This window comes from Lampris incognitus, chromosome 10 (genome assembly GCF_029633865.1).
Source record: "Lampris incognitus isolate fLamInc1 chromosome 10, fLamInc1.hap2, whole genome shotgun sequence".
Lineage (NCBI taxonomy): Eukaryota > Metazoa > Chordata > Actinopteri > Lampriformes > Lampridae > Lampris > Lampris incognitus.
This window is the reverse complement of record NC_079220.1, coordinates 37514035-37658213: the sequence shown is the minus strand read 5'-3', so window position 1 is coordinate 37658213 and position 144179 is coordinate 37514035. Positions and strand designations below refer to the sequence as shown.

Genomic DNA, 144179 nt, shown 5'->3' with positions numbered 1-144179 from the left:
GGATTCCTTGTGTGTGTAAGTCGTTGCTGTGTGCAGCTTGTCTCCGGTGGCGGGGGCGGTGAGTATTGTAATTTGTTTAGCCTTGGTTTGGTGTTTCAGACAGCATCCCTGGTTAGAATAAGTGAGTGTCCAGCTGGGCTGTGATCAGTCTTTCCATTGGACACTTATTAAGCACGACCGTAGTGTAACGGGGGCAGTCCTATGCTGGTCAGCCTGCTGCACGCCCGTCACTCTCATCATTAGCTCTGCGTTGTGTTCTATTTTCGGTGGGGCCCCAGGTGTTGTGGGGGGCCCTCAGTCTCTCATCATCATCATGATCAAGGAAGGAGGGGGGACACACAGGACTCCATTTGGCCCACCTTGCCATTTATTTTGGTTTCAAACCCTTCGACAAACGTCCAGTCCTCCAGCGGGAGCGGTGTTTCTTACGGACGTGGGGGTCGAAGTTCAACCACTGCCCGGACTTCACTCGTGTGCGTTAGAAGGAGAAACCGTCCACGGGACTCCGATGTAAGAAAGGATAAACAAGTATTTTATCCCACAGCTTGCAGTATCTTCTTACAGGGATACTCAAGGTTACGTTCTCCTCAACCAGCAAAACTGTCCTACGGTAAGAAACACGCGTGGCTCGGCTCGATCGCTGCTTGAGACTCCTCCCACAAAACAAAAAATGGCCTCTCCCGCGTTCCCTCTTCCGTGTACCCACAAGACCTCTCTCTTAAAGCGACAGTACATGTATATGACGGTCGTTGGAAAACATACATAAAAGTAAATAATGACATAAAATAAAATGTAGTAAACACAAATAACAGCACACAGACAGGATTTGGTGATATTTCATACTCAAACAAAATAAAATAAAAACATTAATTTTAACCTGGTTATATTCACCCCTCCTGAAATTCACCAACATCCTGACAGCAGGATAAAAAGAGGAAAGGAAAAGCCCATCACTGACTACTGGCAGAAGTGAAAAGAAGGACCTAGTCCTCCAGTCAACTTAGGAGCTACCTCGGTTACGAGGTTCAGAAAATGAGGTTGATCAAGTCTCAGTATTCCCCTAGATCAATGTGACGCCTGATACGCCACACCATGCACTTGGCCCAAAACAACCCTGTCTGATAGACACCTAATAACTCACATTAAACTAGTTTGAATGACTCCAACCTCCATCAAAGTTCAAACCCTCACACTCCGTAGAAATGGCATCTGAGCCATAGATTCTATTAACCTGTTCACTGACCTCACCACCCTCCCTGTGCGTGTCCTAACCCGACCATCGCTCTCTACTTGTGTGGGTGAGACAGTGCGAGCTGCAACATCTGTATCGAGTGAGTGTGGTGCTTCTGTGTGCGAATCAGTGTGAGACATAACACCAACATCGAGTGAGTGTGATGCCTCTATGTGTGGTGCATGTGTGCTGTGTGGTGCGTGTGTGTTGGGTGGAGTCTGAGCAGTGGCCCCCACAGGACTGACTACCAGACTAGACGGAATGAACTCTTCCGCTTCTGCCCACTCAGGTCTAGGCGAGTCTCCAAGTGATGAGACTGCTAGCCCCACTGCATCCCCTGAAACCGTCAGGCCATCTGCACTGTCCTCCTCATCGGACTCTGCGCAGTCAAGCAACTGACTGGTTGTACTGGACTCCTCACCCTGATCTAACTCAGGAAGGGGCAAGAAGTTGACCTCCAACAAACGGTTCCTGTGCACCACTCTGGTGTGCCCCTCTGCATCCTGAATCTTGTAGACGTGGATATTGGGGTTGACACCGACAACCGTGTACACTCCGTTCTCCCATTTGTCAGCCAACTTTCTCTTCCCTCGCTCACTCTGGTTCGCAACCAAAACACGATCCCCGACAGACAGGACAGTGCCCTTGGCGTGTCTGTTGTACTGTCGCGCCTGATGCTGCTGGTCAGCCGTGGAGTGCTTCTGAGCGATCTCCATTGCACTCCTTAGACAGGAAAGCAGAGACTGAGCATAAGAGTCATAGTCAACAACGTGAGGATCATGCAAAACCTGCCTGAACATAACATCCACCGGCAGTCTTGGGACACGCCCATAGATCAGGAAGAAAGGTGCATAACCCGTGGTATCGTGAACAGTGGCATTGTACGTGAGCGTGAGAGAATGGATCTGCTGAGGCCACTGTTGCTTCTGCTGAAGCGGAAGGGAACGGAGCATGATCCCCATCGTGCGATTAAAACGCTCTGTCCCGCCATTACCCATAGGATGGTAGGCCGTCGTGTGGGACTTCGCTACACCCGCCAACTTGAGAAGCTCTGCAATCAGGTTGCTCTCAAAGTTTGTGCCCTGGTCAGAATGTATTCTCTCCGGAAACCCGTAAACACAGAATACATGATCCCAGAGTTTCTTGGCGACCTGCTTCGCTGTCTGATTGGTGCAGGGGAATGCGTGAGCAAGCTTAGTGAAGTGGTCAGTAACCACTAAGACATCGACTGACCGCTGCTTACTGTCCTCAGCGGACCAGAAATCCATACACACAAGCTGCATCGGTGCGGAAGTTTTAATGCTCTCCAGGGGCGCGCAAGCAGCTGGCTCTGGGGTCTTCCCAAACACACATCTCCGACAGCATCTGACATATGCTCTGATATCCCTCTCCATGTCAGGCCAATAAAAACGCTGCCTTGCAAGAGAGAGAGTACGGTCCTGGCCCTGATGACCAGCGTGATCGTGGATGCCAGACAGTGCCTTGTCTTTCAGACTCAGAGGTAAAACATACTGAGACCTCCTCTGCTTGGACACTGGGTCCTTTGTCACCCTGTACAAGACACCATCATTGACTTCCAACTTATCCCACTGTTTCAACAGCCTGAGGACCTTCTGATCAGCACCATGCCTCTCACGTCTCGATGGCCGCTTCCGAACAGCGACAAAGGGCAACACCTTGGAGATGCAGGGGTCCTGCTCCTGACTCAACCTGAGCTCCTCGGTGGATAACATTGGCAGTGTATCCTGACCACCCGACAGATGCTGAACGTGCTGGACCAAACTGAGTGCTGTGAATACTGATGCATCAGGCCAGTCACATTTGGCTTGACAAAAAGCCCTGACCTCAGCTGCATCACAAGCAAACCCAGATCGCGCACTACTCACTGTTTGGGACTGGCAACTGAGTCTGAAAACATCCTGCACAGAATCCCCCTCAACCCCGTCGGCTTCCTGAACAAGGGCCGGGTAGGGCTCCCTAAGTAGCCTCTGACTGACGGGCTTGGAAAAAGGGTCGCGACTCAAGGCATCCGCCACCACGTTTTTCTTCCCTGGCAGGTGTTTGAGATCGAAAGTGTAAGACGCCAACTTAGACACCCAGCGGATCTCACACACGTCAAGCTTCGGCTTCGTTAGGAGATAAGTCAGCGGATTATTATCCGTCCAAACGGTGAAGCTTTGACCCTTCAGCCAGTGGCTGAACTTTTCACAAACACTCCACTTCAGCGCCATGAACTCCAGTCTATGAGCTGGATACTTCCACTGTGAGGCACTGAGGGACTTGCTTGCAAAACCAACAGGCCTGGCCTTGGACTCTCCTCGGGGCACTTGAGACAGCACCGCGCCGAGTCCGTCCAAAGACGCATCGACCGACAAAATGAAAGGCACCTCAAAGTCTGGATGGGCAAGCACCACACACTCCAGTAACATCGTCTTCAACAGATCAAATGCTTCCCCACATTCCACCGTCCAGTCTGCGGAGGTAAGCTTACGGAAGCTGCCATGGGGCTTCTTATCCTTAGCCGACCTCCCCTCCTCTTTTGTCCAGCTGTAAGGGCGAACAGGGGCTTAGCCATGGAGGAGCAGTTCGGGAGGAAATGCTGGTAGTAAAATACCATACCAAGGAAAGATTTGATCCTACGAACAGAAGGCGTGCACCCATCACCTTCCATGAGATCCTGCACTGGCATGTTGGAGATGACCTCTACTTTGGAGGGATCGACAGACACACCTCCGCCATCAACCACGTGGCCCAAAAACCGCACCCGCTTCTGCAGCAGATGACACTTTTTCGGAGCCAGTTTCAAGTTGTTCTCCCTCAACCTCTGAAACACAGTGCGGAGCCTCGACAGAGCCTCAACCTCTGACGGCGCGAAGACAAGAAGATCATCAAGATAGCACAAAAGCTTCGTGAAGTTCAGATCCCCAAAGATCCCAATCATCATTCTCATGAAGGCTGCAGGGCTATTATAAAGGCCCTGTGGCATGCGATTGTATTCATGCAACCCAAGGGGAGTCGTGAAAGCAGTGTACTTCTTGTCATCTTCATGCATTGGGATGTTGAAGAAGCCAGAGGTGAGGTCCATCGTACTAAAGAGGCAGTTACCACCCAGCGCGGCAAGACAGTCCGACTGGTGTGGCAAGGGATGAGCGTCTTTCAAGGTCCGAGCATTCAGCCATCTGAAATCAGTGCAGATCCGAAGCCCGCCATCCTTCTTCCATACCATAACCAGCGGTGAAGCGTATGCGCTCGAGGACTTCCGGATAATCCCTTTCTCCTCCATATCAGTGAGAACCTGTCTCAACTTCTGATAGTGGGCTGGGGGAACCCTCCTGTAGGGCAAGCGAAAGGGGCGCTCATCCACCAGATGGATGCGATGTGTGTATCCTGTGACCTCGCCACAGTCCAGAGAGTCCCTGGAGAAGATGTCATGGTACTCGGTGAGCAGCTGAGTGAGCTGGGACTTGCATGCCTCACTAACCTGACAGGAGCTGAGGTCAATGTCACTGAGTCCGAGCTCTGACAAACTCCTAGCCGGCTGGACAGGGGGACAGGCACTATCTGTGGCGTTGGACTCATGCCTCCCCGCAACTGATTGCAGTCCCTGGAAAACATTAAAGTCCTCAATCGCCAAGCATGGAAACACATCAGCCAACTTGCAGTTCCTTTTCAGCGTGATGGCTTTGTCAGATGGATTGACAACAGTCATGGGTACCCACCTATCACCCCAGAGCGGTGTGACAAGTCGACCTACGAGGACACCGCGTGGCATGGCCTTGGAGTCTGTCGGCTCCACAACAACAGTGCTTCCAGCTGACATAGGCACCTTAGCAGGAAGTCTGCCCCAGACTAAGTGCTCGTGCCTCGGTAAGAGTGTCACGGCCTGGGTGAGCTTAACAGTACCTATCTTCTCAGGAACTGCATCACCCCTCCAGCGCTCTACATTCGTGAACATGGACAAGAACTGTTCAACGTCAGGACTAGACGGATGTTCCTGTCTGGACGCGATGTCCCAGTACTCAGTACCACTCTTGAGTACATGGGCCACATGTTTAATGACGTTTGTGCCGACTATCAGATCATCATGCTGACCGGGCACGACCAGAGTGGGTATGACAAAGGAAACACCATAAAGCTGCATGTTGAGGTCATAAAAACCATCAGGCCTAGTCTCCAGACCACCGCAGCCAATCAAGACAATGTTCTCTTCAGGCTGCTGCTTCTCAGGTAAAACACCCCCAGAGCGGAGCTTCTCTACTGCATTTTCACTGATACTGCATGACATAGAGCCAGTATCCAACATGCCATTAAGCTGCACACTCTGGTTGACAAGAACAGGAGCATAGAACAAGTCACTGAAAGCCTGAATCCTCTGTGTCGCCTGAATGACCATACGCGAACCCTGAGGTGCTTTGGCACACTTGTCATCATACAATTTAGCCAAGTCGGAGACATCAGTGAGGGATACATCTACATTACCCACACCATCCCTCTCTAGGTGTGGGTTTAGTAGTTTAACGGACGAGACTGACAACGAGCTCTTCCACCAGGCTGAGAACGGAGCTGGTTGGGCGGCTGAGGGTGAGGACAGTCCCTCTTCCAATGACCAGGAGACAAACAGTTTATACATCGGTTCTCCCGGCTGCAGTGGGAAAATGTGGAGTGATCCGGAGACTTACAAACCCTGCACAACCGCTGCGGTGCGTCTGGCACCCGCCCCGCGGCGCTAGCTGGCGGTTGAGTCCGCGTCGGTGTCTGGACCGCAGCGCTAACTGGAACCTGAGTCTGCATTGTGACCAAACGGTCTAGCAAGCTCACCAAACTCCTCATATAGTCATCACCGCCAAAGACAGGTGCGGGAGACGGTGTAGGACACCTTGCACAAAATGGTGTAGATGACGCATGAGCCGGGACGGGAGATGGCACCACCGGCACGGTCGTGTTCAAGTCGGGAGCCATGTCGACTACAGGGACAGGAACCTGTGAATGGAACCTACGCTCTACCGCGCCTGCTTCACGTTGACCACCTGCAGCAACACGGGACTTCCTCTCCAGCATGTGCTCATCAAGCCTCTCTTGGATCTCGCTAGCAGACCATTTCCCTGCGGACTTGAACTTAAAAACATTGGCAAGAGACTGATCTGGACAGTGTTTGATAAACATCATGCTTACCTCGTGGCTTGGCTCTTCAATACTACGGCCTTGCCGCTTCAAGCATTCGTCAGTCACCTCCACTGTCTTATTAAGCCTAATCCAATACTCCATAGCGTCCTCACCTGGCTTGGGCAGCATACTGTAAAAGTCCGCCAGGGGCATGCTCGAGTATGTGAAGTCACTAAAGTGTTGCTTCAGTACATCAAAAATAATGTGGGGGTTCGCTATGTGGTCGACAGATGTGCTGCGCAGCTTTATCCTCACCACGTCCCTTGCTTTCCCCATAAGCTTAGCTAGAATCTCATGTGACTGCTCACTAACTGGAATGGCTCGCTTCCTCAAATACAAAGTCATAAGACTCTCCCACTCATGAACTGTAAACTTATCAGAGCTATCGCCCCTGAAAATAGGAGGCTCCCTAGCGTCTGTCTGCATTACTACTCTAACACTAGGCACTGTCTCCGAACACTGTTCAGCAGACCTAGCACTGTCTGTGTGTGTGTTTCTAAGCATTTGTTTTTCCTGTAGCTTAGCAGTGATTGACTCTCCTATCTTCTCTGCTAACTGAGTAATGAGCATTGCTAACTCACCCACTGGCTGCTCGCTGTTACCTAGCACAGCCCCTTCGCTGATACCTGGCCTGGCCCGTTCTATGTAGCGTGTGGAGGTGAACTGAGGAGTGCCAAATGTGGTCAGGTCTCTAGGTCCTGGTGCTCTGGTGTCTGGTTCCCCGCCCTCTAAGAGCTGCCCGAAACTCCTACCTACACCTAGCCGTAAACCCCCACCCACATCTAACTGGTACCCCCTCTCCATAGCACACTGGCGATCCAAAAGATCCTGATCAGCAATGTTACCCCCACCTATGTACGAACCACCCTCTGCCATGTTCCTACCTCTAACACTCAGATAAAATAAAAAATAAAATAAAAAAGTGAAAAGCTCAATTCATTTAAATAATTGAATCTAGAAATCACTAAGAGATTGAAACAATCACACACAATCAACAAATTCACCAATAGATTAATCACATATGCACATATCCAGTAGTTTACATCAATAGATTATTCACACGAGTCCTTCAATCACATCAACATTAACCTTTTTTCCTTTTTTTTTCGTGTGTTTTTCTTCCTTCAGTATATACAAATGTCCTGTTCACAAGCCCAGTCCATGGTAACCACAGCTATGACTGTCCAGTGTCCACACAGCTCAACTCCAGTCCACTGTAACATGAGCGTACAGTCTATAGAAATACCTGAGGACGTCTGGGGCTTGATGACGACAGCAGCCTCCCGTGGCGAGCAACTGATGTCACTCTCAGGATCCAGGAGGGTCACGGCACCAATGTAACGGGGGCAGTCCTATGCTGTTCTATGCTGGTCAGCCTGCTGCACGCCCGTCACTCTCATCATTAGCTCTGCGTTGTGTTCTATTTTCGGTGGGGCCCCAGGTGTTGTGGGGGGCCCTCAGTCTCTCATCATCATCATCATCATCATCATGATCAAGGAAGGAGGGGGGACACACAGGACTCTATTTGGCCCACCTTGCCATTTATTTTGGTTTCAAACCCTTCGACAAACGTCCAGTCCTCCAGCGGGAGCGGTGTTTCTTACGGACGTGGGGGTCGAAGTTCAACCACTGCCCGGACTTCACTCGTGTGCGTTAGAAGGAGAAACCGTCCACGGGACTCCGATGTAAGAAAGGATAAACAAGTATTTTATCCCACAGCTTGCAGTATCTTCTTACAGGGATACTCAAGGTTACGTTCTCCTCAACCAGCAAAACTGTCCTACGGTAAGAAACATGCGTGGCTCGGCTCAATCGCTGCTTGAGACTCCTCCCACAAAACAAAAAATGGCCTCTCCCGTGTTCCCTCTTCCGTGTACCCACAAGACCTCTCTCTTAAAGCGACAGTACATGTATATGACGGTCGTTGGAAAAAATACATAAAAGTAAATAATGACATAAAATAAAATGTAGTAAACACAAATAACAGCACACAGACAGGATTTGGTGATATTTCATACTCAAACAAAATAAAATAAAAACATTAATTTTAACCTGGTTACAATAGGTTAAGTAGAAGAAGGTATTAAAATAATTCATTAAGAAAACTCTACAAGTTCAGAATCGCTAGGAAAAAGAACAATAAACAAAATAATAAACAATTCCCCCAAATTGTCAGTCAATGTGTAAAACCAGTCAGTCAATATGAAAACTCAGTTCAATCCAATCCAGTATTGTTGTTCTTGTATGTTCTACATCAGGTCTGATGGAACTATCCAGGTAGTGCAATGATAGCGTTGGAGATCTCTTAAAGTAAAGCCTTATCTGTATCCAAGGGCTCTGTATCCAGGGAAATTCAGTCAATCCACTGCCGGGAGTAGGCTGGTAGCTAATGGTGTTCTAGACTCTGTTCGTCATTGTTTAAGTTGAGACCTTTATTCTGTCGACGGACTTTCATTTTGAAGTACTTCCTTTGCTACCAGCAAATTGTAATCAGGAAGTGTTATACCGTCTTACCAGCGCATTGTGTGTGCTGCAAAAGGTTATCCACCATCCTTGATTCTTACGTCTTGATACACGCACATTTGTAAGTATTTCAATTTATGTTGCCTATATATACTACAGCATTACAAAGTCTATCCCATTCATTTTTCATTTTATCTGTAGTATGTTATGCCATGTTGGTTTGTGCTAGCTTGCTATGTGTTAGCATGCTCCCTTTCGCTAGTTGTATGTTACGTTATACCTATCTGTATATTGGCTAGCCTACAGCTCTTATTTCGTGCACTGAGGCACTCTTATTTGTACTTTTGATATGTCTTATGTGTTCATTTTGTGTACTTACGTTGTAGTACCTTCAATTTTGTAACTGCAGTGTTATATTGTGTTTGTATATTTCAGTTTCACCTTTTGGCAAGTAAACATCATAAACTTCACTCCGCCTCCTGAAATGACTGATTGCTGAAGAGTTTAGCTGACTAAGAGTTTAGCTGACTGGATAGTTGGGTTATTGCTCAGATCCTCCGACACCAGTACAGTGAAAAAACAGCATATCATCAAGCCGTAAGAAGGGAGCGGCTGGATAAGAGACTGAAGGACCATCATACAGACATTGAGCAAGCCTCCACGACACCCTCCCCTGATGTCCTCACTTCAGTGAGCCCACACATCTTCTCTCACCATGGCAGGAGGCGGCGCACATGCTAAAGTGCTAGAAGGATATGCCACAGAAGAGGATCTCCACTCATTACGTTATTGTTCCTCCAAGTCATCAAATAGTTCTAAATCATTACTCGCCATGGCCAAAGCACAAGTCAAGGCTGAGGCAGGTATCGCCAAGATGGCCTATGCTCAGAGGGAGATGGAACTTAAACTACAGAAGGTCCATCAGGAAGCTGACCTAGCAGTGGAAAAGGTCCGCATAGAAGCCACCATAGAGGCTCTTCAAGTAGAAAAGGAAACGGATGCTGCACGGATTGAAGCAGAAATACTGGAGTCAGGTTTGATGGACCAAGACCAACAGTCACGTGAAAATGGAGCTGCTCTGGCAGAATGACGGAGGAGCGGACAAGAGAGATCAACAACGACCCCTCAGTGATCCTAATAATAACCAGCCCAGTCAGCCCAGGCACCCCTGACACCTCCACCATCAGTGACCTCGTCAGGTTTCTTGCACGGAGCCAGTTGGTGACCTCAGGGTTGACCTATTTCGATGACAAGCCAGAGAATTATTGGGCGTGGAAGTCCACCTTCAATGGGGCCATCACAGACCTGTGCCTGTCAGTGGGAGAAGAACTTGATCTTCTCATCAAATGGCTTGGCAAGGAGTCTTCGGAACAGGCACGGAGACTCAAAGCAGTCAACATCAGGCACCCTCAGGTCTGATTGATGATAGCTTGGCAGAGACTGGAAGAATACTACGGCTCACCTGAGGCAATCGAAAGGGCTCTCTTCAAAAAACTTGAAGACTTTCCGAAGGTGACGCACAAAGACCCGTACAAGCTCCGTGACCTGGGTGACCTGCTACTAGAAGTGGAAGCCGCAAAGAGGGATGGCTACTTACCCGGCCTTTCTTACCTGGACACCACCAGAGGAGTGGTTCCCATCGTCATCAAACTTTCATACAATCTTCAGGATAAATGGCATCATTTGGATCCACGTACACACAACAAAACAGTGTGGTCTTCCCTCCATTCACTGTGTTTGTTGACTTTATCCGCAGGGAAGCCAGAGTAAAAAAAGATCCCAGCTTCAACCTCCCACCATACCACATGGCACCTGAAAGGAATGAGAGGTCAGACAGACAAGGAAAGACAGCTAGATCAGCACACAAGACGCAAGTGTCTCCTACAAAGAAAACCGAAGATCAACAGAAAGATATTGACCCTGGAAAACACTGCCTCATCCACGATTAACCCCACCCACTGCGGAAATGTAGAGGCTTCAGAGAGAACACTCTAGAAGAGCAAAAACAGTTCCAAAAAGACCATCACATATGCTTCCGGTGCTGCTCCTCCACAACCCACCTTGCTAGAGACTGCAACATAGTAGTGGACTGCAATGAATGTGGCAGCGACCGTCACACCTCAGTACTCCACCCGGGTCTGGCTCCCTGGAAGTCCAAGTCGTCTCCTCCCGCTTCAGAGAACAGCGGGGAGGGAGCACAAGAGGACAACCAGGAAGTCACCTCCAACTGCCCTGAAATATGTGGAGAAGGAATGAGTCTATGGCATGTTCGAAGATCTGCCTAGTCAACGTTTATCCTGAAGGATGTCGAGGGGGAGTGCAGAAGGATGTATGCTATCCTAGACAAGCAGAGTAACCGTTCCTTGGCAACACCAGAGTTCTTCAGCATCCTCAAGGTAATGAGTAGTTCATCACCGTACACACTCAAGACATGTGCAGGACTCAAGGAGACAGCCGGCAGAAAGGCCTGGGGCTACATTGTGGAGTCAGCAGACGAGAGGTCAGTTTCCCTCTCTCCACACTACTCGAATGTGATCAGGTCCCAAACAAGCGGTCGGAGATCCCAACTCCCAATGCTGCTCGCAACCACAGGCACCTGAAACGGATTGCAGACGAGATCCCACCCCTGGACCCGGATGCAGGCATACTCCTGTTGCTTGGCAGAGACATTCCGAGAGCACACAAAGTCAGGAGCCAGATAAACGGTCCTCATGACACCCTATTCGCCCAAAGACTGGTTCTTGGATGGGTCGTCGAAGGCGACGTGTGCCTTGGAGGAGCACACAAGCCACCTCACGTCAGAACTTTCAAGACTTCCATTCTGGAAAGTGGACGCCCCAGCTTTCTCAGCCCATGCAGCAGCCAGGTCCGGGTGAAAGAGACATTTGCCCACAGCTACCTGGTGTCAGCTGCTCTACACAGCACACGGAAGATGCTCGACAGAGAGAACCTGGGTCAGTCGGTCTTCCTTCACACAGCCAGCGACCACAAGCTTGCTCCTTCGATAGATGACCTGAGATTCCTGCAGATCATGGACAATGAGTATCGCCAAGATGAGTCTAAAAGCTGGGTCGCACCGCTACCCTTCCAGTCACCATGGAAACGACTGCCCAACAACAGGGAGTTAGCCCGAAGCCGTCTCAACGCTCTCTGCCTCACTCTAGACAAGCAGCCACAGATGAAAGCCCACTACGTAGAGTTCATCGAGAAGATGCTTACCAACAAACATGCAGTGATTGCTCCACCCCTACAGGGGTGCCAGGAGTGTGGCTATCGCCCATCATTTGGAGTCTACCACCCAAAGAAGCCAAACCAAATCCGTGTGGTTTTCGACTCCAGCGCACCTTACGATGGAGTCTCTATCAATGACGTGCTCCTCAGGGGCCCCGATCTCAACAATAGCCTTTTGGGGGTGCTCATGAGATTTCAGAAGGAACCTGTTACTCTCACTGCTGACATTCAGCACATGTTCCACTGTTTCATAGTACGTGAAGACCACAGGGACTTCCTTCGCTTCCTGTGGTCCCGCAATAATGACCCCAGCAGCAACATTGTGGACTACAGGATGTGCGTCCATGTCTTCGGCAACAGCCCATCTCCTGCAGTCGCCATATACAGCCTGAGGAGAGCAGCCAAGGAGGATGAAGAGAACTTAAGTAGCAACGTGAGAAGGTTCATCGAACGAGAGGTCTATGTAGACAATGCACTGAAGTCTTTCCCTACCGAAGCAGAAGCCATCAGTGTCCTCGGACGTGCCCAAAGGATGCTTGCAGAGTTGAACCTCAGGCTGCATAAAATAGCCTCCAACAGACCTGCTGTGATAGAAGCATTCCCTCTGGAAGATTGTGCTAAGGATATCAAGGACCTCAACCTTGTTAGTGATGACCTTCCTCTTCAACGCAGCCTCGGAGTGTCCTGCAACATTGCCTCAGACACGTTCACATTCCAGGCCATGGATGAGAAGAAGCCCTTCACCCGTAGAGGGGTACTGTCTACGGTGAACAGCCTATACGAACCCCTCGGTCTCTTAGCCCCTGTCACAATACAAGGAAGGCTGCTCCTGAGGGACCTCTCTAAGCAAGCCGAGGACTGGGACTCACCCCTCCCCAGAAGCATGGAAGCAGAGCGGACAAAGTGGAGAGACTCGCTAAAGACCTACAGGAGCTCCAGGTACCCCACACTTATACGTCTTTCTCACCCTCTGGCACTGTATTCAAGGAGCTTTGTGTCTTCGCAGATGCCTCTACAAAGGCCATTGCAGCAGTAGCTTACCTGAAAGCCACCATTGAAGAGGGACAGACCGAGGTTGGCTTCATCTCCAGACCAATGCAGGCATGTTCCGACTGACGACAACCCAGCTGACTATGGGTCTAGGTCTATCACAGCAACTCTCCTGATCAGTACGACATGGCTCTCTGGACCAGCCTTTCTTCGGAATCCATCTCCCCACTCTTTTGAACCCCAAGAGACGTTCAACCTCTTCAACCCTGCCTCTGACTCCGATGTGGGCCCTGAAATTAGTGTTGTAGTCAAGACCGCACCAACCGAGACCAAGACATTATCGAGACTAGAGAGTATCGAGACCGAGACAAGACCAAGACATTTGGAGGTCGAGACCAAGACAAGACCAAGACATTTGGAGGTCGAGACCGAGACAAGACCAAGACTGTATATATCAAAGAAAAACCACAACAAAACAGAACAAATGACCAGTATCTTTTTTTTTAATCAAGTTTGCTTTTACATTAAATGCAACAGCAACATTTCTTTTCAGCAAGGTATTTTTTAATAATTTTCTTGAACATTTTGCATTTTGGTGCTTTGCCAGCTATTTTGACTCATTTTCAAGCAATTAAGTCTTTTTTTGTTTATATCTTGCAAGAAGATGTTAATCTGGATTTGTTGAATTATTGTGCCTAAGTGTAAACAGATAAATACATCATCTGAAATAAGATACACTTTCTTTTAGTTTTTGCACGAGTCTTATAAGACATGTAGATTTCCAAAGACGCAAAAAAGTGAGCACACTCACATAGAAAAAGAAAAAACAACTTAGGTGCACGGCTATGAAGAACTTTCACAACAACAGAGAAGGCCAGACAATGTCCCTTTTATAAGTATTAATTCTCCTGGGCAGCCATAACAACTTTGCTTCATAAAATTAAAGCATAATTTTACTAGGAATAATTTAACTGAAAATTGTGGCATGCCAAGCATGAACAAAATGCGTAAAACCCTTAAAAATCTGAGCTCAACACTAAGAATACACTCACAAAGGGGTGGTTGTGAAAGACCTCAAAGGTCCCATTTCTGGGCCAGGGTTAGGGTGAGATGGGATGATCCTGCATGGCTCTAGGGATGAGGAGGTTAAACAAAAGCTTGGTTGCACTTCAGAAAAATTAGAGCCTGAAGCATTTTGTGACCTAAACAGGCTCGGTGGGGCCTCATGATGATGCCTCCTCTACTAAATACCCTCTCAACAGGTGCAGAGGATGCTGGAACTGACAACACCTTCAGTGCCAAGTTGTGGAGTTGTGGAAATCTGTCATGGTTTTTGTCCCAGAAGACAAGTGCATCATCAGTTTCAGTATCCTGTATGGCATCAAAGTATTTACTTATCTGTGCCCTGATACTTGTATCTTGGCCTGTGCTGCGCTTTTTGTGAGCCTTGTAACGAGAAAGAAGGCGTGGGCATTTGACTGGAGGTGAATCACCAGGTGACTCTCCATTTCTGGCTCCGTAGTCTATTGCACTACCTTCACAGTCCATCAAGTTTTCAACCTCAGCGATCAAAGTGTCTGAAAAACACAAGCAAATGGAAAAAAAACAAACAGGTTAGATTAAAGGATATACAGTGTCTGCAGGTATCAAATAATAAACTGCTCTCACAATATCTTTCTCTTGATGTAAAATGTATGTGTGTATACCTGTCAGTGTTTTCTTCAGCTCACCTCCAAACTTCATGAGTGGCGTTGCATTTAGCCCATTAGTAACATCCAGATCCACCCAGCTTAATCCAAACTGTGGATCAAGCATTGTAGCTAAAAAATAGACATTATGGCTGAAAGGTTCCTGTCCCCCACTATCTTTAGTCATATTTGTTTTGCCAAAGATTCCAGTGAATCTTTTAATCAGAGACTGATGGAGGGCCTTTACTAATGGCCAACACTGTACTCGTGTCTCCCCCATCTTCACAAGGTGTGTATGCAGGTCCAGAACAGTCAGAACAACCATGCTAATGGTAATGGATTTCTCTCCCTCTGTCAGGTCCGTTGCCTCTGAGAACGGTGCGAGAACTGAAGTCAGCTCTTTAAGCTGGTTCAACTCACGAGTGCTGAATACCACTTCTTCATAGTCCTTGCTGCACATTTCAGTCAGAGCTTTATGGTCCAGAGCTGTGAGGGCCTGCACTTGTTTGAAAGTGCTGTTCCAGCGAGTGCTGTTTGCAGCAGGAATAGTCTTCGTAAAGTCAAATGCAGCCTCAAATTTGTCTTTGAACTGTGAGCTGCTGTGTAACAGAGTTAAGAAGCGTGATGTTTTGGCAATGCTGCGAGAGATGGCTTTAACTTCCTTCATGCCGTCATTCACAACTAACTGCAGGGAGTGAGCAAAACAAGAAAGACACTCACCTGATGACCAGAGTAGCGCTGTGTCCTCCACAGAATTCATGTCCTCCCACAGGTGCTCATCATCTAGATTCTCCTCCTCACTCTCACTGTCATCTGACTGCTGTTGTGGCATCTGAACTTTAAAAGCACACTTCATATTGGCAGCATTGTCTGTGACAATATAACTTATCTTCTGAAGAATACCATATTCGTCGGTGATCTCCTCAAAGGCAGAAGAAATTCGCTCTCCACTATGTTTGCCTGTGAAACGTCTACAGTCCAGCAAGTAGGATTCAAGGGCATAGGATTAATTTGACTTGTTGCACACATGAGCAGTTACTCCGAGGAAGGAACGCAGTCTACGATCAGACCACATATCAGTAGTTAAGGACACTGTTGAGCTTTTCTCCAGCTTCTCAAGAACAGTCTCCTTAACTTTCTTTACCAAAACTGGTATGTGTTTCTCCCAAATTGTTCTCCTAGAGATTGGTGTGTACTTGTTATCTACAATCTCAAGAAAGTGTTTAAAATGTTAATTTTCCACAAGGGACAGTGGCAGGCAACACCCAATTATCAAATTTTTGACAATGGCATCGCTGATGGCTTGCTGCCTTGGGGAATGGAGACTGTAGATCTGCACTTTCTGGGCAAAGGATGCCATAGTTGGCTGTGTAGCATCTGCCTGTTGTCCAGCCTTGTACTCCAGGAACCTGAAATTGAGGAGGAATTAAAATGATTAAGTCCCACCAATACCAAGAGAGAATTCTCAGAAGATTCAAACGTTACATCTTTAACAGGCATGTGCTTAGTGCAAACAAGCAACAAATTATAGAAGCCAAGGAGACATCATGCATCACTATATAGTCAATATACTATATTCACTTTTTTAAAATGAATGAAATCAAATGTCACTTTAAATTACTGCTTTTAAACAAGCTTTTACATTTTTTAGCATTACCCTTACTGAGTTTTTATTGTCTTAAAATGTGCTTTTTAATGTTTTTTACAATATTTTTTATCAAACAAATTTGATTAACCATACTCATTCAGTGTTATTGACTTTGAACTAGCTAGCACAGCATTAGCTTTCTGGCTCATTGTTGAGCCAAACGATAATTTCTGCAGCCGAAGCACCAACATGGAGGACGCTGTAGACTAGAAATATCTCCCGATGGTCGCATCTAAAGTTCAACCCATTTACTGGTGTAGTGAACAACGTTTGCATTGCATAAGAACCTCCCAAGTAACGCCTGGGGGCTCGACTAATTTCTGGCGCCTGGGGGCTCGACTAATACCTGGCGCCTGGGGGCTCGACTAATACCTGGCGGGTTCATTGTTTGTTATTCTGTTATCTTGCTTTTGACAATGCTATGCAAGCTAATTTGGCTGTAATATACAGTCGGTGCTCTGAAAGTTAGCAAAAAAACGATCGTGGGAAGAAAAGAGCTTATTTTGGCTCAATGTCTTAGGATGGGGTGTTGAACTTTTCAGATTTTAACTTTCCCAGTGTAGCTAATTTAACGGTTAATTTACCTGTCTTTATGCTTCCTCTCAATATGCCGATAAAAGCTTGACGTTGTCCCGGCGGTTTCTGTGAGTTGTGCGCCACAGAATTTGCACACTGCAGAGTGTTTTCGCTTGCATGTCCTTTTACAGATAAAGTCCTTATGGTTTTGGAAACCAAACTTAATGATGGTTGAGTTTGCCGACATTTTTCATGGCGGGTTTCCCGGGGGCGCAGCGTCTCCAGTCGTCTTGATCCACTCTGTACAGGGGGCGAGTCACTCCGGGTGTCACAAAGAGTGTGTGACACCGGGAAGGCAGCAGCTGCATTCTTTTCTCTGTTATCACAGTGCTGGCCCGGTCTCGACCGGGCCATAATTAAAAATCCCGAGTTCGCCCAGTCCGAGACCGAGACCGAGACAAGACCGAGTAAAAATGCCTTCGATTCCGAGATGAGACCGAGACCCTTAAAAAGTGGTCTCGAGACCGGTCTCGACCCCAAGACCGATCTCGAGTACTGCAACACTACCTGAAGTTACTGTGAACCTCACCTTTGTGTCTCAAGACCTGTTGAACCCCAACTGCTTTGAGTGTTTCTCAAAGCGGACCACTCTAATCCCCACAGTCACACGCTTGATCCATCTTGCTCACTCCTTCGCCCTGCCTGCCCAAGAGGGCAGCTGCTGTGGGTGGCATATCTTTCAAAGAGGCCCCTCAGAGGAGGAGCCGGATAGAGCCAAGATCCTTGTGATGAAGAGTGTCCAACACGAGCTCTATGCTGAAGAACTGAAGAACATAGTCTCCAAACAAAGTCTTCCCTCTCAGAGTAGTCTGCTGAAGCTAAACCCTATCATTGACAACCATGGGCTCCTCAGAGTTGGAGGCCGTACAGCTCAGTCCAAGCTAGCACCTGAAGAAATGAGCCCCATCATCATCCCAGGTTGTCATCACCTCACGACCCTGCTCGTGCGACATCACCACGAGGTCGTAAAACACCAAGGGAGGCGCTTTACAGAGGGCGCCGTCAGAGCAGCTGGGCTCTGGTTGGTCGGAGCTAAACGATGCATCAGCAGCCTTCTCTTTAAGTGCGTCACTTGCAAGAAGCTTCGCGGGAAGACAGAACACCAACAAATGGCAGATCTGCCTGCCGAGTGTCTCCAAGTAGCCCCTCCATTTACCTATGTCGGTGTGGATGTCTTCAGACCATGAAACGTTACCTCACATCGTACCAGAGGAGGACACGCCAACAGCAAAAGATGGGCTGTCGTGTTCTCATGCATGTGCAAAAGAGCCGTGCATATCGAAGTGGTAGAGACTATGAGTGCCAGCAGTTTCATTAATGCCCTGAGAAGGTTCTTTGCCATCAGAGGCCCAGCGAAACAAATACGCTCAGACCAAGGCACTAACTTCATCGGCGCCTGCAGAGAACTCAAGTTGGATAAACCAAGCTCCAGCTCAGAGACTGTGGAGAAGTATCTCCAGGAGCACAACTGTACCTGGGTATTCAACCCACCCCACTCTTCTCACATGGGGGGCGCATGGGAGCATATGATTGGAAACGCCCGTCGCATTGTCGACTGTATGCTCCTTCAAGGTGGATCATCACGTCTCACACACGAAGTCCTGACTACCCTCATGGCTGAGATTACTGCAGTCATGGATGCTAGACCTCTCGTCCCAGTGTCCTCAGACCCAGAGTCTCCTCTCATACTTACTCATACTATGCTCTTGACTCAGAAGACATGCGTTTCCCCTCCCCCTCCAGATGACTTCGGGGCAGGAGATCTTTTCAAGGAAGAATGGAAATTGGTTCAGAGTCTAGCAGACATCTTTTGGAGCAGGTGGTGAAAGGAGTATCGCCACACACTTCAAAGCCGTCGTAAGTGGCAGAACAAGAGGCCCATCCTCCAAGTAGGAGACATTGTCTTAATGAAGGACAGTCAGTCCAAAAGAAGCCAGTGGCCTACGGCTATGGTTGTGAAGATGCTTCCAAGTCGGGATAGGATGGTGAGGAAAGTAGACATCAGAGTCGTCAAGAAGACACCCAGAAAGTATTCTGCCGCCCAGTCTCCGAAGTGGTCCTTTTGCGTTCTACAGAAGACTGATAAGTAGTTTTGGGTTTATTTGGGCTCTTTAAAAGACCTCAGGTGGGGAGTGTTCTAGACTCTTAGTCATTGTTTCTTTATTCTGTCGACGGACTTTTATTTTGTAGTTCCTTCGCGACCAGCAAATTGTAATCAGGAACTGTTATACCGTCTTACCAGCGCATTGTGTGTGCCGCAAAAGGTTATCCACCATCATTGATTCTTACGTCTTTATACACGCAATGTTTGCAAGTATTTCAGTTTATGTGGCCTATATTTACTACAGCATTACAAAATCTATCCCATTCATTTTTCGTTTTACCTGTAGTATGTTATGCCGTGTTGGTTTGTGCTCGCTTGCTATGTGTTAGCATGTTCCCTTTTGCTAGTCGTATGTTACATTATACCTATCTGTATATTGGCTAGTCTACAGCTCTTATTTCGTGCACTGAGGCACTCTTATTTGTACTTTTGATATGTCTTATGTGTTAATTTTTTGTACTTACTTTGTAGTACCTTCAATTTTGTAACTGCAGTCCTTTATAGCTTACAGCGCTGTCAGTAAGCCATAGTAAGCGCGAGATGCTACGTGGCTTGTTCTCTCATAACAGACGTCTTGTCTATATAGACCTTTTTCACCCATTCACACCATGAATCGCGAATATCTAGCTTACAGTGAGAAACCAACATCGATTTCACATTCATCTCCGATTGGTTTTTAAAGATTCCCACAGATACATTTTAGCTATGAATGTGGCTAAAATAGCCAGCTAACTAGCATCTATTACTTCAGATACACTCACCGGCGATATCTTCAATTAAGTTGGGAGGAAAAATGCAACGCAGCAAAAGAAGGGATTCAGATGATTTATCACTCGTTCATCAACTAAACAAAATTGACTGTCTCAAAAGTTAAGTGGTAATTTTCGCTCTCTCTTCACTTGTCTCTGGTTCTCTCGGTTCGCTCTGAGGGGAAAAAAATGTGTCTGCTCTAACTGGCTACGGTGGAGCGGCTCAGCCAAACCAGAGAGGCAGCGCCATCAAGAGGAATGGAGAATAATATACAGTAAATGGTGAATGTTCACTATGTGCATATTAGGTGAGCTACACTTGTTTGTTTTTACACCTGGTTCCGCCTCCCACCTTTCGTATTCCCCCGGGATACTTTTCTTTTACTTTATTACTTCCCCTCATCCCCTGGACCTTTAGCCGGGAACGTAACACTAGTACAATATAAAATGTCATCCAAACTCAAAATGACAACATATAATATTAGATAGATGTTAACTTAACCTACAGACAATACTCTCAAAGCTGGAATGCAGAAGGACGTCGGCGAATACTGAAGCCATGAGAAGATGATCTGCCATGCTCTCGCTTATCCTCTACTGAGAACTACCGCGAGATTACCTCGTTCCCGCGAGACTTCACGAGATGGCATCAGCACTGAGGTCTCTAAAAGAGTCAGTCCGTACTGAACTCAACTACGCAAATGTCTTCTTCTCGACTGCTGACAGCACATTCATCATTACATTTTCTGATGAGAAATCAAACCACTTGTCAATATATGCAATAAGAGAGTCAATAGAACTTCAGAAAGTCCTTTTGCTGCTTTGATCTTTGTGGTGACACTTGTTTGTCCATCAGCTCCTTGGTCTGATATCCAAAAAAAGCCGTCTTGTTTCCACTGAAGCATATTTACTTTGAATTTTCCCACCTCTTTGTAAACATCTGTGATGCAGAATGTTGTTTCCTCCAACTTTCTAACGAGTGTGTCAAACACACACCCCACATTGTGGAAAAAGCACAGATAAATCTCAGCAGCTCCAGATTTTTCTTTGTCCTCAAAAATCCTCTTCAGTGCCACAGGACAGGTCACCCCAAGGGACCTGAAGTATGAGGTGAGAGCTGGCCAGCTCTGCATCAGACAATCAACAGCTGGATTTAGAGACAGCCATCGCATGCAAACATGATGCAGAATTTCACGCCACTCAATGTCAACAAAGGCAAAAAATGCACGCAGTTCACCTCTTCTGGAAGTTGATACTGAGAAGGGGCTGTAGATCTTTAAAACGAGTGTCTCAATATCTACTGACAGCTGATCACAGGTGTGCTTGCAGGTGCTGTGAGCTATATGAGCCGGGCCAATTACCTTTCAGAACGTGACTGTTGACACTGCTCAATAACTGGTAAACGGAGTGGTGTTTTCCAAAGCTGACACTGGCATTATCTGCTGCATAGGCTGTGTTGTGTTTAATATCCAGTTCATACTTTTCCAGACAGTTCATCGGAGCTTGATGTATACCATTTGCAGTTTTGCCATAAAAGTCAAGTAACTTGCACTGCACTCCATCAGACACAGAAAAATATTTCACGCACACTGGAAACATTTTTCTGTTTCTCTTGTTTGAGGCATCGGTGGCAACCGATTAAAACACTGGTTCACCTTCAGTTGGGGACACATCATCCAGAATATGCCACACAGTCTTTGGTCCTAAAACATTCATTGTGATCATCTCAGCTTTCATTCGTCCCAGGTACATCTTCCTCACAACATTTTGTGTGAATTAATTAATTGTAAAGTGCTTTGAGTGGCTGTTGCAAAAGTGTTACATAAAATGCAACGTGATTGATTGATGGATTTGAGTCATGAAACAACACAACGTTGAGCTTAACAAGACAGTCGGTGCTGTTGTAGCAGAGTCCATGTTTAACAGTATGATAAACGTATGTGCATTTCTGCACAAGAAAGCCACACTAGCTATCCAGCTGCTGGGAAAGTCGATGGCTGGATAAATCCCATCTCCAAGGCTTCCCTAATATACTATCCCCCTTCCTAGTTGCTGTGACCCTACCAATCTCATCTATCACACCTCCTCTACTCACGGTGAGCAAGTGGTGATGGGAGGGCTCTGGAATTGCCAATCTGCGGTGCCAAAAGCTGAGTGTATCTCAGGTTACGCATCCTTGCTCTCCCTCAACTTTCTTGCTCTAACTGAGACCTGGATCATGCCAGAAAACACTACCACACCCGCAGCTCTGTCTGATGTGTACTCTTTCTCACACTCCCAGAGCTGAGAGGCGGGGTGGTGGTACTGGCCTGCTAATCTCCCTGAAATGGAAATACTCTCTTGTTTCCATTCCACAATTTTGTGTACCGCCCACCAGACCACCTTGGTGAGTTTCTGGAGGAGCTTGACACACTTGTCTCACACTTCCCTGTTGATGACTCTGCACTTATCTATCTCAGTGACTTCAACATCCACACTAACAAGCTAGATCCTCTTCTCTTTTCCTCTTCTCCTTTGACCTTCACCTATCACCCTCTCCTCCTACCCACAAGGCTGGCAACCAGCTGGACCTTATCTTTACTAGACACTGTCCTATTTCAAATCTCTCTGTTATTCCCCTCCAGCTCTCTGACCACTACTTCATGTCCTACTCTCTCTCCCTCTCTTCTCCCCCCTCAGCCCCTCACCCTACCCACATGGTTTCCACCCGTAGACACCTCTGCTTTCTCTCCGCCACTGATCTTTTTTCCTCTGTGACCTCTATCCTCCCTACACCTGAATCTTTCTCTCTCCTACCCCCTGACACTGCTACTGATCTTCTCTCTATCCTCTCCTCTTCTCTGGACAATCTCTGTCCCCTCACCTCCAGGCCTGCACGCCCAAATCCACCTGCCCCTTGGCTGTCCGACTCAGTACGCTCTTACAGACGGAGCCTGAGAGTGGCAGAGCGCAAATGGAGGAAAGGCAAACTCCAAGAGGACCTTCTCAACTTCCAATCTCTTCTTTTCACTTTCTCCTCCTCCCTTTCTGTTGCTAAAGCTGCCTTCTATCGCTCTAAAATCCTATCCTCTGCCTCTAATCCTAAGAAATTCTTTGAAACCTTCTCTACACTTCTTCAACCCCCACCTCCTCCTCCTACTTCCTCCCTTCTCTCTGATGACTTCGCTAACTTCTTTGACAAGAATGTAAACGACATCAGATCCTCCTTTTCTCACCACCCGGTTAGTGCTTCTTGCACTAGCCCACCTTCTGCACCCTCCCTCACCACATCCCACCCTATCCCACCTCGCTCCCCTCTCCCCCGACGAGGTCCTCAGCATCATCACATCCAGTCGCCCACATGCTCCCTTGACCCGGCCCACTCCCCTCTTCTTCAGTCTATAGCACCAGAACTCCTTCCCTTTTTTAATTTATATCCGATTTTTCCCATTTTTCTCCCAATTTAGTGGCCAATCGATCCCTATTTTGGTTCAAACACCCATCCCCATACTGCATGCAATCGCCAACTGAATCTCTCTGGCCAGCAGTCTCGAAGGAGACGCCTCCCCACTTTCGTGACAAGGTGAATGCAGGCCGAACCACTGCTTTTTCCGACACACACAGAGACGCATACATGTGATGAACACAAGCCGACTCTGCCCCCCTACCGAAGACAGCATTGCAAATTGTTGCTGCTTTGTCGAGTCCGGCCATAGTCGGATCTGACAAGACTGGGGTGCGAACCCCAGTCCCCAGTGGGCAACTGCATTGACACAAAGCCGATGCTTAGACCGCAACTTCTTCCCTTTCTAACCCACCTCATCAACACTTCCCTCCAGGCAGGATGCTTTTCATCTGCATTCAAGACGGTTAGAATCACCCCCCTACTCAAGAAACCATCACTTAACCCCTCTGACGTCTGAAACTACAGACCGGTTTCCCTTCTACTGTTTCTATCCAAAACTCTCGAACGTGCTGTCTTTAACCAACTTTCTTTGTACCTCCACCAGAACAACCTCCTGGACCCCAATCAGTCTGGGTTCAAGGTGGGTCACTCAACAGAGACGGCCCTCCTTGCAGTGATGGAATCACTCCATGCTGCGAGAGCAAAATCTCTCTCCTCTGTCCTGATACTCCTGGACCTATCAGCTGCGTTTGACACAGTGAACCACCAGATCCTCCTCTCTACCCTCGAGGGGCTGGGTGTCACAGGCTCTGCACTGTCAGTGTTTGCATCCTACCTGACGGGTCGCTCCTACCAGGTGACATGGAGGGGATCTGTGTCGGAGCCTCACAGACTGACTATAGGCATTCCACAAGGTTCGGTTCTGGGTCCTCTCCTTTTCTCCCTGTACACGACATCCCTGGGTTCTGTTAGTCGCTCGCATGACTTCTTTTACCATTGTTATGCCGATGACACCCAGCTGATCTTGTTCTTTCCTCCCTCTGACACACAAGTAGAGACACGCATTGCTGCGTGCTTGACCGACATCTCGGAGTGGATGGCGACACACCACCTAAAGCTCAAACTGGACAAGACAGAGCTGGTGTTCCTCCCGGGGAAAGGTTGCCCACACCGGGACCTGGCCATCACCATTGACAACACTGTGGTGATTCCAACTCGGACTGTGAGGAATCTGGGTGTGATCCTGGATGACCAACTGTCTTTTGCTGCAAACGTTGCATTGGTTGTTCGCTCCTGCACATTTCTCCTCTATAACATCAGGAGGATTCGCCCATTCCTCATCGACGAGATGGCACAGGTGCTCAACCAGGCTCTGGTCATCTCCCAGCTGGAATACGGCAACTCTTTCCTTGCTGGCGCCCCGGCGTCGGCCATCAGACCTCTGGAGCTTGTTCAGAAAGCTGCAGCTTGTCTAGTGTTCAACCGCCCTTCGTTCTCCCACACAACTTTCCTTCTCATGTCCCTACACTGGCCCCCAGTAGCTGCTTGCATCCAGTTTAAGACTCTGGTGCCAGCCTATAGGGCAGTGAAGGGAACAGCTCCTTCCTATCTCCAGGCCATGGTCAAGCCCTACACCCCCGCCCGACCACTTCGCTCTGCTGCCTCGGGACACCTGGTTGCCCCGTCGCACAGAGGCCCCTGCCACCGATCGACCCGGTCATGGCTCTTTTCTGTACTGGCCCCACAGTGGTGGAATGAACTCCCCACTGATGTCAGGACAGCGGAATCACTGTCCATCTATCGGTGCAGGTTGAAAACTCACCTCTTCAAGAACTACTACCCTGTTTCTTGCTCTTAGCACTTACTGTATTCACTCATTTAAAAAAAAAATCTCTTTCTTGCGCTTTTACTTTAACACTGGTTTTGCTTTTAGATACTTGTTTAGATGCACTTATGACCTCTGATGACTAGTAGTTCTCCTGATTTCCTACTTTAAATGCACTTATTGTAAGTCACTTTGGATAAAAGCGTCAGCTAATGTTATTTCTGTGGAAGCATGCTTAGTCAGGTCATTCTCACCTCCATGGCCAACTGAGAATTCCCTACGACATAAAGTACAGAAGGCTTTCTTTGAGTCACACCTGACGGGCTTGACCCACGTCTTTTTTTACTTCCCATTGCTTATTGTAGCGGCACAGTCTTTTCTTTTTTGCAGGTTTAGCCATATATTGCATGTTAAGCCATATTTCCACATGCCAAACTGACTGAACGGCACGAGACATTGCCGGAAGTTTTTCTGTTTTTAAAGGAAATGGCGTTTTTACTGTACATATACAACTGAGGCGCGTGAGGGGCGCTGTGATTGGATGATGACCAGGTGATCGTTCTCACCCGTCGTGATCAGAATTGCTGCTGCTACTGTTGTATCAGATTTGATACAACTGTGAGAGTGCCCTCTCGTTGTTAGAGTCCCGTATAGGACAAATCAACATGGCCCAATATAAGGGACATCCCGGCCTATACGGGACAGTTGGCAACCGTGATTGTGTGTGTTTGCTGATATTGTGCGGGCACGAGTCAGCTAAACTTTAATTGTTGTTTATAAAACAACCTTTGAATGTGTTTAAAATACTTACCTTTAATACCTACCTTAGTCGTTTATTCATATGTTTGTAGTTTATACCTCGGTGAGTCTTTGTTTCATTTATTGTTTCCCTTTTGTGGACAAAATATTGGATTTGATTATGTATGTTTATACACATATGCTTTTGTTTACATATTATCAGGTTTGTATTAGACTCCAGCATATCTGATGCATATTTTATTTATGTACAGTTTACATACATTCATGTTATTGTATCTTTTTCAGTTTTACCATACTGCTAGTTCACCATTAAAGGAAGTTGAACTGAATGTCGTCTAAAATCCAGTTTGCTGAAAAAGAGATGGAGATGAAAATGGCAAAACCCCCTTTGGATGCAGAAAAGGCATTTTTGGATGCACGTTTAGATGTGCTAGATGTTCAAAGAGAAGCACCAATAGCAACAGCCAAAGTGGACGCCTTTGCAGCAGCACTTGTGAATGATAATGAGTCAAGCTGTAAGTATCACAATGTGCGTAGAGGTCAGTTTTTTGACTCCTCACAACGTCTTGAAGAGTATATTCAAGAACAAGCTGAATTACATGCTAGGCGTTTGACACCAGAGCTACAGCACAGGGACCTTACACCTGCAGAAACCACTTTGCAAAGCAGGCTGTCCATGGACAACATTCCTAGTGTCAAAGTGGATCGCTCCCATCAACACGCACATAGAGTTAAGAGAGAAGTAACTGATATCTGAACAAATACTGCTAAGTTAACCCCAGCAGACAGCATTCACCCAAAAGAGATGTGTTTTATAACCTATTCTACAGCTATAGTCGGCAACCAGATGATTATGATAACCACATTCTCATTCTCACCAGTGTGCAGATCCACAGCTGTCAGTTGACCAGTACCATGCTCACCAGTATGCTGACCATCCACACGCATAGCCTCACCATGCTTACCACCATGTAACAGCAAAACAGGCAAACAGAGGTGAGCAACAGAATATGCAGACTTTGTCAAGTTTATGGCGCGATGTGAACTCATCGCTACGAGTCTACTGCAGTTCAATGAGTGCCCTGAAAATTACAGAACATGGAGAGCGTCATTCTTAAATGCAACCAGAGACCTCAGCCTGACAGCAAATTGACCTCTTAGTTAAATGGTTAGGCTCAGCAGCACGAGTGAAACGCATAAGAACTGTGAATGTGGACGACCCAGTAAATGGCCTCCAGATTATATGGGAATGTCTCAGTGAATGTTATGGACCTCCTGAGGTCATTGAGAACTCGCTACTAGAAAGAGTTGACAGCTTCCCAAAGATTTCTAGTAAAGACTACAAGAAGCTCAGACAGCTAGGAGACTTACTGATGGAACTCCAAGCAGCAAAGTCAGAGGAACACCTTTCAGGCCTAGCATATCTAGACACGGCTTGAGGTACAAGTGGCATTGTGCAAAAGCTACCATTTAGCTTACAAGAAAAGTGGATGACTCAGGGTTACACATACAAAATGCAACATAAGGTTGCTTTCCCACCATTCATGGTGCTTGTTGACTTCATCTGTCAGCAAGAAACGATGCATAACGACCCAGGTTTCTTCTTACCCAATGCTGTTAACAGTAAGCCAGAAAGACACATTTTCAAGCCTGCTAATTGAGTGCCCATCTCAGTCCACAAGACAGACATTTCTCCGGGCATCTCCCCAACAGATGATAAGCATAAGACAAAGATTGATCCTGCCAAGCTCTGTCCCATTCATAAAAAGCCACACCCTCTGAAACAAGACGGTATCTGCTTTAAGTGTGTAGCGTCGACAACTCATCAAGCAAAGAACTGTGAAAAGAGTGTCCAATGCATTGAATGCAGCAGTGAACGACATCACTCAACACTGCACTGTGGGTCTGCCAAAGAGTGCACAAAGGCTCCAACCCCTCCAGAGGAGCATAGTGGGGAGGAGAAAATTGACCCCCTCCCAGACGCAGTGTCATCCAGGTGTAATGAGGTTTGTGGCAGTGATCTCTTTGGAAAATGTTGTTCTAAGGTTTGCCTCATCAAAATCTTTCCCAGTGGTCAGCGAAGGAAGGCAATCAAAGCCTATGTGACTGCTGATGATCAAGGCAACATATTACTGGTGAGGTCAGACATCTTTACCCTTTTTGACATTAAAGGTGACAGTCCTCCATACTCACTTAGAACTTGTGCTGGTACAGTTGAGACAGCTGGGAGAAAAGTGCAGGGGTTCAAGGTGGAATCAGTGGATGGACAGGTCACACTCCCTCTATCAACCTTGATAGAATGCAACCAGATTCCAAATGACCGTTTAGAGTCCCACGCAGCAAGCCGCCCTTGGTCATCCACACCAGCAGACTATTGCCAGTAAGATCCAGAAACTGGATCCTGAAGCCCCAATCTTGCTTCTGCTCAGAAGGGACATCATTAGGATACATAAGATGCGTAAGCAGATCAATGGACTACATGACACCCCCTATGCACAGAAGCTAGACTTAGGGTGGGTTATAGTGGTTAATGTCTGCATCAGCAAAGATCACAAGCCAGACAAAGCCAATGTCTTCTTTACAAATACTCTGGAGGATGGTCGGCCGTCTCTTTTCAAACCATGTACCCAACCTCTACAATGTGAAAGAGAAATTCAGTAACAGCAACATGACAGGTTTCCACACAGGTGTTCACATGGAGAAGTCACATGAAGAGGAAAAGGGAGATGATGTTGGATGCGATGTGTTCAAGAGGACAAAGAATGATGACAAGTTAGCTCCTTCTGTTGAAGATGCCAACTTCCTCAATATCATGGAAAAGAGTGTCTATAAGAATGAAGAGAACAACTGGGTCGCTACTCTTCCCTTCAAACAGCAAAGACGCCGTTTGCCCAACAACAAAGTTCAGACACTGCAGCGCTTTGGGTTATTACAATGCTCTTTCAGTAGAAAGCCTGAAATGAAAGATCACTTCTTTGAGTTCATGGAGAAGATTCTAAAGAAACGCCATACAGAGGTAACCCCTGTCCTTGGGAAAGCAAAGCTGGCGCCTCGCCGAGATTATTCAGATGCAGATTCAGATTCAGACAACTTTATTTATCCCAGAAAGTCAATTCAGATTACACTATTCCTCGGCTTGAACTCTGTGCAGCCGTGTTAGCTGCGGATATTGCAGAGCTCATTACATCGGGAATGGACTTAAAATTGGACCCAGTGACTTTGTTCACGGACAGCAGGGTCATCCTTGGATATATCTACAATGAAAGGCGTAGATTCTATGTCTTCATAAACAACAGAGTCCAAAGAATAAGAAGATGCTCCCACCCTCGATTGTGGCACCATGTATCTACTGAGCAGAATCAGGCACATCATGTGACAAGGTCTGCCCCAGCAGCTCGTCTCAAGGATACTACATGGCTCACAGGTCCGACATTCTTGACGCAACCAGGGTGGATGTCTCCTAATACAGACATCCACAACCTTGTGGATTCAACTGACGATGTTGAGATTCGTCCTCAGGTGTCAACTCTTAGTACTGCCACTAGAGGTAACTGTCTTAAATCGCAGCGCTTTGAGTGCTTCTCTAGTTGGAAGTCACTCGCTCACGCAAGACTCTGCAAAGGATGTCATCATTGTGAAAATGCTTACACTGTGGATGTGCTGACACAAGCCACGAATGTCATAATCCGAGCTGTGCAGGAGGAAATCTATACAAAGGAAGTTCAGTGCATCAGAGCCCACAAAGATGTATCAAGGGACAGTCCCCTTCATACACTGAACCCCAGCTTAGATGAGAACGGCCTTCTGAGAGTAGGTGGCTGCATATCTCATGCTTAAATTAGATATGAGGAGAAGAATCCCATCATAGTTCCAGGAGGACACTACATCACAACTCTGTTGGTAAGGCACTATCACGAGCAATCACAACATCAAGAGCGACTCTTCACAGAGGATGCTGTCCGTACAGCAGGTTTTTGGATATTGGGTGCCAAGAGAGGTGTGTGTCCCGATATCTACAAATGCGTTACTTGCTGCAGGCTCAGTGGAAGCTTTCAGGTGCAGAAAATGGCCGATCTGCCCACAGACAGAGTCAGTGTTGACCCCCCATTCTCCTATTTTGGCATTGACGTATTTGGGCCCTGGACAGTCTCCACCTGCAGAACCAGAGGTGGCCAAGCTAAAGACAAGAGTTGGGCTGTCTATTTTATTTATCTGAGTGTTCGAGCTATTCACGTGGAATAGCTTGTTTCATAAATGCCCCGAGGCATTTTGTAGCCACCCATGGGCCAGTCAAACAGTTATGGTCGGACAGGGGAACCAACTTGATTTGAACCTGTCACGAACTTAATATGCTTTCTAACCTTGACAGGACCAAAGTGAAGAGATTTCTCACAGACAAAGGATGTGTTTGGATTTTTTGTCACGGCGGGGACTAGGGATGGGTATCATTAGGATTTTATCGATACTATTACTCTTATCGGTACTACTTATCAGTTCGGTACTTCATCGATACTCTTATCGGTTCTTTTTGATTATTATGCAAGAAAAAAGACACTTAATTAAGAACAGAATCGACATTGCTTTATTATTCTATTATATAACTCTATATAAATATAAACAAATATTATTTATTCAGCAGCAACAGCAGCAGCAATGTTTTAAATGAGTCTGAATTATAGACTTTATAATCAACATTCAACAACAACAAATAAGATAAAAAATAAAAGTAGATAAAGAAAAAATATATATTAAAAATAAATTTTTACAGCAAAAGGCTAACGGAAGTTCAAACAAACAAGAACCTAGAAAATTATCCTAACAGTTCTTCTGCAGAAAAATCAACATATCTGCCTTCTCCGGCAGGAGTCGTGATCTCTCCTGACTTATAGTCTCCCCGGCTATTAGCCTAGCTAACTCCGTATCTATGGCTTATATATTGTAGCTAAACAATTAGCTAAGCAATTATATTTTATTTATTGGCCTATTCGTAATAATTCGTTATTAGCCTAGCTAACTCCGTATCTATGGCTCATACGGCTTACCTGCAGTGGACGTGGATGGAACACTACGAGCAAAGCAGTGGAAAACTCCGCATTTCTGCAGATTAATACCATCTTTCGACAAAAGATGTTTCGACAGATTGCTTGTATTGCCACCCTTACTGGCAAATGATTTGTTGCACTTGTGGCAACGAGCGTTGTTGTCATCGACTTTTGAAAAATATACCCAAACTTTTGAACGTTTAGTTCTCTCCGCCATGATGAGCACTTGAGCAGAGCTGTCTGTGCATGTGTGAGCGAGTGTGTGGAGCACAGCACAGCCCCGCCCCTCGAGCAGTAAGAGAGAGAGACAGAGAGATGGGGAAAACGGCAAACAAGATTATGTTCGCGATGTTTAAATTCCTCGAAAAACACAATTGCCACAGTATAAATCTCACTTCATGACTTCTCGAGTACCTACCGACTACCGATAGCAGAACCGAAAACGTCGGATCTTAAAAATGCTCCGGTTTTTACTAATTTAGAACCGGTTCCCATTTAGAACCGGGTTTCGGGGGGCATCCCTAGCGGGGACAGAAGAGGACCCAAATGCAGATAGCAAGGACAGGCTGGGTTTGAACAAAGCTTTTATAGCAAAAACACTTACAAACAACAGGAACAGATGGCAGGTACAGACAGCAGGAAAGCGCACAAAATGACGTGGTGATCTGGTGACCAAGAATCTCTGTGAGTGTCCCTGGGAGAGTGTGAGAGGAATTGACCAAGAGCCCGAGCAACCAAGGAGCATATATAACCAGTGGAGGCCAATCAGGGAGATTGGGCGCAGGTGCGTAGGGCCCGTAAAGCCAATCGGAGAAAGGGGAGGGAGATTGGGCGCAGGTGCGCAAGAACCGGACAGCCAATCAGAGAAAGGGGAGGTGAGTGAAGCGGGCAATCAGTGTCACTCAGGCACAGGTGAACTAAAACACCAATCAGGGATAATGGGGAGCCCGGATGACCCAGATCACACACCCATGACAGGACCCCCCCCCCCCCAAGGGATGGATTCCAGATGTCCCAAACAAATGGATCATGAGCACCAAGCAGGACGGAGAGAGGGGTTCAGGGGGAGGATGAATGGGGCCAGGGATCTCAGGCGGATGGTCTGAAGGCTGGAACGATGGATGGAACCGATCTGGAGGGCAACCAGGATGCAAGTCCAAGGGGCAGAGCAGCTCCGGTGGATGGGAAGATGGGTGACCCGGAGGCCGGCGACACTGACAGGACCGCTGCTCTGGAGGCTGGCGATGCCAACAGGACCGCTGCGGCGGGATGGCTGCTAGAAAAACAGACTTCGGAGGCGGCGGAAGGACCACTCGAGAAATAGACTTCGGAAGGGCCGCTCGGGGACCAGGCTTCGGAGGCGGCGGGGCAGCCACTCGGGGACCAGGCTTCGGAGGCGGCGGGGCAGTCGTTCGGAGACCAGGCTTCGGAGGTGGGGCAGCCGACAGCTCAGGAACAGACCGCCCGTCGGCAAAGATGGCCAGTGGCACAGGAGCAGACCACACATTGGCAAGGACGGCCGGCGGCACAGGAACAGACCACACACCAGTGGCACAGGAACAGACTGCACCAGCCGGCGACACAGGAACAGACAGACCACCAGGAACTCGGGGACGCTGGGCAGCTGAGGCTCTGGGATGCTGGGCAGCTGAGGCTCGGGGATGCTGAGCAGCTGAGGCTCGGGGTGCTGGGCAGCTTAGGTTCAGGGGCGCTGGGAAGCTTAGACGCTGTCATGCAGGGCTTGGGAGGAACCGGATTTAATTGGAATTTCCACCTGAAGAGAGTTAACTTCTTGGGCTACGTCAGGGTCCTGCTTCCAGAGTACAGTGAGAAGCTCAAAGTAGCCTGGCTCTTCATGGAGGAAAGTGTCCCTCGACACACCAAAATCCTCACACAAATACGGCAGGCTGAGCAGGTCTAATGGGACCATACTTGGTCGGTTTGTTCTGTCACAGCCAGCGCGGGAGAGGACCCAAATGCAGACAGCAAGGACAGGCTGGGTTTGAACAAAACTTTAATAAGGCAAAAAAAACTTACAAACAGCAGGAACAGATGGCAGATTCAGACAGCGGGAAAGCACACAAAATGACGTGACGATCTGGCAACCAAGAGTCTCCGTGAGTGTCTCTGGGAGTGTCTCAGAGAGAGTTTGAGACAAACCGACCAACAGCCCGAGCAACCAAGGGGCATATATATACCCAGGGGAGGCCAATCAGGGAGATTGGGCGCAGGTGCGCAGGGTAGGAACCGGACAGCCAATTGGAGAAAAGAGGAGGTGAGTGAAACCAGGCAATCAGGGTCACTCAGGCACACAGGTGCAGGTGAACTAAAACACCAATCAGGGGATGGGAGAGCTCCGATGACCCAGATCACACACCCAGGACATTTTCAATCCACCCCATGCATCACATATGGGGGGAGCGTGGGAACGCATGATAGGAATCACCCAGAAAATCTTGGATTCCATGATCTTTCAGTTGGGATCTTCTAGGCTTACACAACGTCACCATCTTAAAATAATGGCCCAAGTCATATAAGTTTTTCAAAAAACAGAATAAACTGAATCAAAATGTTTCAGTTTATTGTTTTTTGAAAAACTTGAAAATATGACTTAGGCCATTATTTTAAGAAGTTGACGACATGTGGTCCTTTCTACCTTGATGGCTGAGGTGACAGCTATTGTGAATTCAAGACCTCTGGTCCCAATGTCCAGACCGAGAAGAGCTTTTCATACTTACCCCACGACACTACTCACTCAAGCACGTTCTCCTCCTATGCTTCCTGATGAATTTGACAACAAAGACCTCTATTAGCGTCAGTGGAAGCAAGCACAAAGTCTGGCCAGCACCTTTTGGGACCGCTGGCAGAAACGGTATTTGTCTATGCTTCAACCAAGATCGAAGTCGCAGTCTGACAGGCAGAACATTACAGAGGGCAGCATAGTCCTCATGAAAGACTGTCAGACTAAGCAAAATGAATGGCCCTTGCGTCAATAAGGCTTTCCTTTGTAGTGACAGCAAAGTTTGTAAAGTTGAAATTAAGATAGCAGATAAGGGACGAAGTTGCTCCTTAGAACTATGTCTAAAATAGTCTCACATGCCCTCTGACAATTCAAAAGAGTCTACCCCCTCACGTTTAGATAAGTGTAGTAATGGTATCCTAGGATACCAGACGGAGAGTGTTGTGTCAGTAGTTGAGAAGAAGTCCCCTGGTCAGTACGTACTGTCTCTTTAAGAGACTTCAGTGCTGATGATGTCATCTCGCGAAGTCTCGCAGGATCAAGGTAATCTCGCGTTAGTTCGTAGTATTTTTTTCCCTCGTTTTTTATTAATACAAGAAAAATTAACGCAACAAGCCTGGGAATAAACACAAAATTAAGGATGGAAATAAATCAACAATGGTGGAAAAGATGGCACAGTACAATTGCGTGAACATAATACAAATAGACATCAGAATAACGAAAAATAAAACAGATTAAATACTATTAAAACAAATAGACAAAAACAGATTGGTTTTATAATATAAAACAAATAGGTTAATTTGAAAGGAGCACAAGAGAGCAAGGCAAGATACTTTAAAATAGCAAGGACTGATATATAGATGTGTACAATGATTCAGCCTTTCTGTTCATTTTTTCCATATTTTTCAGTGGCTTAAAGTAGATGGCAAAGCTATGCAAGAAAAATGTAAAAGAGGGAGTACTGCCGTTACATTTACAAGTATGTATATGATATTTACCCAAAATAATTACAAGATTAACAAGGTCTGATTTTTTTTTTTGCGTCCAAATTGTCCATAAAATAATGTCACTGTATGCAAGAGATGGTACGCCATCCATCTTCAAAGACAACCAACCATGAACAGCAGACCAAAACAAATCAGCATAAGAACATTAAAAAACTAGATGGCCGACAGTTTCAGCCATTGAAGAACAAAAAATACAAGGATCTACTTCAAATTCAAATCTTGTGTGAAGAAAATCACTAACAGGTATATCGTTGAAATTATTTTAAAGTGGGTTTCTTTGATGTTAGGAGCAATAGGACAAGATAAATAAAAAGAAAACGACTGTCTTCTCAAAGGGGCTTCAATGTTATCTCGTGCAAGACAAGAGTTAAACTCCCCGCAAGTTTTATATTTGAAGACTAAACTAACTTTTCTGTTATCACATCTTTTATCCAGCAGACTAACATAATCAGCCTGTAGAGAAGGCAAAGAAGGAATAATTGAAGAATATTGTACACTGCTTTGTAACATTCGGAGTAAAGTAATGGGAATTACTTTGCAGATTTTATCATAGCCTTTTCTTGAATTAGTGGTTCTGTACTTAATAGTAAAATCACCGAAGAATAATAAGAGTCCATCTGAATTCAGTAAGTCATGTACAAATATTAAACCACTGTCAAAACAAATCAGCTCTACAAATCGATTTTCTATTTATGTTAATAACCCTGTTGTTCCATAATATATAATTATGTGTTGAAAAATTGTGGATAAACATAATTTTTCCATAATGAAATGCTTGCTTGTGGAACACATACAGTTTTATAGGAATTTTTTACACCTCAAAATCACACTTAAGCAAAAAGTCAATCCTTCCAACCTTACTGAATATTTCTTTAGGGATATGGTACCATATAGACTGATGTTGTGAAATACATTCTTTTAACCATTTGACCCCGAAAGCTGCAATTACAGATTCAAAGTCCATGGTTTTTAATCCCCCATTGACATAATCTCTGACTAATTGTGATTTGCGCAAATAGTTTTATTTCTCCAAATGAAATGAAATATCAAGTTAGATGACTTTATCACTTTTGATTAAGTAAATAAAGACTGGCAAGGGTAGCTAAGCCTTGCTAAACCTTCCGCTTTGGACAGAAGAATACGACCCAATATAGACAAGTCACATGTGAGCCAATGATTTAAAGTTTTTTGTATACTTTCAATCTGGGAATAATATTCAATTCTTGTCGTTTATGCACATTTTCTGTTACAACTAAACCAATGTATTTTACCTCCACTTTAACTGAGATATTGGCTATGCTGCTTATACCACTGCTGTGAACAGCCAAAAGTTCACATTTTCTAAGGTTTAAAGTCAGACCAGATGCTTTGGAGAAAAGGTTGATTTCATTAGTAACCATATTTTAATTTTTTTTAGAAACAATGCTGTATCGTCCGCAAATTGACTAATTATGAATTCTTTACCCAGTATTTCAATACCTTGAATGTCTGACGACTTTTTAAAGTAAATTCTGCTGTTATAATAAATGATAATGGACAAACCGGGCACCCTTGACGAATCCCTTGATTAATTGGGATTCTCCCTGAAAAGCCATGACTGAGAGCTACACTGCTGTTAATATCATTATAAAGCATTTGAATTACATTGCAAAAGTTTGATCCAAAGCCAAACAAATTTAAGGCTTTAAATAAAAAGCGGTGTTCTAAAGTATCAATGGCCGTGTAGAAATCTAAGAATAAAATGAAGCTATCGTGTGTAATGCAGTGTATTTGGACCCAATTGCAAAGAAGAGGCAGAGACAGTTGGTAAAGTACCAAGTCTCTTTACTGGACTTCAGCAAAACACAAAATAACAAAAGACTACTGCCAAACAGGGCAGGCAATAATGCAAACTTGAGTAAACATAAAATACTAAACAAAGCAAAGTCTCTCTCACACAGAGGAGGCAGATGAGGGTTCGGGATCCAAGTTCTTCCGCAGACAAACGTGAAGCCTCTCCAAGACTCGACAGAGAATGTCTGCAAAACAACCCGTTAAACAGTCCCCAGGACAGGTGCACATAACCACAGGCCAACCAATACGCAGGTGCAACTCATACTGGCTGATTGCAGGCCGATAGGGAAATGTCACCTATTGTCTGCTGGTCCTCTGGCCAGTCGTCGTGTCATCGTGTGGTATTAGGGTATTATCAGCCACGTCTAAAAACAGATTTGTAAAAAGTTCAACTGCTGCATCCACATCATGTATTTTACACACATTATCCCATTGCACCCTATTTATGTCTCTAAGGAAATTATTCTCACATTTTTTTTAAAAAGTCTTTGGACAACAACTTTAGGTCCAAATTTTGGAAATTTGGCTTTCCTAATAATTGTCACCAAATTGTGATCACTGAAGATCACATTTATGATCAATAACCTTGCCATCCAGACGGTTAAATAAAATTGTCACACCCGCAGAATGCGAAGTACCGTGGGATATAAATATGTCGCCACTGCCCCACTGGGATTTTTTTTTTAAATTACATCACTATTAACAGAACGTGTCTCTTGTAGGAAGAAACAATTAACTCTTGACTGCTCCTTGCAAAAAAGAAAAATTGCCTTGCACTTTGTGCTATTCCTTAAACCTCGAACCAGTGTTGTAGTCGAGTCACTAAACCTCGAGTCCGATTTGAGTCTCGAGTCCCCAGTGTTTTAGTCCAAGTCAAGTCCCCATTACCTGAGTCCGAGCCCGAGTCATCAAGGTTGAGTCTGAGTCGAGTTCCATGATGGATGATGGACTCCGGTGCTCCACTCTGGCACTGTAAAAAAGCTATTGATCACCGCATTCTTTTAAAATATGGTGATCAATGTTACGGTATTCTATCAATATCTTATGCCAAATTATTAGGGCCTATTACAAAAAAACAAAAACAAAAACAGTCCTTATCAATTAACAAGTCCGAGTCCTAACATCCGAGTCCGAATGCAGTCAATGCTCGAGTCCAAGTCCGAGTCATCACTGCTCAAGTCCAAGTCGAGTCACGAATCCTGAAAATCAGGACTCGAGTCGGACCGACTCCGAGTCCTGGACTCGAGTACTACAACACTACCTCTAACATTTAACGATAACAAGGAACATGACATACCATGTTCCTTGAATGCGTTCACCTACTCAATGCAGGATTAGTGTAAACAGTAACCTTCCATAAACAAGTTAATTTCAACCAACAGTCAGATATTAATTAGACCCAACATTTTTCAGAGAGGAACAAAGCTTGTAGCCAGCAAACATCTGTGAATAGAAAAAGTCATGTGGCTTACTGTGTGCTAGATAAACAGCGTCATACCTTTTAGTCCCTTTTGACGTGTAGGTTTGGGTACAAAAACGAAAACATTTATAACATCACAGAGATCATCTCCGTCTGTTGGTGGCAAAAGAAAACGATGCACTTTTATCAACCAGCCACGCGGCGGCCGTCTATGACAGCCGTCTCGCAGATAGGCGTTGAGTCCCTTTTTCCTGGCTTCCTCCACCTTTGGCCAGAGACGAGTGTGGGCTTCACGATCCTCTTTGCAGAAGTCTTCTCTAAAGCGAATTTTCATATCGTTGCAGATTTTGGCATTTTTCGACATCTTCCAAACTTGACCGCGGACAGTTCTCATAGAAAACTGTAAGATAACCTGCCTGGGTCTGACGACTCTCGTTTTATGGCCCAGCCCCGTATCCACCGTGTTTTGCACATTCTCTGCTGAGCGGGGGTCAGTTTTAGCCAAAATCTTGACCATTTCATCTCTGGTGTTCACCCCCTCTCTTTCGGGGACACCGTTCAGCCGTAGCGACCATATCCGTTTGTATCTTTCATGTTCCAGACGCGCTTCAATCAGCGATGCGTTTTCTTTCTGTAGTGTATCTACCTGTATTTTCAGCTTGTCCGCTTCTTCACTTATACCTTTCAAGGCAAGCGTATTGGCATCAACTGACTCTTTTATTTTGACGACTGCCTCAGTATTTTCCTTCAGTTGCCTCTCGACAGCTTGGATGTGCTCACCCTGGGTATCAAATTTGCGAGTGAGAGTCAGAATGGCATTGAAGAGGACACTGTTGGAGACTTCTTCCTCCTGGACATTGTGCTTTTTTTTGTCTCTTTGGGTTCGGGCTTTTCACCGGGGTATTATGCATGTCAGGCCGTGAGTTATGAGTCAGGTTTCGGGACTTTTCTTCTTGCTCCAGAGCAGCCAATGAGTAGCCGTGATCGTTGCTAGCACCATCCATAGTTCTCTCACGATGAGAAAAAGAACTTAGAAGTGCTAAAATAGTCTAACTGAAATAAAAGCTTCGTGCACGGAGACAACTATATAATTCTGACGTTTGACTGTATTTTTTTGAAGGTTTTTTAATTAAGTGGTCTCGGAGCCTGCAAAAAGTGCGACCGCTCGCCCCTCGGTAGCTCGCCGTAGAGAACAGACCATTTTAGAGCCTACGTAATGATTACGTCGGGGCGTCAGCTGGAGGCAAAACAAAGCCAGAAGCGGTAACGTTAAATACGAATCACGTCCTCAGGCAAGCGTACATCATCTGGCTAACGTTAGCGAACATGTCTTCATGTTGTGTTTTTGGGCGCCAGTAATGCACTAAACCTGAAGTTTTATCGCATACCAGCTGCCGCTCCCAGTCAAAAAGATCGGCGACAACTGTGGTTAAACGTGACAAGACGGAAGGACTGGACTGAGGAGATCATCAAAAATGCTCGCATTTGTAGCGCACACTTCACATCAGGTAAGTAAAGTAATGTTAAACTATACTTTTGTCTGTTGTAGGTGTGGCTATGTGTCTAAAGGTTTGTCATGCCCAACTAACATAATCAGAAAGTGGGGACTAGAAGGAATAACGTTGGGGGATTTCTCTCCCAATGTGGAGAGAAACCCAATGAGATGTAGGTTACTTACCCAGCCATGCATGTGCAGTTCGCCGTCAAGATGTGGCCGTTTGTTCTATTCACAATAACCCAAGGCTGATACATGGTTGTCTTCTGGCCTTGCCGCTGGCTGGGCAGAACTTCAGATCGCACAGCACAAAACTCACTTGTTAAATCTTTGTACTTCAAATCCTGTACATGGACATTCAGGACATAGTTATAGGCATCTAAAGATTTATATGCCCTCAGTTTCTCTCTAGTACACACGTTTGGTTTCTCTATCAGGTAGGTATAAATGTCTGGCCACTCCACCATAGATAATCTTGTCAAATCGTCCATCCATTGAGTGTATGGGTCGGCAAATCTGGTCCCGTTGGTTAATGTTAACTTTTTCAAGTAAGACTCGCGGTCCCGGGGAGAAAGCAACTGTACATTTTCAGAAATACGCGTTTCTTCATCCATCGTAAATATACAAGCTGATAAAACTTGCTAGCCGGCAGCTAGCTAGCTAACGGCTTCCCTTAAATGTCTCTGAGGGGAATGTTTTGCCTCCAGCTAAGCTCCGCCCACAGAAAAACGTCACTATGTTTACTAACAGAAAAATGGTCTATATGTGCAACCCAGTATCACGCCAAAGCGTGTAATACACCTGCTGGTCCAGCGTGTCAGTGTCACGGTTTGCCTCGCTCAGACGTGAAAAGTATACACGTGTATGAAGGTGCAGTGCCAGCAGGGGGCGATGATTAAGAGGTGAAGGCAGGTTAGGGTTAGGGTTAGGGTTCTTGTTTGGGTTGGGTTAGGATTATGGTTACGGTTAGGTTTAGGGTTGGGTTAGGGTTATGGTTGGGTTAGGGTTAGGGTTAGGCGAGGGATTTGGGAAAATGCTGTATGCTTCTTTTCCTCCGTGGGGAGTTGCTGGCATTGAGTTAATCATCGCCCCCTGCTGACACTGCACCTTCATACACACGTGTACTTTTCACGTCTGAGCGAGGCAAACCGTGACACTGACACGCTGGACCAGCGTGTATATTACACACTTTGGAGTGATATCGGGCTTATATGTGAGAGCATGGCAGATCGTCTCCTCGTGGCTTCAGTATTGGCCGACATCCTGCTACATTTCAGCCTTTGGGAGTATTGTCGGGTTAAGTTAACATCTAGCTCCCTATCTAATATTACCTTTGTCATGTTGAGTGTATTTTGTGTGTTTGCTGATATTGAGAGTCAGCTAAACTTTAATTGTTGGTTATATAACAATCTTTGAACGTATTTAAAATACGTACTGTGGGAGTGCAGGAATGAGGAGATGGAGAGATCGAGTCAAGTCAATTCCGTTTACTCGCCACACATAACAACACCGATACAGCACAATCCCTCTGTCACCACAGACCTGGCCACGGTCTGCCAGGCTGTAGCCAACCAGAAATCAGTTCTCGGCCAGCACAGCCAGGTACTACAGGGGATGGCTGACGCCCTCCGTGGTCTCAGCTAAAAGATCTCCGGAATCCAGACCCAACTTAGTGCCTCCGCTAGCCCGGGATCCGCCCCTCCAGCTCCGCCACCCCCGGCGCCATCAACTTCGGCTAAGGAACCATGGGTTGCCCCGCCCGATAAGTATGATGGAGATTTTGGACTTTGTCGCCCTTTTTTGATGCAGTGTGAGATTGTGTTTAACCAGCAGCCCCAGTCATATTCCACGGATGGAGCCAAAGTCGCTTACATCATGGGTCTTCTCCGGGGAAGCGCCCTGGATTGGGCTACAGCGGTGTGGGAAATGCGGGCCTCCACGTCCTCATCCTACGCTGAGTTCACCACTGCTTTTCGCCAGGTTTTTGATCATCCCGTGCGGGGAAAGGATGCGTCAAAAAGACTGATCTCTCTCCGCCAGGTTTCCCGCAGCGTCGCCGACTACTCAGTTGAGTTCCGTACGCTATCAGCGGAGAGCGGGTGGAACAACGAGTGCCTCCAGGCCGGGTTTTCCGACGGGCTAAGCGAATCCATAAAGGACGAATTGGTTTCCCACCCCGAGCCTGGAGGGTTGGAGGAATTGGTTACCCTGGCCATTCGTGTGGACAACCGTCTCCGGGAGCGGAGGCGAGAGAGGACGCGCCGCTTTCCTGGTCACAACAACTTACCACGGGCCACACCTCCAAACTCTGGGGGCCGAGCTCGCTCGACTGAGGTTGCCGTCCTCCGAGAAAGCCCGAGGCGGGACTCTTCCCCAGCTTCGGAGCCGATGCAACTCGGCCGCTTCCGGCTCAACCCGGAGGAGCGGCCGAGTTGCATCACCGAGAACAGCTGCTTGTATTGTGGTCAGCCTGGTCACTTTCTCGCCTCCTGCCCTCACCGTTCCGTCAAACTAGCAGGCTCACGAGGGAGGGGGAGGATCCTCGTGAGCCCGACTGTCTGTCCTCTGTCTCCTCGTACCCAGTTGCAAGCTACCATCAGTTTTAAAGGTCAGTCCACTAAACTTTTGGCTTTAATTGACTCTGGAGCTGATGAAAGCTTTTTGGATGCAAGTGTTGTGAAGCAGCTAGGTCTTGCCAGTGTTGTAGTACTCGAGTCCAGGACTCGGACTCGAGTCCGACTCGAGTCCTGATTTTCATGACTCGTGACTCGACTTGGACTTGAGCACTGATGACTCGGACTTGGACTTGGACTCGCGAATTTACTGCATTCGTACTCGGAAGTTGGAGACCCGGACTCTGACTTTTTAATTGATAAAGACTGTTTTTGTTAGATTTTTTTAAATAATAGGCCCTATTAAAATATATTGATAGCTATATTAATACTGTAACATCGTTCAATTTCGTGTAAGGGCAGGCACGTGTGTTCCACCTACATGCGGATTCACGTGGCGTGCATACCGTCATGTTCAGTAGCGCGAAGATGCCTAAAGAGACGCCCCGAATTGTGCGCTTTGCTTCCACAGATTTTACAACAAATTCCAGCAAGATCACTGCTCGATGTTCGATATGTAAACGAACTATTGAGGAGAAGACCGGGACAACCTCAAACTTTAACAGACATCTGTCAAGGATGCACCCAGAAAAGTAAGTGATATGCAGTCAGTTGATGATATGGTTGGTGATCAGTTAACGTTAGCTAGCTAGCTATCTAGCTACGGTAACAATAGCCTCTGAAGTAACTCAACCACTGGTCCAAGATGTTCGGTTAGGTCGTGTGGGTATATCATATCACTAGAACCAAGTGAGATTGTATAGGTAAGTTAAGTAACGTTACTGTTAGAATGCTAATGCAGCATTGCACAGAAAAGTCACAGTACGGTTCGCTTTCGGTACGAGCGTGCCATCGATCTCACTAATGAATTGGTAAGTAACACGCAGCGTCTTCGTGTTATAGGGAGATTAAAACTGATTTTTCTTATTTATCATTTAGCTAATTACCAAGTAGCATACACTTAACGGAAAAAAACACACTACTCTGAACTACCGTGTTAGCATTAATCTTAACTAGCAATAACAAATCCGCACATTGCAGGTCTCCGCCATGAATGTTCTCCCAAGTGCGGAGAAGGAAGAAGTCTAGCCTATATGCATCCACAAATAATGTTGATAAAATGTGCACAACTTTACAATGCAAATAAAAATAATTGTAGGCTATTACTCGCTAAATGGACTAATTGAAGAAAGCTAATGTGGATTCCGCCACTGGTTTTCTTGAGAGCTGGAGACGGTACGAGATTTGACGGATGTGGCATTTCCCCCCCGATGTACCGAAAATTACCGAACCGTATCGTGATTCGTGACACCGCATAGGCTACTGTAAATATGTGGATATTTTTCTTTGCATATATGCAGCATTGGGTGTGCCAAATTCTAAAAATAGACACGTGCGACGTAGCTTTTGAACAGTACTATGAACTGGCTCTGTCTTCTAACAAAATCACACCCTCCCTGACCCATACAGAATAAACATACAGACTCACGGAGGATAGAGAGTTAAAGCTCAGCTAGGTAGCATGTAACATACTTAAATCAATAATTAAATGACTGGGTTTTGCTAATTAATCCCTGTCCTGTTAGTCTCATAAATTATGTGTCTTTTTGCATAGTTTTCATTTATCCAGCTAGCTTACATTAGTTAATCTACTAATATGGTAATGTTAGTTATATAGATAACTAAATATGTAACTTAACTGGATATGGTTCAAACAACTATGTGTGTAATGTGTAACATTTGTATTGTTATTGCATATTGTTATAGCTATAACGTTACACATTTTTTGCTGTGAGAAAGATTACTTGAAACAGTTTGGCATCCTATCTTCCTATCTTCCCTAGGTTCCAAGAATACCGTGCCTCCACTGCTTCAGATGAGATGCCAGCTGCTTCAGGTCAGAAGACTATCACATCATTTTAAATGATGGACAGCAAAGAATGTACGACCTCAAACATCCACGTCAGAAGGCTATAAGTGATGCCCTTGTAAAAGATCTAATCATTAAGTGCTGCTTGCCACTCTCCATCGTTGACAACGAGGACTTCAAGCACTTCCTGCATGTCCTGGAACCTCAGTACCGGCCCATAGCAAGATCCACAATTTCCTCTGTGACCATTCCAGGAATGGTGGAAGTCAAGAAAGAACAGATAAAGAGCCAGCTGGCAGAAGCATCGAGTGTTGCTGTTACCACAGACATTTGGAGTGATCGAAAGATGCGGTCATTCCTTGGAGTGACAGCACACACAGTAGCAATGGATAAAAAAAAACAGGAACTCAGCCTTCAGTCATATCTTCTTTCCTGCAAAAGAGTGCATGGGAAACACTCAGGAGAGAAGATCGCAATGATGTTTGAATGCTGTGCTTAAGAATACCTGATTAAGGACAAGATCAACTTTGTCATAACTGACAATGCATCCAACATGAGAAAAGCTTTCCAGGCCAGCTTTCCCCTAGAGGATCCTGTGATGCTGAAGCTCATGATCCCAGCACATTTGAGGAGGATGATGAAATATGGCAAGACCTGATGCCAGAAGATCAACAGACAGTCAATGACACTTTGGCTGAGAACTGTAAGATGCAGAGACTATCATGCTTCACACATTCACTGCAGTTGGTCATAAAAGATGGTCTGAAAGACACCAGTGGGCTGTCAAGCACCCTAGCAAAGCTATCCCGTGCAGCCAACCTCCTCCACAGTGGCACCTCGTTTAAAGACTGCTTTGAAGCGTGTTTTGGTGATGCAACAATTTCAACAGCGAATGCCACACGATGGAATTCCACTCTGAAGCAGGTGAAGGCTTATGTGCATTTAGACATGCAAAAGCTGTCCAGTGTGTTGGAATCAGAGGGGCACAAAAGCCTTATCTTATCCCCGTGAGAGTATGCTCAGCTTAAAGAACTGATCGAAGTTCTTGATCCGTTCTTAGAGGCAACCAACCTAACTCAGGGTGAGACTACTGTCACCGTCAGTGTGATTGTGCCCTGTGTCCTCACTCTGCGCTGTCACCTGCAGGAAATAAGAGGAAAAGCCAGATACTGTGGGCCTCTGGTGAGAGCTCTGGAGAACTCCTTGAAAACAAGGTTTGCAGAGGTTTTCAGTGCAGTCAAGATACCAGGATGTGAGCCAGCTGAAGGAAGAGGCCCCACCAAATTTCCTTTCACCAATGCCTACTTCATAGCATCTGTGTTGGACCCAGCATTTGGCTTCCAGTGGCTAGAACATGATGCGCAGCTGGACAGTGACATCAAAGATGTGCTGAAGACTGAGATCAAAGGTGAGAAATGTTTTGATTAACGTTAGTTAAGTGATTAACTATCTGATTGTTGTGATGTTTATATCATTGAAGGTGTTACAATAAAGCACATAGGCGTGTCATTTGTCATGTAGGCCTAGTCAATAACATATTTGTAATGAGTCCCCCATGCCCCCTCTCATTTCAGAGTATATAAAGGCAGAGGGTGACAAGCAAGCGGTATCAACAGCAGATGCAGCGGAAGTAACAGGACCAGGGGAAGGTGAACTTTCAGAGTCTCCTCCTGAGAAGCGGTTGAGAATGTTCTCCCACTATAGGAGGACTCCCTCCTCCGCCGAGAAGAAGCCATCTGGCCAGGCTCAGTTGACTGCATACCTCGACTTGATTGCTGAGCAGGACTCTGACTCAGTCCCGTGCCTCAGGTTTTGGCAGCAAAACAAATCCAAATTCCCTACCCTCTATCAGATTGCCACACAGGTATTCTCTATCCCTGCCTCCAGTGCGCCCATTGAAAGGGTATTTAGTCATGGAGGCATTTTGACGAGGCCTCACCATGCAAGGTTGAGTAGTTCCATGCTGTCAGATCTTATGTTTTTGAAATGCAACGTGTATGCTTAAAACTAGTGCCACCAGCCTTTTGTTCCTAACTATTCCTGAGAGACAATGTCTTTTGACTAGTTTTTATGAATGTATTGTATGCTGTGGAACTTACTTCTGTATACTGTTTCCACCATTTGCTAATATCATGCTATTCACAGCTATCAATGTGTTTTGAAGCACATCCGATGTTCAGAATGTCAAAGAATTCAGACTGTTCTAAAAATGTGTATGTGCGCGCATGCTTGCGCATGCATGTGTGCGAGTGTGTGGGTGTGCTTTTGTTTGGCTATCGTGTCACAAAGTAAATAAACTCCCTTTGAAATGGTGACAGCTGTGTCATTTTTGTTTAATGTAGATCTTTTTTATTTGTAAGTCAGATCTTTGACTGTGCCCGAGTGGATCACTGGAGCCATCTTGGAACTCGACTCAGACTCAACCTTGATGACTCGGACTCGGACTAGGGTAATAGGGACTCGACTCGGACTCAGGTAATGGGGACTCGACTCGACTTTTCTGTGGTGACTCGGACTTGGACTTGGACTCGAACACTGGGGACTCGAGACTTGACTCAGACTCGAGGTTTAGTGACTCGACTACAACACTGGGTCTTGCCACTGTGAGTCTGGACCAGCCTCTTGAAGCTAATGGCCTGGATGGACGTCTCCTGGCCCGGATAACCTCTAAGACCGAGCCTGTGCGCCTCCTGTTGTTGGGAAACCATCAAGAGGAGTTAAGTTTTTTCGTTATCAATTCTCCCTTTGTTCCAATTATACTTGGTCATCCCTGGCTGGTTAAGCATAGTCCCCATATTGATTGGTCCTCGGCCAGAATTTCAAGTTGGAGTCCCATCTGTCATGCCATATGCCTCCAGTCTGCTCTGCCTCAGTCTGTTCCCTGTCAGGTGTCAAGCTCTGAGACCTCTGACCTGTCACTGGTGCCTCCAGAGTACCATGACCTCCAAGCCGTGTTCAACAAGCAGCAAGCTCTCTCCCTGCCTCCTCATCGCCCCTATGATTGCGCTATTGACCTGCTGCCGGGCGCTCCCCTCCCCAGCAGCCGCCTATATAGCCTGTCCAAGCCTGAGCGGGAGTCCATGGAGAGATACATCAAGGACTCCTTGGCTGCTGGTCTTATTCGCCCGTCATCATCACCCCTTGGTGCAAGGTTCTTTTTTGTGGCCAAGAAGGACAAGACCCTCCGGCCGTGTATTGACTATAGAGGCCTAAATAACATCACAGTCAAGAATAAGTACCCTCTGCCCCTCATTACTTCCGCTTTTGATTCTCTCCAGGGAGCCACAGTGTTCACTAAACTAGACCTCCGCAATGCTTACCACCTGGTCCGGGTTCGAGACGGAGATGAATGGAAGACTGCCTTCAACACCCCCCTGGGGCATTTTGAATATCTGGTGATGCCGTTTGGTCTCACTAATGCCCCAGTTGTCTTCCAGAGTCTGGTCAATGACATCCTACGTGACATGTTGGATCGTTTCGTTTTTGTTTACCTGGATGATATCCTGATTTTTTCCAGAGACCTGTCAGAGCATGTCATGCACGTCCGCCAAGTCCTTCAACGGCTTCTGGAGAACCGCCTTTTCGTAAAGGCAGAGAAGTGCGAGTTCCATGCCCCTTCAGTCACCTTCCTGGGCTACATCGTGGCCGATGGGCAGGTGAGAATGGACCCCGCCAAGGTCGGAGCGGTTCTTGAGTGGCCAAGCCCGACCAGCTGTAAGCAGCTTCAGAGGTTCCTCGGGTTTGCCAACTTCTACAGACGGTTCATCCGCAACTACAGCCGCGTTGCGGCTCCACTAACCACTCTTACCTCCACCTCCAGACCGTTCCTGTGGACCCCTGTAGCAGAGGCAGCTTTCCAAGCCCTCAAGCACCGCTTCACCACAGCTCCTATCCTCATCCAGCCAGACCCAACCAAGCAGTTCGTTGTAGAAGTGGATGCCTCTGAGATTGGGGTGGGGGCGGTCCTTTCTCAGCGTTCTGGTGAGGATGGCAAGCACACCCCTGTGCCTTCCTGTCTCGCTGCCTCTCCCCAGCTGAAAGGAACTATGATGTGGGGAATCGTGAGCTCCTGGCGGTGAAATTGGCACTGGAGGAATGGCGACATTTTCTGGAGGGGTCTGAGCTTCCTTTTCTAGTGTGGACTGACCATAAGAACCTGGAATACATCCAGTCAGCAAAGCGACTCACCGCGCGCCAAGCCAGGTGGGCGCTCTTTTTTGGTCGCTTTAATTTTTCCTTGACGTACAGACCTGGCTCCAGGAATGCCAAGCCCGATGCTCTGTCTCATTTGCATGGGGAGGAGTCTGAGCCCAAGCTCCAACCTGACACCATCGCTCCCTCTACCTGTGTGGTTGCGGCTGCGGCTGTCACCTGGAACATTGAAAGGGAGGTCATGGCAGCACAACAGACTCAGCCTGACCCAGGTAACGGTCCCCCGGGGCGCTTGTTTGTTCCAGACGCTGTTAAATCTAGCGTGTTGCAATGGGCTCACTCTTTCAAACTTACCTGCCATCCTGGAGTAACCCTTACCCTAGCCTTCCTCTGCAGGCGGTTCTGGTGGCCTTCCATGACGGAGGATACTGGGTCTTTTGTTTCTGCCTGTCCTGTTTGTGCCCAGAATAAGCCCTCCACTCGGGCCAGTTCCGGTCTGCTGCGCCCCCTGCCTGTTCCACACCGTCCCTTGTCGCATCTTTCCTTGGATTTCATCTCTGGTCTGCCCGCCTCCGACGGTAACACCGTTGTACTGACTGTTGTTGATCGCTTCAGTAAATTTGTTCACTTTTTGCCCTTGTCTAGACTGCCTTCGGCCCGAGAGACTGCGGATCTGCTGGTCAGGGAGGTTTTCTGGGTCCACGGTCTCCCCCGTGATATTGTGTCTGACTGTGGCCCCCAGTTCACTTTTGCTGTCTGGAAGGCTTTCTGCTCTGCCATCGGTGCCACCGTCAGCCTGTCATCGGGGTTCCATCCTCAGACCAACGGCCAGGCCGAGAGGGCCAACCAGGCATTGGAGACGGTTCTCCGCTGTCTGGTGTCTGCCAACCCATCCTCTTGGTCCTCACAACTTCCCTGGGTAAAATATGCCCATAACACCCTGCCATCGTCTGCTACTGGGTTGTCCCCTTTTCAATGCCTTTACGGCTATCAGCCTCCCCTTTTTCCTTCGCAAGAGGTAGACATTCCGGTTCCGTCTGTCCAGGCCCATGTCCGTCGGTGCCGTCGGACCTGGCGGCACGCCCGTGCCGCACTGCTCAGGACCTCCGGCCGTTACCAGCGCTCGTCATCGCACCCCTGCTCCCGGTGACCAGGTATGGCTCTCTACCAAGGATCTACCCTTGAAATCGGACGCTAAGAAACTGTCCCCCAGGTATATTGGTCCCTTTCCCATTGTCAAAGTCATTAACCCCTCTGTGGTCCGTCTGAAGCTGCCCCGCACTCTCCGAGTTCACCCTTCCTTCCATGTGTCCTGCCTCAAACCTGTCTCTACCAGCCCTCTAGTTCCTCCGCCCCCCCCGCCCCCACCTCCTCGTATGATCAACGATCATCCGGCTTACACCGTTCGTCGTCTCCTGGACTCTCGGCGCCGCGGTCGCGGTCTGCAGTATCTCGTGGACTGGGAGGGATATGGTCCGGAGGAGAGGTGTTGGGTCCCTTGTCGCCTGGTCCTGGACGCGAACCTCATCCGGGACTTCCACAGGACGCACCCTGACGGGTCTGGTAGGTCGCCCGGTGGCGCCCCTCGGAGGGGGGGTACTGTCACAGCCTCTCGCCCTTGACATCAAAGCGTTCGCCCCTGACACCAGCTGGCCATCAAAGCAGTCAGCCACTCTCCCTCGACATCAAAGCGATCATTACCGTTAAAAAGCCTCCACTGTGGTCCAGTCTTCGCTGGAACGTCGCCTTTCATGGACTTCTGCCTGCCTGCCTGCCTACCTGCCACTGAGCCGACTCCTGCTCTACCCCTGAGATCGGTTACTTCAATAAAGACTTGATTCTTCCCTTACCTGGTTGTCCCGTCTGCTTTTGGGTTCTTTCCTGATACGTGACACCCTCGGAGCAACCAGCTAACCGCTAGGCTGCTGCAAACATGGATCCCCTGAAACCCCAAGCAGTGCCTACGTCGGCACTCTAAAACGTCTGCCTTAAAGGAGCAGCAGCCCCTGGTGAATCTACCCTCAAATGTGTATCCCCACACAGGCCCCCCCAGAATTCACCATCACAAAAAACGCAAAACAGTAATGCAACACAAAAGTACTCAGTGAAACAGTCAACGTCTCGAGGGGCGGAGCAGGCGGCCAAAACGGCTGCGCTGAATGGGAATGGGGCCGGGGGCAGGGGCAGGGGAAAGAGCCAGAGCCCGGGCAGGGGCCGAGGCTGGGCCAGGGGCCTGAGAAGGGGGGAGTCCACGCCGCGAGGGCAGGGCCAGTTCAACTGGCCCACCCAGGTCCAAATGGGCAGGCTTGAGACAGTCCACCAAGACCCGCTCTGGCTTGCCCTCCATGTCCACCACAAAGTTCTTAGGCCCCGCTTCCAGGACGCGGAAGGGCCCGTCGCAGGGGGGCTACAGGGGGGTACGGTGGCTGTCGTGGCGGATGAAGACATACCTGGCCGACAGCAGATCCTTGGGGACGTAGGACTGAGGGAGACAGTGGTGAGATGTAGGGATCGGAGCGAAAGCGAAAGCGTTGGCACTGTCCCGGGCCACAGCCTGATGAGAAGCTGCTGACCAGGGGGCCACAGCATCCGGGAGAAACTCACCCGGGACACGCAGCGGCTGGCCGTAAACCAGCTCAGCAGACGAGGACTGGAGGTCTTGCTTGGGGGCAGAGCGAAGGCCGAGCATGACCCACGGGAGGCGATCAACCCAGTTGCTGTCCGTGAGGCTGGCACGAAGAGCGGCCTTCATAGACCGATGAAACCGCTCACAAAGTCCATTGCCCTGCGGGTTGTACGCTGTGGTGCGGTGGAGCTTCACCCCCAGCCCCCCCGCGACTGCAGTCCAGAGCTCTGACGTGAACTGCGGGCACCTGTCAGAGGTGAGGTCAGCCGACGTGCCAAAACGGGCCACCCAGGACCCGATGAACACCCGGGCCACCTCAGTAGACGTGGTCGATGACAGGGGAACAGCTTCCGGCCACCTGGTGGTCCTGTCCACCATGGTGAGAAGATGAGTGAACCCGTGGGAGGGGGACAGGGGGCCCGCCAGGTCCACATTCACATGGAAATACCTCGTAACGTCCCTCGTTATTCCTCCCAGCTCAAACTGGGCTTCAATGTGCTGAAACCATGGCCGGGGACTGTGCTGCCAAAACTTGGGCAACTTCACCGTCGCTGTTGAGATGCTAGCGCTAACATGAGCCATACCGTTAGCATCACAAGGAGCCGGAGCGGTGTCGTCATTGCTTTGGGTCGACATGTTCGTTGTCAACGTGCGGGGTCACCAATGTGGGAGTGCAAGAATGAGGAGACGGAGAGATCGAGTCGAGTCAATTCCGTTTACTCGCCACACAAAACAACACCGATACAGCACAATCTCTCGTGGCAACAAGCTAACCGCTAGGCTGCTGCAAACATGGCTCCCCGGAAACCCCAAGCAGTGCCTACGTCAGCACTCTAGAATGTCTGGCTTAAAGGAGCAGCAGCCCCTGGTGAATCTACCCTCAAATGTGTATTACCACAGTACCTTTAATATATACCTACCTTAGCTGTTTATCCATGTTTGTAGCTTATACCGCAGTGAGTCTTTATCTCATTTATTGTTTCCCTTTTGTGGACAAAATATTGGATTTGATTATGTATGTTTATAAATATGCTTATTTTTACATATTATCAGGTTTGTATTAGACTCCAGTATATCTAATGCATATTTTATGTATGTACAGTTTACATACATTCATGGTATTGTGTCTTCGGTTTAACCCTACCTCTAGTTCACCATTAAAGGAAGTTGAACTGAATGCTGTCGTCATCGTGGTGATTGGGGGAGGAGTTATCTGTCTGTCGGCTCATGCAGGGCGCATGAGGGTTACAGAACAGTTAATTTTATGGTTGTACTTCATTAATCCCTAATCTCTGCTATTACATACAATGAAACAAGAAACAATAAAAAAGAAAAAAAACAGCAATGTAATACAATAGACATTATTGTAAAAAAAGTTCATCCCATGTCTTAATGAACTATATAACATTTTAGAATGGCAGGAAATGAGTTTTCCAATTTAGATTTTTTTCTGCTGGGGTGGGGACCCCCCCCCCGGCAGATTTGAGACCCCAGCCCCCAGTAAGATTTGGTTCCCCCCAATGTTGACTCCCTGGCTACTGCCTTGCATTCACCAGATTGCAACTCAGTTGAACACCTATGGGAGATTTTGGCCCGACGTGTTAAGACTGCTCTCCACCATCATCATCAAAACAACAAATAAGGAGGTATCTTTTGGAAGATAGTGTTCCATCCCTCCAGTACAGTTCCAGGCTTGCAGAATTTTTGACAGGGAGCATTGAAGCTGGTCAGGCAGCTTGTCGTGGCCCAGCACCTTACTAAGACACTTTATTATGTTAGGTTTTCCTTTCAGTTGTCACCCGACTGTATATTAAAGGGTGTGTTTGAGAGAGGGGGGTGCGTTTTTTTTCGAGAAAAGAGTCCAAATCATCAACAAATAAAAACGTTTGACTTAGCGTTAGAGGTTTGGGAATTTTAAAAACATTTTTTTAGAATAAAACCCCCAAAACGTAATCTTCGGTTTCCTTAGCTTCTCTTTTCTTGTTAGTCTACCTGTGTAGCAGTTACGCAAAAACGTCACACTCGGCGTGTCCATCGTAAATCCATACAGTGGACAGCCACACATCGTAACCAATAGTATTCGGGGTATTTAAAGACGTAAGGGCACGCGGAGGTTCCTCACTTCCTGGTTGAAGATGGCGGATGAGAATGAGACAGCACCGATGCCGGAGAAAGACGATGTGGAAGACCATGGACATTGCAGCGACTGTGAAAATGAAGAGCATCATTTTGATGATGGGTGAGCTCGCAGGCTCAAATTTAATACAATATTAAATTCGTCACGGGCTAGCGCTCTATTGTAAAGTGAGTGCATGCTAAGCCAAAACGAGCTAGCTTTGCTAGGCTCGAGAACCCGATGAAACGTGTCCCTCCCACTTACTTTCACCCCATTTGTCCAAAATAGCTAGCTGCTTGCCTGTTCGGCGATATAATTGGGTGACTGTATGGTCCTTTCCTGGTGTAGGCGGGCTTTACAGCCTGGGTCTCTGCTGTGTTTTTCCTTGCGAGGCGTAGTGGAGTAAAGATGGGTAGGTGAAAACCAAAGCGCCCCTGATTGCCTTTTTAACAATACAGTGCGTTATTAGCATAAACCCTCTATGATTTGCTGAAAAAATAGCACGTTTCCTGAGCTGGCAATAGAGCATTAGATAATTATTCTTCGTCAGGCCAGTCTACTATTGATGTTTATAACCACCCCACTCATAGTATTTAGCGAAAGATAGCTTGCTTGCTGTCAAATTCTTATTGTCTGTTCGAGTCGCCACACTGTATACGATCGCCGCATTCAAAGTGATACCAACAAAGTGTGTACGTTGTTCATGCGATACAGTAGCAACGTCGGCTGAGGACTGTGTCGTTAATTCCCTGTCTCACATGAACAAGGTTGACATTTTTCTGCCAGGCTGTCTTCCATTAGGGTATCACTTGAAATTGCTTTTACCCTTACATCGGCTTTCCACGCGATTTACCTAAAGAAATTACATGCATAATGAGTGCCAGAAGGCAAGTACTAAGGCATGTCTGGTAGCTCACCATATACGTGTTTTCTACCTTTTTTGAAAAAAAAAGTTAACATAGACGCTCCTTAGGGGAGACGCATTGTGTGCCAAGTTGTTGAGCTAATTTGGGCTTCATTGATGCTCTTGACATGCAGTTTCTCTGTGCGTGCACACGGATACAAAGAGCTGTTCTGGATGGCAACTGGACAATGCTTTTAAAATGGAAGCGCGTGGAACAAGCTATTCAGTGTTTTGTTGTTTATTGTCCTTGTTACACACTGACCTCTTGTACATACATATAGTTGCACTATCCCCACGTGGTCATGTGATTCACCATCTGTCCTGGCATTACAAATTACAGGCTAGTGCCTGGCCTCTCTCCCCTCTTGGATGTTAATGAGATTATCCTCTGTAAGTATGGAGTTTTTCTCAGCCTAGAAGATGGGATAGATGGGCGGGGCTTTATGGACTAATAGTCTGTAAAGGTGTTATTACTGACGGGCAAGGAGGTGTGGTTACAGGGCCACTCGTGAAAAGGTAGGTTTAATATCTAAGGTAATTCATATAAATCCATATGGCTAACCATCTTTGGTCACAGTTGTTTGTGCTTTTCATATATAGTCCAAACATAGCCTAACTAAACACTTGGAATTCGATTTGCTTGTCTGATGCTTTAATTAATTATAGTTACTTTTTAGTTTGCAAGTATGCCCCAGATGAGAGACATACATTTGGACTGGTGTGTGACTAATGTGATTATCCTCAGGGCTTAAATAACCTCTGTTTACACAGATGTTTCAATCCTGTTTCAGAGACAAAGGTCTGGGGGATGACACTGGGGCCAAGAAGAAGAAAAAGAAGCAGAAGAAGAAGAAGAAGTCTGGTGCCACAGAGGCAGTGAAGGACCCCCTTACCAAGGTATGTGTGGGATGAGAGATAAAATCTTGTGTAACAATCACGCTCTGTTTGTTTCCTTTTTGTTTAGTGTTGAGGGTTGTTTCCAGAAATGGTTATTCTGATGCATCATTCTCTCACTTCTGAAAGTATCCTCTAGAGAGAGAGAGAGAATGCTGTCTGTGCTTGTATGAGTTTGCTTTTAAAGAATTAATCTCCTCTTTACCCTCCAAACAGGTAAACTCATTGCCAGCTGATAAACTGCAAGAGATCCAAAAGGCCATCGAACTGTTCTCTGTTGGACAAGGCCCAGCCAAAACCATGGAGGAGGCGAGCCGGAGGAGTTACCAGTTCTGGGACACACAGCCTGTGCCCAAGCTAGGTATCATATTTGACAAGACTACAGAAGAAATACTCCATTGATAAATAAAAGAATATTATATTGAATTTGGAGCGTAGACATAACCTGTTATGCCTTTTGAACAACTCTGTATTTGAATAACTTCTAGAGTACTTGTATATGCATATCCCTCATTGTAGACTGTTATATTTCCTTTTTCATTTAGGGGAAATGGTGACGTCACATGGCTCCATTGAACCTGACAAAGACAACATTCGTGAGGAGCCCTACAGTCTTCCACAGGGCTTCAGCTGGGACGCACTTGATTTAGGAAACTCTTCTGTGGTAAGAAAGTGTTCGGGGAAGGATGTTTGCATTGACAATTAGCTCATACGTTGAACTTAATGGACACTATTTCTTGAACATTTCTTTGTTTTTTTATTTTATTTAGCAAAAAATACATTACCTTTATTCATTGCCGACCACTTGTTTCAGTGTGATTCTGATTGTACCCCACATGATGTTTTTACATCTTAAAGAATGTACTCATATCCATGATTACATAGTTACTGGTTCTGTGCGAAGTCAGTGGAAGTCGAAACCAGATTTGCAGGTCTAAATGACAATCCAAAAGTAAAATTAGCATAAGTGAGTGAGTCGGCGACTGACTGAACTTTGCGACTGACTGACTAGGGCAGTTGATGGCTTTTTATTATTTTATGACTTTTATTAGATAATTCAGCCTACTTTGAACATTTATTCACTTTTCATTCATATTGCTCAAAATTGTCGATAAATGTGTGTTGCAATGAAGAGAAAAATGAACCATGCCACTGATTTAACCAATTATTTAATTAAATTATCCCTATTACTTAAACTTAACTAAATTATCATTTAGTGACTGAACAGAAAATTAGTTTAATCAATTCAATTAAATGATCCCTATGATGTGCACTTAATCACATTATAATTTAGTGACTGGCCCTCTTCAACTATATTATTATAATGTCATTATTTCCTCCCAAGTTTTGTTTCTCACACTCTTTCTGAAACCAGCTCAAGGAGCTTTACACACTTCTCAATGAGAATTATGTGGAGGATGATGATAACATGTTCCGATTTGACTACTCTCCCGAGTTCCTGCTCTGGTAACTATAAAACCTTTTCCTGTTGTCTGTTGTGACAAAAATAGGCTAGGATGATATTATCTATGCCAGGATGGTATTATTTTTAAAATGTGTATTGCTCTATATTTGGGGAACACATGCATCGCTTTATGGTATGTTTTATTCTGTAAAACAATAGAGTAAATTTTGGATTTTAATTTTATTATGGGGTGATTACAGAATTTGACATATGCTGTCTCCTTCCTAGGGCTTTGCGCCCCCCTGGCTGGTTGCCGCAGTGGCATTGCGGGGTCAGGGTCAACTCTAATCAGAAGCTGGTGGGCTTCATCAGTGCCATCCCTGCCAACATTCGCATCTATGACATGTAAGCGAAACAATTTTCAGTTGATTTTCAAAATCTCCGTATTGACTGAAGTTATCACATTGCAAAATGCTGAGTATTTTTTAAGAGGAAACATTTTATCAGACATGTCCTTAAGTTAGATATCTTTTTGTTGAGAAAATATCTGGCCTACACGTCAAGCTACATTTTGTAGAATTATTTTCATTCGCCCAACACACACACAGAAGTTGGAAAACAAATAATGCAGGTCAAGCTTTTGCACAAGAAAATTATTTAGCAATTCATATCACAATATGAAGAAAATGTCTATACATTTTTGTTAATAGTTGAACAATGCAACCAGTGAATTAGATTGATTATTTTAATATAAATAGAACATGGTACTATAGAAATAAATTCTAAACTATCAAGAAATCTTAAGGTGTTTATAAATTCTTGTTCTTGTCCTTTTTCAGAGAAAAGAAAATGGTTGAGATCAACTTCCTCTGTGTCCACAAGAAGCTTCGCTCTAAACGAGTGGCCCCGGTTCTGATCAGAGAGATCACCAGACGAGTCAATCTGCAGGGCATCTTTCAGGCAGTCTACACCGCAGGAGTGGTATTACCCAAACCTGTGGGCACATGCAGGTGGGCCAAAGCTCATACACACACCTAACATACTCTTCCAGCCTGCTCACCCTGAGTTTATGTGAGTTAATCTGCCTTTCTGGACAGGTACTGGCACCGCTCTTTGAATCCACGAAAGCTGATCGAGGTGAAATTCTCCCATCTGAGCCGGAACATGACAATGCAACGGACCATGAAGTTGTACCGTCTGCCTGAGGTCTGTAAATGGGCACATTCTACAGGTTTCTATTGTTTTAGTTATTGTTAGAAGTAGTACTAATAGTAGCAGTAGCTTTTATTGTTTTTTTTTCCCCCACCTATTCCATCTCCACACCCAATCAGAGTGTACAGTTGAGACGAATCTTGTCCTCCATTTGTTTTCTAACACTTTTCTTGGACATGTTCACTTCAGTGGCTGGGTGAACATTGTAAGGGCATTAAGGTTCTAAAATTTGTACTCCTGGCTTTTGGTTACCTGTAATTTTGGTCATTCTAGGCATTTAAGCTTTCCCTATTGTTCCACTCATTGTAAGATATATTGGATATTGGCATCAATTAAATGATTTAAATGTTAATTATCTATTGTTAATTGTATGAATTTTAGTTGTACAGCACTTCTTGCAAATTAAATTGGAATTGGCTTTAGATAAGAGTCCGCGGTGTTGTAGCGGTCTAAGCATCGGCTTTGTGTCGATGCAGTTGCCCACTGGGGACCGGGGTTCGCGCCCCGGTCTTGTCAGATCCGACTATGGCCGGACTCGATGAAGCAGCAATAATTGGCAACGCTGTCTTCGGGAGGGGGGTGGAGTTGGCTTGTGTTCGTCACATGAATGCGTCTCTGTGTGTCGGAAAAGCAGTGGTTCAGCCTGGAGTCGCCTTGTCACGAAAGTGGCGAGGCGTCTCCTTCGAGACTGCCAGCCGGAGAGATGCGGTTGGCGAACACATGCAGTACGAGGGTGGAGTTTGAACTAAAACTAGGGCTCGATTGGCCACTAAATTGGGAGAGAAAAGGGGAAAATCAGAAATAAATTAGAAAAAAAGGAATTGGCTTTAGATAGAATAAATCAGCTAGAACTATAAACAAACCTCACCCAGCTTTTTATTCCGCATGGTTCTTGTATTCTCCCGTTTCTCTTCAAGGTCCCCAAGACACCAGGCCTGCGGCCAATGACTGAGAGGGATGTGCCAGCAGTACATCGCCTCCTTGGTGAATACTTGAGCCAGTTCCACCTGGCACCTGTTATGAACCAGGAAGAGGTGGCACACTGGCTGCTGTCTCAGGACAACATTATTGACACTTACCTGGTGGAGGTAATAACGCCTTGTGTTCTTTTGATCCCTGATATTACCTTGACTTTAATGATTCAACATTATAGAATATTAAGTATATTGCAGAAACAATTTTGTACTAAAAAGTTTCAAGGAGGAGTCTTTGGCCTCAATTTGTCATTTCAATACGGCCGCTGTCATCAGAATGTACTAATCGGAACACAATTTGGTGAGTCCACCCTTGACAGTAAAGTAAAATCTCTGGTCAGATCTGTATTTGGATTTTCTATTCCCATGCAATAAAAAGTAAACTTCAGAACTGTGCTGCATATAAGGGAGGTTATTCTCCTTTTACTTGTGTTTGTAGTTCTGTTGTGGTAGGGTCTGCACTAGGCTTATGGTAAGTTGACTGAGACAAAAGTGGTGGTATGAAATTCACCGATATACTTTGCTCCTCTGTACAATTGCACATATTCTGGAGAGGAGGATGTGGGTTGGACAATGTAGTCAGCACTGGTGAGAGTATGTAGTACTGCAAACTTTCACTGATAGAGGCTGGGTGCTTAACTTTCAAATGCAAAAAAGCACCCTTTGATTGCTAAAGTGAACAGCTTCACTCCCTTCTGTGTCACTAGTTTACCTGCCTCTGTCTATGCTTAAGTGAGTGGCAATAGTTCTCTGGTGGTTTGTAACTGAATACTGCTGCTGTACTGTTGCCTGTTTGTTTGGATTTAGCAAAGCATCAGTTGGAATCATTGTCCACAACGTTTTGAATATCCTGCACTCCTTACACCTGAGGCAAACAACACATTTGGTGGGATTAGGGGTAAACATAGATATCGTTTTGTGTTGTTTGCACTGTACTGTATGCATTTTCAGGTGCCTGATTGCATCCAGACTATTCAGTCATCCAATGCGAGTTCGGCTACCTCGTGAGTTGACATGGCTGATCTGCTCACAATGCAAACTCAGTGCAATTTTTTAGCATCCAGACTTGTCAATTAATGTAGGCTGGTGTGATTGAATGCTCAAGGTCTTGTTGAAATGACAAGTGTAACTGAGGCCACTGTGTTTTTCTCCACAACAGAATGATGGCAAAGTGACTGACTTCCTGAGTTTCTACACACTGCCTTCTACCATTATGAACCACCCTGTGCACCGCAGTCTGAAAGCAGCCTACTCCTTCTACAACGTGCACACTACCACCCCTCTGCTGGACCTTATGTCTGACGCGCTCATCTTGGCCAAGTCGGTGTGTAGTTTGTGTATTTTCAGTGTAGGCGCCAGTGTTCTGTTTGATATTTTTGCTCTTTTAAAATAATAAGTTTTTTTTCATCTATATTCAGAAAGGATTTGATGTCTTCAATGCACTGGACCTGATGGAAAACAAGACTTTCTTGGAGAAGCTGAAATTTGGAATCGGGGATGGCAACCTACAGTATTATTTGTACAATTGGAAGTGTCCGAGTATGGGGTCAGAAAAGGTACATTATACGTTATCAGGTCTACGTTCTCTGTGGCATCATGAACATATTTTAAAACATGGATGATTATTTCTAATATGGAATAACCTCCATTACAAGCTAGATGATCAGGAACAATTTATTGTCATTTCTTTCATGTACTTGCGTACACAAAATAAATGAAATTCCGTTTCCCCAAGCCTACAGAAGTGCGACGCAAGACAAAAATCTCAAATTTCCCCAAAAATGACACCACCAAACATATACAAAAACAGAGAACAAAGCAAAAAAAAAAAAAAAAAAAAAAACACAAATAGTGAACAACACAGTCCACTCAGTGCAACACAGTCTGAAAATTCCACTGTCCAGAGAACGAACACGAGCCAGGATGACCATCGGAACAGCTGGCCTGCACGGGCCAGCAGCTAGCCTAACCTGCCCTGCCTCTGTGCCCCACCAGACCGCCCTCGGTACCCCCTTCCCGGGCGCAGTTGCGGCAGGGCTGCAGTCCTCGGGCCCAGCAGACGTAGCAGATCAGGCTCCCTCGGCTGATCCAACACCAGCTCCCCTAGCCAGACACCCTTGACACACCTCCCTGCACCCCACACGACGACACCAAAACACATTCAACGCCAGGCGAGGCCGCTGCCAGACCATCGCCCGGACCCGCCGGCGGTTCCTTTTTTCTCCCCAGTTGTATCCGGATAATTACGCCACTCTTCTGAGCCATCCTGGTCACTGCTCCACCCCCCTCTGCTGATCCGTGGAGGGCTGTAGAATATGCCTGCTCCGATACATGTAGAGTCGCCAGCCGCTTTTCTCCTGACACAGGCGATTCGCCAGGGGGATGTAGTGCATGGGAGGATCACGCTATCCCCCCCAATAGGTGCCCCGACTGACCAGAGGACACGCTAGTGCAGCGATCAGGACACATACCCACATCCAGCTTCCTACCCGCAGACACAGCCAATTGTGTCTGTAGAGACGCACAACCAAGCCGGAGGTAACACGGGGATTCGATCTGGCAATCCCCGTGTTGGTAGGCAACGGAATAGACCGCCACGCTACCCGGATGCCCCTTATTAGACTTTCTTAAAGGGTAATTTGCAACACATTACAACAAATAACATGTTACAGTCAACATTTGGGCAAAATTGTCTCTATGTTTTGTTTTTTTTCCCTTAAATTTTGGTTATTGTAAAATTGATCTTAAATTTCATTCTGGATGGCATGAAAAATAGTCTTGAATAACTTGCCAGAAGTTGTAGGAACCCTGCTTTAGTTTACGGTACAGTTCTGTTGTAATGTGTCGCAAACTGTGGGAAGTAAAGATGGATTTCACTTTAGTTTACAGTACAGTTCTGTTATGTGTTGCAGATTACCTTCTAAGAAAGTCTAATAAGGGTCTAACGGTGGAAAATAAAGATCCTATGTCTTGGCAGCTGCCATAGCCTAATGTTACTGGGGTCTGATAGTGACCTGGCATTAAATGGTCTGATGTCTTCACTAGTATGGGAGTAGAGCATCGAGGAAGCATGTATTAGGCTACGTATTACTACCTACAAACTTCACGGGGCTCCGGAGGACATCCAGGCTACGAGGGACGTGTGAAGTAGCAACCAGATGTGATTGGTTTCTAATTAGGGTATCATTTGGCATAAGTGTCTTAAGTGAAATATGTTTTCTAATATGGCATTTTATACAGTTTCTAATTACAGCATAATTTAGGTGTATGGTGTCTAATTAGGGTATAACTAAGGGCCACTGATTTCATGAATCTATTAGAAGATCTTGGTTTCACATATCGTGTCTGTGGACCAACCCACAATCGTGGCCATGCTTTAGAATAGGTTGCTAGTTAGGGACTAGATGTTGAAATGTCATCAATTAGAGATGTCGCTCTATCGGATCCTTATTGCATTGAATTTAGTGTGTCAGTGCTCATGCCCCAGATTAATGCTGAACTTATTTTAAAGAAAAGACATCTTACACCTGAAGTGGCTGAAAGTTTCATTATGCATATGTTGCCCTTATAAACTCTCCCTTCATCTGGTGATTCCCCAGTAAATGAGTTTTAATACAAAAATAAGGACAATAGACCTTATGTCACTAAAAAAAAAAAAAAAAAAAACTTGCTCTAAAATGTAAGCCACAGTGGAAAAACACTGTTAACAAACATTAAATTGCTGAAAAGCTGAGCGTAGCTGGAGAAAAAGATAAACTCCAGATCCACTATAATATTTTACGTGATCACAATATAATAAGTCGCTGAGAAATGCTAGAGAGGCTCACTTCTCTGAATTCATAAATAAGCAAAACAATCCTGGGGTCCTTTTCACAACCATTGACAGCCTGATAAATCCTATATTCACATACCCCAGCGATTTCTTCTCAAATGCTAAGTGCAGCGAGTTTTCAGCCTATTTTAGAGATAAGATAACAACAGACAAGGTCCGATGTTTTAGAAATCACTAAGCACTGTGAACATACTTTTTACTGTTACTCTGGTGGATACAGAGGTGATTAGAAAGGTGGTCTATGAGTTAAAACCCTCTACTTCCTGGCTTGACCCGTTTTTTAAAATTGTTTTGAACTGTGTGTGAGGAATTATTAAGTATTGTAAACCACTCTTTGTTCTCAGGCACCTTCCCTGATGCGTTTAAGACCACTTCTCAAAAAAAGTAATATAAATTTATCAGTTCTTAATAACTACCGACCTGTATCAAACCTCCCTTTCTTAGGTAAGATTTTAGAAAAAGTTGTTCTTGAACAGGTTAATACATGCATTAAAAATAATAAAATCTTTGAGACTTTTCAGTCAGTTTTAAGAGCCTACCACAGAGCAGATACTGCATTAGTTAAAGTGGTGAACGATTTTTTTAAGAACTAACACAGATTCAAAAAAGCTTTCAGTCGTGGTTCTCCTAGATCTTAGTGCGGCCTTTGATACCGTCCACCATGAAATCGTACTGCAGAGAGTTGAAAACTGGCTTGGTCTCAGGAATGGTTCTAAGTTGGTTTAGATCATATTTGACTGGCCGAGACTGGGTGACTACTTCTCAGAGAGAACAGACATAGGGTCCTGCAAGGCTCTAGTTTAGGTCCAGTTCTTTTTAGGTTCAAAATGCTACCACGTGGCAATGTCCTCAGAAGCATAAAATTACCTACACCTAACCCCTAACTGACACCACCATGAGTGTGGCTGAATGTGAGACATTATTTTGTTAAGTGCTTTGAGTGGCTGTTGCAGCTGGAAAAGCAATATATAAAATGTTGTCCATTTAACATTATTGTGTGAAAACAAATACTGCTACAATAAGCGCTAACAATAGATAGATTTTATAGATTTTTGTTGTATTAACTCCCAGATGTACGTCACATTGGATAAAAGCGTGTGCTAAATGAAATTGTAAAATTGAGTTTCATAGCTATGCAGATGACAACACACTGTACACTTCTGTATCCCCAGACGATTTAAGCCCCATTGATAGGTTAGTTCAATGTATATATTACATAAAAGTATGGATGTCATACAATTTCCTACAGCTGAATCAAGACAAGACTGAGATCATAGTATTTGGGGCAAAAGCCCAGAGAGAGCAACTGTCTGTGCACCTTCAGTTTTGAAGCCCACATTAGAAATGTAACCAAAGTGTCCTTTTATCATCTTAGAAACATTACTAAGGTTAGACAACTTCCTTCTCAGGCTGACAAAGAAAAACGAATGCATGCTTTCATAACCTAATCTATAATCTAGGCTTTCATAATCTAGATTTGACTTTTTCAATGCTCTTGCATGGAGAGACAGCTTTTAGGCACTGTGGACCTAGTCTCTAGAACAGTCTGACTGAGGATCTGAGGGAGTCCACCTCTGTGGACATTTTTAAAAGAAAACTTAAACCATATCTTTTTAGCTTGGCTTTTACTTAAGGTGCCTTGTCATTTGTTGCTGTATCCATCTCTTGTTGCTTCTTTTTTTCATTATTTACTTTTTTTGTGCCTTTGCTCACTGGTTTGTTTGCTTTTGCTTTTGTTGCATTGTTTTTTGGTCATTGGACTACAGCTACTGTATGAAATGTGCGACGTAAAGATTGATTAATTAGTGTATTGTAAAATAAAGTATGACCATAATATATTTGATTAAATAACAACCCAGAATTTGGCAGACCTAATTTTCCCCAAATTTTGAGAAGTGATGAAACTGAAATTGTATTAAAAATATGTCTATTTAGCATGTATTTATCATATCAAAATTATACTCCTCAGGAAAATATCAGAATATTATTTTTTGTCAATATTGTACAGTTATATGTGCCGCAAAGAGGAATGGTGAGAAATACTTAGCTGTCATCTGCCTTATGTTTCTTAGGTGGGCTTGGTACTGCAGTGATGTGCTCTTGCTGCCCCAAATAAGTGTCACCTGTTCGCCAGGAGACCACACAAACGCACTGACCACCTGACAGATGGACTGATGAACTTCCTGCTCCGAAAGAGGAAACCCACCATCCATTTTTACTTTTTGACTTTCTGACCTTCGACCTGTACTACCGCTGCCAGGCTGGGAGAGTTCGTCGTCCTTCCCCCTCTTCCTCCTCCCTCCATCACATGGACCTTTTAAGCCATTGTAGTTAACATCCAACACAACTCTATTACATCTGAAAGCTGTCCTTGATTGTCTCACACACACACACACACACACACACACACACACACACACACACACACACACACACACACACACACACACACACAGGAACAGTTTGCACAGATGACGGTATATAAACATTCACTGTTGGCATACATACAAAAGCAGACAATAAATGTAAATATTATCAAAAAACCTAACAGCAAATTATGCCCAAACACATACAGACCTAGAACCTAATATTTTATTTTATTCCTATTTGTTGGAAGTGATTTTTGCAATGGAAAAAAATTGTCATCCCTAAATTTTAGAGATGAGAAAATTCAAAGTGATCCAATAATATTAAAAAAAAAAAAAAAGAAAAGGAAAAAGAGCAAGAGCTGAGGTAATAAATGCCAAGAGTGGACACAAGACAAAGGGTTTTGTTGAGATTTTTCTTTTCACCCTTAAACCTGCGGATTTGTCATCAACCCTGTTTTTAATAGGCGTTTTGGACTTCTCTTAGCTCACTGCTTGTTGAAGACATTTATGGTGGATTTGTTACTCATTTTATGGAATATTTCCCCTCATCGGTATTAACTGTCATGATCCACTCTCCAGCTTGCTACATTAACAGAGGAAGCCCTGTTCTAGGAGAAAATAAAACAATAACCGATGAACGGACCAGCTCGGTCACAGTGAAGAATCTGTATGGACTATGTTTGACTTTTCTGTGGGTGTGGGGGATGAGTGGGGGCATTGGGCTCAACAAGTTTGTGAACAGGGATGGAAGGATTTCTAATGACACCTCTGAAGTATCAGCACTGTTGGGGGATTTTAGGACACCGTGCAGGGTGGGTTGATTGGGGAAATGAACGTAGTTAAAGTTATGTAAACTTGTTTGGAAAGGCAAACATGTTGGAAAACGGGTCTCATGGTGTTATGATGCAGGAAAAGAACGTGAAGATGCAGAAGATGTTTTTGAGCAAAATAAAGCAATTGCTCTTGGACCCCCCCCCCTTTTTTTTGTTTTCGTGAGCGATATCCCAATCAGGTGTGCCATGCCTACATTAAGAATATCCAAAAGTTCTTCTCAGCCATTATTTGAGAATGGCTGTGGTTCATATATAATAAACTTTAAAAATCAAAGAAGGAATCTGCTGGACTACAATGAATTAAAATGTTGAAGTTAATTGAAATTAGGTTTGAAGTGATGCCTTTGTGGTCTTAATAGCCGGAGCAGGTATGATTCTGGAAATACTTTTTCCTTTCAAAAGAACAGAATTAGGGCGCACAGGTAATGACGGATTGTTCATGCAGCTTTTTTAAAGGATAATCAGAGACCAAAAAAAAAAAATGCCTGGGCACTGGTAATTCTACCGTTCATGAAATTATATCCAATAGAAAACTTTGCATTTGTGGCGGTTTTCACAGCAGGTTCCATTCTGAATACTCGAGGTCAGGTGACACCTGGGCTGTTCGCCTCGGTGGCATCACACTGAACTGCACTGAGCACATCAGAGAATATAAATCAATTACAACTTACCATGGGATAATTATGTATCTTTCCATCATAAAATATTCAAATGTAAAAAAACAAAACTATAGATATATTGCATTGCCACAATAATTATATAATCTGTCCCAACTCTGTTTAAACGAGGACATTTGTCGAATTGCAATCTGGTGCTTTGATAAACGTAATCGTTCCACTGATATGTGGGAAACCTTATCTCATTGTGTAACTGTCGAGGCGCGTTTTCGTCTCTTGCTCTTGGTAGGCGTCATTTCCCAGTAAGCTTGTCGTTGATTGGTTTATAGTGTCTGACATGAGTCGAGATGTTGCTCAAGCATGGACGGTTTTCATAGGTTGTTGAGCCAAAGGAGGCTGACCCCTTCTTAAGAAAAACAATTGGTTGAACTTTAGCAGACCTTTTTCAAACACGGAAGTGTCAGAACAGGACAGTGACAATAATGTGGCTCGCTATAGGTATAATATGTGCCACTCTCGTTATATTTCTCGTGAAATATGTCTTCACCATCTCTGGACCAAATCCTTTTGGTGTGGATAGTCGTGAGCCATTGAAACCAATAGTTCATGATCAGAAACTGAAAAATAAGACGCTCAAGCAAGGTAAGTTAAGGCACAACTGCCCGTTAATTATTTTTTTTAATTATTAATTGCAATTTTTGCTTTCGAAAACGAAACATCTTTTATGAGATTATCAAAATGTAATTTTTTATGTGTGCTCTAGTTAAATTTAAGCGTTATCGTCTCACTGTACTGATATTATACTAGCTCTGAAACGGAAGGCAGAAAGTGTGTCTCACAGCTGGAAATAAGAGTACTATGACAAATGTCATCAACGAATATGACACGCTTTGCAATCACCCTGAAAGTAGCTATTATGATCTACTGGACTGGCTTGGAGGTTGGGACATTGAGGGAATTCATTTAGAAGGTTCGAGCTCATCTCCCATCGAAAAGCTTGATTCCGTGTAAAAGCCACACTTATATAATTCTTTTATAACTAATGCACTTCTTTCCTCTACAGGTTAGAACAGCAACACAGCGTCTTTTCTAGTGTTATCCACTGTAACCCATTTGATTCTAGCGCCAAAGTTGAGTTGAACGTTTTAACGATTAACGTTGGGGAGGGCTATTCCACTTTATTGTGGGGCATTTCCCGGATTTTAACTGTAGGTAATTATGTTAATATTTAATTTTTTTGCCAAATAAATTTCAGTTTTAGTTCAGCATAGACCTAAATTAACAGTATAGACGGCGTTAAAGGCACAGCAGGGAAAATAGTATGTTCAACCTTTCCCTCTTTCCAAAATATGATAACATCACTTATGATTTTAATCCTCCAACGAACTGGTCTGACAAGCTGTTGTACTATTTTTGGGTGACGGTTTGATTCTTTGGCATTTGTGAAGTTAGTCTTACCTAATATCGATTTTGACAAATTATCCTTATCTTAAGATAGTGTTGCGTAAACTCTAGTCACCATGCCCTTTAAACACTCATGGGAATTAGAAAAACTCGCGAATCGTGAAAATTAGACAAAAATGGGGAGGGTGACCTCCTTTTTTTCACCGATTATTAAGTCATGACAAAATACATCTTGGCTAGACCTTGATCGATAATCACCTCAAGTTTTATCTTCACTCTGCATCATTCCCTCATATCTGAGTTATATAACATAATATATGACATATAGTGCTTAAGAAGAAAAGAAGAAAGCCACTTTATTTTGTCATTGTATTCTTACAACGAATTGTATTATTACAATGAATGTGTTCTCTGCATTTAGCCCGTCCTATTGTATAGGAGCAGTGGGCAGCTGCAGCACCCGGGGACCAACTCCAGTTCTTCTTTCCATTGCCTTGCTCAGGGCCACAGTATTAACCCTAACACGCATGCCTTTTTTTATGGTGGGAGGAACCCGGAGCAGCTGGAGGAAACCCACGTAGACAAGGGGAGAACATGCAAATCCATTGATAGGATGATGTTACTTTATTGACATTTTGTGGCTGAATAAACGCTTATAACTAATCATCTGCCAACCAGAGTCCTATTTAGCATTGGTATTAATGCCATCTCACAGTGTTCCACTGACTGTGTTTTTTTAAAAAACTTTCCCAGGTTTTGTGGCCAGTAAAGTACCAGAGAATGTAGATGCTATTGTCATTGGCAGTGGAATCGGTGGGCTTGGATTAGCCGTCCTGCTCTCTAAGGTCGGGAAGAAAGTTCTGGTTCTGGAGCAACATGATCGGGCAGGGGGCTGCTGTCACACATTCACTGAGAAGGGCTTTGAATTCGATGTTGGTAAGAAGACTGGTCTTTATTAATTTTGTTAGCATGTTTGTGACTCAGAAAAAAAGAAACCTTTTACATTTGGCAACCTTTTACATCTGCCATTAGATGAAAGTTATTGAGTGTTGATGTCTGCTACATTATTAACTTTTACCAGCTTCATACACCAAAAAAATTACCAGCAATTCTATTCTTAACAAAAACTTAATGGAAGTGTAATACAAAGGTTTTTTTCCCTTTGTGCATGTTTTGTCATCTGTCCTACACTTGTACATTTTAGTTGGATATCAGAATAAGTCATTCTTTTATTGGCATATGCATTACATGCACTAGGCGTTTAGCTTGGCTTTGCTGGCACAGAGAATAAAATGAGATAAAAATAAAGTAAAATCAGTAGGCATACAAAAACACAGTCATATATATTTATATATATACAGCGTTTTTTTCCAAAACCGTCAATGGTGTTGCAAGTGCTCAATTAATGAGGGGCGGAATGCATTAAAACTTTTTTCCTGTATCTGTGTTGATACATATATATATATATATATATATATACTTGCAGAGGTACCTGGCATTACAATGTTCTCACTAACACAACCAACACGATCTGATCTTTACGATATAATTGATGATGAAATATAGGATAATTTATATGATAAATGTGATAAACGAATGTCGAATAAACGAATCTTATTAACGAAAATGATCAAATGTTTATATTTCAAGCTTCTAATTTCAAGCCTCTTTGCCAATGTGTGTATTAATCGCTGCCGCCACAAATCGTCACAAAATAAGGCAAATTTCGCAAATAAATCAATTTTTTTTGTTAAAGGAAACACTCAACGGTATGGAAAGTGCTCAGCAAATGAGCAAAAAAAATCCAGTGAGTCAAGTTAAGTCTCATGAAAAAATTACTTGACTCACTGGATTTTATGTGTGTGCGCGCGTGCGTGCGTGTGTGTGTGTGCGCGTGTGTAGGGATGCCCCCCGAAACCCGGTTCTAAACGGGAACCGGTTCTAAATTAGTAAAAACCGGAGCATTTTTAAGATCTGACGTTTTCGGTTCTGCTATCGGTAGTCGGTAGGTACTCGAGAAATCATGGAGTGAGATTTATATTGTGGCAATTGTGTTTTTGAGGAATTTAAACGTCGCGAACATAATCTTGTTTGCCGTTTTCTCCATCTCTCTGTCTCTCTCTCTTACTGCGCGAGGGGCGGGGCTGTGCTGTGCTCCACACACTCGCTCACACACGCACAGACAGCTCTGCTCAAGGGCTCATCATGGCGGAGAGAACTAAACGTTCAGAAGTTTGGGTATATTTTTCAAAAGTCGATGACAACAACGCTCGTTGCCACAAGTGCAACAAATCATTTGCCAGTAAGGGTGGCAATACAAGCAATCTGTCGAAACATCTTTTGTCGAAAGATGGTATTAATCTGCAGAAATGCGGAGTTTTCCACTGCTTTGCTCGTAGTGTTCCATCCACGTCCACTGCAGGTAAGCCGTATGAGCCATAGATACGGAGTTAGCTAGGCTAATAACGAATTATTACGAATAGGCCAATAAATAAAATATAACTGCTTAGCTAATTTTTTAGCTACAAATATATATAAGCCATAGATACGGAGTTAGCTAGGCTAATAACGAATTATTACGAATAGGCCAATAAATAAAATATAATTGCTTAGCTAATTGTTTAGCTACAAATATATAAGCCATAGATACGGAGTTAGCTAGGCTAATAACGAATTATTACGAATAGGCCAATAAATAAAATATAATTGCTTAGCTAATTGTTTAGCTACAAATATATAAGCCATAGATACGGAGTTAGCTAGGCTAATAGCCGGGGAGACTATAAGTCAGGAAAGATCACGACTCCTGCCGGAGAAGGCAGATATGTTGATTTTTCTGCAGAAGAACTGTTAGGATAATGTTCTAGGTTCTTGTTTGTTTGAACTTCCGTTAGCCTTTTGCTGTAAAAATTTATTTTTAATATATATATATATATATATATTTCTTTATCTTTATCTACTTTTATTTTCTTATCTTATTTGTTGTTGTTGAATGTTGATTATAAAGTCTATAATTCAGACGCATTTAAAACATTGCTGCTGCTGTTGCTGCTGAATAAATAATATTTGTTTATACTTATATAGTTATATAATAGAATAATAAAGCAATGTCGATTCTGTTCTTAATTAAGTCTTTTTTTCTTGCATAATAATCAAAAAGAACCGATGAGTATCGATAAAGTACCGAACCGATAAGCAGTACCGATAAGAGTAGTAGTATCAATAAAATCCTAACGATATCCATCCCTATGCGTGTGTGCAGGTAAATTAGAGTAGCCACCAGAGGGCGTGTTCTTATTTATCGCTTTTTCCGCTGGTGCCGGGACGTGAACTAATTGTAGGCGCGCTCATGTTTTTTTTTGTGTGTGCTTTTTGTTCCGGTTCAGCCGTTGTGGCCATTTTAGTTCACATTTCAGTTGTTTTTAAATTGAGAAATATTTTCTTAACTTTTCAATTTGACAAAAAGTAGAACCGACAGACAACCAGCGTAATTAGTTCCATGCCAGAAATATGTACAAACAGAATAAAACAAGAAAAAACTATAAACAAAAACTACAACATATGGACCCACACATGAGCTTTACGTAATCGGGTATAATCCTTAAGAGTTTGCATACAGTTAATAGTTTTGGTTAATTTCTTATTACAGGTTTTTAAATGTAGTATAATTTGAAGATATATGCTTAGATGTTTGTTTAAATGTTATATAAGACGGTAACTTCAAACATTTCATTTTGTGAATATAGAATTTGGCTAAAATAATGAGCAAGTTAATGACATATTGTTTATTGCTGGAGAAATTAGGATTGTTGAATATCAATAACAAATCACGTTTTTTTTGTGAGTGAAATGTCCTTATCAAAATGTTTTAAGATCCAACTGGAAATCAGCCCAAAAAATTGTCACATGTACACATTGAATAAAAAAAATGTTCTAGAGTTTCCACTATATAATTACAAAAAGAGCATTTGTCTTCTATATAAGGAGTACATTTACAAATAATGGAATTGAATGGGTAATATCTATGTATAACAAATAAACATTCTTTGATTTTGTTAGGTAACATTTTTAAGGGAAAGTAAATAAGGTGTTCCATGTTCTACCATCAAGAGCTTGGTCTGTCCATTTATTTTTAAAACAGGTATTGTTCTTGGAGTAAATGACACTCTGATGAAGCTGTCATTGATTTTTTTTGTCAAAGATGGAAATTCTGTCAACAGTAATGTTATAATTGGTTAAAGTATGTTAGAATTGCAATGTGATAAGCTTATGCCAGTTGACAGTGCATTAATAACAGTACTATACTTTTTGGAGATAGGAAAACTATATTTCTCTATAAAGTCCTCATATAAATACAGAAGCCCTTCACAGTTAAATTGTTATGCTCGCGCACCAGAACCCGACCCGTGTGGCGAAACCCAAGGCAGACAGACACAGGATGACTTCAAAATCCAAAAGGTGGTTTTATTGTGGGAGGGGAATGTATGGTGCGAAAAACGTTCCGTTAGTGGGATGTGTGAATAAACTATGTGTGGTGTCCTGTGGTTTGCGTGTATAACTATGTGTGAGTGTTTTTAGCCTATGTGTGGTGCGGTATGTAAATGACCAGGAGGTGTTGAAATAATGTGCGTGCACCTGGCAAGAAAGTCCAGTCCGTGATCCAAGAGGGGTTGTCCGAGGAAGTCCGGGTCCGAGATCCAGGAAGTCAAGTCCGAAAGGAGGGGTCCAGGTAGAGAGACAAGGGGGGAGATCGCAGGAGAGGTCCGGGGAAAAACGTGAAGGTCGCTGCTGGGGACAAGGGAGACGCGGGGAGCCGTGGAAGTCGCGGAGGGAGAGTCTTGGGAGGAAACAGAGACACAAAGATAAGACACCGGGGAATAAACAGAATGCAAGGAACGCTGGAGGGCTTGTCAGAACTTTACCGCAGGGTTCAGTACGTCGAAGCACGGAGTGGTGTTCTGGGAGACTTCTTGTAGAGGGCTGCCTGATTGCCGCAGGTGTGCCAGATGGATGATGGCAAACACCTGGTGCAGTGCAGCTCTCGTCTCCTCAGAGCGCGAGCCGAGCGCTCGGATGTTTCCGGCACGTCCGAGCTGAGGGAGTGGCTTGAACGTGCCGGGGAGGCAGCTCGGGGCGGTGTAACCACAACAGGACCCCCCCTCCTACGGGAGACACCGGACGACCGTCCGATGGCGTTGGGCTGGGCCCGATAGAACTCCAGGAGTGCGGGGTCAGCCAGGTAGGACCGAGGAACCCAGCTGCGGTCCTCGGGCTCATAGCCAACCCAGTCCACCAGGTATTGGTACCCACGCCCCTGGCGGCGTACGGCGAGCAGCCGATCGACATCCCAGACCATGGTCACCACCGTCGAGGACCCTGGGGGGGTGGAGTAGCTAGAACAGGGGGAGACAGGGGGCTGGAGGCTACCGGTTTGAGGCGCGAGACATGGAAGACGGGATGGATCTTGAGTGAGGTGGGGAGATGGAGACGCACCGCCGATGGGTTGACGATGCGGTCGATGGTGTAGGGACCGACGTAGCGGGGAGCTAGCTTCCGGTTGAGGGTAGGGAGGGGCAGGTCCCGGGCCAGGAGCTATACCCTCTGGCCAGGTCGATAAGCTTGGGCCGGCACTCTCCGCCGGTTGGCGCTGCGCCGGGCCCGCTCTGTAGCTCGCAACAGAGCGGCCCGGGCGGTCTTCCAAACGCGCCGACATCGGCGGAGATGAGCCCTCGTGGAAGGGACCGCCACCTCCAACTCCTGATGGGGGAAACAGAGGGGTTGATAGCCAAGGGAACACTCGAAGGGGGACAAACCGGTAGCCGAACTCTCCATGGAGTTGAGCGAGTACTCCACTCAGGGCAGGTACTTGCTCCAGGAGGCGGGGTTGCTGGTGGTAACGCAACGCAAAGCCGCCTCCGGGGCTTGATTGGCCCGCTTTGCCTGCCCATTGGTCTGGGGGTGATACGCGGAGGAGAGGCTGACCGTGGCCCCAATCCCCTTACAGAAGGCCTGCCACACCTTAGAAGTGAACTGGGGACCACGGTCAGAGACAATGTCCAGGGGAATCCCATGGGGTCGGACGACGTGGGAGACGAGAAGGTCCGCCGTCTCGGCTGCAGAGGGGAGTTTGGTGAGGGCAACAAAGTGGACGGCCTTGGAAAACCGGTCGACAATGGTCAGAATGGTGTCATTGCCTTGGGACACGGGGAGGCCAGTTACAAAGTCCAAGGCAATGTGGGTCCAAGGTCGGCCGGGGACAGGAAGGGGGCGCAAGAGACCTGCTGGAGGGCGATGGAGAGCCTTGCTGCGGGCGCAGGCAGCCACGAACTCTCTGGTGTCTGCCCCCATGGTGGGCCACCAGAAACCCCTGCGGATGAAGGCCGCCGTTCGGTGGACACCGGGGTGGCAGGCAAAACGGCTGGAGTGGCCCCACTCCAGCACCTGGGGCCGGACAGAGGGAGGCACAAATAGCCGGTTCCGGGGTCCATTGCCTGGGTCGGGCTGGGCCCTTCTCACCATCGATTCGATGGCCCAGGTGATGACACCCACCACCCGGGCCGGGGGAAGGATGGTGTCTGGGGCGTCAGGGGACCCCTCGGGAAACAGACGGGAGAGGGCGTCTGCCCTGACATTCTTGCTGCCTGGGCGGTAGGTGAGGGTGAAGTCGAACCGGCTGAAGAAGAGAGCCCGGCGCGCCTGCCTGGGGTTGAGCCTCTTAGCCGTCTGCACGTAGGTCAGGTTCTTGTGATCGGACCATACGATGAACGGCTGCCCTGCTCCCTCCAGCCAGTGTCTCCACTCTAGGGCGGCGTGGACCGCCAGCAACTCCCTGTTGTCGATGTTATAGTTCTCCGCAGGACTGAAACGCCGGGAGAAGGCGCACGGGTGGATCTTCTGGTCCTCCTTCGACCGCTGGGAGAGGATGGCTCCGATGCCCTTGTCCGATGCGTCCACCTCCACGATGAACTGCCTGGACGGGTCCGGGTGGGCGAGCACCGGAGCCGTTGTGAACAGCCTCTTCAGGGCCGAGAAGGCGGCCTCTGCCTCCGAGGTCCAGGAGAAGGGGCGGAGGTGAGTGCAGTGAGGGGGGCAGCCACACGGCTGAACCCCCTGATGAAGCGCCGGTAGAAGTTTGCAAACCCCAGGAAGCGCTGGAGTTGCGACCTGTTAGTGGGCCGTGCCCACTCCTCTACCGCTCGGGTCTTCCTGGGGTCGGTGCGGACGAGCCCCTTCTCCACGATGTGGCCAAGGAACTCCACGGAAGCGGAGTGGAACACACGCTCCTCGGCTTTCACGAAGAGCCTGTTCTTCAGCAGCCGTTGGAGGACCAGGTGGGCATGCTGGTGGTGTTCCTCCTCAGTCCTGGAGAACACGAGGATGTCATCCAGGTACACCACCGCGAACGTGTTCAGCATGTCCCGGAGCACGTCGTTGACCAACGCCTGGAAGACGGCCGGGGCGTTGGTGAGGCCGAAGGGCATAACGAGGTACTCGAAATGCCCTAGGTGGGTGTTGAAGGCCGTCTTCCATTCATCCCCTTCCCAGATGCACAACAGGTGGTACGCGCTGCGCAGGTCTAGCTTGGTGAACACCGTGGCGTGAGCGAGTAGCTCGAACGTGGAACTCATAAGGGGGAGTGGATATTTATTTTTCACCGTGATGTCATTTAACATTCAATAATCTATGCAACGCCTCAGGCTGCCCTCCTTCTTTGCCACAAAAAGAAGCCCGCTGCCACCGGGGAAGACGAGGGCCTTATGATTCCTGAGGCCAGGGACTGATATAATTGCGCATAGCCTCCTTCTCCGTGACGGAGAGGTTATACAACCAACCAGTGGGAAGGGCGGACCCGGGAAAGAGATCTATGGCGCAATCATAGAGACGGTGAGGGGGGAGGGAAAGTGCACTGTCCTTACTAAATACAGGGGCTAAATCGTGATAAATGGGAGGAACACCAGTGAGATCCGTGGGAGGAGGCACGGGTCTGAGGCCACTGGACGGGGAGTGGGCGGAGCGAAGGCGGTTGGCATGACACGCAACGCGCCAACCAAAATCCGCCCAGTAGACCAAGAGATGTAGGGATCGTGCCGTTCCAACCACGGTCTTCCTAAAACCAGGGGCGCGCAAAACCAAAAAACGCATAGCTTCCACGTGATTACCCGAAAGAGTGAGGGAAGCAGTGCTGTGTGTGATCTTACCAAGTGAACGACCAACTAGGGCTTTGGCTGTGAGGGGTGTGTCTAGGGGGACGAGTGGAATGCCGGCCTGCCGGGCCAGCGAGATGTCCATCAAACACTCGTCCGCCCCCGAATCCAGGAGTGCACCAATAGAGAGTGAGTCGTTACCCCAGGTGAGAGTGACCGGGAAAAGCTGGTTGTGCTCCTTCTTGGGCTGGGGCTGAGGAAGGGTCGTCAGGCTCACTAGGACACCCCTCGCTAGTGAGCCGGGTCTTTTGGGCGAGTCGGGCAGGCCTTGATGTAGTGGCTAGTGGCCCGACCTCCCGCAGTAGAGGCAGAGGTGGTCACGCATCCTCTGCTCCCTAACCTCCAGCGGGAGCCGTGACCGACCCAACTGCATGGGCTCCTCCTCCGGCCTGGATCCAGAAGCCACCCAGGGTTGCTAGGGGGAGTGTGAGGGTAGAGAGAGCCGACGGGACACTGACCCAGGGAAGGCACCGGTAGAACGGACGGGGGTTGGTCTATGGGAGGGGCCAGTGCGCGGGGGGCGTTCCTGGCGCCGCTCCCGCAGCCGTTCGTCCATCAGGAGGGCGACGAGCTCGTTGAAGGAGGCAGGGCGGTCCCGAACGATGAGATCTTTGATGGGCTCGCTCAGCCCCCTCCTGTACGCGCTCTTGAGCGAAGTGTCATCCCACCCACTGTCTGCCGCGAGTATCCTCACCTCCAAGGTATAATCTGCCACCGACCTGGCTCCCTGCTGGATGGAATGGAGGCGGCTGGCAGCGTCCTGCCCGTCAGCTGGGTGGTCAAACACCAGATTGAACTCGTGGCGGAAGGCACCATAGTCCGAGGCGAGCCGCTCGGTATGGCCAACCGCCGCTATGGCCCAGCTGAGGGCTTTGCCGGTGAGGAGGGACATAAGGGCTACCTTGGTCTCTCCTGTCCTATACCTGGCTGGTGTTTGAACAGGAGCTCACACTGACCAAGGAAACCCCTGCACAGCTCGAACTCCCCACCGAAGGCCTTGGGGCAGGGAAGGTTAGGCTCGCACCGGGGGTCCACTGGGGGTTGACTCGGAGGAGGGGGAACGTCGGGACCAGGAACGGGGAAACCGGAGGCCGAGCTGGGGCTAGAGACCAGGGCCAGAGCAGGGTGGTCGCTCATCCTGGAGGCCGCTGTTGAGCGTGCAGCGATCTGCGCGGAGAGGGCGTCTAACGCGCTCGTCTCTGAGTGGAGAGAGGCAAGTTGGCAGCTGTGACTTCTTACTACTGCCTCTAGGGGGACGGGGCTCTGGGGCGTCACAGGGACCGTCTGCTCCTTGGGTTTGCCTGGGTCCATAATGGCCCCGACGTTCTGTTATGCTCGCGCACCAGAACCCGACCCGTGTGGCGAAACCCAAGGCAGACAGACACAGGATGACTTCAAAATCCAAAAGGTGGTTTTATTGTGGGAGGGGAATGTATGGTGCGAAAAACGTTCTGTTAGTGGGATGTGTGAATAAACTATGTGTGGCGTCCCGTGGTTTGCGTGTATAACTATGTGTGAGTGTTTTTAGCCTATGTGTGGTGCGGTATGTAAATGACCAGGAGGTGTTGAAATAATGTGCGTGCACCTGGCAAGAAAGTCCAGTCCGTGATCCAAGAGGGGTTGTCCGAGGAAGTCCGAGTCCGAAAGGAGGGGTCCAGGTAGAGGGACAAGGGGGGAGATCGCAGGAGAGGTCCGGGGAAAAACGTGAAGGTCGCTGGGGACAAGGGAGACGCGGGGAGCCTTGGAAGTCGCGGAGGGAGAGTCTTGGGAGGAAACAGAGACACGAGGATAAGACACCGGGGAATAAACAGAATGCAAGGAACGCTGGAGGGCTTGTCAGAACTTTACCGCAGGGTTCAGTACGTCGAAGCACGGAGTGGTGTTCTGGGAGACTTCTTGTAGAGGGCTGCCTGATTGCCGCAGGTGTGCCTGATGGATGATGGCAAACACCTGGTGCAGTGCAGCTCTCGTCTCCTCAGAGCGCGAGCCGAGCGCTCGGATGTTTCCGGCACGTCCGAGCTGGGGGAGTGGCTTGAACGTGCCGGGGAGGCAGCTCGGGGCGGTGTAACCACAACATAAATAGCTGTTTTACAAGTAGAATGTTAGTGTTAAACCAATTTTCAAAAAATAACGATTTGTTTCTGTACGTGACATTGTCATTATTCCATAAGAAAACATTTATGAGAACAGTTGTCTTTATATAGAACGGACTAACACAAGAGCTTGCTTGTGAAAGTTTGAGAGTCTGATAGGAAGTTTACCAACAGCATATGGGCACATTAATAAAAAATTAAGACCACCTACTATTTTAAACAGAAAGTTTAGGATGATATTCCACATGCTCACAGGGGCTTTTAGAAATATTTTGATCCAGTTAATTTTGATAATATGGTTAAGTGATGAAAAGTCCAACACATTAAAAGCACCCTCTATTAGAGATATAGACATAACCTCCTTTTTAACCCTGTATGTCTTATTTTTCCAAACAAAGTTAAAAAGAAGCCTGTCTAAACAAGGGGTTTTATGTTTGGTGACCTCAAGGGAGGAAAAGACATAATAGGCTCTCGAAAGGCCGTCTGCCTTGCTTAGTAGTACTCTACCATAGAGAGATAAATCTCTGGCTAACCAAGAATTGAATTTAACTTTAATAGAATGAATTACTGGGTCCAAATTACTGTGCATCAAATGTTTACCATCCTTAGTGATTATAATTCCCATATAGTATAGTGTATCTTTTACTGGGATACAGCATATCTCTGTGTCTGCAATGTCTTTTAAAGCAAGTACTTCACACTTGTTTAAATTAAGATTTAAACCAGATATATCAGAAAAGTTTGTGATGACAGATAAGGCTTGGGAGACTTCAGTTTTACTTTCAAAAATTAAGTAGTATCACCAGCTAGTTGTGATATTTTTATTTCCCTACCATAAAAATTAATACCTTTAAAGGGATGTTGCGTTATTAATAAATTAAGAATTTGGCCTGCCAGTAAAAAAAAGGTAAGGAGAGATGGGACAGCCCTGACGAATCCGTCTTTATGTCAAATCTAGGTGATGTACCATAAGGGAGTTTGACGGAGCGGTTGTTACCACTGTATAAGGTTTTGATTGCCTTAATAAAAAAGTCACCGAATTTGAAAAAATGTAGGGTATCAAAAATAAATTTGTGGGACACCGTATCAAATGCTTTTTGAAAATCCAAAAATAACATTGACGGACTGCCATCAAGTAAATCTTTATAATTAACTAGGTCAATAACTAGACAAATATTATTTGAGATATGACGGCCACCTATGAATCCACATTGCGATTCATGAATTATTTTATTTGGGCCAGTCTTTAGACACTTCGCTAATATAGAGGCAATAATTTTATAATCATTGTTAAGAAGAGTAATTGGTCTCCAGTTATCAATGAGTAAGGGATCTTTCTTTGTTTTGGGAATCAGAGTGAAGTCTTTGCCTTAACAACATTCTTCTTTACATATAGCCTCATTATAAACAGCGAGTAAACATTTTGCAATTTGGTTGGCAAAAACTTTATAAAATTCAGAGGTAAGCCCATCATTGCCTGGTGATTTATTGGTTTTTAGATCTTTTAGATCTTTTATTTCTAGAACGACTTTAGAATCGGTCCAGAAGTACTCGTCGGCATCAGCGTATCCAAGTTCTTCTTTCAGTACATTGCTGGTTTTCACTGAGACGACTGCAGCTGTTAGCTCTAGTCTTGGGATTGTGGTGACCTTCGTGGGAGCAACTCGTGATTTTGCCATGACTAGGGCGCAGTGAACGTCTCCTTCATTTCTGAGTCGCAGATATGAACACTGTCCATAGCCAGTCGTGCTTGCATCGGAGTAGTGGTGTAACTCCTGTCTGGTGACCCTCCCAAAGTTTGCAGGTGCATAGCTCCGGGGAATGTCCAGCTTCTCCATGTTGGTAAGGTCATTTTTCCATCTCTCCCACCTTGGGCGAAGTTCATCAGTCAGAGGATCATCCCAACCCGTTCCATGTCTGCACATTTCCTGCAGTACTCCCTTTCCGACTAGCAAGAATGGGGCGACAAACCCTAGGGGGTCATACAAGGAGGCAACCGTAGACAGTATACCTCGGCGTGTTGCAGGTTGATCCTTGAGATTGACGTTGAACTTCAAGCAGTCTGACTCGATGTGCCATTGGATCCCCAACGCTCTTTCTGAAGGTAGGTCATCCAAGGTAAGGTTAAGATCTTTGATTTCTGATGCACGTTCAGATGACGGTATGCTTTCTATTACAGCTCTGTCGTTGGACACAAGTTTGTGGAGTCTAAGGCCACCCAGGGCACAAAGTTCTCTGGCTTCTCGAGCGAGCTGAATAGCCTTCTCTGTACTGTCCATACTTGCGAGACCGTCATCGACATAAACGTCTCTCAGAATGAACTGTGAACCTAGGGGGTATAGGTCTCTGTTCTCAGTAGCCAGGTACTTCAAGCCGTAGTTTGCGCAACCAGGCGATGAGGCAGCACCGAAGATATGCACCCTCATTCGGTACTCTTGAGGTTGCGTGCTGAGATCTCCTTTCTTCCACCACAGGAAGCGCGGGTAATCCTGATCCGTCTCGCTCACGTGAAATTGGTGAAACATCTTTTCTATGTCGCACATCAACGCAGTAGAATGCAGTCGGAAGCGAAGGAGAACACCATTGAAATTGTTCATCAAGTCGGGTCCGGTGAGCAGATGATCGTTTAGACTGGTTCCCTTGTATTTGGCAGAGCAGTCGAATACCACGCGTAGTTTGTCTGGCTTCTTGGCGTGGTAGACACCATGATGAGGTATGTACCATTTTTCTCCTTCCTTCCCATCATCATGTACTTCCTCTGCGTCACCCTTTTCTATGACATCCTCCATGAACTTGATGTACTGTTCTTTGTATCTTTCATCCTTTGACAGCTTCCTCTTCAGATGGCTGAGACGAACGATGGCAAGCTGTTTGTTGTCAGGTAGGTTGGGTCTCTCCTTAAAAGGTAAGGGCATTTCGTAGTGACCTTGACTGTTCTTCTGGATGCCGTTTTTGAGTTTGTCCAGGAACAAGATATCTTCCTGGGACACTGTCTTTTCATCCTCCTTGGCATCTTTGAAGTCGGTCTCCAGAATGCGAAAGCATCTGCAGGGGTGACTGGCGGGAGCTCCTTCATAGCTACCCGGAAACACTGTCTCGCCACGCTTGGAGTGTCAAGGCACGGTGAAGAGCAACCCACGATGCTCCATCCAAGGTCGGTTCGGATTGCGTACGGCTCTTCATTTCCTCCTGCTATTACATCTCTTGGTGCCATTGCCCTCGCACAGTTGTATCCTATTAAAAGACCAATATCACAATCTTGCAGCGGTGGAATCTCGTCTATGACTGCGGAGAGATGATTCCATTGTCTGGCTGTTTCACTTGTGGGAATGTGGGCGCGGTTCACCGGTATACAGTCCTTAGCGTAGGCAGGAGGAAGGTCGATGTGGAGGGAAGATCTGTAACCGCGCACACGAAGCCCCGAGACTCGTTGGCTTTTCACGATGGTGTCACGTCCTATCATTGTCATTAACTTCAGTTTCACTGGTCAGGACTCTGCCTTTAGAGCGCTGCTCACTTCCTGGTCGACGAATGTGGTGTCACTCTGTGTATCCAGCAGGGCGTAGACAAGTTTTTCTGTTCCTGAGTTGTTCTTGGACGACACCCATACGGGCACAATCATCGATGTGTTGGTAGACTGTCCAGTCGTGACGGCATGTGACATTGCAGTCGCGGCAGCTTCTGATTCATTAGCGTTGCTTGGGGGAGTGTTTTCCCGAGCTGCAGACGGTTCCCTTTTCACGTGGTTGTCACTGTGAAGACAGGTGGGGTGTTTGCCTTTGCAGGTGTCGCAGGTATGTCTATGTCGACAGTCCTTCGTGCTGTGGCCGGGTTTGGTGCAGCCATAGCAGAGCTTGTTCTCTTTCACGAATTCTCTTCTCTCCTCCAGAGTCTTGGCGATGAACTTGGGACATGCATGTAGCCCGTGTTGACTGTCTTGGCAGAACGCACAGGGGGTTTTTTTCTTTCCGCTGGCTGGCTTTTGCTTGTCACTGTTCGTTTCAGTTTGCGTACTCAGAACACTCGCCTTGTTCCTCTTAGGGTCCCTGTTATTCGGTTTTGCTGTGCTAGACTCGGAGTTGCGTAAGGCATAAGGTGAGGTGATCGGATTGCATGCGATCGCTGCCTCCTTTGCCATGAAGGTGGTGAAGTCCTTGAAGCTGGGGAATTCTTGATTCCTGTCCAAGGCTTCCGTAGCCTTCCTGTTCCATCGAGATGCTGCCCAGTCTGGCAGTTTGTGGACCAGCTTCATGTTCTCTTCACAGTCGTTCAATATTTCGAGGCTCTTCACATGAGACATTGCGTCTTGGCAGGCGTTCAAGAAGTCGGAAAAGTCTCTAAGTCCCTCTGCATCCCTTGGTTGGATTTTTGGCCACTTTGTGAGCCTGTCTCTGAAGGCTCTCTGTATGACGAAGGCTTGTCCGTATCGGTGATTCAGTTTGCTCCATGCGTCCTTGTAAGACTCGCCGTCGTTTCTGTAGAAGGTCCCTTCCAGTGTCTTACGAGCTGGGCCGCCTACATATTTCCTCAAGTAGTAAAGCTTGTCTGCTGAGGAGATGGCCTTTGAGTCAATGAGTGACATGAATGAAGTTCTCCACTCAATGAACTGAATGGGGTCGCCATTAAATACCGATGGCTCTGGCACTGGAAGTCTATTCAGGGCTATACTATCTTGGAGGGCCCGGGCGAGGGACGACACGTTTATGTCAGGTGACGATGCCGTTATATTGAGGGTTTGGTTGCTGGTAGCTGGGGAGCCGTGAAGATTTCTTTCAGGATCATTAGAGTGGACACTGCCGCCCTGTGATGTTCCCTGGTTATAGACTTGAAGTCTGGCCCGTGCAGCCCTTAAGTCCTTTTCTGCCTGTAGACATTCAAGAGCGCGTTTTTCAACTTCACCTTTGTTGCTCCTCTAGCGTCCTTTGTTGCTCCTCTAGTGTCCTTTGTTGCTCCTCCAAACGTTGTATCTTCTCCCTTTGCTTATCTTCTTCAAGCAACCCTTCGAACTCTGCTTCCTTTGCTGCAAGCTCTGCTGCCGCGTCCACACGTTTGACTGTTAAAGTGCTGCCTTCGTGGCTGTGGACTGACTTTGACACTCTTGAGACAGTGGATCCATAGATTGAGCGCGCATAGCCGCCCTTGAGTAGCTCCTTGAGACGTCGTTGTGCTTGTTCTGCATCAAAATCTAAATCGATGTCTACAATCCTCTCGTAGGCGATTTTCTTAATCTCTGTTGTAGCTGCCTCACATGCATCAACACCGCTTCTCATTTCGGCTGAGGGTGTGAAGTGACCTCGTATGTCATTATAGGTGTTCAACACAGCCTCTTTACCCTTCTCCAAAGTATCAAGCAGAGATGCCAGCTCAGTTTCCTTGAGGTCTTTCTTTAGCCGCTCTCTTGACTCACGAGCTCGACTCTTCCATTTTTCGTACGCTGAGAGGAGCTTTCTCTCCTTCTTCCTCACCTCCTCTTGTTGCAGTTCAAGCATTTTAGGAGTCGAGATCTTCACTCGAGTCGAGCGTCGAGTCAGGAGTCGGAGGCTATCCCCATTTTGTTCTTCAAGTTGACTTTGGAAGCTACTTAGTGTTTCTTCCTTTGTTTGAATTTCCTTCTCTAAGTGTTCTATCTCGGTAGTCTCTAGCGTTTCGTTGAGAGCCTCTTGTAGCTTACTAATTTTAAGCTGTAGTCTATTTATCTGATTCTCTAGCTCTGACTGTGGGGCAGGATTCTCTGTTTCAGTCATATTCAATTCTGCCATGATAAATGTGATGTAATGAATTGTTTGCCTTTACTATAGCCCATAGACTACCCGAAGAGAGGAGCAGAGAACCTGGTATAGCTACAGACTGCTTAGAGGACTACAGCCTATCACTGTAGGCTGACTGTTATATTACTGACTGCAAGGTTATAATATCAATCTCTCCACTGAATACAACATTCAGTTACCATTCAGACTGTATAAATCATGCATTAAACATTTTCCCCCTTTTTTTACAGTCAACAAGGAAGGATGATCAGTAAATGGATATTAATAATAATAACAGTCAATAAACAAAGTCACTTGATTCACTTGTTACTTTGTGTGAACTTATTTGTTCTATAAAGTCCCATCAGCTTCACAATGAGAAACATCAAATTCAACAAATGTCCATTGTTGTTGATGTCTTTTTCTTCTTAAACCTTTTCTTCTCAAACCATATGTTTATCAATGTTCGCAGTGAAGATGAATTGTTCCTTATCAATCAATGAAATGTTCAATACCTTTGTCTGACCGTCGCACCAAACCTTTAGCCAGCTGCCTGAGGACCGTAAAGTCTCTTTGTCTAGAAGACCCATAGAATGGCGCCGAGTTGCTCGACGAAGTGTCCGTTGTCAGCAACACCAGACGTAGTAGCAACTTGGCCCCGTGATTCGTCGTCGTAGACCTCTCGGTGCAGCGTGGCGGCAGGGTTGATGAAGGGGTTAGCTCTTACTGTAGCATTCCAGCCGGCCTTTATTCAGACGATGCACTCCAATAACGACCGATGGGTCCGTGGTGCGGTATCAGACCATTTATTGCAGCATTTTACTAGTCACACCGTAGACACACCATAGAACCACCGTAAGAGCTGTTCGCCTTCCAGCTAGGTGCTAAATAAATGATCATGATCAATGAATTATAAGTTGTGAATTCGTTCTGTGCATAGCGAACATGACCATCGTGTTCAACTTTCAGTTTTGTTCTGCCGTTTTCTCGCAGCGGCGCACAGCATCATGGGAGACCAGACTTTTTCAAATAAAGGTCACATAAAAGGAAGTGTAATTCGCTGTTAATATCAATCAGGACTGTACTTTAGGCACCAAATACAAATCAATAATGAGCACCATACAAATCAATAATAATAAAAAATATTATGACAAATTATATGGGTCATTTACAAGGGTGACCAGACGTCCCGGTTTGTCCGGGATTGTCCCGGTTTCAAGCTGGGTGTCCCGAGTCCCGGCTACTCAAGCCTGTCTTTTTTTGGTGGGAGGGGATACAAATCCTTCAATGTATCATGTCCGGCGAGACAGACAAGCTTGTGTGTGTGCATATATGCGTGTGCGCGTGCGCGTGCACGAACGTACGGTACACTTTTTAGGGTCCCGGTTTGGGATTTTGAAAATCTGGTCATCCTTAGGGTGACCCAGATTTGCGGATTCCAGGTCTGAGCAAAGGAGAAAGGGGAAAAGAACCCAACTGTTGATACCGCAATATCCTTTGTTTTGTTTTTTCGCAGGGGAAACACTCGACTCCTATCACATCAGGCTGCGGCAGCAACTCGCGACTTTGCTGATGTTGAAAGAGAGATCAAAACTATGATCATTCAAACGTCCACATGTAATAAACTGCGGCGTCACGCGCTACAGAAATCAGAGATGACGTTGACCGAACCCCTCTCACTCGGTAGAACCATGACACTTGCGGAGATTCAAGCATTGGAAATGGAACAAACACAACAACGTGCAGCTCAAAGTAATCTAAGAGAAGATGTTCTGGCAGTAGATGTGGGGAGGGGAGCTGAAAAAAAAAGATGCTACAACTGCTCTGGTATCTTTCCCCACTGTGACGAAATGCCGTGCCCGGCACGGGGGAAAACAAGGACATTTCGCAAAATGCTGTCGCTCTAACCGGCCAAAAGGGGGCATCAGAGGTCGACATGAAGTGCATTATGCACACACCAGTGGAAACAGTGGCATCCCATCTCAAGAAATAAGCAACGCAGGCACAGAATCTACTGAGGAGTATCTGTACACAGTCTCCCAATCAAAAGGAAATCTCCCACATGCAACGATAAAGGTTAACGACTGCAATATAAAAGTGATGCTTGATACAGGGGCAATTGTGAATATCCTCGATGAAATAACTTACCAGAGACTGAGACAGAAGCCCTCACTCACCAAATGCATGGTTTCCATATTTCCTTATGGTTCACGCACACCACTGCCAGCCCTAGGAAAATTCACTTCACTGGTCGAATCCATATCACGCTTCACAAATGCAACATTCCATGTGCTACAAGGAAGTAATGGTAATCTACTGGGCTATGACACTGCCAGTCAACTGGGACTAATCAAAATCACCAATGCTCTTCACTCATCTCCACAACAGCCAGAGCAATCCACAAGAACTTCAACCCAGACAGAAGTGAGGGCAGTGGATGATCTCCTCACTGAGTATGCTGACGTCTTTCAGGGGATAGGAAAACTGAATGACTTTCAAATCAAGTTGCACATAAAGAGAGATGTCCCTGCTGTCACACAACCTCACAGAAGAGTACCTTTTCATGTAAGGAAGCAAATTGAAGCTGAACTGCAACGTCTAGAGGACCTTGACATCATCGAGAAGGTGGATGGTCCCACTCCCTGGGTCTCTCCAATTGTTCCTGTTCCAAAACCAAAAGACCCAGAAGCAGTGCGCATTTGTGTGGACATGAGGATACCAAATCAGGCCATCGAACGGGAACGGCATCTCACACCTAGAGTAGATGATATGATACAATCACTCAATGGAGCCAGGTTCCTCTCAAAGCTAGATTTGAACACTGGATATCATCAGCTAGAACTAGAGCCATCCTCTCGATATATCACAACATTCTCCACCCATGTAGGGCTGCGGCGTTACAAAAGACTGAGCTTTGGAGTTTCATTGGCTGCAGAGGTGTTCCAAAATGCCATTCAACAAGCCCTGGATGGCATCCCAGGAGTAATCAACCTAAGTGATGACATATTAGTGTTTGGGAAAACAAGAGCTGCCCATGACAAAGCTCTTGGAAAAACGTTTCAGAGACTGAGGGAGAAGAACCTAACTCTCAACAAGGTCAAGTGCTCATACGCACAAACCACTCTGGACTTCTTTGGATACACATTCTCAGATGGAGGATTCTCTCCAGATCCCAAGAAGGTTCAGGCGCTTCACGACGCTGCTGCTCTGACTGATGCCAGTGAGGTCCGCAGTCTTCTGGGCATGGCAAATTACAGTGCGCGTTTCATCAAGGATTTTGCCACAATAACCCAACCTCTGAGAGAACTTACAAAAAAGACTGTTCGTTGAACCTGGGCGGAAAAACACCAGAGGTCTCTTGATGAGATGAAACAAAGTCTAACAAGTGACGCGGTGATGACTTAATTTGACTCACTCAGACTAACTGAACTGGTAGTTGACGCAAGTCCAGTAGGTCTTGGGGCTGTGTTGGCACAAAGGAATGGCCCGAATGAACCAGCTAGAGTGATAAGCTATGCAAGTAAAGTGCTGTCCCCCTTGAACAGAAATACTCACAAACAGAACGGGAAGCACTTGCGATTGTGTGGGGCTGTGAACATTTTCACATATACCTTTACGGAGCACCCTTTACACTTATCAGTGAACACAAACCGTTGGAGTGGATTTTCAACAACCCCAAATCCAAGCCACCTGCTTGTATAGAACGCTGGAGTCTATGTCTGCAGCCTTACAACTTCACAGTCCGCTACAAGTCTGTTAAGGACAACCCGGCAGACTATATGTCACGCCACCCTGCACGAGTATCACATATCTCTCATGACATTTCAAACAATGAAAGACAAGTGGAAGAATATGTCAACCTTGTTACAGCAAATGCTGTCCCTAAGGCAATGACACTGAGTGAAATTCAAGAGGCGACTTAAACTGACCCCACTCTGTGCGAAGTCATTCGACTCATCAAATAAGGCTCATGGGAGTCACTGTCTGAAAAACAAAATATTGCTGACGGAGTAGTTACACACCTGATCCCACTAATCAACCAGTAGAATATTTGCTGAGGAACTTGATTAGGAGACACAGGTGTCTAAACAGCTTGGTTGGAACAAAGACCTGCACCCACACCGGCCCTTTCTGGATAAGATTGCCCACCCCTGCGCCTTGCTAATGACTGGAATGAGTCATTTAGAAATCCATGAAAACACTGGACAACAATTTTTTTCAAACGTTTTGCTCCCTGAAAAGAAAAGAAAAAATAGAGGTTTTGATAGACAATGTCAAGCTGAACACAAAAATAATTTCAGATTTGCCATATCACGTAATTTGGAGAAACATTAAAATAGCTTTAATTGAATTTAACATGTTTAAACGCATAGTGATGCTGACACATTGTGTTAGTTCAACTGAGCTTAAAATGTTTTGCAACTGATTTTCATTTGTACTCAACATCTGGTGCCTCTCCTGTCAGTGTCCAACTATAGTCAACCAGCATTGATGGATTCCAGTTCCCCTGATACCTCTTTTCCATGGTTACAATGTCCTGGTGAAACCTTTCACCATGCTCATCACTGACTGCACCAAGATCTGCAGAGAAGAAGTCCAAGTGTGAATGCAGAAAATGAATTTTCAATGAGATGTTGCACTTAATGGTTTTGTATGCTTTAAGCATGTTGTCAAGCAGCTCAATGTAGTTTGGTGCTCTGTAGTTGACAAGAAAATTCTCAAGAACATCCTTAAATGCCTTCCATACTATTTTCTCTGCCCCCACTAGCAGATCTTCTAACGCCCAGTCATTGATGACCTGTCTCATTTGTGAACCAACAAAAATGCCTTCTTTAATCTTGGCATCAGTTATTCTTGGATACTACTACTACTACTTTCAGCTGTTCCCGTTAGGGGTCGCCACAGCAGATCATCCATTTCCATCTCTTCCTGTCCTCTGCATCTTCCTCTGTCACATCAGCCACCTGCATGTCCTCTCTCACCACATCCATAAGCCTCCACTTTTCCTCTTCCCTGGCAGCTCCATATTCGGCGTCCTTCTCCCAATATACCCAGCATCTGTCCTCCACCCATGTCCAAACCTTTTCAATCTAGTCTCTCTTGCTTTGTCTCCAAACCGTCCAACATGAGCTGTCCCTCTGATATAATCGTTACTAATCCTATCCTTCTTCGTCACTCCCAGTGAAAATCTTAGCATCTTCAACTCTGCCACCTCCAACTCCGCCTCCTGTCTTTTTGTCAGTGCCACTGTCTCCAGACCATATAACATAGCTGGTCTCACAGCCATTTTGTAAACCTTCCAAGAATCAGTTGTTCTTGGAAACATCTGTCTCATATAGTGAAATCCATCACCTTCTTTGTTCATTGCTTTCACAAAATTTTTCATCAATCCGAGTTTTATATGAAGAGGAGGCAGAAATATCTTTGTTGGGTCGACAAGTGGTTTATGCACCACACTTTCCTGCTCTGAAACGAAATGCTTATGGAGTGACCAGTTCTTTTTAATGTAATGTGACTTTAGCATGCATTGACAAAGGAAACAACAGTACTCTGTATATCCGAGCTGCATTCTTAGTAGCAGTACCAATACTTACTTTTAGATCACTACAGATGTTCCAGTCATAATTGTTGTACTGTATGTGTTTCAACAACAGTTCCATGTTATTGTAGGTTTCTTTCATGTGTACTGCATAGCCAATGGGTGGACATTGCCATTGTGTAACAGGACAGCTTTCAGGCTGAACTTTGATGAATCTATAAAAAGACACCATTGTTGTGGGTCATGCACACAACCCAAAGCCATGAACAATCCATCAATGTCAGTGCCGAAACAGAGGTTCTCAACGTGTGTAAAGAAGTTTGTCAAATGTTCTTGGCAGTTCCAAAAGATAGGAATTTTTGTATTTGGTGACAGCAAATCCCATCCTTGCAATCTTGAACCAAGTAGTTCAACATCTGGATCAATGTCGTTTTCCACATCTGGTTCATGCGTTGTGGCATCTTCATGAGCCTCATCAAAGCTCCATGTCTCTGGTGGCTTTGATACTGGCAAACTGTCCTTATGTGGCGCTGGTCTCATGGCTGAAGGCAGATTGGGGTATTCAATAGATTTCTTGTTTTTAGTAGAGAAGCCAGATTCATTGGTGAGACAGAAGTAACAGTCTGTCAGGTGATCCTTCTGTTCTCGCCATATCATTGGGACTGCAAATGGCATTGACTTCTGAATACCTCTGAGCCAAGCTCTCAGGTTGACTGCACATGTTGCTCAACAAATGTGAGGAGCCCAGGTTTTTTCTTGGTCACCAATTTTACATCCGAAGCAGAGCTCATAGGCTTTCTTAATAAGTGCAGTGATCTTTGAGCCTTAAGCGTATCCTCACCACAGATGTAACAGAATGTATTGCAGCTGTTGCAACATTTACAAAACATTTATGCTGTCTTAAATCTTCCTGAAGACAATAAATCCTATTGTTAAGTATACTCACTATGCTATTGCCTGAAGAACATATGCATCAACATGCGTCCAAACAGCATGTGTAAAGGTGAGCAGCTTTTATAGCCTATCTGCCAGCATCTAACCTGACTAAGCATGCCCAGGCGTGCCTAAGACAATATTTGCATAGCACCTACACTGAGTGCATGCCCAGGCAGGCTTGGACTAACCAAAACATCTTGCTTTGTGGGCAATATACTAGTAGACTTAAAATATGACGTGAAACCACAAAAATAGGTTATATCTACACGGTATGTATAATGGTGTAGTGGTGCGGTATGTGTAACAGTATGTGATAGGAAAATTTTAAGGTGATTTTCGTGATCAGCAGCCCAGAATCCATAAAATACACCCAAAAGTGTTCTGGAAGCAAAATCTTCATTGTCCAGTGAAATTGATCTTTTTATTTAGTCCAAATCTTTCAGAAACAGGCTGCTCAAAATAATTGGCTTTTCCATGTAATTCTGTTCTTTGTGGCATGCATTATCTCCTGATTTTCTGTCATTTCTGATGAAAGTTGTCCCTGTATGGGTGTACAGTTTTATACTTACTGTTTTGTGCTTGATATTCACTGAATTTGTTGTTGAGTTTGTTGTTGAGTTTCATTGATCATTTAATGCTGCTCTTTGTAACTTGGTGATAGATAATCCATCCAGTCAGATTGACATGCTAAATAAGAATCTGCTTTTAAATCACTTATATAGATAAAAAAGTTAATCTATAAAATGCAATCTTTTCTCTAATCTTGGTCTAACCCTTGTTGTGTTCTGTTTTGTCTGTCATCCCTTCCACAGGAATCCACTACATTGGAGACCTACTAGATTACAAGCCCTTTCGCTGCATGCTGGACCAGTTGACCAATGGACAACTACAATGGGAGCCTCTGGAGAATCCCTTTGACCAGGTAGTGTTGGGCCCGCCTGATAACAGGCGGGTCTACCCCATCTACAGCGGTAGAACCCGCTTCCCCGAGGAGCTAAAGAAGTGCTTCCCTGGAGAGGAGAAGGCCATTGATGAATACATGAAGCTGGTCAAGGTAACAACAGAGAAATTACAATCAAATGCTTCATTTGGTGGTCCTGGGATAGTGAGTATTCTTATTTAGTGGTATGTGAGCCTTACAGGGTTTGATGTTTTGACCTTATGCTTTACTTCAGCTTATGAATACCTTATCTACCTATTCGTCTCCAGCTCTAAACCTGCACTTTGGCACAGAGAGGCTTTATGATATAGATTTGTGATTCTTATCCCTGTAATAGGGTAAGGGTCTGTGAAACAAAAGCCATTGAGGAAATGTAAGTGAAAAGTTTTTATAATTAGCACAACACTTAATCAGAAAGATTACACAATGCTGCCTAGGCTGCATATTTTCATTATCCCAGCTGATGTTGCGGTTATGTTTGGAAAAATGTCCTTGGTATAATTTGAATCCCTTCACTTTACTACAGTGGAAAAATACCCCCCCCCCCCACAACCACTGTTGAAAAAAATTGTTGTTAATACATAGTTAGAACATATGCAAGGTGCTGTTTTCTGGAAAAATTGTTTTCAGTAGTTTGTAATAAAATGCCATAAGACAACACTAAGCTTTAGAAAATCATTGTAAATTTACCATCATTAACATGGGATGTTTCCTTGTTTTCTGCCTTTTTACCACTTGTCTTACCTACTTATTAAAAATCCTTCAGTTGCTACTCCAAGTTAAACCTAATAGACTATTCTTCATGTTCTCATGCCCATCTCTGCCAACCTGACATTGTCAACATCTGTTTGTGCGTTCTGTTTACAGAAAGCTGCGCGTGGTGTTTGGCTCCTGGCGATGCTGAAGCTCTGCCCCGCCCCCTTGGCCAAGTTCCTGGTCTACTCCGGCCTGGCCAATCGCCTCTCTTTCTTCTTCAAAATTGCATCCCGCAGCTTGACAGATGTTGTCAATGAGCTTACGTGGAATAAAGACCTCAGGGCAGTCTTCACCTACATCTTTGGCACATATGGTAGGCAAGGCACCACTGTCATTGCTCCAACTGCTGTTACTGTACTTTCTGAATTTTAGCTGTGTCTCGTAAGTTTGGTGTCCTTGTTTAAGTACAGTTATACTTTTGGTTCATTGAATAAACTCTAGGCAACATGCCCAAGGATACCAGTTTCTCCATGCACAGTTTGCTGGTTAGCCACTATCTGAATGGTGCCTGGTACCCTAAGGGTGGAGCCAGTGAAATTGCCTACCACATGATCCCCATCATTGAGAAGGCTGGGGGTGCCGTTCTAGTTCGTGCCCCAGTCAACCGCATCTTGTTCAACGATGCCAAGGAGGCATATGGTGAATATGAATCTTTGTTTAGATTGTGCCTTTTATTGATTATACACATCCAAAGCGCGCAGCCACTGCAGAGGAGTTGATTCACTGCTTATTGTTTTTGTGGTTTCAGGTGTGAGTGTGATGAAGGGCCAAGAGGAAATCCATATTCATAGCCCTATGGTTATCTCTGATGCCGGCATTTTCAACACTTACCAGAAACTGCTACCCAAAGAGCTCCAGGCCATGCCAGGTTAGCAGGGATGTGAGCCTTAGCAGGGGTTTGCAGAGGAACTAGCAATAGTTAATATGAAAAGTATATGCAGTGTAGTATATTATTTTAAATTACTTTAATGTATACATAGTTTATTACCAGAGTGGACTGGTGCATCCAGCTATCAATCCATCTATCTGTTTTCTCAACCGCTCTTCCAGGTCTGTATATGTATATGACTGTGTTGATTATATTTCTTTGCCTCCTTTGTAAAGTTGGATGTGACACTTCTATCCTTCAGCCATCCAGAATCAATTGAGGCTAATGAAGCATGGTGAAGGTGGCCTGAGTATTTTTCTGGGTCTGAATGGAACAAAGGAGGAGCTGGGCCTCAAAGCAGACAACTACTGGATCTTTACCGAAAACAATTTTGATGAACTGTATGTCACACTGTCTTCTCTATTGCATCTTCTTACTTCTATGTTAAAGGTAATAGCTAACTAACTGGCCTACCAACCACAGCCTACTCTGTAGCTTGCAGTTGTAATTGTCTCAGCGTAACTTACTTGTATATTGGCAATTGACAGAATATCATCAACCTGCTTTTTACAATTATACATCGCGTACAATAGGTCAAAGTTGGGATGGATCTTGAATTGGTGTGATATTCTAGATTCCATTTAAGGTAGAATCTCTTGCTTTCTTTGTTCCATGCGGTATTTTCTTTCTCTTTTTCCAAGTAGTAATACAGTTGAATTTTTAGGCAATAGAAAAGCCACCTAAGACAGTTAAAATAAGGAATCACATTTTAACCACAGAATAATGTACTTGTTGTGCAAAATATTCAAAGCCACCTCCCTTTCTATGATATTTCCCAACCAGATTAACATTATTGTTAACATTATTATTAACAACATTGGACGGCATGGTGGCCCAGTAGTTAGTGCTGTCACCTCACGGCAAGAAGGTCCTGGGTTCAAACCCAAGGGTTGTCCAACCTTGGGGGTCATCCCAGCTCGTCGTCTGTGTGGAGTTTGTATGTTCTTCCCCGTGTCTGTGGTGGGTTTTTTCTGGGTGCTCCGGTTTCGTCCAGCCATCAAAAGAAACATGCATGTTAGGGTTAATACCCCTGTCTGTGTCCCTGATCAAGAAAAGAACTGGAGTTGGTCCACGGGCGCAGCATCAAGGCAGCAGCCCACTGCTCCTAGCTACACAGATCACAACTAGGATAGGTTAATTTGCAGTAAACGAATTTCCCCAAGGGAATTAATAAAGGAAACTTAAATGATATTCTTTTTTTCAATAGAAAAATCCACTTCAGTCATGACATGAAGATGTAGATTACAGAGAGATGGATTAACGAAGGATATGTAATGTGAAATATGGATTTGTGCAAAAGAGTGTGCAACTGGTGGCGGTCTATTCCGTTGCCAACCAACATGGGGATTGCCGTTTCGAATCCCTGTGTTACCTCCGGCTTGGTTGGGCGTCCCTACAGACACAATTGGCCATGTCTGCAGGTGGGAAGCCAGATGTGGGTGTGTCCTGGTCACTTCACTAGCGCCCCCTCTGGTCGGTCGGGGCGCCTGTTCGAGGCGAAGGGGAACTGGAGGGAATAGCGTATCCTCCCACACGCTATGTCCCCCTGGTGAAACTCCTGACTGTCAGATGAAAAGAAGCAGCTGGTGACTCCCCATGTATCGGGGGAGGCATGTGGTAGTCTGCAGCCCTCCCCAGATCGGCAGAGGGGGGTTGAGCAGCGACCGGGACAGCTCGAAAGAGTGGAGTAATTGGCCAATTATAATTGGGGAGAAGAAGGGAGGTGCAACGTATTAGAAAGTGGTCTCAAAGTTTACTAAATTAACTATCATTTGGGTATTTTTATATCACATCATTTTATTGGTGAAAAACTGCTAAGGGCTGTTCTTTTTCCAGGAATCAACTACTTTCAATTATTTTGGGTCTAAACTTGTATTGAAATTTTTACCAATGCAACCTTTTTTTCTTTGACAGGGTGGAAAAGTATTTAAAGGGTAAAAGGGAGGAGTCAGCTCAAAATGTACCTCTCCTTTTTGTGGCTTCTCCATCAGCTAAAGACCCCACATGGGAGGAACGATCACCAGGTACTTAAATATCTGATATTGCATTTTACTATATTTATCTTATTTTATTTGATAATGTTTCCATCTTTCTTTCTTTTTTTTTGTCCTAATGGTAAAGCACTTTGTAGTTTGTTTACAATTATTATTATTAAAATGTTTAAATTTGCAGACATAATTTCACCTTCATGCTTTGTTTTTTCATGAGCTTCTGTGTATAAGTTATATCAGTAAGAAACAAAGCACGTAGCCAAGAGTGTGTTGGAGGTGAAGAGAGTGTCGGACAGAGTGACGAGTATGAAAGTGGAAATCGAAGGTGTGATGATGATTTTTTTTGGGGGGGGGTCTCATGTACTCTTGTACATTTGTATTAATTTTCCTTAAAGAAACTCAATAAAAACTTAAATTAAAAAAATAATGTTATCAGCACATATGCCCCACAATGAATGAAAGAGAAAGAATAATTCTGGAGTGAGATGGATGAAGTGGTGGAGAGGGTACCCAAGGGGCAGAGAGTGGTAACTTCAATGGGCATGTTGGTGAAGGGAACAGAGGTGATGAGGAGTTGATGGGTAGGTATGGTGTCAAGGTGAGAAATGTGGAAAGACAGATGGTGATGGAGTTTGCCAAAAGGATGGAAATGGCTGTGGTGAATACATATTTCAAGAAGAGGGAGGAACACATGGTGACGTACAAGAGTGGAGGGAAGTGCACACAGGTGGGCTATATCTTATGTAGAAGGTGCAATCTGAAAGAGATTGGAGACTGCAAGGTGGTGACGGGTGAACATAGCTAGGCAGCATTGGATCGTGGTCTGTAGAATGACTTTGGAGACCAAGAAGAGGAAGAGAGTGAAGACAGCCAAGGATCAAATGGTGGAAGTTAAAGAAGGAAGGCTGTTGTGTGGAGTTCAGGCAGGAGTTAAGACAGGCACTGGGTGGTAGTGAAGAGTTGCCGGATGGCTGGGCAAGCACTGCAGAAATAGTGAGGGAGACAGTTAGGAAGGTACTTGGTGTGTCATCTGGACAAAGGAAGAAAGACAAGGATTCTTTTTGGTGGAATGAGGAAATACAGCAAAGTATACAGAGAAAGTGGTTGGCAAAGAAGAAGTGGGATAGTCAGAGAGATGAAGAAAGTAGACAGTAGTACAAGGAGATGCAGCGTAAAGCGAAGAAAGAGGTGGCGAAGGAAAAGGCTTATGGTGAGTTGTATGAGAGGTTAGACACTAAGGAAGGAGAAAAGGACTTGTTCCAATTAGCTAGACAGAGGGACTGATCTGGGAAGGATGTGTAGCATGTTAGGGTGATCAAGGATAGGGATGGAAATGTGCTGACAGTTGAGGAGAGTGTGTTGAGAAGGTGGAAGGAATGCTTTACGGGGTGGATGAATGAAGAAAATATGAGAGAGAGAGAAGGTTGGATGATGTGGGGATAGTGAATCAGGAAGTGCGGTGGATTACCAAGGAGGACATGAGGGCAGCTATGAAGAGGATGAAGAGTGGAACAGCGGTTGGTCCAGATGACAGACCTGTGGAGGCATGGAGATGTTTAGGACAGATGGCCGTGGGATTTTTAACTAGATTGTTTAACACAATTTAGAAAATAAGAGGATGCGTGAGGAGTGGAGAAGTATACTGGTACCGATTTTCAAGAATAAGGGCGATGTGCAGAACTGTAGCAACTACAGAGGTCTAAAGTTGATCAGCCACAGCATGAAGATATGAGGAAGAGTAATAGAAGCTAGATTAAGAGGAGAGATGATGATCAGCGAGCAGCAGTATGGTTTCATGCCATGAAAGATCACCACAGATGTGATGTTTACTTTGAGAATGTTGATGGAGAAGTATAGAGAAGGTCAGAAGGAGTTATATTATGTTTTTGTGGATTTAGAGAAAGCATATGACAGGGTGCTGAGCAAGGAGTTGTGGTATAGATGGGTTTACTGTTTACAAAAATTACTGGGTGCATGCTCTGCCAGGGGGCAAAACTGCTTTGGTAGCTCTCAAAAGATTATGAGATGCATAATCTTTTGAGAGCTACCAAAGCAGTTCAACAATGAAAATGTTGAAAATTTTTCACCTATCCTTTTGGCGGTTTGTGCAGTTTATTGCACAACAACTGCGCGTCTTCTCTGCTGTATCTGAGCTCTATCTTGGTTAAAATCTCTGCGTTGTAGCTGCTTTCTGCCCCCTAGTTGCACACGCATCTCTGTGATGACGTTGCACGGAAACCCTCATATTGTATGAGGAAGTTGGGAGTTGCAGAGAAGTATGTAGGAGTGGTGCAGGATATGTATGAGGGAAGTGTGACAGTGGTGAGGTGTGTGGTTGGAATGACAGATGGGTTCAAGGTGGAGGTGGGATTACATCAAGGATCGGCTCTGAGCCCTTTCTTGTTTGCAATGGTGATGGACAGGTTGATGGACGAGATCAGGCAGGAGTCTCTGTGGACTATGATGTTTGTGGATGACATTGTGATCTGTAGCGAGAGTAGGGTGCAGATTGAGGAGAGCCTGAAGAGGTGGAGGTATGCACTGGAGAGAAGAGGAATGAAAGTCAATAGGAGCAAGATGGAATACATAGTATGTACGATATACAAGAGGGAGGACAGTATAGATATACAGGTATAGATATATAGTATATAGATATATAGTATATATATATAGATATATAGATATAGATATATATAGATATATATAGATATATAGATATATAGATATACATATACAAGAGGGTGGACAGTGGAATGGTGAGGATACAAGGAGTAGAGGTGACGAAGTTGGATGAGTTTAAATACTTTGGGTCAACTGTTCAAAGTAATGAGGAGTGCAGAAGAGAGGTGAAGAAGAGAGTGCAGGCAGGGTGGAGTGGGTGGAGAAGAGTGTCAGGAGTGATTTGCAACAGAAGGGTACCAGCAAGAGTTAAAGGGGAGATGGTAGTGAGACTAGCTATGTTGTATGGTTTGGAGTAGGACTGTCAATAAATATTCCAAATTCGAATATATAACTGAATTGTAAAAAAAAAAAAAAAAGACGTGTGAGTGTGAAAATTAATATTCATTTCTGAAAAAAAGCAGCATACTGCAGCTGTCTGCCCCACAAATTGTCTCAAGGCTCTTAGCTGCTGCACTAAATAGGCTGCATGACGGTCAGGAGTCACACAACATCACTTTCATTGGTTGAAAAGGAAATTTAGGTCAAGCTGAAACGAGCAAAAATACTTAAACAACCGTGTGGTAAAGATGGCAGAGCATTCACATCCAAACTCTGCATCAGAGAGAGTGATTTTTCACTCAGAACCATCTAAAAAGCCCCATTTGGAAATACTTTGGATTTTGGTCAGAAAACTCTTACTCAGCAAAGTTGAAAAAATTCCATCAAATTGTTTACTTAAACCAGTATGAATATTTCCTAATCTGTATGAAAATTAGGCTATCAAAGAACACATCTATTACAATCATTCATCTCACTCCGAGAGACAGCGTGTTCTCATTTCTCACTCTAGCACCAACCATGGCGCAGAGAGAGAGAGAGAGAGATTTTTTTGAATTTTTTAAAAGCATTTATTAAAAAAGACTGATAAAATCCTAACACTTTTTTTCCATGACAAAAAAATTACTGTACAGCACAGTTAAAAACACAATTTCATCACTTACTTAAAAATGGTATTTTAAGTCTTCACCTGCCACAGAATATATTGCATCATTATAGCACCACTTTTTTTTTTAAAATGTATTTATTTTCTCCTAATTTAGTGGCCAATCGATCCCTATTTTAGTTCAGACATCCACCCTCGTACTGCATGCGTTCGCCAACTGCATCTCTCCAGCCGGCAGTCTCGAAGGAGACGCCTCCCCACTAACGTGACAAGGCGAATCCAGGCCAAACCACTGCTTTTTCCGACACACCCAGAGACGCATTCCTATGATGAACACAAGCTGACTCTGCCCCCCTCCCGAAGACAGCGTTGCCAATTATTGCTGCTTCGTCGAATCCGGCCATAGTCGGATCTGACGAGACCGGGGCGCGAACCCCGGGCCCCAGTGGGCAACTGCATATAGCACCACTTTTTGATAAAATCACCCATGTTACTCATTCCTTTGAAGATTCTAAAATCAACCCAGACTCAGGCTTTCACCAATGAGGTGAAAACAGGAAGTATTTCCTGTCTTGTCTTGTTCTCCACTCTGTTCTTCCTGCTACTGTAGATGGACAGTTTGGCCTCCCCTACTACCAGATTTAGTAGTTGCCACTTGGAGGCGTCAGATTTTTTTGTAGCCAACTCCCAAAATTAAGACTATCTTAGACCACCTCTCACCAAACCGTCTAAATCCATTCTTCAGTGCATTAAAAAGGTTGCAGAGTCTTTTGCGTCTGTAAAAACAATGAAAAACAGTCTCTACTTCACCACAAAATGGACATTTACTTGAAACTGTGGGGTTGATCACAGAGATAAAACTATTCACTGCAATGACACCATGGAGAAGTCTCCATTGTAAATCACCGGCCCTTTTCTTTAGAGGTGGTTTACATAAAACCATCCATACTAGTTTCACCCCACTGCCCACATCTAGTTCTTGTCTCCACACTGTATCAACTCTCCCACCCAGTTTACTTTTGTTCAGAGCTTTCATGCAACAATTATATACAGTTTTTCCTTTAACTGTGTATAAGTTCACATATTTGCAGTCCATTATGTTTAATAGGGGTCCTGAGAATCCATCCAGATTTGAAAAAAAAAAAAAAACAGCTGCAGAAAAGGATCATTATCATCAGGAGTGTCAATCCCACCACTGTACTCCTGCAGCATCATTAACTCCTCCTGTCAGTCTCTCAATCCACATATTTAAAATGTTCCTCATCCGTTGAATAGATCTCTGCCCAAGAAGAGAAGTCACAGCCTGGGTGTTGGTCAGTCCAGGACCAGCTACATCCACTATTCTCCTCAGAGTGACTGCTCCAGTGGTGCATAGCATGCTGGTGAGACCTGGTGTTGTGCTGTCCTGAACATCCATTCTGGCCCCATTAATAAGAAGCTCTTCCAATAACCAATGCAAAGAGCTTGTAGGCTCCAATCTCTTCCATTTAAATAAATGTCATGTCTTAAAAAGTGCTTGATAAAAAGGAGGTAATTCACATAGTTTTAAAAAACTTAATTGCATTAAAAACAATGCAGTGTCTAAACCCAGACCAGTTGTCCTCCTCAAGATGCTGCTTGTCAAATCTCTCCAAACAACATCTTTTAAATCAAGTCAAGTCAATTTTATTTGTATAGCCCAATATTACAAATTACAAGTTTGCCTCAGTGCCTCAGTCATCTTTTAGACCTGTAAAATCTCTGTACAAACTGTAATCTGAAAATAGCTATTCTGCTTTCTCTATGTGTATTAGACCTTATCCGCCTCTTCTTTCGGTAAGACCAACACACTCTGGGACACTCAGTGTAGCTTGTCCCAGAAAAAAATCCACTAAGATGGCTTTTATTTTTTGTGTTAGGCCTTTAGGTGGCTCCATGCAGGCCAACCTATTCCACAGAGCAGAAGCTATCAGGTTGTTAATGACTAGTGCCCTGCCTCTAAAGGACATTTGTGGCTTCAGCCATTTCCATTGGTTTAACCTTCCTTCTATTCTCTCTACCACACCCACCCAGTTCTACTGGACCATGCCAAGGTACACCCCCTGATATTTGAAACCATCCTTCTTCCATGTCAACTCTGCTGGCAGAGTGTGTAGACCCCTCCTCCAACTCCCCACTGCCAGTGCTTTACTCGTTTTCCGATTGACCTTCGCAGCTGATATGGCTCCAAAATCTTCAACAATTCCCTCCAGTTATCTCTTCCAGGTTCTTGACAAAAATAATATCATCTGCATAAGCGATAAAATGTCTTTTGTTAAAATCCTTTAAAAACAGACCTTCAATACTACCCCTTACTTTACATAACATGGGTTCAATAGACAAAGAATACATCCTTGAGAGTGAACAGCCCTATTTTACCCCCTTACACACTTTAAAAGGGGCACTTAGACCTCCATTAATTTTCAGTACACTCTCAATGTCCTGGTACAAAACCTCGATCATGGCTATAAGGCCTGAGCTGAGACCAACATTTTCCAAAGTCTTCCAGAGGTAATGGTGCTTAACCCGGTCAAAGGCTTTTTCCTGGTCCAGAGAAGTGAAACCAGTATCAAAGCCCAAAGAACTAGAGATTTTCAGGATATCTCAAATTAAGGACACATTGTCCAGAATAGACCTACCAAGTCTGATCTTGGTGAATTACTGAGTCCATCACCTCTCTCAGTCTGTTTGCCAGCGCTTTGGAAAGGATTTTATAATCTGTACAAAGAGACACAGGACACCAGTTTTTAATCTCTTGTAGATCTCCTTTCTTTGGTAAGAGAGTAATTACTGCTCTCCTGCAGCTTAGCGGTAGCAACATGTCTTTAAAACTCTCAATAAAAACTATTAAAAGCTCTTCACCTGTCTCCCTCCAGAACTCTTTATAAAACTCCACTGGAATCCCATCAATGCCAGGGGCCTTTTCCCCTTCCATGTCCTGCAGGGCTGTGAAAAGTTCTTGCAGAACCACTGGTTCTCCCAACGCCACATTGATTTCTTCTGGGACTTTGGGCAAATTTTCACAAAAGTATCTAAACAGTTCTTTGTCTTCTCAATACTGCTGTAAAGCTCAGAGTAAAAACACACTGCTCACCTCCGTATTGCATTAGAGTCTCTGAGTTCCTGTCCTGTAGCAGAAAGCAGAGCATGAGTAAACTTGCTTTGCCTGTTCTTCTTCTCCAAGCCAAAGAAAAACTTGGATGGTGCATCCATCAGCGCTGCACTCTGAAAATGTGACCAGACCAGTACCCCCGAGCCTTAGTGCCTAGTAGGTCTGTAAGAGCAGATGTTTTAGACTTGAGATATTCAGTATGATCTCTGTTTCCGGTGGATTATACTAAACTCTGCAGTTCCACAATTTCAGTCTTTAGATCTCACATAGATCTGATAATGTCCTGTGTGATATTTAGAGTGTACTACTGACAGAGATGTAAAATCTTCTTTTCTGCTCTTAAAACCTCTCCAATTTTTTTAAACACATCCTTAAAATTAGTATCACATAACAAAGCTGTGTTAAAATGCCAATATGCCCTTTTAGGCTTTAAATTAGTGCTTAAGACATTACAGGTGACTACATAGTGATCACTAAAACCAACAGGAACAATTCTGCACCATTTGAAAATGTTAAAATGATGTTTAAAACAATAAAACCGGTCTAACCTAGCTAAGGATATTAAATTCTGTCTAGTATGAGCCCAAGTATATAGTCTTTTACCACCATTCATCCTTCTCCACACATCTATTAAATCTTGTTTCCAGTAGTTGTCTCAGTGCACGCTGTGATGCACCATGAGGTTCTAAATTTCTGTCAGTACAGTCATTTTCAATACAATTAAACTCTCCTCCTAAAAATAAAAAAAAATCCTCAACATTTACTTTACTTAAAATGGTGCTTAGAACTTGTAAAAAGTGTACTCTGTTGGGTCCTACTGTAGGCGCATACACATTCATAAAAACTATATTACAATGTTCAAATGTTGCCGTCACTACCACCAGTCTAAATAGTAGTAGTAGTAGTAGTAAGAAACAAAGCAGGTTGACCTTGGTCCTTTAAAGGCATAGCATTTTATCCAATTTACTAAGGTTGGCAACCAAACTCAACCCGTTTCCTGTTTTTCAATTTTCTCAGGCTTGTCCACACTCAGTCTGCCCTCCACCACCTTCTCTACCTCAAATGATGCTGGTGCAAAGTTCTTTGAGAAGAGAATGCCCACTCCCCCACTTGCTGTGCCCTTGTGACTCAGCACCACCTCTCCACCCCATTCCCTCTACCAATCAGACTCATTAAAACTGTCACTGTGAGTCTCTTGTACAAACATCACATCAGTTTTTAAGTCTCATCAGCTCGTGCAGTAGAGACCTTTTTGTTGCATCTCTTGCCCTGTTAATGTTCAGCGTACTGATGTTAAAGTGACTCATTGCAAACAAATATTAAAAGCACATATAACAACAACACAGACTTACATTCAGGGTGTAAGATCTTATTCATCATCATCGCCATTATCTAACTCTTGTCTGATTCTCTGAACAATTTTCTTCAGTCTATACACCTCCTGTTCAGTGAAACCTCTTCTCCCTCTACTGCTCATCTGTAGCTTTGCAGAGCTAGCGAACAGCTCTTTGTCAGAGAAGTAATCCTCAATTTTTACTCTCTTGAGGTTCTTAGTTTTCTATAAGAACAGTTTGATATTACTAACACTGTAAGCTCTTTTGGTTCTACGACTAGCAGCCACATCACAGTCAGAAAATTCACCCTCCCTATCATTAGCAGAGTCCTCCTCCATACTGAATTCACACTCTGTATCTATCTGTTGTGCTGCTCTCTTTCCTCTGGTCTTACTTGCTATCCCTTTCTTTGCCTGTGAATTTCCACTGTTACTTTTAGATTTCCTTTTCAGTTGTGTCACTCTTATGGCCTCATCTTTCATCTTACTTTCACGTCCTCTCAGCACTACATCCTCTGCAGCACATTCACTTACACAGTCTTCCTCTCGTTTTGCAGCCACCTGTCCTTCACCTTCCTTCTCCTGTCCTTCCTCACCCACCTGACTGTCTTGCTGTACTTCACCTGTCTCCTCCCGCCCTCCCTCCCTCACCTGACTGTCGTGCTGTACTTTGCCTTTCTTCTCCTGTCCCACTACATTTTCCTGGCCGTCTTGTCTCATTGTCCCCGTCTCATTCTAGTTCTGTTGCTCAGTTTCCCCTCTTCCAGCAGGTGCCTTGTCAGAACCACTCTGTCCTGATGTAGTAGAGTTTTTTTTCTGGACATGCTCTGATGAGATGTCCCTCTCTACCAGAATTAAAACATCTCATATTGTTGGATGTTACAAAAATAACATAGTCAAAGTCATCCACTCTTAGTTTGAAGGTTAAGTTCAGCTCCTCACTCCTGTTGTTCAGGATCATGTGTAACTGCCTTCTGTGTGACACTATACGTTTTAAATGAGGAGACTTGCAGCCTGAGAGAACTTTCCTTATTTGGGAGACTAGTTTTCCGTGCCGAGGTAACGCCTGTGTCAACACTTCATCTCTAATGAACAGAGGATTATTTGACAAAGTCACTTTTTTCACCGGTGTGGTGAGGGGCAGAACAGATACGAATGTATCGTTCACCACAATTCCATTCTCCACCACCGCGTTTACCTTTTCAACGCCGTCTACAAAGATGACCACCACGTTGTTCATCCGAGCAGCGGACTTAATGCTGTTGTAACCCACAACCTGGCCCACGGCCAGAGCAGTCCTCCACTAAGCAAGGGAAAGCCGGCATGATCATGCCGTGCTTCCTGATCAGTTTGGACAGATCCATGCCGGTGACTAGCACGCCGACCAGCATACACTGGCCGGCCGACTACAAACACACACACACACACACACACACACACACACACACACACACACACACACACACACACACACACACACAACCCCCCTAAAAACTCCCAGTATACACACCAAACAAACAAGCAAACCCTACAATACACACTAGTTACAACATTTACAAAAAAGATAAAGATAGAAAAAGTTTGAAAGTCACTCACTCCATAGAGATCACAACAAACGCTCACACGCTCTGCTCGCTCAGTCATGCCCCCATCCACTCGGGGGGGAGAGAGAGAGAGAGAGAGAGAGAGAGAGAGAGAGAGAGAGAGAGAGAGAGAGAGAGAGAGAGAGAGAGAGAGAGAGAGAGAGAGAAAGAGAGAGAGAGAGAGAGAGAGAGAGAGAGAGAGAGAGAGAGAGAGAGATGTTTGCGTTGAAATGAAAGAAACTATACAAGTCGTTTTCCTTTTATTGATGTGGCTACCCCTAACGGCAGCAGCCAAAAATAGTAGTAGTAGTAGTAGTAAGAAACAAAGTAGGTTGACCTTGGTCCTTTAAAGGCATAGTATTTTATCCAATTTACTAAGGTTGGCAACCAAACTCAACCCGTTTCCTGTTTTTCAATTTTCTCAGGCTTGTCCACACTCAGTCTGGTCAGCTTTGCCAACTACAAGTGGTTTGAAGAGTGGAAGGATGCTAAAGTGACCAATAGAGGTCCTGACTACAAAGAGCTGAAACAGATATTCATTGACTCTATTCTGGAAGTGGTGATGGATGTCTTCCCCAAAATTACCAGGGATAAGGTAAAGAGCCAGCTCTAACTCATAACTGTGTTCAGCACAGCAGATGTAATAATGCTTACGTCAGGGTTATTAATTTTCAGGTCATGTCAAGCTATATGATACTTAAAAATTACAACTACTTCCATCACAATGTAGATGTCCTGTTTTTCTGCCTGTGTGCTTGTAGATTGAGTACATTGATGCTGGAACACCCATCACAAACACCCACTACATTGGAGCCCCCAAAGGTGAGATCTACGGAGCTGACCATGGTATTGAACGCTTCAGTGCTGAACTCAATGCTACTGTGAGACCGCAGACTCCACTGAAGAACCTCTACCTCACAGGTCAGTATGTTTATGCACTTGTTACATCTAATGACACTATTATCAAATTTCTTGACCATACTAAATAAATATTTATCATATTGGTAACATGTTTTTGGATTACAGGCCAGGATGTGTTTGTGTGCGGCTTTGCTGGTGCTCTTGCCGGGGCTCTGAGCTGTGGCTCAGTCATTCTGAACCGCAACCTACATCAAGATGCCATTACATTGGCCAAGGAACTAAGATTTTTTAATTCCAAAAAGAAGGAGGAGTAACTACACACAGGATACTACAACTAACTGACTAACTCTTATATAATGAAGTTAAACAATGTGGAGGCTTCAGTTTACCAAACTACTCCTGAACAAAATTTAAAGGTACATTACACATATACACAAGAGTATGTTCTCACTGTGTTTTCTCATCCATAAAATAAGACCACAGTCTCCAACTATCTCAGACTGAGCTACCAGTACACAGCACATTAGAGGAAAGTTGAACATACTATGCAAAGCCATTTAAACAAGGGGTTGTCCAAAATTATTTTCAACCACTATCTTTTTTTTTGTAACCCTATAATTACGCATTGTAAGATATACAATTTTAAAAGTGTCTGCACTAAAGTGTTATTCTTTGACAGTCAGCACTTATTTATCAGAGCTTGCATGATATTAAATGGTGAAATTGCATTTGTGAGTCACTGATATCATGGAATTTGCAAACAATTAATCTTGTACCATGGTGTTTTTCACTGTGCACAGTGATGTGCAATGTGATTGGTTTTACAAATTTTGTGGGGTTTTTTTCCCTATTATCTAACACTACAAATACAAATTTTGTTGCCACTTTGTGTCACTCAAATTATTTGAATATACACTGAGAGGCCACTTTATTAGGTACACTTATCTAGTACAGGGTTGGAACCCTTTTGTCTCCAGGACAGCCTGAATTCTTTGCAGCATTGATTCAACAAGGTACTGGAAACATGTCAAATGTTTTATAACGATTTTGGTACATGCAGACTTGATAGCGTTACACGGTCTCTGCAGATTTATCAGCCTCACATTCATGTCGCAAACCTCTCATTCCTCCTCATCCCAAAGGTGCTCTATTGGACTGAGATCTCAGGAGTGTGCAGGCCGTTGGAGTACACTGAATTCACTTTAATATTTGTAGAACCTGCTTGAGATAATGCCTCCTTTGTGACACACACTAGGCAGAGGACTCAATAGCACGACACAAGACGAGGTCAGAGTTCAAAAGTAGTCTTTACTGAAAAGCAGGGTTCGGTACGCAGAAAAGGCAGTCCAGTAATCCAAGCAAACAATACCAAAGGAGTAGGTGAAGGCAAGGTCCAGGGACAAAGCAAGGTACTCAAATCCAATAATCGAAACAGATGATCGAAAAGGGTTAGGCAAAAAACGCTAAAGAAAAGCTGGCACGAGTTGACACTAGGCACAAAACAAACTGGCACAGAGAGAGGGGAGCACAGAGACTAAATACACTGGAGGCAACAAGGCACAGATGAATCCAATCAGGGCGGGGAAAGTAATCATGCAGGAGGACACAGACACTGGGGCAGGAAGTGAAGTTTCTGAAACAAGAGGAGAGGTGAAACTTTCAAAATAAAAGACCAGACAATAGACAGACATGACATAAAGAAAACAAAAGCTAGGGCACAGAGCGGGGGGTGTTATCCTTTGTCACATGGTGAGTTATTCTGCTGGAGGCAGCCATTGGAAAAACAGGTAGACTGGCCATAAAATGATGCACATAGTCAGCAACAATGATTAGGTATGCTTTAATATTTAAATCAAGTTTATTTGTATAGTCAAGTAAATTTTATTTGTATAGCCTAGTATCACAAATTACAAATTTGCCTCAGGGGGCTTTACAGCAAAACATCAAACTGTCCTTAGACTCTTGTATCAGAAAAGGAACAAACCCCTAAAAAAAAAAAAACCTTTAACAGGGAAAAAAAAATTAGGAAGAAACCTCAGGGAGAGCAACAGAGGAGGGATCTCTCCCCAAGACAGACAGACGTGCAATGGATGTTGTGTTTACACAATGTGCAGAATGCAGTATTGAAAGAGGATAACAGAATTATAATGGAATTATAAAATATGTGAAGAATATGACGAGGAGGACGCTAAGCAGTGTCCAGACGCCACCGGAACAGTCCAGGGCCCGAGCTACACAACCACCATCACAATGTAGACAAAACAAACAAAAAAAAACAAACTATAACATAGTGTATCAAAAAAATAAAATAAAACATCAGTGAGGACAAAGGACTCCAGAAGTAGTTTTTCTTTAGCTTTACTTATCTTTGGCAGCTTCAACAAACAAAATGAGAGAGAACAGACACCCCCATCTTCCTTATATAGACTACCTGGACAGGTAAAACACCTGGAGTCTAGAGCTCCCTCTAGGTAAGTCATATTATAATGTCTCAGGATAGTACATCCCCCCTTCTCAGGTCTGCAGCCAACACTTAACATCTTGACCCCAAAGATTGGGCCTATAGTAGTCAGGTTGGCGTCTCTCTCTGGTAGAGTGCCTCAGGGATGGTTTCCTGTAATACAGGTGGGGACTCACTCTCCAGCTTACTGTGGTGCTTGAAAGTTTGTGAACCCTTTAGAATTTTCTATATTTCAGTATAAATATGACCTAAAACATCATCAGATTTTCACACAAGTCTTAAAAGTAGATGAAGAGAACCCAATTAAACAACACAAAAATATCATACTTGGTCATTTATTTATTGAGGAAAATTATTCAATATTACATATCTATGAGTGGCTAAAGTATGTCAAACTTTGCTTTCAGTATCTGGTGTGACCCCCCCCCCCCCCGTGCAGTTATAACTGCAACTAAACATTTCTGGTAACTTGATCAGTCCTGCACATCGGCTTGGAGGAATTTTAGCCCATTCCTCCGTACAGAACAGCTTCAACTCTGGGATGTTGGTGGGTTCCTCACATGAACTGCTCACTTCAGGTCCTTCCACAACATTTTGATTGGATTAAGGTCAGGACTTTGACTTGGTCATTCCAAAACATTAACTTTATTCTTATTTGAATATTTTTTGGTAGAACGACTTGTGTGCTTAGGGTCGTTATCTTGCTGCATGACCCACGTTCTGTTGAGATTCAGTTCATGGACAGATGTCCTGACATTTTCGTTAAGAATTCGCTGCTATAATTCAGAATTCATTGTTCCATCAATGATGGCAAGCTGTCCTGGCCCAGATACAGCAAAACAGGCTCAAACCATGATACTACCACCACCATGTTTCACAGATGGGATAAGGTTCTTATGCTGGAATGCAGTGTTTTCCTTTCTCCAAATGTAACACTGCTCATTTAAACCAAAAAGTTCTATTTTGGTCTCATCCATCCACAAAATTTTTTCCAACAGCCTTCTGGCTTGCCCACACGATCTTTAGCAAACTGCAGACGGGCAGCAATGTTCTTTTTGGAGAGCAGTGGCTTTCTCCTTGCAACCGTGCCATGCACACCATTGTTGTTCAGTGTTCTCCTGATGGTGGACTCATGAACATTAACAATGTTCATGTCCAATGTGGTGACTCCAAAGTCATGTCCAATGTGATGAGTCCAATGTCATGAATGCCAATGTAAGAGATACCTTTAGTTGCGGAGAAGTTACGTTGGGTTCCTTTGTGACCTGGCCGACTATTACAGGCCTTGCTCTTGGAGTGATCTTTGATGGTCGACCACTCCTGGGTAGGGTAACAATGGTCTTGAATTTCCTCCATTTGTACACAATCTGTCTTACTGTGGATTGGTGGAGTCCAAACTCTTTAGAGATGGTTTTGGAACCTTTCCTAGCCTGATGAGCATCAACAACGCTTTTCTGAGGTCCTCAAAATTCTCCTTTGTTCTTGCCATGACACACTTCCACAAACATGTTGTGAAGATCAGACATTGATAGAGCCCTGTTCTTTAAATAACAACAGGGCTCCCACTCACACCTGATTGTCATCTCATTGATTGAAAACACCCAAGTCTAATTTCACCTTCAAATTAACTGCTAATCCTAGAGGTTCACATACTTTTGCCACTCAGATATGTAATATTGGATCATTTCCCTCAATAAATAAATGACCAAGTATAATATTTCTGTCTCATTTGTTTAGGTGGGTTCTCTACCTACTTTTAGGACTTGGGTGAAAATCTGATGATGTTTTAGGTCATATTTATGCAGAAATATAGAAAATTTTAAAGGGTTCACAAACTTTCAAGCACCACTGTACGTGGGCCACTCTCAGAGTCATCCACAGGGGTTGTTAGAGGGTCAGAGACACTGATTTGACGGGGCTGCACTTGTTCTGGCTCCACAGGGGATTGGAAACCCACGTCCTTGGGTGTGCTGAGATCTATTTCAGAAATCTCGCTGAGCTCCTGTCTCCTGATCTGATCAACGTGTCTCCTCAGAATCTGTCCATTCCCATTGAGAACTGTGTATGACAGTGGACCTGTGCAGTTCTCAATGGTTGCATGCATCCATTTGGGATCATAGCCCTATTTTTTAGTAAAAACTTGACCAGGTACAAAACTTCTGAGCTTAGTTATTTGTGTCATGATTCACTTTTTGTGTCCACTGTTTCTTTTCTATTTTGGATTTCAAGTCCGGGAGCAACAGGTCAACGGGAGACCTAGGCTTCAGTATCTCTGCTAGGGACAAAGTGATCACAGTGATTCCGTAACTACACAGGAATCTGGACACTTTTATTTCTAAAGCTCTCCCTTCCTTCTTGCGTCTTCTTCATCCCCTCTTTGAATGTCTAAACCACTCGTTCAGCCAATCCACTGAATGAAGGGTGAAAGGGGCTGAAGTCAGATGTCTAATTCCATTTTTACTCATGAAATCAACAAACCCAGCACTTGTAACGCAAGTTGCATTATCACTCACTAACATCCGAGTCAGACCATTGACTCTGAAATGAACTGGTCGCTGTATTTACTGAATAATACCTCCATCCATTTAGAATGGGAATCAACCAACACGAGGAACATCTTGCCTTAGAATGGATCTGCATAATCCACATGAAGTCGAGTCCATGGCTTCTCTGGTCATTCGAATGGTGCTGTAGGAGGAGACTTAATGTTGTGTTGACAGACATCACACTGTTGTACTTCTCCTTTCTACATTCGGATCCATATGTGGCCACCAAAGATGACCTTGCTAGGCCCTTCATCCTAGATATTCTTGGATGTGCCTGATGCATCAACGGTAGCATAATTTTTCTTCTTTGTGGGGAATAACTACTCAAGGCACCCCACAGAACACATCCATCATGAACACTTAGCTCTAAGCATTGGGTAAAATAAGGCATGAATTGAGGCTCTACTGTAGAAGGCCATCCTTTTCGTATATACTAATGCACAGGTGACAGCGTCACATATTTTGCTGTCCAATGTTTCATTTGTTCTGTAGTGCATCATCCATCAAATCCAGCATCATAACTTGATCATCCTCTCATTCTGCAGGGATGGACTCAGGCAAGGCTAGCCTACTGAGAGCATCTGCATTGCATGTTGCTTTCCAGGCCTGTATACACTCACCGGCCACTTTATTAGGCACACCTGTCCAACTGCTCGTTAACGCAAATTTCTAATCAGCCAATCACATGGCAGCAACTCAATGCATTTAGGCATGTAGACATGGTCAAGACGATCTGCTGCAGTTCAAACCGAGCATCAGAACGGGGAAGAAAGGTGATTTAAGTGACTTTGAACGTGGCATGGTTGTTGGTGCCAGACGGGCTGGTCTGAGTATTTCAGAAACTGCTGATCTACTGGGATTTTCACGCACAACCATCTCTAGGGCTTACAGAGAATGGTCCGAAAAAGAGAAAATATCCAGTGAGCGGCAGTTCTGTGGGCGAAAATGCCTTGTTGATGCCAGAGGTCAGAGGAGAATGGCCAGACTGGTTCGAACTGACAGAAAGGCAACAGTAACTCAAATAACCACTCATTATAACCAAGGTATGCAGAAGAGCATCTCTGAATGCACAACACGTCGAACCTTGAGGCAGATGGGCTACAGCAGCAGAAGACCACACCGGGTGCCACTCCTGTCAGCTAAGAACAGGAAACTGAGGCTACAATTTGCACAGGCTCAACAAAATTGGACAATAGAAGATTGGAAAAACATTGCCTGGTCTGATGAGTCTCGATTTCTGCTGCGACATTCGGATGGTAGGGTCAGAATTTGGCGTCAACAACATGAAAACATGGATCCATCTTGCCTTGTATCAATGGTTCAGGCTGGTGGTGGTGGTATAATGGTATGGGGGATATTTTCTTGGCACACTTTGGGCCCCTTGGTACCAATTGGGTATCGTGTCAACACCACAGCCTACCTGAGTACTGTTGCTGACCATGTCCATCCCTTTATGACCACAGTGTTCCCATCTTCTGACGGCTACTTCCAGCAGGATAACGCGCCATGTCATAAAGCTCGAATCATCTCAGACTGGTTTCTTGAACATGACAATGAGTTCACTGTACTCAAATGGCCTCCACAGTCACCAGATCTCAATCCAATAGAGCACCTTTAGGATGTGGTGGACCGGGAGATTTGCATCATGGATGTGCAGCCGACAAATCTGCAGCAACTGCGTGATGCTATCATGTCAATATGGACCAAACTCTCTGAGGAACGTTTCCAGTACCTTGTTGAATCTATGCCACGAAAGATTAAGGCAGTTCTGAAGGCAAAAGGGGGTCCAACCCGGTATTAGCAAGGTGTACCTAATAAAGTGGCCAGTGAGTGTACAATGCTATACTCATAAGCTCTGAGCCATACAGCTCAACGCTGTACACGTGGTGAGACCATCTGAGGTACAAGTTTAGTCTTCTTGAACAATGAGATCAGGGGCTTGTGATCAGTTACTATAGTGAAGTTCCTGCCATAGATGTAGTTGTGGAACCTCTTTATTCCAAATATCACAGCCAATGAACAAATACTATATGTTGGATTTTACCCTAAGAAGACGCCTACTCTTGAGAACCAAAGTTTGACCAGCGAGCGTCATCTCTTTCTTTGTATTTTACCGGGCAAAGCTCAATTTTTTTTTTATCTACAACTACTACCCATTGCAAAAGTGGATTCTAAAACAAGATGGCGAGCCAGAGCCCAAAACCAGTGAGCCTCGTGGAGCAGAGTGCAGGCCAGCACGTGTGGAGGGTGTGACTCTCCAGCTCTTGCTCCATCATGTGTCCAGGGAAAAGAGCACACTCATCTCTTTTACTCAGCTAAGATCTTTGCAAAACAAAATCACATTACCCGGGTAGATGGACATTGCCTGATTGCCTTACTTTTTTCCCCTTTTTCTTTTATGGCCAGTTTATTTTGTTATTTCTACACAAGTACACTTGACACTAAAATCTTAATACTTATCGGTATTGGTTTGTGAATAAATGTTAATTTGTATGCTGCTTTTTAAAAACCTCGTCCTTGTTTGTTCTATCCTCCTTGAGTGTACCTAACGTAACCATTGCCAATAGATGCAGCCTCTACATTTGAGATTTACCTTGACTGGTATTATAGTGTAGAAATTGTGCATGTTGGTGGAGCGCTACTGAGCAAGTTATGGCAGCGCCGTGTATAGAGCGCGTCTGGTCATCCTTTGATCTTTGCAACACGCGCTGTGATTGGCTGAGAGCCTGTCGCGTGCTTGACGGGCGCCATGTTGCCTACCAAGGTCTGGCTCCGTCATCATGACGTTTCAATTATTTTTCCGGCGTTTTCAGTCCATTTTTCGCCGATTTGTAGCAGTTGAAGGAGAAATGGTGTGTTGTGCGGCTTGGGGCTGTTCCGTTCGGCCCGGACAAGGCCGTATGATGCATTGGTTTCCACAGGATGCACAAATGAGGGCAGTTTGGACCTTGAAGATTCGCAGGCTGGGTTGGTCCCCCTCAGCTTATTCCTACTTGTGCGCGGTGAGTTCATTTCACTGTTTACGAAACTAACTTGCCTAGAGAATCATGAACTTTGCCTTAAATTTAGAGATCTTTTTCTTGTGATAAAGAAATACACTGTAGTGACCTACTTTGAGGTTAGAGATCCACCATGCGGAAGAAACGGTCCCTTTGCAGTGGGTTCAGGGGTTAGCAGTGGGGATTGTGGGTAGACTTGAGGACGTGGTTTTGGATATAAAAATCTGTTTTACCAGAAGTTTGTTGTGTGAAGAAATATTCAGCAGATTTTGTTCCTCCAATAAATAAACAAATAAATAAACAAATAAACAAATTAATTAAAATAAAATAAAATAAAAATAATAAAAAACAATCCTCAAACGTATATCACATAGAACACCAGAAGACCCAGTAATGTAACCGACAAGTAACTAATGACTTGACATCTACCTCTTTATTTCTCTCTTCTGAAGTCAAGCTCGGTTACAAAGACTCGATCAGAGTAAGTAATAGCATTTTGGTCCACTTAGAATTGCTCTTGATATTTTAGTCACTTCGATTTCATGGAATTAGTTATTCATCACTGGGTGACTTGACAATTGTTTTTCACTGTCATAGATGTAATAGGAAGGGAGAGTATACCTCCACCATGATAACGATGCACCTAGCCTTTTGATATATGGTCATTCACCGTTCTCTAGTGGGCTACGAATTGACTCTCGCCTCTTCTCTGACTAAACAAGTGTTTAGGTAGAAAACAGTGAGGAGTCTCTTTTTATTTCACCCTTCTTGTTGTCTGAAAGTTACATGTTCCCAAAATGTTAATCAGGGTAGGTTTTTTGCCCCTTTTCCGAGAGCTGTTAGACAAGGGATGAAAGTTACGCAGTGGCACTATTTAATTTATTATTATTATGTCTTTCACGTTTCCTGTTTTACATCCTGTAGAGCCAGGTCCAAACTATGGACCTGAGGCACTATAGGGCAGATGTCACTTGATTGACAGTACTCGATGTAATATGTGGGCTGTTCTGAGTAGGGCGATCTTCTGGACTGCACAGATATTGATGTTGCCTGGGATATGGTTGGTGAACTTTTCCATTCCCTTCTTTATGAGTCCTAGAGCTCCGATGACCACTGGTGTTGTTTCGGTCTTCATTCTCCACATCCTGTTCACTTCAATCTCCAGGTCTTTGTACTTGGTCAGCTTCTCTGTGACTTTCACTGAGATGTTTTTTTTTCGGATGGTATTACCAAGTCGATGAGCATGTAATTCTTTTGCTTCCTGTCCCTGATAACGATGTCGGGCTTGTTGGCTTTTATCTCTCTGTCAGTGTGGATGGGCATGTCCCAGTGACGTCATTGTTTTCAGTGACCGTTTTTGGCTGATGTTCGTACCACTTCTCAGTCGTCTTGATCTTGTAACTTCTGCAGATCTTCCAGTGCAGGTATGCTGCTGCCTTGTTGTGCCTGTATATGTACTTGGTCTTTGCCAGTTCCGGGCAACCTGAGACAATGTGGTCAATGGTTTCTTCGTACATTCCACAGATTTTGCATTTTGGGTCTGTTCCATCTTTGATGATGCTGTGGTGATAGGGTCTGGTTGCCAGGCTCTGGTCTTGTGCAGCAATTATCAGGCCCTCTGTCTCTGCTTTCAGCTCCTCAGCCACTGGTGTGTCTTTTGCTGGTCCACGTCTGCATCTTTCATTCTTTTTGGGTACTTCCCGTGCATTGCTTTGTCCTCCCAGATTTTTTGCAGTTGCTGCTGGCAATGGTGTTTTGCCTTCTGCTTCAGTCATTTGGCGTAGATGGTAGTTGCCTCATTTTCTGTTGGTGGGGTTTCTGGGACATCAAGCTCTTTCTTGAATTGTGCAGCTTCTTTATTGATGGAGTAGATCTGATGTTTTACTATTCGGAGGAGTGAGTCATCTGTTTTTGTCAGGTATGTATCCAGCCCGATAGTGGTAGTCTTGAAGGTCAGCTCGAGTTGGACTAGGCCTCGTCCTCCTGAAGCTCTCGGTAGGTACAGCCTGTTGATGTCTGCTTTCGGGTGGTGCATCTTCTCCATGGTCAGTATCTTTGTTGTCTTGGTGTCTAGTCGCTTGATGTTGTTCAGTTTCCAGTTGATGATGTTGAAGTTGTACGTCACTACAGGTATCGCTAGGTGTTGATAACTTCAATTCTGTTAGCCGCATTGAGTTCGCTCTTCAGTACCATATGCACTCTCCTGTGGTACTCTTTCCGGATCTTCTCCTTCATGGTTGAGTGTTGTATGCCGTCTCCTTCGTTCACTCCTAGGTACTTGTATGTGCTATTTGGTCTAGCTCTTTTTTAAAATTATTATTATTATTATAATCTTTGTTCTCTTTTTTATTTTACTCATTTTCTTGTACTTTCCCCTTATGGATTACTAGCCAAAAGTATGGCATATTGGTACCTTGTTTCATAAGACATGTTCTGTGGGGCTTAGTTGACAGTTTAGTGGGCAAACAGGTCTAGGTGAACGAAAGCTAGAGCGAACAAAGGCAAGTGCGACTTTTTCAAGCCAAGACTTCGTCAAGCAAAAACTGCTCTTTTTAGATCCGGTCACTCATCTGTATTTTGTATACCTAGCATAGACTATGTGTTTCCTTCGCATTCCTGTCCTTTCCTCTTCCCAGGGTTGGCATAGACGTTGGGTCACTCCTAGGCGCTGCGACCCTAACAATCTCATCTATCCCACTCTCTCCACTCACGTTGAGCAAGTGGTGAAGGGAGGGCTCTGGAATTGCCAGTCTGTGGTGCGAAAAGCTGAGTTTATTTCAGGCTACGCATCCTTGCTCTCCCTCAACTTTCTTGCTCTAACTGAGACCTGGATCATGCCAGAAAACACTACCACACCCGCAGCTCTGTCTGATGTGTACTCTTTTTCTCACACTCCCAGAGCTGGGAGGCAAGGTGGTGGTACTGGCCTGCTAAGCTCCCCGAAATGGAAATACTCTCTTGTTTCCATTCCAAAATTTTCTCCGCCCTCTTTTGAATTTAATGCTGTTACTGTCTCTTATCCAGTCAAACTCACCATTGTGGTTGTGTACCACCCACCAGGCCCCCTTGGTGAGTTTCTGGAGGAGCTTGACACACTTGTCTCACACTTCCCTGTTGATGACTCTGCACTTATCCTTCTCGGTGATTTCAACATCCACGCTGACAAGCTAGATCCTCTTCTCTCTTTCCTCTCCTCCTTTGACGTTCACCTCTCACCCTCTCCTGCTACCCACAAGGCTGGCAACCAGCTGGACCTTATCTTTACTAGACACTGTCCTATTTCCAATGTGTCTGTTACTCCCCTCCAGCTCTCCGACCACTATTTCATGTCCTACTCTCTCTCCCTCTCTTCACCCCCCTCAGCCCCTCCCCCTATCCACATGGTTTTCACCTGTAGACACCTCCGCTCTCTCCGCCACTGATCTTTCTTCCTCTGTTACCTCTATCCTCCCTACACCTGAATCTTTCTCTCTCCTACCCCCTGACACTGCTACTGATCTTCTTCTCTCTACCCTCTCCTCTTCTCTGGACAATCTCTGTGCCCTCACCTCCAGGCCTGCACGCCCAACTCCATCTGCCCCTTGACTGTCCGACTCAGTACGTACTGACAGACGGAGCCTAAGAGTGGCAGAGCAAACATGGAGAAAAGGCAAACTCCCAGAGGACCTTCTCAACTTCCAATCTCTTCTTTCCACGTTCTCCTCCTCCCTTTCTGCTGCTAAGGCTGCCTTTTATCGCTCTAAACTCCTATCCTCTGCCCCTAATCCTAAGAAACTCTTTGAAACCTTCTCTACACGTTTTCAACCCCCACCTCCTCCTCCTACTTCCTCCCTCCTCCCTGATGACTTCACTAACTTCTTTGACAAGAAGGTAAACGACATCAGATCCTCCTTTTCTCACCACCTGGTTAGTGCTGCTTGCACTATCCCACCCTCCGCACCCTCCCTCACCTCTCCATGTCCCACCCTATCCCGCCTTGCTCCCCTCTCCCCCGACGAGCTCCTCAACCTCATCACATCCAGTCGCCCCACCATATGCTCCCTTGACCTGGTCCCCTCCCCTCTTCTTCAGTCTATAGCACCTGAACTCCTTCCCTTTCTAACCCACCTCATCAACACCTCCCTCCAGGCAGGATGCTTTCCATCTGCCTTCAAGACTGCTAGAGTGACCCCCCTTCTCAAGAAACCATCACTTAACCCCTCTGATGTCAAAAACTACAGACCGGTTTCCCTTCTACCCTTTCTATCCAAAACTTTCTTTAACCAACTTTCTTTGTACCTCCACCAGAACAACCTCCTGGACCCCAACCAGTCTGGGTTCAGGGTGATTCACTCGACAGAGACAGCCCTCCTTGCAGTAACAGAATCACTGAATTCTGCGACAGCAAACTTCTCTCCTCTGTCCTGATACACCTGGACCTGTCAGCTGTGTTGGACACAGTGAACCACCAGATTCCCCTCTACCCTCGAGGGGCTGGGTGTCACAGGCTCTGCACTCTCAATGTTTGCATCCTATCTGACAGGTCGCTACTACCAGGTGACATGGACGGGATCTGTGTCGGAGCCTCGCAGACTGACTACAGGCGTTCCACAGGGTTCGGTTCTGGGTCCTCTCCTTTTCTCCCTGTACACGACATCCCTACGTTCTGTTATTTACTCGCATGACTTCTCTTACCATTGTTATGCCAATGACACCCAGCTGATCTTGTCCTTTTCTCCCTCTGACACGCAAGTAGAGACACGCATTGCTGCATGCTTGACTGACATCTCGGAATGGATGGCGACACACCACCTGAAGCTCAATCTGGACAAGACAGAGCTGAAGTTTCTCCCAGGGAAATGTTGCCCGCACCGAGACCTGGCAATCACCATTGGTAACACCATGGTAATGCCGACTCGGACTGTGAGGAATCTGGGTGTGACCCTGGATGGCCAACTGTCATTTGCTGCAAACGTTGCATCGGTTGCTCGCTCCTGCAGATTTGTCCTCTATAACATCAGGAGGATTCGCCCATTTCTCACCGAAGAGACGGCACAGCTGCTCATCCAGGCTCTGGTCATCTCCCGACTGGAGTACGGCAACTCCCTCCTTGCGGCTATCAGACCTCTGGAGCTTGTTCAGAAAGCTGCAGCTCATCTGGTGTTCAACTGCCCTAAGTTCTCCCGCACAACTCCCCTTCTCATGTCCCTACACTGGCTCCCAGTAGCTTCTCGCATTCAGTTTAAGACTCTGGTGCTTGCCTACAGGGCAGTGAAAGGAACAGCTCATTCCTATCTCCAAGCCATGGTCAAGCCCAAACCCCCGCCCGACCACTTCGCTCTGCTGCCTCGGGACGCCTGGTTGCCCCATCGCTCAGAGGCCCCTGCTGCCGATCGACCCGGTCACGGCTCTTTTCTGTCCAGGCTCCACAGTGGTGGAATGAACTCCCCACTGATGTCAGGACAGCAGAGCCGCTGCCCATCTTTCGGCGCAGGTTGAAAACTTACCTCTTCAAGAACTACTACCCTGTTACTTGTTCTTAGCACTTATTCGTAGCACGTATTCACTCATTTAAAAAAAATCTCCTTCTTGCGCTTTTACTTTAGCACTGGTTTTGCTCTTAGATACTTGTTTAGATGCACTTATGACCTCTGATGACTAGTAGTTCTCCTGATTTCCTACTTTAAATGCACTTATTGTAAGTCGCTTTGGATAAAAGCGTCGGCCAAATGACTGTAATGTAATGTAATGTAACCCGTTAAATACGTATGTGGTATTGCCTTACGTTAGGTGTGGTTAGTGCGATCTTCCAGCCAAAGGGAGGTCAGCATAGAATCCCAAGGCTCTTCTTTCATTGGGTGTCTTTAAATAAGTTGTTTTGTGTCTGTGTTTTTTCTTTACTTGTTTTCGTTTAGGGACTCTGATCTTGTTATGACTGAACCAAACGACTGTGCACTTGCATTTCTCAATTCATCATGACTATGGCTAACATTAATATTCCAGGCCCAACCCGTTTTATTAGTAGGAACATTAAGGGGATACAACATCCTATCAAACGTAGCAAAGGCTTTGCACATCTAAAATCATTGGGCTGAGAAATAATGTTTCTCCAGGAGACAAATCTCCGGGCCAATGAACATACGAAAATTAAGAACAGCTGGATTGAGCAAATGTTCCACTCCAACTATAGTGATAGATCCAGATGCACAGCTATACTTATTAGAAAAGGTGTCCCATTTACGTCAACCATAGTAATATCAGACGATAATGGCAGAGATGTTATAGTGTTAGGTAAGCTATTTGGCATGCAAGTTGTTTTAGTTAATCTGTGTGGCCCTAATTGGGATGACCCACAGTTTTTCTCCCACCTTATTGCGAAGCTCCCTGACCTTAACACACACCTTCTAATATTAGACGGGGATTTTAATTGCGTATTGCATCCAAGTTTGGATAGGTCCAATCCCAGACCCAATAGCACTGCATCAAAATCAGGGGCAGTGTCTTTGTCATTCATGCAATCCTATAAACTATCTGACCCTTGGAGGAGTCTCAACCCCACTACCAAATAATATTCATTTTATAGTGATTTCTGACCATAGCCCTGTTCAGCTAGTAATGCGTTTTCCCAAAAAAATCGCACCGCAATGCACCTGGCAACGTGGTACATTACTACTATCAAGCAACTCTTTTAAAAATTTAGTTTCGGAACAAACTGATACCTATTTGGAGATCAATAGTACCCCTGTTATGTCATATGCCACTATTTGGGAATCACTTAAAGCCTACCTTAGAGGACACACAATTTCATATACAGTTCATGAAAAGAGAACGCGCTAGACACTTCATTGAATTGTCCCAGCAAATTCTAAATTTGGACAACCGATATGCATCCAATCCTACCCCCGAATTATATAAGGAATTGTTATTGTTACAAACAGAATTTTACAAACTCTCTATTAAACAGACTAACGACTTTTACTCAAATCGAAACAAACTTATAATGAGCATGGCGAAAAGGCGGGCAGACTGCTGTCGCACCAGCTTAGACAAGCAGCTGCTTGCAGTGCCATCCCTGAAATCCATCTAGCATCAGGCTCAATTTCCACACATCCGCAAACTATAAATGACCAGTTTAAACATTTTTATACCAACGTTTACTATTCAGAAGCCCTCTGAAATCCAGGCTTTTTTTTAGATGATCTAAGAATCCCACAGATTAGTCCGGAAACCCAAATTACTATTGATGCCACAATAATAAGTCAGGACATAGCACAGGCAATTAACTCCATGCAGAGAGCGGAAAGGCGCCCGGTCCAGATGGGTTTCCTATAGAATTTTGTAAGATGTTTTCCTCTAAATTGTCTCCTTTTTTAGTTTTAATATTTCAGGAAATTCTTTTCAAACAAAAGCTACGCCCAACGATGACCCAGGCATCCGTAACAGTTTTACTTAAAAAAGACAGGGACCCTCTGGACTGCAGTGTCTATCGGCCTGTAAGCCTCCTCTGTTGTGACTACAAAATCCTCACTAAAGTCGTCTCACACCGCCTTGAATCAGTGATCCACAATATAATTGACCCAGATCAAACAGACTTCATACCAGGCAGGCAATTGTTCTATAATATGTGCCGTCTACTTAACGAGCTTTATTTTTCTCACTCAACAGCCAGAGGTCGTACTTTCCCTTGATGCGGAAAAGGCTTTTGATCGGATTGAGTGGGAATACTTATTTACTGTTCTAAAGAAATTCGGATTTTGCCCATCATTCATATCATGGATTAAGATATTATATGCTTCACCTGTAGCCTCAGTACACACAAATGCTACCTTCTCAAGTTATTTCTCGCTACACAGGTGTACGCGTCAGGGCTGCTGCTTATCGCCGTTCCTATTCAATGTCGCTATTGAGCCCTTGGGCCATAGCCCTTAGAGCGGAGAAAAGGATTATGGGAATCGTAAGAACTGACAAGAATCACAAGCTGTCATTATATGCAGATGATATGTTACTGTATATATCCAATCCCGTAGAATCTTTACCAAAACTCATAGACACATTGTAACATTTTTGAAGACTATCAGGCTCTAAACTGAATTTTTCAAAAAGTCTTCTTTTTCCTCACAAACCAATTAACAGCAAATATAGACTATAGTAAATTCCCTTTCAAATTGGAATGCAAAGTATTTACCTATTTGGGTATTAAAGTTACCCATTCATTCAAAGAACTTTATAATTACAACTTTAAAGTGATGTTAGAATGTACAGAACAAGATTTAATTAGATGGTCAGCACTCCTCGTCTCATTGGCAGGTCGGGTCAATACGGTCAAAATGACAATATTGCCTTGTTTCCTATACTTGTTCTAAATGATTTCCCTATTTTTACCCAGGTCAATGTTCGCATGGTTAGACAGTCAAATTTCCATTTTCATCTGGAATAAGTCTACCCCACCGATGAAGAGAAGGTATTGGAGATGCCCAGATCAGCTGGGGGCTTGGGCTTGCCTAATTTCACACACTATTACTGGGCAGCTAACATCACCAAATTGATTTATTGGATCTCTACATTTTAGAATAAGCAGGGCCCAACCAGGGCAAATATGGAACTGATCTCCAGCCCCACAATATCCCCAATTGTCATGCTGGGCTCTCCCTTACCCCTGAGCCCAACTCCCCAGATTCTGAACCCCATTGTAAACAATTCCCTCAAAATCTGGTTTCAATTCAGGAGACACTTCCAAATTAATCATGCAGGTGGCTTCCTTCCATTACTAAACAGCCATCTCTTCCCCCCATCCCAAACGGACATAGCAGTTCAAGTGTGAAATGGTGTGGTGTTCTTTAATGATATCTTTGTTGACGGCACATTTGCCTCATTTGAAATACTGCAAAAAGACCACAATATCCCGAGAACTAATTTCTTCAGGCCCATAGCTTTGCCATGAAACATTTCCCATTTATGTCTCTTCCAGCTAGGAATGTTTTGGACAAAATACTGGAGTTGGACCCCTATACGAAAGGAAGGGTTTCTAAAGTTTATTATATAATACAGGACATCAATCAACCCTCATTGGGCAAGACAAAATTAGCATGGGAGTGGGACTTAGATGTTAAGCTCCCTGAGGAAATCTGGCAACTCATCTTGGAATGCATCCACACATCCTCTTTCTGTATAAGACATGGTCTCATCCAGTTTAAAGTATTACATCGTCTGCACTATTCGAATGAGAGACTTGCTAAAATATACCCTAATGTCAGTCCGGGGTGCCCAAGGTGCCAACATAGTCTGGCTACTACAGGTCACATGTTCTGGGCATGCCATTCTCCAAATAGTTTCAGGGAGCAGATTTTTGAAGCATTTTCTCATATATGCAGGAAGATAATTGCTCCCAACCTCATTATTGCCATTTTTGGTGTGCCTCCCCTAGAGTATGGAGTTACTGTTCCTCAGGTGAATGCCATAGCATTTGCCTCGCTCTTGGCCCGGAGAGACATATTCTTCTGCAGTGGAAGTCAAATAAACCCCCTTCATTCAAACAGTGGGTTAAGGAAGTGCTTTCCATGCTACCATTGGAAAAACTCAAGTATAATCAAATTAGGTCTCGGGAAAAATTTACCAGGACTTGGTCACCTTTAATAGAATTTTGTTGAGAGGCTGTCTTTTGCTTAACAACAGTGTTTTTTTTTATCTATTACTATGAGGTTGGGAACTGATCAGTTGGATCTGATGATGATGCACAAAATGTCCCTGTGTTTGTTTTATTGTGTACTGTCAAACATGCTTTGTATTCTATGTCTGTTTTTTTTTCTTTTTTGTTTTTGTTTTCCATTACCATTCTTTTTCCTCTTTGTCTATCAGTCTATTTTTGTCTTCTATATGTGGAGGGCCTTGGGGTGGGTGGTGTGGATGAGGAGGGAAAAGTGGGGATTGTGTATGTTGTATTTACTATAATTCAAAAACTATAAATAAAGTTTAAAAAAAAGAAGAAATTGATCATGTTCATTCCTGTGCTACATTTGGGCCTTAGTAAGTGTTACACTTCTCTTTAGTCTGAGACCAGCATCTTCCAGTCTGGTTAACGCCTCATCCAGGTTCCTGAGGTGCCTCTGTGCTTACGCCAGTAATCAGGATATCATACAGATAAACAACGACTTGGGGGAATCCCCTGGAGAACCCCCTCAATGGTTCTTTGGAAGATTGCAGGGGCTGAGGATACTCCAAAGGGAAGCCTTTTGTATGTGAACATTCCTCTGTGTGTGTTCACAATAACATACTTCTTAAGCATTTCATCCATTTGTATTTGCTTATATGCATGACTAATTTCAAGTTTGGTTAACTGTTGGCCTCCAGCTAACTACTACAACTACTACTGCTTTCGGCTGCTCCCATCCAGGGTCAATCATCTGTTTCAATTTCTTCCTGTCCTTTGCATCTTCTCTGTCACACCAGCCACTTGCATGTCCTCTCTCACCACATCCATAAACCTCCTCTTTGGCCTTCCTCTTTTCCTCTTCCCTGGCAGCTTCATATTCAGCATCCTTCTCCCAATATACCTAGCGTCTCTCCTCCACACATGTCCAAGCCATCTCAATCTTGCCTCTCTTGTTTTATCTCCAAACCATCCAACCTGAGCTGTCCCTGTAATAATTCCAGTATGGTTTTCGCTCTATGCATAGCACGGAGACAGCCTTGGTGAAAATTACTAATGATCTTTTGATGGCAGCTGACTCTGGGCTCTTAACCATACTTTTCCTCCTTGATCTGAGTGCAGCCTTTGATACCATCTCACACAACATCCTCCTAGAAAGGTTAGCTTCCATTGGAATAAATGACACCCCCCTTGACTGGTTTAGATCATATCTCTCTGGCCGCACTCAGTTTGTCCAACTTAAAAAATTGAGCTCTCAGTCCTTTCCTGTTACTACTGGTGTTCCCCAGTGCTCTGTATTGAGACCACTCCTATTTATTATTTACCTACTATCTCTTGGCTTAATTTTCAGGAAATTTGGCATTCAATTTCACTGCTATGCAGATGACACCCAGCTTTAGCTATCCACCAAACCTACCTCCACTCTTCTGCCCACTTCCCTTTCCGACTGCTTACTAGAAATTAAATCCTGGTTTTCATACCACTTCCTCAAACTTAATAGTGATAAAACTGAGGTCCTCCTAGTTGGCACTAAATCTACTTTGGCCAAAAGTGATAGTTTTTCTCTTACTATTGACAATTCTGTAGTTCCCCCATCGCCTCAGGTTAAGAGTCTGAGTGTCATCCTGGACAGTACATTATTTTTTGAAGCCCACATCAACAATGCTACTCGGTCTGCATACTTCCACCTACGCAATATTAACCACCTTCGGCAGTCACTTACACCTAAAAGCACAGACATACTCACTCACACCCTGGTTACATTCCGTATTGACTACTGTAATTCTATCCTCTTTGGTCTTCCCCTCAAGTGTCTTCATAAGCTTCAGTTGGTCCAGAATTCAGCTGCCCGTATCATTACCAGAACTCCTTCCATAGATCATATCACTCCTGTTCTTCAGCAACTCCATAATACCGTATTGACTTAAAAATCCTGCTCCTCATCTTTAAGGCCCTTAATAACGTAGGTCCTTCATATCTTTCTGAACTCCTTCATATCCACACACCCTCTTGCACTCTCAAGTCCTTATCTGCTCTCCAACTCACTACACCATTGGCCCGCTTGACTACCATGGGGCCTAGAGCCTTCAGTTGTTCTGCCCGCCACCTATGGAACTCTCTCACACAAGAAATTCACAACATTGACTCTCTTTCAACCTTCAAATCCCATCTCAAAACATACCTTTTGAAACTGGCATATACAGTCTGATCCACGCTTCATTGAGTTTTGTGCAGATGTTGATTTTATACTTATATGTTGTGTTAACTTTTTATTGTCGACCCTGCTTTGTTTTGATTTTATGCTGTCTGATACAATGCTGCTTGTTTTTTACTGTGTTTTGTAAGGTGTCCTTGAGTGCTGTGAAAGGCACCCACAAATAAAATGTATTATTATTTTTAATATACTCATTCCTAATCCTGTCCTTCTTCATCACTCCCAAAGAAAATCGTAGCGTCTTCAACTCTGCCACCTCTAGTTGCACCTCCTGTCTTTTCATCAGTGCCACTGTCTCCAAAACCATATAACAAAGCTGGTCTCACAGCCATCTTGTAAACCTTCTCTTTCACTCTTGCTGGTACCCTTCTGTCGCAAACCACTCCTGACACTCTTCTCCACCCACTCCACCCTGCCGTCACTTCACCTCTCTTCTGCACTCCCCATTACTTTAGACAGTTGACTTCAAGTATTTAAACTCGTACGCTTTCATCACCTCTACTCCTTGCATCCTCACCATTCTATTGTCCTCCCTCTCATTCACACATATGTGTTCTGTCTTGTTCCGACTGACTTTCATTCCTCTTCTCTCCAGTGCATACCTCCACCTCTCCAGGCTCTCCTCAACCTGCACCCTACTCTCACTACAGAGTTGCAACAACTCCAGGGAGTTTGTTTTGGATGTGTTTTTCTTTTTGCTCCCCTGGCATTCTGTCTACACTCCAATAAATTACAGGGGTTGTGTCCGGTCAATACTACTTATAACAGTAAATCACTCTGAGCTTTTGTCTATTATATTTGTAGGCAATATTATGGGTTTTCACATTAATCTAAACAATGAAAAGCAACATCTAGTTTTAATCATTAAATCATTAATTATTAATTCATTAAATCAAATTGCCTGTGCGTCTACTTCAAAACCGTTTCAGTTAAAAGAAATAGGTTTGAAGTAGAAGCAGTTAAAAGAAAGAAACTCAGTTAATTTCAGTTAAATGAAATAAATTCTTTAAACCCTATGTGAAATTACATCAGTCATTTATTGTTTTACTCATCTGACAGCTCTTAAACTCTCCAAATGTAGATATCAATTCTACATATATAATTTTATATATTTGCAACTGTAGCGCATCATCTGACATGGATCAGCTCAAAATTCCTCTGTCAGTCAGGATTCAACACATTTTATTTTACCAACTTGCAACAGCCTGGCATTACTTGTCTACCTAATAGGGAAATAGACGATGTAGATCGTTGTCATGGCAATTAGTTAATTCCACTCTGACATTTTTTTTTATTTTCCCCCGTTTTTCTCCCCAGTTGTACTTGGCCAATTACCCTACTCTTCCAAGTGTCCCAGTCTTTGCTCCACCCCCTCTGCTGATCTGGGGAGGGCTGCAGACTATCACGTGTCTCCTCCGATACATGTGAAGTCGCTAGCCGCTTCTTTTCACCTGACAGGAAGGAGTTTCGCCAGGGGGCATAGCGCGTGGGAGGTATACGCTATTCCTCCAGTCCCCCCTCCCCCCAAAACAGGTAACCCGACTGACCAGAGGAGGCGCTAGTGCAGTGACCAGGACACATACCCGCGTCCGGCTTCCCACCTGCAGACACGGACAATTGTGTCTGTAGGGACGCCTGATCAAGCTGGAGGTAACGCCACTCTGACATTAAATGAGGAGCAAGACAAAAAAAAACTCTTACAGTATTGTCACACTTTAATATAATATAGTAATATAATATGTTTATGAACAGACCCATCCAGGGGTTAAAGTGGGATTTGGTAAGTGGGAGATCTCTGTATTAGAGAAGTGGGCAAAAGTGCGGGAGTGATAGCTAGCTAGCTAACGTTAGGCTAGCTAACCACTGGTCCAGTAGTCCCGACGTTAGCATTGTTAGCTAATAATAGCTACCGGTAGCTAACGTTTGCTAGCTAGTTAGTTATTTGAATGAAAATATTGCATGGCCAGAGCTAAGGTTGGACAAACATAACTAGCTAGCTACCGGTAATGTTACCGGACGCTACCGATAGTTAGCTTGCCTAGCAGCATTCAAACAACTAGCCAGCAACGTCAGCAACTAGCTAGCAACGTTACCGGGTGGTAGATAGCTAGTTAGCTAGCTAGCTAACGTTACGTTCGCTAACGTTAGTTGCTTGAATGAAAACCACAGCAGAGCTAGACAAAACTATTGGAAATACTATTGGAAATACACTGAAGATACTCACTCTTTATGCCCCCCAATCCAAGATAATAGTGCAGGTAGCAGGTTGACGCTCTCTCGAGTCTTGTCTGCCTGGTGCGGTGAACTGACCCTGACCCGTGAGTGTGAAGCCAGTCTCTTTTGATGTCAAGTCTGGTGAAGCCACACAGCAGGCAGGTGCGGGTCACGTGAGGACGCGATATCGTTAAAACTTTTAGAAAATGTAAAGTAGTATAAAAATAGAAGAACGACTTTATTTGCGATTTATTTTGTAATGCTTGTGAATTGGCTGCATCATGTTTTTTGTTTTAAATTTTACTGTGACAAAAAGGTTGAAATTACTCTTGTCTACAGAGTGCCGGATCTCAGCTCCGGTTGACTTGGGGGAGGAGGAGGGGAAGTGCCAGTGTCGGGATCCGGGTAGCTCCGGCCCACTTTAATCACCGGACCCATCCAAGCCTTGATGCTTATGTACAGGGCGTTGGCGCTGATTAGTACAGTACAGTCTGTCTTATAGGTCAGTTGTCTGTTCTTCTCCTTATCTCATGTCATCCAGCTCTCATCCCACCAGGGCTGTTTCTCCAGTTACTGTGTACAGACTTGCTAGGCTCAAGTGAGTTTCTCACACATTTCCTCTGCTATCAGCCAACAGTTAACAATAGGCTTTTATTTGTTCACTTGGAGAAGACACTTTATAACACTACCTGTGTTCTGTTACACATGAACTTTAAGCATCTAAGCAATACAGACTAAAGTTAAACATGGTGAAAGATTAAAGTAAGCAAACATCAAATATGAATTGCGATCACAATTGTAGATTGCATTCAGATTGAAATGTCCATTGGGGGAAAATCTGGAAGCATAGTTTGTTGAATGTACTGCCCATTCTGTCTGTATGCAAAATCAACACGAACAATGTTCTGTTTATCTGTCCCTCAATTGAGTTTCACTGGTAAAACCTAAGAAATAACAGATATGGCATGGCTGTGTTTTGACCGTAACTGGATTTAGTTGAGGTTGAGCCCTTTTTTTTCTGGAGTTTTCAGGATTATTGGCCAACCCAGTGAAGAGGACTGGTCCAAGGATAGTCCTTATCGTTATTCCCTTAGCTGGGGCACTGAAGGCCCCTGCACTCAACCACTGCTTAACCAAGGATGCCCCTGGCAAAGATGTCCCCTGTCAGCTCTGCTGTACTCCTTGTCGGCAGAACCGTTAGTGGCACCGTTAGCGGCACTATTGAAGTGAAATGATAGAATTAGGGGTATAGAGTTTAGATTATCAATATGCAGATGACACGACAGTTACAGTAAGGGACAGAGAAAGTGTAGTTAAGGTATTAGATAGTGTAGAGCTGTATGGTAGGGCATCAGGGACTAAAGTAAATGTAGATCAGTCAGAAGTTATGTATATAGGGGCAAGCAGAGAAGATTTAGGAATAGGAATAAAAGAGAAGAAGGATTATTTCAGGGTGTTAGGTGTGAATTTAGGGATTGAGGATAAGGAAGGGAGAGATATAGAGTATGAAGAGCTAATGAATAAGATTAGGAAGACATTGGGGTTTTGGAAACTTAGAGGGTTGAAGCTAAAGGGAAGATGGTGGTTGTGACTGGATTAGTTATGAGTATGTTTGTGTATATAATGAATGTGTTGGATGTGCCTGAGAGAATGTTGAAGGAGGTGGAAAGAATGGTGAGTGATTTTCTGTGGGATGGGAAGGGAGTTAGGATATAGCAAGGGGGATGGGATGGAAAATGAGTATGAAGATGGTGGGTTGAAGTTAACCAGTTTAGGGGTGAAAAAGAAAGCGCTTAGAGTGAAATAATGGTTAGATATTTAAGAAACGAGGGATCACATATGGAAGGTGTTTTTAAGGGAGGCAATTTATAAATGTCGTGGGTATGGGGAGGATGGAGTGCATATGCAAATGAAGAAAGGCATGTTGAGTGGAGTTTTTGAGTTTTACAATGAGGTGCTGGAAGCGTGGGGAGAATGCTTTCAGTTGCTTGGCTACAGGCGCCCGGGTGGGCCAGAGGGGTCGCTGGAGAATGACGAGTCCCCGAACACTACATCGATCTACACCCACTATCCCTCGGCTAAGGGTGGCCTAATGAATGTCTTACCCCGTGGACGCTCTGGCCGTGACCGGTTACGGCGAGTCTGGAATACGAACCTCCCCGCCACATGACGAGCGGGTTGCAAGAACGGCGGTTTATTCCGCTCGGCCACCAGAGCGGGAGCTTTAGTTGTTTTGAGTTAAGTATTGAGCTGCCATGCTTCAGGATGTCTGATGGGATGCCATCTTGTTCTGGTGCCTTCCCACTTCTGGTGTGCTTTCACAGTGCTTTCTCTACTTCAGCCATTGTGATAGGCTCACAGAGGTCTTCTCTTATCGGTCTTCTTGTAAGCCACTGGCATGCATTTGGATCTGCTGATCCTTCTTGATTCAAGAGGGTGCAGAAATGCTCTTTCCATCTTTCTGTGATCTCTTTCAGGTAAGTACACAGCTTACTTCCATCTGCCGTTTTTACTGGTGCTGTCGTATTGCTTCTTGGGCTGTAGATGGCTCTCAGCACAGAGAAGAGTCAATGCATTTAATTTTGATCTGCTAAGGCCTGCAGCTCTTCTGCTTTCTTGCTCTACAAGTTATCCTTCATCACCCTAATCTCCTTCTGAAAAGAGAAGGGTTGAGATGTGGAATGGTTTCCAAAAGTATAATGGAAAAAGATGTAAATATGTTGTATAGTTATGTTAGAGAAGAAGACTTTATTGGGGGTTTTGCTGTAGGATGGAACCCATGTAAAAGCCTGTAGGTTACTGCACTATTGTACTGTCTTGTCAGTCTGTGGTGTTTGAATTGGATTTCTTTGATTTGGTGGGAGGCCTGTGGGCTACAAGCCATGCTAGAGACTACAGGTTACCTCACTATTTTTCTGTCTTGTCTAGCTATGTTTTAAACTTTAGTTGAATTTCTTGTATCTTGAGTTTTCTTCTTGTACTAATGATTATCTGTGTAAATATGTAAAAAAGAAAGATGTGTGTTATGCATGTTTTTTCATTAAAAAAAAGAAGTCACTGGCTAACCTGGGCCAAGAGGAGAATGACCGTCTCTCTGTGAGCATGTCTCTTGTCTCTGCTGTGGTGACATGTTGATCTGCAATCTTTTTATGGTTGTGTTCATACTCTGACCCATCACCATGTCTCGTTTACATGGACAAACTTGTCTGCACTTGTAGAAATGTCTAGCATTCAGACCAACGAGCCGCATCTCTGCCATGGCCCACCCTTTTCTCCAGATTCAGAAGGTCTGACTGTCGAAGAGATTGGAACGAGAAATAGTTCTTCAGCTTGGGATTGTCCTACCCAGTATCTAGGATCCTAAAGTCATTTGTGCCATAAAACAACTTTTTATTTTTTTTAATATGGAACTTTTTAATGAGGGGAATTATTTATTCGGTCAGATACCGATTTTAACATTTCTTGAGCAGCATCATGATATTCCCAGACTGCATCTGAAATTATGTGGTCGGAGTAGATGACATTTCTAAACACCATTTGGATTTTAGTTCAAACACTGGCTCCAGTTTGAGAGCCTGGCTCTTATGGCACAAAGGTCCTTAGTATGTACTCTGGAGGTAAAAGAGGAAACATTGTGATTCCTATTGTGTTGTCATTTTTGTCACAACAAATATTTGGGTATTCTAAACATATGGAAAACGTCTAGCCTTTTATTACACCAAATACCTGTCAATAACAAGTAATAATTTCAACATCCAAATACCACAATCGTTAGAACTGAGTCACAAAGAATGGCTTTACTTCCTGGATATATGTGTTTCTGTTCATGAATCTTTATTAGAATGACTCACAAGAACAGCGCACAGCATTATGGGTCTCAGATAACGTAACAGACCACTAGGTGTCGCTAAGTGCTCAATATCAACATCCATAACATCTTCCTTCCTTTAGATTAATGTTCTGTAAATACTTTAAACTCTTAACTTCTCAATAACTGTTGCATTATAACATAACTTATCAATAACTTCTTGTATCACATTGCACCATGCATGACATTAACTGTCATTTCACAACTTCTCTTTTTTTTCTAACAATACTAATAATAAAGGAATAGACCAACTGTCTTTTGTGAAGTTTCTTCATGTGAGTGCTGCCAATGTGTATGTGTGTGTATGTTTGTGTGGGCATTAGTAAGGGCAGCGATCCGCCTACACCCTAGTCGAACCCATGTTCTCATGTATGTGTGCTTCAGTTGAACCTAAGTTCTCACAAAGTCACAAGTTCAGTCTTTGAGGTGGCCGTGAGAGGCGGCCACTACGTGAGTAGACTGCATGGCCGGGTGTGCTGCTGTGATACCCCGGTGTCCTGCACCGTCCAGGCACCGGTGTACTCGGGGTGCGAGGAGCCAGACTGCTTGGTGTGTGAGGGGCTTCCATCCCTTCTGGTTCGCCCTGGCCTGACCCATGCCCGGTCTCGGCTGAATTCCCAGTCATATGTCCCTGTTCAGGACTGCGCTGCTCAGGCATACTGACCTGTTGTGCTTCAGCTGAGTGCTCTGCCACCTGTAGATCCACATGGTTGCGTCTGTACAGTGTGCCGTTGACATCCACCATGAATGAACGAGGAGCGACTTTCTGGATGCATTGGCCCAGCGGCCATCTTCCTGTGCAATCACCTGGTAGTGGTTTCATTCTTATCCGATCTCCCACATTCAGCTCTGGGTGGTCTCTGGCAGATCTGTCGTAGGTCGATTTCGCCATCTGCCGTTTCCACCGCAGCTTCTCAGTCACTCCGACCACAACATGTGGCTGCAGCAGGCTGTCTGCAACCGGCAGTGAGGTTTTGAGCCTATGCGACATTAAGCATTGAGCGGGGCTGCTGTCTAACCCCTCTGTGGGATGGCCATCCATACATCTGTACCATCTGCTTTTGCCCACTTGCAGAATGATTTCACTATCTTCACAGCCGCCTCGGCCTTGCCGTTCGATTTCAGATGTCGGGGGGAGGATGTGACATGGGTAAAACCCCAGCTTGTTGCAAACCTCCTGAATTGTTCACAAGCAAATTGTGGGCCGTTATCTGTGATCACTTTGTCAGGCTGTCCATAATGCGCAAACTGGGCTCTGCAGCGCGTGATGAGAGTGTCAGCCGAAAGGTCTGGCAGCTGGTCGATTTTCCAGTAATCCGAGTAGTGGTCTACCAGGATGAGAAAGTCTTTGTCGGCGTAGGAGTAGATATCCATGCTCACAGTTTGCCATGGATGTGTTGGTATCTCATGTGACATCATAGATTCCTTCTGCTGATTCTTTGCGTACTCATTGCATGCAGAGCAGTTGGACACAAAGTCCTTTATTTCGACTTTCATGCTCGGCCAGAAGAGGGTATCCCTGGCCCGTCTGTAACAGGCCTCGCCACCAATGTGGCTTGAGTGTATCCGCTTGAGTAGCTCTGCTCTCAAGGCCTTCGGGATAATGACACACTGTCCTCTGTACAGAACCCCATTTTGCACATTCAGCTCATCCCGGAAGGGCCAGTATTCCCGCACTGCCAGTGGGGTGTCCTCCTTGAAGTCAGGCCACCCGTCCAGGATCACCGTCTTCAGCTCTTGGAGTACATCATCCGTGTCTGTGTGCTGTGTTATTTGGAGGAATCTGAAGGTGGTGACATTCAGGTGCCTAGCTTGGTCCAGCTCTGTCTGGTCATTGTCCATGGCAAACACTGCATGTCGCACATGTGGGGTGTCTGACCCCTGGCGCGGCAGAGTAGCTCGGCTTAGAGTGTCACTGACGTACATTTGTGTCCCAGGCTTTTACACAACATCGAGGTTGTAACATTGCAGCTGCATCAACATTCCATGAAGGCGTTTCGGTGCACTCAGGAGGGGCTTCTTGAAGATGGTGATCAGTGGTTTGTGGTCCATCTCTGCGATGACAGTTTCTCTGCCGTATAAGTATTGGTGGAATCTTTGGCATGTGAAGACTATGCTCAAGCACTCTTTCTCGATTTGAGCGTAGTTGTGCTCTGTTTGTGTCAGGGCTCTCGAGGCAAAGGCCACAGGCTGCCCCCCTTGCAGCAAGCAGCATCCCAGCCCATTCATGCTGGCATCGCTCTGGACTGTGACAGGCTTTGTGACGTCGTAGTATCTGAGAACAGGTGTGTTGGAGACCAGTCGCTTTATTTCCTGCACTGCATCCTCATGTTTGGGCAGCCAATGCCATTCTGTGTCCTTGTCCAGAAGTCTGCGGAGCGGCTCACAGACCTCTGAGAGCTTTGGCAGGAATTTTTCAAGGTAAGTCACAAACCCAATGAAGCATTGCACAGCTTTTGCATCTGTAGGTGTCGGCATTTCCCACACAGCCCGTGTTTTCTCTGGGTCGATCTTCAGTCCTTCCGAGGACAGTATGTGTCCATAGAAGTGCACCGCTTGAAGTTTGAACTGCAGCTTGCGCTCGCTCAGTCTCAGCTTCACGGCTCTGCATCGCTCCATGAGAGCATGCAGGTTGTTGTCATGGTCCTGTTCCGCTTCCGCCTCTGTGTCGCCACACCCAACCACCAGGATGTCATCGGCTATTGGTTCAATGCCAGCCAGGCCTGCTAGCAGTTCGTGCTATTTGCGTTGATAGATCTCCGGTGCCACAGAGACACCGAATGGGAGTTTGAGCCACCTCATGTGGCCCCACGGCGTCCAGAAGGTCGTCAGACGGCTGCTTGCGTCGTTGAGCTTGCACTGTAGAAAGGCGTCACGAGCATCCACCAATGTGAAGATACGAGCCTTGGGTAGCTTGTACAACACATCTTCCAGCGTCGGCATGTGGTAGTGAGACCTCAGCAGTGCTCGGTTAAGGGGTTTGGGGTCGATGCACAGTCTTATTTTTTCTGGTTTTGCGACAGTCACCATATTACTTATCCACGCCGTGGGCTCGCTCACTGGTGTGATGTTGCCTGCTCTGATGTGCCTGTCTAGCTCTTCCTTGACCTTCTCCCTCAACGCTACCGGAACATTTCGAGGTGCGCACTGTACAGGAGATACATTTGGATCCAGCTCGAAGTGTATTTCACCTGGGACTGACTCAACTGGGTCCTTGAAGACATCAGTGTAGTCATTTAACAGCTGATCTTTTGTGAGGGGCGCGCACTGACCTTCTTCTACTTTGTTCAGCACCTCGGGGATTGTGAATGTCATTAGGCCTAGACGCTCGCATGTGGCCCCTGAGAGGAGAGGCTCCTGCTGAGTTTCAACTATCTCAAAGACCAGCTCGTGCTTTTCTCCTCGAATGACACATTCTGTGTGGAATCTCCCTTGTGATGGCATAGTTTCCCCAGAATATAGTTTCAGCTTGGTTGTGCCCGGGTGTAACACTGTTCCGGGTGACAACTTCTCTTTGGTCTTGCTGATCATAACATTACAAGAAGCACCTGTATTTAGCTGACATGCTTGCCTTTTCTTGTTCAAACGCAGGTGCACGAACCATTTGAGCCCATTTGATTTCATATTGCTGATGCATTCTGTGGCTAGGAACATGTCATCTGTATCTGCAGCCCCTTCCCCTTGCTCAACATCTTCCAGCACATTCACCTTCTTTGTCTTGCTACTAGCCTGACATACTTTGGCAACGTGGTTTGAAACGCCGCATGTTCTGCATGTCTTACCGTAGGCTGGGCATTGCTCTCTGCCCCGCTTGTGGCTGTTTCCACAGTATTTGCACGACAACTGTAGATCTCTTCCTCTCTTGTCTTGAGTTTAACGTCTCTCATTTTGTTTGTCTGCTGCGTTTACACTGTCCGGCGGCACTTGTGGGCTCTCCATACTTCTCATGCGCTTCTCTGTCAGTTCTGCAAGACGACATATTTCAACCGCTGAAGGTAGCATAAGCTCTCGTTCGCGCAGCAAGCGCCTTCTGGTGTCCTCACTTGCAACACCGAGCACGAGCCTGTCTCGAATCATCTCGTCTTTCAGCCCACGAAACTCACAGGACGCAGCTCTTTCCCGTAGTCCGGTTAGGAAACGGTCTATTGGTTCATCAGCCTCCTGTTTGCAGCACCCAAACATATATCTTTCGTATATTAAATTTTTCGCCGGCTTAAAATACTCCCTCAAAGCATTTAGGATGGCAGTAGGGTCTGTCTTTTGCTCTTCAGTCAATGCTACGTTGTGCATATAAACATGACGGCACTCGTTACCCATTAGCCGTCTCAGCGAGGCTGCCTGTACTTCCTTCGCCTTCTCGTTTAGACCAGTGGCTAACAAAAAGTCCTCAAATTCCGCACGGAAACCCTCCCAGTTCTTCGCCAAATCCCCGGACATCTGCATGCCCTCTGGTGCTGGAATAATATTGCTCGCCATGGCGTTTGTTAACTAGCTATTAGCTAGACCGCTTCTGACACCATGTTTTTTTTCTCTCTTACTTTATTGATACTTCAAATACATTCAAACAGAGCAAAATAGAGACACACGAGACACCACAAAAACAATAGATTGAAGATAAAAAACAATAAAGACACAAAAGAGAAAAGCAAATTATAATAAATAAATAAAAATAACAGAAAATAAATAAATAAATAAAGGCGAGATCATATTTTATGTAAACAGATTCAGAGATTTGCAAATGTTGATAGTTTTTAAAGCCTGTGTGTTTTTTGAAGTAGAGATTGTCCTTATGTATTGTTCAACTTCTTTTTTAAGTGCAAAGAGTTCAGGCTTTCTGTTGGAGAATTTACATTTATGTATATGAAACTTGGCTAAAAATAAAAGCATATTTATAAAAAAGAATGCATCACCATCTTTGTGATTAAAATTATGAAAACCAAAAATAACATTCTTACAGTAAAGGTGAAAATCAGAAAAGAAAATCAGCGATAAACTTGTGGAAGTCTCTCAAGAATTTATAAGTGAACCGACATGACCAGAATAAGTGGACACATGTTTCAGGATGCATTTGGCAAAAAGAACATTCAACATCTATATCATTTTTAAACTTTGATAAATATTGTTTTGCAGGGTAGAATTTGTGTAGCAATTTAAATGAAATCTCTTTGACTTTGTTTGTTAAAAAAATCTTTGTGGTAACGACCAAACTTTCTTCCATTCAACATCATTCACAAAGTTGTTCCAAAAAATGTTGCTGGTGGGACGGAAACTAGGCTATCCTGAAACATGGCTCTTATTCTGGAGTTCAGAAGTTTACACGATGAGAAGCAGACAGTACCAAGAGGAGACTGTGACACATCAGGAGGGTTGAATGATATGAGAGGAGAGCTGCCAGAGGACCTCAATAACATGCACAAACCAGAAGGGATAGCATCAAATACCACCGAAAATTCTCTAGGCGTTACTGTTACATTATATCTCATTAGAAATTCAGAGTAATTATATAGCAGCCCATCTTTTTTGAAGAATTGACCAACTAAAACAAGACCATTGTTAAACCATCTGTCCAAAAACAATGTTTTGTTCTTATAAACAATATTACAGTTGTTCCAGATGAAACAATTCTGTGGAGAGAAATTGTGTTTGTATATCAATGCCCACGCTAAAAGGACCTGTTGATGGAAGTGAGAAAGTTTCAGAGGTATTTTTGGAATGCTATAATTACATAGCAGCAAGAAATTAAGGCCGAAATTCCAGATAGATGTGGGATTTTTCAAATATTTTTTTATCCAATTTATCTTGAAGGTATTGTTGAGTGCACCAAAATCAATAAAATTCAAATCACCTTTGTCATACGCGCTTAAAGTAACATATTTTCGTAAATAGTGGGTTTTGTTTTTCCATAAAAAATTGTTTAACATTTTATCAATTGATTTGCAGATTGTGTTATCGACATGTAAGGACTGAGCAGCATAGGTTAGACGAGAGATTCCATCTGCCTTCGAAACTGACACCATGTTTCAGTTCATGAATCTTTATTAGAATGACTCACAAGAACAGCGCACAGCATTATGGGTCTCAGATAACGTAACAGACCACTAGGTGTCGCTAAGTGCTCAATATCAACATCCATAACAATATGGTTTCTGTCAGCATGGTTACTGCTGTTGTTGTTTTTTTTTCTTCCAGCAGAGCTGCAGTGTTTCTACACCCATCTTTATGCACACAGTGGGCTGTTAAGGTCCACTTAGACTGTGTGAGTTGCAAAAGAATATTGAATTAGAACAAGTGGTGTAAAAAAAGTAACCCAGCCACTGAGGCACCCAGCCACTGAGGATGCACAAGCCAGTGCATCCTTAGTGCCGGTCCCAAGCCCGGACAAATGGGGAGGGTTGCGTCAGGAAGGGCATCCGGCGTAAAATCTTTGCCAAATCAAATATGCGGATCATAAATAAGACTTACATACCGGATCGGTCGAGGCCCGGGTTACCAACGACCGCCACCGGTACTGTTAACCAGCAGGGTGTCGGTGGAAACTATGCTACTGTTGGGCGAAGGAGAAGGAGAGGAGGAAAGCATGTCCAGAGGCAGCTAGAGAGGAGGAAGGGTAGGCATGTGGAGGTGAGAGTTGGAACTTTGAATGTTGGCACTATGACTGGTAAAGGGAGAGAGCTGGCTGACATGATGGAAAGAAGAAAGGTAGGCATACTGTGTGTGCAAGAGACCAGGTGGAAGGGGAGTAAGGCCAGGAGTATCGGAGGTGGGTTCAAACTCTTCTACCATGGTGTGAATGGGAGGAGAAATGGGGTAGGGGTAATTCTGAAGGAAGAGTATGTCAAGAGTGTGCTGGAGGTGAAGAGAGTGTCAGACAGAGTGATGAGTATGAAGCTGGAAATTGAAGGTTTATTGCTGAATGTTATCAGCGCATATGCCCCGCAAGTTGGGTGTGAGATGGATGAAAAAGAAGAATTCTGGAATGAGTTGGACGACATGGTGGAGAGGGTACCCAAGGAGGAGAGAGTGGTGATTGGAGCGGCCTTCAATGGACATGTTGGTGAAGGGAACAGAGGTGATGAGGAGGTGATGGGAAAGTATGGAGTCAAGAAGAGAAATGTGGAAGGACAGATGGTGGTCGATTTTGCGAAAAGGATGGAAATGGCTGTGGTGAATACATATTTCAAGAAGAGGGAGGAACACAGGGTGACGTACAAGAGTGGAGGGAAGTGCACACAGGTGGACTATATCTTATGTAGAAGGCACCATCTAAAAGGGATTGGAGACTGCAAGGTGGTGACAGGGGAGAGCGTAGCCAGGCAGCATCGGATGGTGGTCTGTAGGATGACTTTGGAGACCAAGAAGAGGAAGCGAGTGAAGACACAGCCGAAGATCAAATGGTGGAAGTTGAAGAAGGAAGACTGTTGTGTGGAGTTCAGGCAGGAGTTAAGACAGGCACTGGGTGGTAGTGAAGAGTTGCCAGATGGCTGGAAAACCACTGCAGAAATAGTGAGGGAGACAGCTAGGAAGGTACTTGGTGTGTCATCAGGACAGAGGAAGGAAGACAAGGAGACTTGGTGGTGGGATGAGGAAGTACAGCAAATTATACAGAGGAAAAGGTTGGCAAAGAAGAAGTGGGATAGTCAGAGAGATGAAGAAAGTAGACAGGAGTACAAGGAGATGCAGTGTAAAGCAAAGAGAGAGGTGGCAAAGGCAAAGGAAAAGGCGTATGGTGAGTTGTATGACAGATTAGACACTAAGGAAGGAGAAAAGGACTTGTACCGATTGGCTAGACAGAGGGACCAAGCTGCAAAGGATGTGCAGCAAGTTAGGGCGATCACGGATAGAGATGGAAATGTGCTGACAAGCGAGGAGAGTGTGCTAAGAAGGTGGAAGGAATACTTTGAGGGGCTGATGAATGAAGAAAATGAGAGAGAGAGAAGGTTGGATGATGTAGGGATAGTGAATCAGGAAGTTCAGCGGATTAGCAAGGAGGAAGTGAGGGCAGCTATGAAGAGGATGAAGAATGGAAAGGCAGTTGGTCCTGATGACATACCTGTGGAGGCATGGAGATGTTTAGGAGAGATGGCAGTGGAGTTTCCAACTAGATTGTTTAACACAATCCTGGAAAGTGAGAGGATGCCTGAGGAGTGGAGAAGAAGCATACTGGTACCGATTTTCAAGAACAAGGGCGATGTGCAGAACTGTAACAACTACAGAGGTATAAAGTTGATCAGCCACAGCATGAAGATTTGGGAAAGAGTAATAGAAGCTAGGTTAAGAGGAGAGGTGACGATCAGCGAGCAGCAGTATGGTTTCATGCCACGAAAGAGCACCACAGATGCGATGTTTGCTTTGAGAATGTTGATTGAGAAGTATAGAGAAGGCCAGAAAGAGTTGCATTGTGTCTTTGTAGATTTAGAGAAAGCTTATGACAGAGTACCGAGAGAGGAGGTGTGGTATTGTATGAGGAAGTCAGGAGTTGCAGAGAAGTATGTAGGAGTGGTGCAGGATACGTATGAGGGAAGTGTGACAATGGTGAGGTGTGCGGTTGGAATGACGGATGGGTTCAAGGTGGAGGTGGGATTACATCAAGGATCGGCTCTTAGCCCTTTCTTGTTTGCAATGGTGATGGACAGGTTGAAGGACAAGATCAGGCAGGAGTCTCCATGGACGATGATGTTCGCGGATGACATTGTGATCTGTAGTGAGAGTAGGGTGCAGGTTGAGGAGAGCCTGGAGAGGTGGAGGTATGCACTAGAGAGAAGAGGAATGAAAGTCAGTAGGAGCAAGACGGAATACCTATGCGTGAATGAGAGAGAGGACAGTGGAATGGTCAGGATGCAAGGAGTGGAGGTGACAAAGACATCTGAGTTTAAATACTTGGGGTCAACTGTCCAAAGTAACGGGGAGTGCAGTAGAGAGGTGAAAAAGAGAGTGCAGGCAGGTTGGAGTGGGTGGAGAAGTGTGTCAGGAGTGATTTGCGACAGAAGGGTACCAGCAAGAGTTAAAGGGAAAGTTTACAAGATGGTTGTGAGACCAGCTATGTTATATGGTTTGGAGACAGTGGCACTGACGAAAAGACAGGAGGCGGAGCTGGAGGTGGCAGAGTTGAAGATGCTAAGATTTTCACTGGGAGTAACGAAGAAGGACAGGATTAGGAACGATTATATTAGAGGGACCGCTCAGGTTGGACGGTTTGGAGACAAAGCAAGAGAGGCAAGATTGAGATGGCTTGGACATGTGTGGAGGAGAGATGCTGAGTATATTGGGAGAAGGATGCTGAATATGGAGCTGCCAGGGAAGAGGAGAAGAGGAAGGCCAAAGAGGAGGTTTATGGATGTGGTGAGGGAAGACATGCAGGTGGCTGGTGTGACAGAGGAAGACGCAGAAGACAGGAAGAAATGGAAACGGATGATCCGCTGTGGCGACCCCTAACGGGAGCAGCCGAAAGTAGTAGTAGTAGTAGTAGAGGTGTAAAACATGTACATGTATTAACTAACTTGGAATACTGATATTGAATTAGGATGTCATGAGATATCAGGTTGCTAAATATTAATGACAAAGCTATTATATTCATTTTAAGTTGATAAGATGTTGTGTTATTCCACCTATACCTTCTGTTATTTAAACATCTGCACAAAGTTTCTTTTTTTCAACATGTATATTAATGATTTAATGATTGGAAACGGCCACATTTTCATTTTTGTTTGTATTAACCTCATAAAGAAGATTTTTCTTTGTAAATTCAGTCAGGCACAAATTACAGTTTAATTTAAGAAAGACTTTTGAACTATTTCTTCCAAATAGGGGTTTTGTGTTCAAATCCCATTTCTTATATTGTTATCAACTCCTTCATTCAAGCATTGTCACAGTATTTGGTAATATCTGTCTGAATTAACAATAAAATTTTAATATTTGATTTAACAATAGAATTTTAATATTTGATTTACTTTTTTTAACCACTCATTGTTTCAAAGGCAGCACCTTATGTAGATATAGACTCTGGTCCATGTGACTGAAAATAGGGGAGGCCAGTTTATCTATTTTCATGACCTGAGTGTGTATTTTGAGCATGGTTTGTTATTGTACAAGTCAGTTATATCCTAAAATTCAAGACAAAGCGTATGCCTCCTCTTGGATATGGCAATATAACAGAGAATATTTAGAGTACTCGCAGAAATTATTTTGAAAGCTTTATCTTTGGCCTCGTCATATCAAGAGAATCAGTCATCACCCCTGTATATTTCCCCCTAGCTTGTTGCTTAATTTGTACAGCAGCATCAGCAGCGTACTTCCCCGTTCCATGTATTCTGGTTTTGAGCATGTGTGAAGTGCTACATCAACAGCATATAAAACGTTTTCTTTTGCAACTTGGCCTCCAGGACAGAGGGGGGCAGTGTTGTAACATGGTGCGTCTGCACATGCAGCATAGTCGGTTACAAATGAATTAGAATCCCATCTAAAATAATTTGACTATAATCAATCAAATCTAGCCTGAGACTGAAGCTGTTAATTAGATTTCTGTCGATGGATTTAGAGCAAACAATTATGTGGCCAATTCTTTTCCTTTTTTTTTAACTGCTCACCATTGCGAGATAACTTGTAGTCTATTGGGCTACGACACGGACGAGTGTCACTAGACTATATATATATATATATATATATTTTTTTTTTAAATTGAAAGACATTGACCGTTCAGTTGTACCATCTGCTACCCTCCCTTGTCAGTTGCTCTGCGTGTCTCCTCGCTTTGGCCCCGGTGTGTTGAATGCCAAAGCGAGGGGAGGGGGTTGTATTTATAACGCTCACCCTACATGGACCCTACATGCACCCTACATGGACTTTGACGCTCTCTGCAGTTGCAGCGGCGCGGTCATGTCCAATTCACCCGGCGCGCTTCCATCCCACTGCATGTAAGTAGACCTGTAAAACGTATAGCCTGCCTGTACTAAACGTGATCCCAAACCACCGGATTTTATTGTAGGGGCTGCGCCACCTGTAAAGCTCCGGGTACTCTTTTTATGCTTCTGTGTCTATTGAGGTCATAAGTAGCGTATTGAGGCTACTGTGAATATTTAACTGAGCAGTTTTCCATGCTTTACATGAAAGGGACTATCAATGAAAGTCGCGAAAGTATCTTTAAACAATGCGATTTTACTATTATGTAAAACCAGGGTACAATTATTATTTTATTTTCGTATGACTCGTGCACGAATGCGACTGCCGAAAACTTTTTTTTTAACAAGCCTGTTTCACCTGACATTAATTATGCCTGGTGTTTATTTAGCGTTACACAGTATATTTGATCACTTTCAACCCAGCAAAAGGTCTTAGGACACACAAATATCAGCTGCTGAGCTTCGTATCTAAATATTCTTAAATCTGAGGACAGTTCCTTTTTTAATCAGCGATATAGCGACGTGACATCAAATTTGATAGATAGGGCGATGGCTGCATAATTTATAATAACATGTAGGCTTATGGAAACCAATTTGAACGGCTCTGAGTTTTAATTTCTTTGGGCAGAATTATCTTATTGTTGTTGTTGACACCTAAAAATATCTGTTGTCACTGAGATATTGTAGGCCTGCTTGGCGCAGCACAGTGGGACATGCTGGGTGAAGAATAGGGTTGCTCTCTGCATGTTGGTGTTGTTAGTCGACATCTTAACTGTGTAGAACAATCAAAAGCAAAGCAATAATCAAATGCCATTATTTTCAGGCATGTTTAATGTGTTGTCTAATGTACACTTCACACCTAGTGTATCCAGATATTCAGTCCCTGAAGTGAAGGTATAGGTTTCTTGTTATTTGTCCTTGAATTAGGGTTTTTCAAATGAAGGGCTACCTTGCAGAAGGCTAAGGACAGGTTGAATTGAGTAGAGACTAACTCTTAGCTGGCCTTTTAATCCCAACCTCTCCTATTTCTGCACAATATGAGGAGAGGTCACCTGGATATGTAACATCTAACATGAGTGGCCTCCTGATCTCAGGTAACATGAGACAAACTGTTGGGGTAACATCTAATTTATCATTGTATCGCATGTGTCCATTCAGTGCAAGTTAAATGAACCAAACTCTTATCAAATGCAAGTTCTTGAAGAATACTTATACTTATTCTGTGTAGTCTTCCCTTCAGTCATGTGCATATTATTTCATAAGCTGTTTTTTCGATCTTCTTATTTCAATATCAAGGTGTTGTTGGAGTGCGAGTTAAGAGTCCAGTGTTATCAGACAATGCTGTGTGCTTGTCTAGGCTTTCGTGCAAGCTAGTGTCAACTAGCATCATTGGATTAGAACTTGATGATCCATGTTGAGCCGCGATGGCCTCCTCACCTCCAATCAAAAGTCCCCTAGCCCATCACATGACTCTCACTCTCTACAACACAAAGATGACATTTCTTTCAACACAAACCCACTCACGTTCAATCAGCAAAAACACAAAGTGCCAACCGCTCATAGCATCTGAATGGTCTTGATCAGAGCACATGTACACACACGCAGACAAGCATCATAGATCTTGTTGTGTCTAAGAGCTCAGCAGGTTAAAGCTCCATGTCATGCCCTGTCCCAGTCACCCACGGCCACTGCAAATCCACTCTCACCTGACGGCTACACACTAACACTGGCAGGAGTGTTGTCACATTCTGTCAGCATGGACACACGCCACATGGGCCGTACTGTGACTCCTCCCCCTCCCTCACCTTTTCGGTACCCCTTCCCCCACCTTTGTGGTAAGCCCACCCCCAATTCATTTCTTTTACAATGAAAGAAATCCATGTTAAACAATTCTGTTTTGGCTGTCTAGCTTTTCCGGACACGTCATATTTGTTAGAGAGCCAAAATAAATGGCCACCTGTTTAAACTGGAAAGCAAACTTGTGTCTTTTAGTTTGCATTCAGCTCATGCCTTTTTGTTCTGTAGTCCCATTGTGCTTCAGCTGTGAGGAGAAAGCACCAGGAATGCTGACACTCACACTTTTGTCAACCCCCCCCCCACACACACACACACACGCACACAAACATGCATGTGTGCCTGTATATACACACAGACATAAATATTTGCCAGCTTAGCTAAATGCTACCCACTAGCCTAAAATGCAAGCCTAAATATGGCACTACTTGTGTTTGGTCTGAGGTTTCAGGCCTTTTTGGTGTTGTGTACACACAACAGCCACTGTTATCGCTAAAGCTTTAACATTTAAAACAGTTGAACCAAAGGCATAGTTATTGTCCATGTTTTTGATGGCAACAGTCCAACTGGCTGTACAGCTTACTTGGCAATAGCTGAACAGGACATGGTTCTAATTAAGCTTGAGTTATTACATAGAGTAGCAGGTATCTGGCTTATTTTAAATACAGGCTAGAGGATTCTGACTCCAAGTCTTGCAGACCCACTGCCATCCAGGCCTGGCTGGACCTGGAGTGGTGCTGAGATGTAA

General features: G+C 44.9%; 2 protein-coding genes across 2 annotated transcripts; both read left to right on the top strand.

The window, feature by feature from the left end:
- The first annotated feature begins 52744 nt into the window (after window positions 1-52744).
- Window positions 52745-65428, top strand: nmt1a (N-myristoyltransferase 1a). The gene is made up of 12 exons (XM_056287940.1): window positions 52745-52848; window positions 54421-54526; window positions 54740-54884; window positions 55069-55187; window positions 55899-55990; window positions 56217-56333; window positions 56768-56938; window positions 57026-57134; window positions 58058-58228; window positions 59274-59438; window positions 59533-59670; window positions 64019-65428. The coding sequence occupies exons 1-12, from the start codon at window positions 52745-52747 to the stop codon at window positions 64037-64039; spliced, it is 1458 nt and encodes a 485-aa protein (XP_056143915.1). The 3' UTR covers window positions 64040-65428.
- Window positions 65429-66224: 796 nt separating this feature from the next.
- LOC130119453 (all-trans-retinol 13,14-reductase-like) lies at window positions 66225-105692 on the top strand. Its single transcript, XM_056287956.1, has 11 exons — window positions 66225-66407; window positions 67923-68105; window positions 90501-90742; window positions 91496-91697; window positions 91826-92023; window positions 92133-92252; window positions 92515-92653; window positions 94227-94336; window positions 104379-104548; window positions 104715-104874; window positions 104980-105692. Exons 1-11 carry the CDS (start codon window positions 66248-66250, stop codon window positions 105126-105128), a joined length of 1833 nt encoding a protein of 610 aa, XP_056143931.1. The 5' UTR covers window positions 66225-66247; the 3' UTR covers window positions 105129-105692.
- Window positions 105693-144179: the final 38487 nt, after the last annotated feature.

Bases quoted from the DNA above. Each gene is read 5' to 3' on its own strand.
- nmt1a (XM_056287940.1), top strand. From the start codon at position 52,745: ATGGCGGATGAGAATGAGACAGCACCGATGCCGGAGAAAGACGATGTG. The intron at 55,991-56,216 runs GTAACTATAAAA...TCTCCTTCCTAG, and splicing joins TCTCCCGAGTTCCTGCTCTG to GGCTTTGCGCCCCCCTGGCT. The intron at 58,229-59,273 runs GTAATAACGCCT...TCTCCACAACAG, and splicing joins TTGACACTTACCTGGTGGAG to AATGATGGCAAAGTGACTGA.
- LOC130119453 (XM_056287956.1), top strand. From the start codon at position 66,248: ATGTGGCTCGCTATAGGTATAATATGTGCCACTCTCGTTATATTTCTC. The intron at 90,743-91,495 runs GTAACAACAGAG...TTCTGTTTACAG, and splicing joins AATACATGAAGCTGGTCAAG to AAAGCTGCGCGTGGTGTTTG. The intron at 104,549-104,714 runs GTAAAGAGCCAG...GTGTGCTTGTAG, and splicing joins CCAAAATTACCAGGGATAAG to ATTGAGTACATTGATGCTGG.